Here is a 144,179-nt window from a genome sequence, read left to right on the forward strand (position 1 = left end):
AGTTCCGTAAAGAAACATTTAATAAATAAAAACACACTGATTCATTTTTCAACTCTGTTTTTCTTGTAAATCAATTTCCTAATCATCAATATCAAAAGCTCATTCATTTTATATATCTCAACTGTTTAAATTCCATTTGATTGTAAAGTCACCACACTTCTTTGAAGGAAAATCCACAATGTTTGTTCGTTTATTTGTGTTGCAGGATGGAATATTTCATAAATCTAATGATCTGGGGGATTTGCCAAAATACAATTTTTGGGGTCAAATCCTGAAACAAACCATGTGTGCAGAAATCGCACTCTAAATGAAATGTTTAGATATAATAAATAGATTGTTTTTTAAATTCTAATTGAGTTTTATTCTTATGAATAAAGAAACTCAAAACAGGAATATTTATTTATTTATTTATAATATACTCCATAAAGATTCTATTTGTATTTTTCTATTCTTTCATGCTGGTTAACATCATTTTGGTGCAATGTGAAATGGGCTTGTGCGTTGAAGCATGTATTTTCTTAGATGCAAGACTCAGATATTAGAATTATCAGCTGAATTTTTGTTTATTCTGATCTAGTACGTTGGTTTGGATTGAGTTTTTTCTTTTTTTTTTTAACTGATACATTGAAGGAACACAGAAGGATTTCCATCAATTCTCTTTTAAGTAACTAGGACTGAATTTTAAAGAAAACAAATCACTTTTAAAATCTTGGCTATTATAATTTGTGAAAAGTAACATAACCTGTTATCATTATTCACCCAGAACAGTAATTTCCGTTAACTCAGAAATGTACAATACAGAAGCAGTCAGGAAACAATCAAAATCGAACTGAAATGACAAATTTAGAGTTACTAAGAGACGGAAAGCAAACAAATCAGCTACAGACAGATTTAAAGATTACCGAAGTTTGAGTTTTCAAATTATGGGAGGATTAGCATCAGAACTCTTCATACATTAGAGAGATGTTTCAATTTAAGATACCTGGCGTCTCTTTATAATGTGGATAACCGTTCTAACTGTTGCACAATTATTGTTAGTCTCCATCACTTTGTAAGTATTTTATGAGATGTGTTACAACAGAATATTCACTCTTTCCCCTTGGGGCCGCATGGTGAGCAGTGGTTTAACATTCTCACATCACAGCAAGAAGGTCATGGGTTCAAATGCTGTTTCCTCCCACAGTCCAAAAAAGGTTTGTGATTTAAATGGTGACCTTAAATTGTGAGTGTGTGTGTGTGGGGTTCTCTGTCTGTTTGCCCATAAGACACAAAACAAGCAAAAACCAACACAAGAGAGACATAATATTGGACGTGAAGATACAGTTACAGGAATGGACACTGACATAGAAATGACTGAAAAGATGCAACATGATCAAATCAAGACACAAAGGAAGAAAAAAAAACAACAACAACATGCAAAAACGTATAAATAAATAAATACATTTTCACCACTGCCACACAATAAAACTTCCCTGACCGGCGCTGGTCGACCAGCTCCTGAACGAGTCTCATTCATCAGGTTGTCACAACAAAACATGGAATTTTAGGAAAAACTTCATTAGAAGCATCCAAGACAAAATCCACTGATCTGTACGAACAGGGGAACCTTTTCCAATCACTAGTTTACTTGATGGACCGAACCTCTAAGTCTAACTCAGAACCTTAACCCAAACACTAACCTAACACTGACTTATAAGCCTAACTCTAACTTATAACCCTAACTCTAACTCATTACCTTAACCCTAACACTAACTTAATGCTGACTTATAACTCTAACTCTAACTCTAACTCATAACCATAACTAATTCATAACATACCTTTAACACTCAACTAACTCCAACACATAACCTCTAACTCACAACCTTAACCCTAACACTAACCTGACTCTAACTCATAACTTCTAACTCTAACTCATAACCTCTAACTTTAACTCATAACCATAACTCAAACTCTAACTTATAACCCTAACCCTAACTCATAACCTCTAACTCGAACTCATAACCATAACTACAACACATAACTTATAACCTCTAACTCTAATGCATAACCTTAACCCTAACACTAACCCTAACCCTAACTCCAACTAATAACCTGTAACTCTAACACTAACCCTAACTCCAAATCATAACCTCGAACTCTAACACATAACATCTAACTCTAACTGATAACCTCTAACTCACAACCTTAGCCCTAACCCTAACCATAACTCTAACTCATAACCATAACCATAACTCTAACATGAACCTAACTCTAATTCATAACCTCTATCTCTAACTCAACTCATAAGCTTTAACGCATAACCTCAAATTCTAATGCATAACCTTAACCATAACCTTAACCCTAACCCTAACCCTAACCCTAACCCTAACCCTAACCCTAACCCTAACCCTAACCCTAGCCCTAAAACTAACTCATAACCTCTAACTCTTACTCATAAAGTCTAACTCTAACTTATAGCCCTAACTCTAACTCATAACTTCTAACTCGAACTTATAAACTCTAACTCTAACTCTAACTCTAACTCTAACTCTAACTCTAACTCTAACTCATAACCTCTAACTCTTATTTATAGCCCTAACTCTAACTCATAACTTCTAACTCAAACTCATAAAATCTAAAACTAACTCATAACCTCTAACTCTAACTCTAACTCTAACTCTGACTCTAACTCTCACTCTAACTCTAACTCATAACCTCTAACTTGTAACCCTAACTCTAACTCATAAACTCTAACTCTAACTTATAACCCTAACTCTAACTTAGAACCTCTAACTCTAACTCATAACCTCTAACTCTAACTCATAACCTCTAACTGTAACTCATAACCTCTCACTCTAACACTAACCTATGGCTCAACAAGAACAATGAATTGCTTTCTTGTTCTCCACTAGTAAGGGTCCGATCCAGCTGGAGAACAATGTGAACAAAGACTCTACGTTCGAGATCATGTTCCAGTTGGTCTCTAGTTGGTGTTATAGTGTAAATAATAATAAAATCTTTTATGGCATCAATGTCTAACCATAACTCTAACCACAACTCATAACCCTACCCCTAACCCTAAACACCCTAGCCCTACACTATGTTCTATGGACAGATTAACAATCTTAATATAATTCAGCATCAGCCGTAACATTATGACCGCCTCTTTCATATGAAGAAGGTCACTCTTTTGCACCTAAACAGCCCCGACCCCTAGATTGGATTTCTGTGTCACATCTTAAACTGCTTGCTTTGTTCTTCTCGTCGGCCCTGGACCACTTTTCAGATTGCAGCAGGGTGAGTGATCTTGCTTTAAAGAGGCCAATGTCATCAGGGAATACAATACATGTCAAAGCGGGACTCAAGGTATTACCCAAAGCACCACATCGCCTCGGTCGGCTTATCGTCTTCCTGTAATTCATCCCGGCCCCTTGCACTCCCCGGGAAAGCAGCACATGCCTCCACTGATAAAATGAAATGCAGATTCCTCCGACCAGGCCATCTTCTTCTACAAAAAGGTGTTTGAAAGTCTTCATGTCACCGGTCAGCGGTCATAATGTTATGGCTTACCGTCGTATGAAGCGTTATTGAGGAGAATTTACTGTAAATGACCTTGTGTAATTGAAAAGCCAGTCAGGATGAGAGGTGTCTGAATATTAAGACCCCCGCTTGCTGGCGGAGGGCCAGCAGGCGGTGCAGCCTCAACCTCTAAATCATATCCATAAACCATAAATCAAACCCGACACTCATAGCAGCTCGTCAGATCCGGCGGCCGTCTCATTCTGAAACAGGGCCTTGTAAATTATGCATTATCTGATTCATATGCATCTGGCGGTGCGGAGGAGATGTTTGTTATTCTGTCAGTGTTCAGGCCTGATACGGAGTTTTACACTAAGTGTGACATTTAGTTTCCGTGTCCATCCGTCCTCTGTGTCACACTGCACAATGAGGAGCCTTCATCTGGACCCAGGTGGTGCGCTGGAGGTCAAAGGAAAGCAAATATCAGGGTGGCACACACTCACAGAGATGGAAATGAGCCCAAAGGGATTGCCTGAATGGAAATACATTCAGATTTTTACCATAATTGAATCCTTTCTGCAACGAAAAGCGCGGTCCCAAAAGCCATCAGGCTGCTATTCATGTCAATCGCACATGTGCTAAAACAATATGGTGTGCAGAATAATAAAAGCACAGCATATTGCTTTTTGTTTTGTTTTGTTTTTAAGCCAGTGTCTCTAACATGAACACAGTCCTGCTGCAATAGTCCACATGACCACTGGGGGTCGCTGCAAGCACACAAAGCATCAAACGTGCGGCTCCTCAGCAGTAATGCAGAGGGAGGTATCATACATTTATTTAATAGCTGCAGTTAACTGTGTTGCAGATTAATACTTCACATACCAATGTTTCATATCGAGAGGACAAATTTAGCATCACTCCACACCAGCCGCTTGTATGGCAGCTCCATTATTTAAACATAACAGCAAAATACTTTGAACACCGAATTCAAATTAGTATTGTGAGTAGTGTTTAGGTTAAAACCAGGAACTATGTCTCTTCTTGTCAGTTTTAAAGCATTCTGGAACCGTAGTGTGAAAAATTAAACTGATTTTTAATTCGATAAATACTCTGGAGGTCAATGGATGGGGTTTCATTTCTATTATCTGGTCCATCCATCCATCCATCCATCCATGTACCTGTTTTTTTCCCTCTCTCTTGCTCATGTTTAATTATATGAGATTGTTGGGATTGTTGGCTATTGGCTCCATGTAAGTTAACATGGGACTGAATTTGAGCAGAGCTCATACTCCATGTCTGTTCTACGCTCGTGGAATGATGTCGCAGAAAAACTCTAGGAGAGGAACTTTTAAAAAAAGACTTCAAAGATAAAAAATAATGTGTCGGATTCATTCATGCCAGGAGGAGGAATAAAAGAAAGGATAAGCAAGTTTATTCTGTCGCTACATCATATTTCCCAGTAATCTTTCTGCTCTGGTTGCTGTTATTTGAATTGAGGGGGTTTGGGATTTGAGCAGCCACTGATTCGTACACAGCTGAGACTGACTACTGTCATTCCTCCCGCCCTGTATGGTTATATCATCTCCTTTCCAGTCATCTTATATGGATTAAGTGTGTCTAGGATTGACATCATCGTGATAACGTTGCCTCCTCTTGAACATATCAATTAACCTCAATAACTGGACCGGGTCCAGGAATGGGACTGGAGGGTGTTGCAGAGTTCAGAGCCGGATGCTGAAGGTTGCATGTAGGACGGGACAGTAGTGCGGCCTGTGGGACGGTTTTATCATCGCTGTTAAGTAATTCCTGGAAGAGAAGAAGGGAAGGGCGGGGGTTGGGTGGGGGGGGGGGGGGGGGGGTGGGGGGGGGGGGGGTCACCCAGGCAATCAAGACGGAGCCGAAGCCTTGTGTGATCAGGATACATGTATCATCGCGGAAGCCTCACATCTGGCTCATAACCCCGGCTCATCGGCCCGGGGGATTTTCAACACTTCAGCACAAATGTTGACATCATCACAACAAGCAGGCGCGATTTGTTTATCAAGCAAAAACAAAGAATTTGCTTATGTGAAGGTTTATGCCTCGCACTGTTTTCACAGCTCACTATGAATAAGGCTCCTGCTCCTTTCTGTCTTCAGTTTCTTGTTTTGTAGACTTGTGTCTTTAGACGTGGCAATAACTGCTACTTGCCCATATATTCACAGTTCTTTGTCTTTTACACTTTGATGATGCCATGATGTTTCCTACACTGTGAGAATGACATTTTTAGTATTGAACAGACGGAAGCACACAGATAATTATTACATACTTTAGCTCTTAAACCATTATGGGACATGAAACGTATGAGAAAAATCACACTTCACCATTCAGAGCTTCAAACTCTCACTGAACTGATCGTGTTCACATCCGTTACAGCCGTGACGACCAAAGGGTGGCGAGCTCTGAAGTTACTGAGGTCAAGTCAGGACAGCTTCGTGGTCATTTCATCAGCAGCTGTTCACAAACAGAATTTAAGTTTCTCTTTCTCTTCAGACCCTTGGTGCAATAAGATCTGAAATGATGAAATATACAGTTTCCTAGTATGAAAAACTAGGACACGAGCTAAAAATAAGACAGGACAAGGGACAGAATTAAAAGTTCTTGATTTAGTGCAACTAAGGAGAGCTTATGGATCTGTAATAATTCCTGAAGTGAAGGTGGGAGGGGGGATTGTAGGCAGAGATCACAGTTTCTATGTGCAGTGGGTGGAGCGAGGAGAAAGGGAAGGTTTGAGTGTCTTGACGACCTGGTGGATGAAGCTGGACGTCAGTCTGCTGGTCTGGAGACCCAAGGTGTGTGACGGATGGGATCAGCTGCAGGTGAGGTGGAGGTTTTATATGTCACCACTGAGGGAGGGGGCAGAGACATAACCATCCTCTCAGATGCTCTCATGGTCTGCTGGAGGGTCTTTCAGCAGGATGCGGAGCAGGAACTGCAGCAGCCAGTGAGGCAGTGAGTCACGATGATCTCCACAGTGTCTCTTTGGAGGAGAGGTCTTCTGGGACGTGCACGCCCAGGAACATGGATATTCATTTGAAATCATTTCATGCTCATCTTGAATTATTCTCTTTCTTTAACAAATGTTTCAGCCACCTGCATCCTAATCTCATAACTTGATCAGATTGTAGATATTAGTGTTGGCTGGAACCCAGAAGATGTTTTGATTCTCAGGACGGCCGAGGCTTTCTGGAGTTTGGGAATAGCTGCTGTAAAGTATTGAGTCCAACTCAATCTCCATGTAGAGCACGGCAGTTTAATTATGTCTCCTGAAATCTGCAAGTCACCAAATATTTTTATAGTGGTTTTGCCGACATCTCGAGGACAACGGCAATTTAAATGGAATTTTGTGCAGTCGTGCTAAAACATCCATGTTGAACTATTCAAGGTTTCCCAAGCAGATCGAAGGTGCAACGCCTCACCTTCTTGTGGTAAAATGCAAACAACCATTCACGGTTCTCTGAGAAACAAATCAAAAATCTTCTGACGGTTCTTGAGACTTTTCATCTGCGACTTCATGCAGCAAAGTGTTTCCATTAAAGGAGTAACATATCACAACATGGTGAGTGGGATCTTGATTAAATAGGTATTTCTGTTGGAAATGTAGTTTACTTCCAGTCCAATCAGGCTCATTGTATAAATGATGACCAGTTAGTTTTTTTTTTATTGGATTCAGAAAGTTCATTTGAGGATGCTGTGGTCGGTGACCAGATTTCACCATTTAGTTGTGCACAGTTGAAAAGGGTACCGAAATATTCTTCTCAAGTAAAACTAAAATTACTTTGGTAAAATCAGAGTCTGGGTGATAAAACATAAACAATTTCCATAGTCCTGCTCTTTGGACAGCTTCACCGAGCCAGGCTATTTACGAGGCAGCTCAGGAAATTGAAAATATCATGATTTAAGCTTGTTAAAACAAAGGGTCATGAAGCAGGCCAGGGCTACTTTAACGACCACAATCAATGAGGCTCCTCCATGATAGAATTCAAATTAAACTCCATTAGCTGGTGCAGAATCGGCCTCCTGTCTGTCTCTGGACTGCAGGTCATCCAAAAAGTAATTAGAAGGAAAATGAGAGGAGACTGCGAGGAATTCTTCACTTTGCACAAGGAGGCCTTTTTAATTACGTTATCAATCTTTCACATTAATTCTCGTCTGACAGAAACTGGTTCACCACATGTACAGCTTATCAAGCCGCTGAGAGCTGATGCACCACAGAGCGCTGGATCCTACATGCAGGAGGAATAAAATCTACAAAATAAAAAAAAAACATCTGATCAATCCTGCTGATTTACACTCGGGCTTTGAAAGAGACGTAGAAGGTGGCGCTGCGAGGACTGAGCGCTCATCATCATCGGCACTGCTCTCTCAAAGTGCAGCGGCAGACTGTTATTTGTGGCTGAAAGCAGGAAGAATGTCTGCACACGCTGGACTATTGACACGCGACGGGCTGAAACTCGAGCCACGGCTTCTTCTTCTGAGGAAAACGGGCCCGAAGGGGCGAGCGGTTCAAGGTGTGTGGAATAACGTCAGCTCTGTCTGTAGACGCAAACTGGAGTTTGCTCTGGTCCCGGGGGAAAACAAAGCATCCTGTGAAGTTGCATTTTTATCAGGGATGTTGGATCCTGCGAGAATAAAAGCCCCGACCTTGAGTGATGATCTGGCCAACTGACTGTAGCAGTGACTTTGAAGCTGATTGAGAAGGAGGACCTGCTTTGTGATTCAAGTGGGAAATCCTGTTACAACCAAGCGTCTGCAGACTGATCGCCTAATCCAGGGGCGACTGGTCATTAGGGGCAGGTAGGGCTGAGCCCCACCTGGTGTCATCAGAAAGAACTGCATGCAAAGTATGATATTAGTTCTTGTCTGTGAATAAAACTTCCTCTTATATAGCACATAATGACTGTGTGAGGATGGTACTCCCTGGTTCTTGGTCTCCTCTTGTGGTTTCAGGTTGTTTCCTCCTGATCCACACCGATGGTGCATTAGTGTAGCTCGCCCCTCTCTCACCATGCAGTGTGTATTGCATTAGTGTAGCTCGCCCCTCTCTCACCATGCAGTGTGTATTGCACTAGTGTAGCTCGCCCCTCTCTCACCATGCAGTGTGTATTGCACTAGTGTAGCTCGCCCCTCTCTCACCATGCAGTGTGTATTGCATTAGTGTAGCTCGCCCCTCTCTCACCATGCAGTGTGTATTGCACTAGTGTAGCTCGCCCCTCTCTCACCATGCAGTGTGTATTGCATTAGTGTAGCTCGCCCCTCTCTCACCATGCAGTGTGTATTGGATGCAGTAAAGTGAAAGTGTTCATGCTCAGGCCGTTGCTCCATTCATTCAGATCACGTGATTTTAATGCCCAGAGGGGCTTGAAGCCTGAAGCCCCACTACCAACGTCATTAGATGCCCACAGCTGATTGGCTGGCGTCGATAGAGGCGGAGCTTCACAGAACCGGAGCCAGTCGAACAAATACCAGTTTGTTAGCAGCTAAAGCTAACAAACAGCTAAGAATAAAAATGAATTAGGTGGATTATTTACGAGTACGAGTTTAAAAGTCTTACTTTAGCGGGGAAACTTGTGTGACGTGATGATGAAAGTGTTTTAAGAATGTCATGATTACAAAGGCCGAGGGGTTGAGCTACCGTCTTTGAAACAATATGACCTGGTTTGAATCCTGACATTGAGTTTTTTTTTGTTTTGTTTTTTAATAGAATTTTTAATTTTTCGATTGGATATCTCCAAGGCTCAACATTTCCACAGGATCAGCATCTCTATGGTTGTTATAATGTTGTGGCTGGTTGTGCACTCACTTTACTCAGGAATTCAGTAGTGTCACTAGACCTGAAATAAAATCTTACTCCACCAAGTATTTAAATCTAGAAACGCCACTGCACGCATAACACAACATGGCGGACTTCCGGTTGGGTTTAGAGTATTGGGATCAGTGGCATTGTTGTGCGGCTCGGTAAGATGCATATGTCTACCTAATTTCTTGCTCGTAGTAGGTGTTACAAATGTGAAAACCATGTAGGGGGCGCTATGGCGCTATATTGCCAGACACATGCGCAATGACCATAAAATGGTTTGCCACTCTGTCGTGTTTTCACGAAGGTTTGAGCTCCTTTAGGCCGTCAAACATGCAGCAGTCTGCACAGTAGAAGAAAGTAAAAAAAAAAATACAATAATAATAATAATAATGATTAGGGATGTCCCGATCCGATCGGTAGATATCGAATCGGGGCCAATATGAGTGATCGAGAATCGGCAAATCCGGCTGATCACCCCGCCGATCTAAATAAAAGAACGCGGACCGCAACGTCACCTAATAACCACAACAATCAGGGACTACAAGCTGCGGTCGAGCTGCAGAAGCGAGAAGCAGGCGGAGCGGGGCCATAGACCTATAAAACTAGATTATATAAAGTGGTTTATGTGTTTCTAAGCAGAAGTCTACTTCTAAATTTCTATGTGGTCTGTCTTCTTCTGCTTTTTTATTGTGTTTGGTGAGTCACAGCGCCCCTAAAGGCCTGGCATGTGTACTACATGCCCTGAAGCCTCGTGTTGAGCCGTGTTCACAGTGAGGTGTGGACAGTTTTTTGGGAGAAGGCCAGGGAGGACAAAGATCGTTTTTTCGTTGTGTGGATGTACCCTCAGTTTACAACAACAACTAAAGAGAAAGAGAAGAATTTTGATTCAACAAGTGAGTTTTACAATAATTTCTAGCTAAACAAAGCTTCTGCCAATAGTGCTTTTAGCTTCAGACATCTTAGTTGCTCCAAAAATAGACTGTTGAGTATATTTGCAATAGCAATGTAAGTATCGGATCGGGGAAGTATCGGTATCGGCCGATACTCAATTCTGAAAAATCGGATAGAAAAGTGTGATCGGGACATCCCTAATAATGATAATAGTAATAATAGTAAGAAGAAGAAGAAGAAAGAAGAAGAAGGAAGAAGAAGAAGCAGAAGAAGAAGAAGAATTATTATTATTATTATTCCATTATGATGTGATGGAAACAGGATCCGAGCCATAAACAGTGAGTAGCAGCTGGATCAGGTCGTAGGAGACTGAAAGACCCCAAACAGGAGGATTCCAGCAACATCAGTGACATCATCATAAACTGCATCAACAAGATGAAGAAGTACGTTCAACCAATTCTCAAAATAATATCGGAGTTAATTACAGTTTGAACGCGTTAAGTTTCTCAGGAAAAACTAAACTAAAGACAGAAAGATTTTGCTGCTGGGGAAAAGAACATTTTTACCTTCATCATCGAAAGTTGTGGCAAAACGTATGTTTTCCTCCGCCGGTATTTATTGGTTTGTATGTATGTTACCAACTTTTTGCAAAAACTATCGACCCGAAGTGCATGCAATTTTCAGGGATGATTTGTTTTTATCCATGATTGGTCCCATGATATTTTGAGAGTGATTTGGGTCAAAGGTCAAGGTCTCGCTCACGAAAAGATCCAAAAAGTATTTTCATGATGACGCGGTCAGTTTTAATCCGATTGATGTCAAACCAACGTCAAAAGGTTCAGTTTGCAATTCCCTATCCTCGGATGTGCCACATGATGCAGTCACGTCATTACCAGCATTGCCACAGTCACCTTGAATAGGAATATGATTACTAGTTACTCCTTTAAAAAGTAACTTAGTTACTTTGCTGATTACTTGCATTTAAAAGTAACCAAGTTAGAATCCAAGTAGCTTTTTAGTTACTTTCAGCAGCTGCCGACAACACCCTCCATCATCTCAACATAAAAATAATAAACAGTTTTACCAAAAACTCAGTTCTGATCCCTGCCTGACCTCCTGCTGAAACATATTTAACCTTTGACCTTCATTCTTTATTGTATTTATATCTGACTCACGGTTTTATTATGCCATTTTTACTATTACTGGTATTTATTTACCTGGTGATGTAGTTGTAGTCTGTTGTTGCATTATTTATCTATTTATCTATTTGCACTGCCTGCTCTATACAACCTTTTAATTACCCCCCCAGGGACATATGTCTTTTATTGATTGATTGATTGAAAAACAGGGGGCGGGGCTTCCTGCTAATATATCTGTTTACTCAGGAAAATTACAAAAATAGTGTAACATCTCTGCAGTTGTGTTATTGATTGCAATGTTAAGGTTTATTGATGTTTGTTGGTTCCCATTCTTTTGTGTCACCTGAATAGGTGACACAAAAGACACTCGTTAGAGCGAGTTGGCCTCTGATTGGCTGAATTGGGCGGGTCAGGTGAGCAGATGAAACTACGTTTTTTTCTGCTCAGTAAAAAAGAAACTCGTCCTGCGGCATGCTCCAATAGTAAGACACAGCGACTTGGACAAGTAACTTTAATCTGATTACTATGGAGCTCAATCCAGGTCAAAAGGTTTATTCATGTGAAAAAAAAATGTGATTCACAAAATATATTTTGAATCTGAATGTTCAAGGTTTGATCTTCAATTTTGAAAAATTAAAAACAGTATTTCAAATAAAAATAAATGTATGAAAAGTTTTTTCACTTTACATCTAATTTTGATTCAGCTCTGGAATTCTTTTTATAAAATCCTTGATTTTTTACTTTTCACTCAAATATATATTTTTTTAGTTGCAGGTTTAATGGTTTCAGATTAGGATCCTGTTTTTAAGTTTCAATTATTTTTTCACTTTCAGATTGTATTTTTTCAGGTTCAAACTTTTGGCCTTGTTCTCAAGTGGGGGCGTGGCTTCCACTGAGAGGGGCGTGGCTTCCACTGAGAGGGGCGTGGCTTCCACTGAGAGGGGTGTGGATTTGTGTTGCCTTCAGGAACAGTCTAACAGCATTTTGAAATATGTAACTCAATACTCTCTATACGCTGTATTCACCTGATAGCTGTAAATAAAGTTATGCTGAGGACACAGATCACTTTTACAGGCTAGTTTGAACAATTCTTAGCAATTATCTATATATAAAAACAGTTATATATCAAAGATTGTTAATTTTAACATTCACACTTAAAGAAATATTAATGTTTCCCATTTCCACATAAGACTGTGAATGCAGCGCAGTATTGTTGAGTACTATGGTGTTCTCGTTGGGCCAACCTGCTGGTGTGCAGTGAAGAAATACAGATATGAATATAAATAGCAAAGCCACAGTGGAAATGATCCTAAGTATCGTAAAACTGAATAACATTCTGGAAGACGTTTTTATGTGTCAATGCAGCAAGTAGGGGAAAGCTTTGTATGAACTAGATTCATACTATCAGCTGCTGTTAATGTTCTCAAAGAGTTCGTTTCAAACTTCAGTCCTCCTCAGTCGTCCTTTTTAACAATGTTTATATGAGCTTCCTTTGAATCTCAATGAAGGAAACACCATCAGGGAACGCCCTGATGCTTTCTTTGCAACCCTGTCACTCACAATCCCACACATGATCCCACGCCCTTCTCAATTGAAGCCACGCCCCCACTAGTTGAAGCCACGCCCCCACACCAGACTGGGGCCAAAAGTTTGAACCCGAAAAAATACTTTCTGAAAGTGAAAGAAAGTCTTGAAAGTGAAAATAAAAATGTGAAACTTGAAAACAGGATTTGAATCTGAAAAAAATAAGATCCTAATCTGAAAACATTTAACCTGCAACTGAAAAAACACTGACATTTAAAAAAATATATATTTCAGAGTGAAACATGAATATAAAGGATTTTATCAAAAGTATTCTAGAGCTGAATCAAAATTATATGTAAAGTGAAAAAACGTTTCATACTTATTTTTCAAAATTGAAGCTCAACCCTTGAACATTCAGTTTTAAAATATCTCTTTTAAATCACTTTTTTTTTTTTCTCAAATGAACAAACCTTCTGACCCGGATCTCGCTCCACACATTACTGGTTTAGAAATAGTAACGCTTTAGATGATAAAGGTGGTCATATGAGAGTAACGAGTTACTACCGGCATCATTGGTCATTAGTCATAATAATCACGAAACAATTCAAACGACCAGGACAAATGATGGAAGGAGTGATGTGGTGGATGAAATAACCGTATAATCCATTGGTTTCCATGGTGACAAATGTGGCGCTTCGTGAAGGTGTGCGCTCTATCGAGTGCCCGGTCCAGTCTGCACGTGGCCGCGAGTGAAAACCAGTTTAGATTTAATCTGATTTAACAAACAAGCACAACTCACCGGTTGAGACATTTTATTATGCAAAGAGTACAATATTCTGATCGGACAAGGATAAATACTTTATTCATGTCATTTTCTACTTTGTTCACCTTTGTATTAAGAAATACTGAAAAGATTCTGAATGAAGCTTTAAATTGCTTTTCCAAGTCGGAGACTAACGACCAATGTCTTTGAGGCAAAAACGGTGTTGCATAGAGCATCATGATTTGTAGGTTGAAATCTGCTGAGGCCATTGCAGAGAAACTTCCCGTCGCAGCTCACAGTGGACCGACCTTGCAGCTGAAATGAAGAGTCGACAAGCGGAGCGGAATACGTGAACCAAGAACTGAAATGAACTTGGCGAACACGTGAAGGAGTTGGAGCCAAAGTGACAGAACGAACAGAACCTACCAGAGAAAGTGACCAGACTGCAGAGTCACAACCCGAAGAACACGCCAGAGAAACAAACAAAAAAAACAAGGAGGCGGGAGGAAAGAAACCAAGAACAAAGACTCATAAATTATCTCTACCAACACAAAAATGCTCCACCGTCGCTGAACGGAACCGATTCAGCGTCTCGGGTGGATTTGTAAATTTCTTTCCAGTGTTAAGGCACATGCTGTTCTGACTTAGAAAATACAGAAATATAAATGACCTTTGGTAAATGTTCCACTTTTTACAAGAGATACGACAAAATATTAAAGGTGCTGCTGCTTTAACCGCTGAACAATAAAACTGTAGTGTCCTTTCTATTTCCCCCGGCGGGCGCCTTGCATAACTTTACTAGAAAACATTATTTGAACAAGTGACCAGAGGATAAAATCTCTCATCGTCTGCGACGTCGCCGACACTGCATTTCTCTCACGACGCTTCCAAAAGTGCGAAAATAAAAATGTACATTTTAAAGCCACATCTCTACGTTGGGAAAAGAGGTGTGCAGCACCTCTCAGCTCTGAGGATTTGGTTTACAGCTAAATCTGGGCCCAAACGCCTTCAGAACACGGAACAACAAACAGTCAGAATAAAAAAGATCTTTCAAGTAAACGTGTTTATGAAATGAGACGGCAGCTCGGAATGAGAGCAAGAGTTTGATATTTTGGGAAATGTGCTTTCTTAATAAGCTGACAAAAACTAAACAAACAAAAAAAACACAACCTTCTCCCAGCCTTATATTTGTGTTAAATACGAAGCCAGATGGTGGTTTGCTTAGTTTAACAGAAAACAAACTACGAATCCTGTTGATTAGAAGCCAAAATGTTGGGAAAAAAACAACTAAAACAAACAAAAACAGCTTTTTGAATTTAATAACAGATAAATGGACTATTTTTAGCTTCACGCAGTGTCTTTGAGATTTTACTGGTAATCTCTTGACATTATGACTTCGTTAATAAATTAAAGATCAAATAAAGGTATACACTCCTTGTTGGTGAGGGTGTGAGAGAATTGGTGATGAGAGTCTTTCTCTCCGTTCAGTTCGTCTCGGCCGCCGCAGGAAGCTGCCGGACGCTCACAAGACTTTTAACAATACATGATCTAAACTTTGGCTTTAAGGTAAAACAAGATTGGGATTTTCTCCCTGCCACCAGGCTTTATACGAGTCGTTACCTTATCCTGATATAAATACTACAAGCTGCTGACTGCAGGAGGCGCATTAAAAACAGAAATGAAGATTTTTCAGTCCGTCCCGTATAAATTGAAGGACGTGATTCTGACGAATAAAGACACGACAGGCTGTATCGATGACTCTGCTGACGACACCACTGGGAAATGAATCTCCACGCTGACCAGGGTTGCCAGATATGGCGAGTATCCCCCAATTACAAAGCCAAACTTTATTATCTTTTACCTTTATTTCGTGCATTTGAGTGTTTCTGGCATGTTCTTTATCACACGTATACTAGTTCTCCAGCTTTAACATGATTCCTAATCTGGCTGAAATTTGGCTGGTTTTCATTGAGGTGTGTGAGTTTTACGTTGTTTGGGCTGGAAAACAGTGAGTCACATCTGGCAACCCTGGTGCTGACCGGTGTGGCGTCCATATTGACTTCTGTCAGCGGTGTCTTCTGCGCTCCGGAACCCGAAGCCGTCGGGTCTGATCACGTTCACACTGCAGTCTGACAGAGGTCGTGTTTAAAATGTGAACGATCGCGAAAAAAAACAAAACAATCGTATCTCAGCAAAATATCGTAATTAAGCATGAAGACCTGCAGTGTGAACGTTGCCTCCGATGTTAAAGAGGCGAGAAAGTGGATTCCTTTTCTGTTTCCCTCCTTTGGCTTCATGTTTAACACAGATAACTGAGAAAAGCAGTAAGAAACAATTAAATCCCCAAATATCAATTTACTGCTGTTTAACTGGATAACACACACACACACACACACACACACACACACACACACACACACACACACACACACACACACACACACACACACACACACACACACGCACACGCACACGCACACGCACACACACACACACACACACGCGCAGCATAATTCCTGGTCGACTAAACTGAAAACTTGTAGAATTCTCAGACTGTATATTCATAGAAAACAGCTCCAATAGTTATTCAGCACTGTGCAACACGACGGAGAGAAATTCTCTCCAGTCTTTTAAAAAAATTTGGAAGAAAAACAACAAAACAAAAGGAGCAAAGTTTGTAGATCCAGCAACAAGACTAAAACGTGCACTGGGACAATGCCACTCTTTGTCAATAGAAAAACTTTGGGATGCATGGAAACCCTCATTCACACGCTTAATTAAACATGTTCGTGACGCTTCCAGGTTGACAGGCCAAAGCTGAAGGAATGAACGAGGTACCGCATCAGAGAGGAAACTAAACTCCTCCGTAAACCCGGCACTGGAATGTCGCGACTCCGCACATCATTAAACCCTGATGAGATGCTTCTTTCTGTGAAATCCAAACTTCCCAGGATTTCAGCAAACATGAAAACGACGGGAGAGTCTCCAGTTCTTCCTCCTCCCAGACCTTTAAATTATCTCACATCCAAAATATAAAGTACCTATTTGCATCTTTTTATAAAAAGAATCTCCTCGAAAAAAAATAGAATAAGATTTTGTAAAAAGCTATCGTGCAAATTGAGTCTTTGAGTCTTGCGTTGTCGGACTTCACGTGGTGGCGTGCAGCGACCGCGCCGGCACCGCCGCCGCCTCAGTCCGGGGCGCCGGCTGAACGGCGGGCCGGAGGCCCTCCTCCGAGGTCCTGGTGTACCGGACGCAGCGCGGCGCTCCGCCAGGCGGCAGGCTCAGCTGGACGCTGTCGGCCCTGGCGAGCGGCGGCGTGGAGCTCACCCAGCTGGACGTGCTGAGGTCCGACCGCTCGCCGCTCTCACCCGGGCGCTCCGAGTCTTTGGTCGATGGCGTCCGCGGCTCAGCGAGCGGCGGAGCGTCTTTGGTGTAGGGGAGGGTGTTGGCCTCAGAGGGAACCCATGTGTAACGGTTCTCCCGCTGCTTCTCGTCACCCGTCTGGAAAACAGGCCCCGGTTTGGAGGTGTTGCTCCTCTGCTCTTTTTGAGCGCCCCCTCTTGGCCGGGGCTTGGCGAGGGAGAGGAGCGGGGTTTTGAGAACGAGCGGCAGCCCCGCCGCGACGCCGCGACGGCTCAGGATGTTCCCGAGGGTGTCGGCCGGGAGTCTGTCCAACTGCCTTCCAACCTGGACCGGGCTGGGGAACAGCGTGCCTTGACACGCCCGGTAGAAATATCTGGACAAAGAAAAAAAAAAAAATAACAAAAAAACTGTCAGACACGTCATCTCAAAGCTCCTGGGAAAAACATAAAACAGACTCCGGCAGTGAGAACAGACAAAATCCATGAAACGCCTCGTCACTCTCTGTAGGGGGCTTTTCCACCAGAAAGAACCAGGTTCTAGTTCTGGTCCAGGGCCAGATTTAGCACCAGTTCTTTGTCTTTCCACCACCAAAGCCTATCAGGGGCTAAACGGGTGCTAAGCTGGGCCCACATCGTTGCTGGGCCAGAGCGGGGCCAGAGCGGGGCCAGAGCGGGGCCAGACACGTCATCAGCTGGGGGCGGAGTTATCGCTGGAGTTATCGGTACCTACGAGGCGGAAGAGATTCTGAACCGACTTTCTGAAATCTACAGCGAACACGGAGCCCCGGAGTGGTTATAGAGAGAAAACTAAAAATAAGGCCTGGGAACGATTTAATAACTCGAGATTATTTAATCTACAATCGCGGAGCAGCGGCTCTCGAGCCGCAGAGCTCCTCCGCGGTCAGTCGGCTGCTTCGGATATAATTTAGAAGAAGTTTTCCATTGTTGTTTTTTTTTCCCGCTTTTGTACACGATTGTAACTAAATTCACTTCTATGCCTGTATGCTGAGGCTGCGCTGCTCAAGACGCATGATTAATATTTTCGACCCACAGAACTTCTTTATAATGAAGCCAGACGTTTGGTTCACCAGGAACTACTAAACAAACTACAAACTACTGTAAATGAAAGCTTGGATTGTTTAGCCATAAAATGAGCCTTTTCATGGCTTCATGTCAAACAGAACTTTAATCAGAGTGTGTTTATGTAGGTTGTCATTATGAACGGCTGTAGAGCAGCGTTCTATCATTCTACACCTCCAGTCCTCCATGTTGAAGCTTTTGATTCAGACTCATTCAGAAATAAAGTGAAAGGAGCAGAAATTCACTATCTAATGATGAAATGTTGAAAAATAAGCCCCAAGCTCATTCACGCGTTACTATATATTTTTTTTTCTCTAAGGCCACTCCGGGGCTCCGGACTAAAACAAGACGGACGTGAAAAAACACCAATAGAGCGACGAGGAGACTCAATGTTTTCTGCCTCTTCGTTCTTCATCTAAAGGTTCAGGTCAGACTAGATGGAGCGACGAGGACTCAACCAGCGTTACAGTCCGTCTCCTGGTTCCTGTATGAGTACTACATTGGTGAAATCAGTGACGTCCGACGTTTTGGGGTGACGTGGCTCTCACTTGGCTCCGCTGACGATGGAAAAACAACCGGTTCTTTGGCGACGCTCATTTAAGAACTGGCCCCACAAGCACCTGGTTCTTTTTGGTGGAAAAGCCATACGAGAGGCTTGGCTCAAAGGTACCGAGGCAGGAGCGCCGACAGGGGCGTGACGAGGCAGAGCAGGTAGAAGAGGGGGTCCTGCAGCAGCCTCTGCATGGTCCAGTAGGGGTTGGAGGGGGAGTAGCAGGTGGGGCAGGAGGCGTTGTAGCAGAGTGCAACAGTGAAGAATAAGGTTATACTGAAGGCGATGGACAGCCAGTTCATCCACGTCTACGGAGGGGAAGAGAGACACGACGTTTTAATCACATCGTGAGAACAAACAGTTCAAACAAACAGTTCAAACAAACTGCAGTAATTCAACTAATCAGACAACAAACCTTCTGATGAGCCTTGGCCTTTCTCATAAACCAGAATCCAGACTCTCTTCAACAGGGGGAGAGACCGACGCCTCGTTTACACAGGATTTAAAGCGAAAACGCATCACTTTTGTGTTTTTGTTTCCAAAAAGTTTCACGTTTACGCGACAACGTTGTCCATTTACACAGAGACGGCAGAAATGCTGAGAACATGGGGGTTTTCACGTTGGGCCACTAGTGGGTGCTGTTGGTTGTTTTTGCAATGAAACCACACGGAACAATCCGCTGTAAACATTAACAATGAGAGTACAAACAAGCTGGATTGTCACTACGGTGACTGTCAAAATAAAACCACCAAGTCCCAGGAGACTATGGGCGGGGGAAACACCGTTGTTATTGTCCGTCTACTGAGCGTGTGCAGAACAACGAGTTACTCTGGCCGTGGCGAGCACGCAGAGCAAGTGTTTCTGCAAGGAGATGGAGCCCGGATGTCTAGAAATTGTTGCATTTCCCCTCCCGTTTCCACGGAGACAGAGTCTGAGCATGTTTAGAAAGTTCCACCTCAGGGAGCCATTTTCAAAACACGTCTTCAGCTTGCTCAGATCACCGTTGTCGTGTAAACACAAACACAAAATGCAACAAAAGTTTTGCATTTTCACTTGAAAAACATCGTGTGAACGCGGCCGAGTTTGAGTTTTACAACGAGGAACATGTTGGAAAAAATCTACACGTGTCAAACAGCCTCTCAAGACAAACGAGACCCGTTTAAAGTTAAATAAATAAATAAATAAAAACCTGCTGGATTATTTGATCAAATGCTTTGAAAGTCAGACTCTTGCAGCTCACGTCATGCTTCCTGGTAAAAGTTGCGTTTTCCCGTCAATTTAAAGGGTGAAAAAAGCAGAACGACTAGTTGTACAAGTTAAAGAAACAGATGTTTTAGAAACGTTTTGCACAGGCAGAAGAAAAAACGTACCTTTTTAAATTGAATCATTGAGAAGATAAATGCTGCCATGTGCGAGAAGCGATTAGTTCACTTGTTAGCTGATTGAAAGCTTCATGTCGGTATTTACCGAAGGAAAAAAGGATTATTGTTGTGCAAGTTTCTATCAAATCTGAGATATGGACACAAACAAATCCCCCAACATGAGAGGTGAACGTGGGTCAGTCTGAAGGTATCATAGTTTAAGGAACAGTTTCATGGGTTATAATTAATTTTCACTCAGAAAAACAGTTTGGATGACTGATCTACAAGTTTAGGATGACTAATGTTGACAAACCGACGCAGATCATCAAAAGTGCAAACTTATAAATTGGTCATATTAAATCAAAACGTGTTAAACATTTCACAACCACTTTCAGAAATATGAGAATAGATTGAAGAAGAAGCACGCTGGGAACCCGCCAATGGCTCGGTAGATCAACACTGAACGTGAAGGGAATCAGAGGACGAGGACGGACGCAGAACAGAGAGCAACGCTGCCAGAATGCTCTGGCACTAATCTGATGAAGCTCGTCCACGGTTACATGTCCTTTTCTTTCCTTAGCATCGGGGGAAACTCACTTCAGAAGCTTTTTTTCCTCAACCACTGGATTGTAGGAATCTGACAACAAAGTCACAAAAGCCAAGTGTAAACAAGCCTTCGTTTAGACTCGGAGTGATCAATTATGTCTAAAAACCGTCTATCTGCAACGACAAAGGGAAAACCCCGATTCAGACTGAATAATACGTGTTTGAAAGTTGAATCAATGCTATTGGGTCACTTGGAGGGAGCAGAGCAAACAACAAGGCTCCTGTTTGGCAGCTGTCAGAAATATAAACGACTTTTATGGCCGTACGTTGCATCAGTCTTTGATACATATACTGTATGAACATATAGACTCACTGGACTGTGGATAAAATGACATTGTGATCTTAAATATAACTACACACTTGTTATCACAATGAAACCTGCTTTATTTACCCAACAATCGTAATAGAACACAAACAGCAGAAACCTTTAATCAAGAGAGGAAATAAAGCAAATCTTCTCATCTTCTTCCAGTTTAGTGATTCATCCTCTGGTCTTTTCCAGGAAGTCAGCGAGAGCCAGCTCACCTGGATAACCAGCTCACCTGCATAACCAGCTCACCCGCATAACCAACTCACCTGGATAACCAGTTCACCTGCATAACCAGCTCACCTGCATAACCAGCAACTAATCCCTAAACTGGAAAATATTCAACCATGTCAAGGAATCCAAAATGTTTCTCATAATTCGTGTACTGATGACAAACAACGGTTTGGTCATTCCTTACCAACAACTTTAAATATGGAGATACGTCCTTAATAATAAGCTGAAAATACAACATAAAACCACTTTGAGTAGCGACAGGAACAGAAAAGACACAAACCCAATCACATTATGTTAATTATAGCCTCTCATTAAAAAACAACAACAAACAGGAAAATAAACATCTGATCTCATTAATTATTCAAATATGTGGAGATATTTAAATGACTAATATTGGGCCTCATGATTTTTTGCAGACTGTAACATGGAATCTGATGAATCTTGTGGATAACTTGTCAAAATCACAAGATAGTGTAAAATACCCTCCAGATAATGTAAAATACTCTCCAGGTAGTCCCCCCGGCTAGCTCAGTTGGTAGAGCATGAGACTCACAATCTCAGGGGTAGTGGGTTCGTGTCCCACGCCGGGCGTCACCTTCCCGTGGGCTCACCACCTGCAGGAAGGTTCTTAATCGGTGCATTGTGATCTGGGTGATCTAGTGTAAATTACCCCTGAGATGATTTAAAATACCCTCCAGATGATTTAAAATACCCTTTAGATGATGTAAAATACCCTCTAGATCAATTCCGGACCTCGAGGGCCGATGTCCTGCACGTTTTAGCTCTCCCAGCTTCAGCGCACGATCTGATGTTGATGTCGTCGTCTATCTTGTAAAAAAGCCAAGTAACGAGCCCCTTATTGGATTCAGGTGTGTTGCAACTGGGAGAACCCTAAAACATGCAGGACTCCGGCCCTCGAGGCTCGGAATTGAGAACCCCTGCTCTAGATAATGTAAAATATCCTCCAGATAATGTAAAAACAGCCTCACTGGACACATCGTTGCATCAATGTTCCATCTGCTAATCCAACAAAAGCACAAGTTTAGGTTGATATTTAGTTGTTAAATTTTATAACATCATCTTCAAACACCACCAGAGGATCCGTTCTGACCCGCAGGCCGTTTGTTTGACAACTACAGTGTATATTAGTTGTTCTCTTGTTTCGCCATCAGTCTGACCATATGGATGAAAGCAACTTTAATGTTTATAATCTCACAAAATCATGCAATACACCGGAGAACAAGCTGCACGACACCGCTGAAGATACCCGTAAAAACAAATAGACAAAACCAAACAAAAGTAGGTTGCAGGAGACAAATGTTTCCTGTTTAATCTGGAATATGAGCAATGCATGCGATCAAAGAAACCACTGTAAATACTGCTGCGCTCGCACGTCGCTGCGTCTGGAGATACGTCTTCCTGCGCTCTTTTATGAGTTCAATCAGGCAAGAAAGAAAACAACAACATTTCATCCTCGAGTTGATTGGCTGATCTGACATGTGACAGAGTGAATATTACACAACGGCCCGTCGGAGTATTGTCCTGACACACATGATTAATTACAGCCTCACAGCTACTGTACAGGAGACAGGAGCGCTGCCTGCTGTCACCTCAAATACCTTTAATTGACTTTCACAGCCGTTTACCGATCATGCATGCATTATCCTCCGTAGCAGAGGGAGGATGAAGTACCTGCCAGCAGAGCGCTTGTTTACCTTCAGCTAGTGCTGCTCGCCATGAATACGCCGCTGCACCAGGAGCCGACTGCGTCTCGGATGTTAGTTAGAGAACAGAACATTCTTCACATGTATTAGAAGAAAAAAAACAACTTGTCAGGATAAATTTACAACCCAGGGCATAATGGAAAAGACTGAGAGTCATAAATTTAAAATGGCTCATGACCAAATAGTGCTGCGTTGTTTTACTGGAATCACCATGGATACGGGTAACTGGGAATAAAAGGCGGTGAATTGAGGGGAGGCCGGCGGAATAACTTTCATGTGTAAAATCAACCCCTCATTTACACTCAGGACAGGAGTTTTATTTGGTTCCGTGGTCGACTGTTCCTACGGCTGTGGCTCTGATGGTAGAGCGGGTCGTCTACCCGGAAGGTTGCTGGTTCAATTCCCCCGGTCCACATGTCAAAGTGTCCTTGAGCAAGACACTGAACCCCAAACTGCTCTCGATGGAAGGACGAGGCGCTTTGCATGACAACCGCCTCCACTGGTGTGTGAATGGATGAATGTGATTTAAAATGTAAAGTGCATTGGAGACTGCTTACACGGTGGAAAAACGCTGTATAAATAAAATCCATTAACCGACCAGCTTTGTATCAGGAACAAAGCCGCTGTTGTCATTTTAAATGATTTTTCCCTCTGGTTCTCGTCAGGTTCCCAAAAGGTCTCTAAAATATCATCATGGAATATTCGACTCTGCTTAGACGACAACGATTTCAAGTGAAAACCAAACTTTCGTTGTGTCCTGGGACTCTGTTTACATGACAACGGTGCCCGGAGCCACTGAAAACACCACTGTTAAGAAACCCTCGGGCTCTGCCTCGTGTAGACAGCAGAAACCTTGCTACTCTGCATGCGCTCCACGGCCATACTAAATAGTTGTTCTGCACATGCTCAGTAGGTGGACAATAACAACAATGGCGGCCTCCAGCGTGTCATGACTCCCAGTCCAGATTCTCCTGGGACTGTTTTATAGTCGACAGTCACTGTAATAACAATCTAAGTTCATCGTCTGTCCACTAGAATGTCCGTGTTCTCCCACGGTTAATGTTTATAGCGTATTTGATAAAAACAAACAACAGCACCCACTAGTGGCCCAACGTGAAAGCAACATTGTTTTCAGAGTCTCTGCTGTTGGCGTGCAAATGGACATTATTATAAAAATGATGCTGTGTAAACAAAAACATAACGTTGTTGTGTTTTTACGTGAAACATTAACGTGTAAATGGGGCCTGAGACAAGGTTTTTCTTGGAAACAGGTCTGAAAACTGAGATGGGTTCATATTCAATGTCTGAGGAAGAAGAGATATCTGCTCTTCTGCGTCTTGTCTTTTAATTAAACGTAATCTGATAGTTAATAATCCACTAAGAAGTAAAAGTATTCTTAACATCCAGATAACTGTAACCTGGACTTAAAAAAACGAGGGGGAAACAGCGATCGCTTGGAGAAAAGTGACTCAAAATGAGGTCAAACATAAAGACAGAATGGAAATGAGCAGAGCTGCTGTTCAGCTGAAGGCAGGAAACGTCTCCAAAGAGCTCAACATCCCTGAAACTGAGGGCGAAGCCAGTCTGGGCTGCTGGAGAAGATTCATCAGACACAACGGGACGTTTTCAGACTTTGGTCCAGCATGAGGTCAGAATACAGTGAGACGCTGCTGCTTGAACAGCCTCGTGTTATCACAGGAAAAAACACCCAGATCATCTGAATCACTGGAAAAAACACCCAGACCCCCTGAATCAGAAGAAAAAACACCCAGACCCCCTGAATCAGAAAGAAAAAAAAACACCCAGACCCCCTGAATCACAGGAAAAAACACCCAGACCCCCTGAATCAGAAAGAAAAAAAAAAAACACCCAGACCCCCTGAATCACAGGAAAAAACACCCAGACCCCCTGAATCAGAAAGAAAAAAAAAAAAAACACAGACCCCCTGAATCAGAAGAAAAAACACCCAGACCCCCTGAATCAGAAAGAAAAAAAAAAAAACACCCAGACCCCCTGAATCAGAAGAAAAAACACCCAGACCCCCTGAATCAGAAAGAAAAAAAAACACCCAGACCCCCTGAATCACAGGAAAAAACACCCAGACCCTCTGAATCAGAAAGAAAAAAAAACCACCCAGACCCCCTGAATCAGAAGAAAAAACACCCAGACCCCCTGAATCAGAGAGGATTCAGGGGGTCTGAGGTCTAAATTTCAGGGTAACTTATCTTAAGATCAATATTGGGGAAACAAAAAGCAACTACTGTTGCCACTGTTCTTTTCATGAATAGAAGATATTTTAACCAACACATGGTAAAGTACACTCAAAGGCAGGTACAATTAAAGAAAAAAAATAAAATCAAGTATCCAATTTTAAAAAGAGCAGAGCATTTAAAGTATTTTCTATTACATGCAGTTTTTCTCTGGATGTTTCTCATTGACTTCACACAGGCTCGTCCTCCTCTGAGCTCTAATTTAGTGCACAATGTTTGCAGAGCACCTGTGAGCTGCGGAACGTTTAATTCAACCTAATCAGCTGGAGTTAAATATCCAGACGGCAAGCGGACATCAGACACCACGAAGTGAAAATGATGACTTCAAGAGGTTTCCTACCCATGTTTTGGTCTCAATGCCCAAATGCAGCAGAATGGTGAGCAAGGCGATGGTGGTGACCGGAGTCCCCCATGTAAACAGATCCACGTCAGAGTCAGCATACGCCTGCAGGTGGAGCCAAAAACAATGAATACGCTGCAGCGGCCAGAAGACACACAAGACAAGCCAGCAATTAAAGGCAGACTCACAAAATAAGGAATGAAGAAGCAGACCAGACTTTGGTAGAAGGCATCGATCATGTTCATCCAGAACATATATGGCTTATATTCCTGTACCAGAGAAACAAACAGGTAAGTACTTTATCTTTGACTGAACAGACGTCATGAAGTAACTCAAACCAGACGGGTTCAGTGGTCTTCAGCGGGAGATTTTCTGGAGTGTCTTACATGTTGCGTGTCACCAACTCATGTTAGGCGAGATCCTATAGGAGGGAAATAGCTCTAGAGAGGAGCATGGATACCTCGGAGTTTTGGCCGTTCACGTAGAGCTGAGGTAGATGCTGGAGCGTCTCTGCCGACACGTCTTTGTCCAGCGTGCCGGTGATGAGTTGTGGGAATGCGGAGAACATCAGGTTGAAAAAGATGAGATACCACTGGTCGATCATGGCCGAGCCTGAGAAGCCACAGTAGAACTGATACCAGAAGATGAGTGCCACGAACATCTGTGCACACAGAGGGGGCGGAGTCACGCCAGGAAGAGCCAACAAAATTTATTCTATTTTTTTGTTTTTATTTGCTCTTTATTTACTTCTTAACCAGATTAAAAGCCAGTTATGTTACTATAAAATATAAATTAATGACTCAAAACCCTGATTCAATGTGAATCCTGATGTTTGTCATCTTGTATGTACGCAGTATGTCCCCGTTACTCAAGAAAATGACATTAACTGATGTACACACAGTTTTTGTTTTTGTCATCGATAGGTTACGTGATGATTCACAAGTGAACGTGTTAAATTAAGATGATCAACAACACTGGAGGAGTGCGCAGGTATGTCGCCATGTATGCAAGTTTAAAATAAAAACAGAAGTCCGGTTTGGTTGTATTATATGACAAATAAATACATAGGTAGTGACACATCTATGGGTGAGTGGGTTTACATACACTAGAGCTGTAGGGACGTGGCTACATATATATCTGAGTATATAATCTACATGTCTGAAATAAATCATCAACATCAGATCGGGCTCCCTGAAGCTTTGAGAGAGTTATATGTAGATAAATATTATTATAGTATTTTCATTCCATTTCTACATGAGACTATTCTTCCGGAAATAAATTTTTTATTCTTTTTGTAATTTTTAGCCAGGATACAAAACAGCTAAATCCACGAGCAGTTAAATAAACAAGAAACAATAAAAACGGCTCGCAGCAGCTGAAACGGACATCAAAACATCCAAAAGGAGTCAAAATTGCCCAAACAAATAAAAAATGATTAAAACGACGGAAAAAAAGCTCAAATGGCTAAAAGCTGCAAAATCAACTAAAGTGGCTAAAACTGTTAAAAACTACCAATGTAAAAATTCTTACTGTTTTATACTGGAGTTATAAAAAGACTAGATGAAAACCAAGACACAAATTCAGCAGAAGTGCAGTACAACTTCATGAGCGATGCTCTTTTCATCGTAAAGTTTAAATCTGTTTTTGTGGTTTGTTTGTTGGGAAGTGGCACTAGCAGCTCTTCGGGCCATGAAGTTTGCAGACTCCTGCTCAGAACTGTGATGTGACAGTGACCGGGGCGTTTGTGTTCTGGTGGTTAAACGTTGAGTTCAAGTGGCTCACGGCGTTCTTGTAGAAGAAGTAGAGGATCATGTTGGCCAGCCTGGAGTAGCACCAATGGCCGTGGACCAGCAGGAGCTTCTGGAGGTATCGGAAACGGGGGAGTGCGAAGTCGCTCGCCATCACCGCCTGTGGAACACAACCGACACCCGACATTGAGTCTCCTCCCTCTCTGCCGTGCCGTCCCGCCGTCTTTCAACGGCAATAACCTCCAAGCCCAGCGTCCGCCTTCCGGGGCCCGCCGTCACGGTGGCGGGAGACGCCGTCAACGTTCCCCGACGACAAGAGAAACAACAGCGGGCGCCTTGCCGGCTCGTACCGGCCCCCTAACGGTGACGAGGGGAGTGAAGGCGTGTTAATCATAATGTGGCGTGCGCCGGCCCGAGTCGCGGAGGCGTGCGTCTCAGCACACCGTGGGACCGCGGGGAGTGACCGGCCGTCTCATTGGGAGCAGATTTGATTAACGGTGATTAATCTAGCGGCTCCAGCGAAGACGGGACACCGAGGCTCAGATGGGCCGGAACAGATGGGCTGCGCGGCGGCGTGCCGGCGCCGCCTCCCCTGGAAGTTAATTGGGAATCTCCATCATCGCTGTGTAAGATCACCGCGGCGGATCAGGGTGCCAGAGTTAAATGAGAGCGGGGAAAGAGGGACGTCAGGTTTTATTCATCCCCTCCCCCTCCTTTGCTGCCTTCACTAAAGCCGTCACCTTGACTGTGACCTTTGAGCGCCAGCGCCGGTGAGGACGGCGTCCCGAGCGCAGCGCCCATAAAGCTAACCGCTTCCCGACATGACGCGGGAAAGAGATGGGACGAGCTCAGTGACTCGGCACGGCGCTGAAAAGCCTCTTTAGAGGATGTGTATACCACGTTCCAAATTATTATGCAAATGATATCTTCCTTTCATTTTCCTAAACAGTTGATGCTAATGACAGTCAGCATCATTTTTAAGTCATCAACCGCTGGAGCATAACTCCAATGTTATTGAACAATCCTCCCAATGATGACAGTGGATTTTTATTTTTAAATAAAAAACAAAATGCACTGGTCCAAATTATTACACATTACAGAGTTTCAAAACATTTTATGGGTTGTAAAGAACTGAAAATAGTCTTTTGTTGAACTTACAGCATGAGGAGGTCATATTTACTGAAATAAAAAGCGATTTTAATCAAAAACATCTTAACAGGTCAAGTTACAGTCTAACACAGGAGCCCTTATTGGATAGCAGCTTCATAATTCCTGCATCCATTTAACTTGTGAGCTTTTGGAGAATTTCTGCTTGAATTTCTTTGCATGATGTCAGAAGAGCCTCCCAGAGCTGCTGTTTGGATGTAAACTGCCTCCCACCCTCATAGATCTTTTGCTGGAGGACGCTCCAAAGGTTCTCAACAGGGTTGAGGTCAGGGGAGGATGGGGGAGGATGGGGAGGATGGGGGAGGATGGGGGCCACACCATGAGTTTCTCTCCTTTGATGCTCATAGCAGCCAATGATGAAGAGGTACTCCTTGCAGCATGAGATGGTGCATCGTCATGCATGAAGATGATTTTGTGACGGAAAGCACGGTTCTTCTTTTTGTACCATGGAAGAAAGTGGTCAGTCAGAATCTCCACATACGTCTCTGGGGTCATTTTCACACCTTCAGAGACCCTAAAGGGGCCGACCAGCTTCTCCCCTGGCAGAAATCGTCCTCATTGTGTCTCTATCAGCACGAACCCGTGTTGCTCTGAATCAGCCACACATTTCTTAACAGTACGATGATCACGATTAAGTTTTGGTGAAATATCCAAGGTTTTCATACCTTGTCCAAGGCATTCAACTAGTTGACGCTTTTCGGCAGCAGAGATTCTTTTTCTTTCCCATTTTGCTTGAAAATGGTGGAACATCCTTCTTTTGTAGTTTTTCCTTGAATCGGGCTCACCTGGCAAACTAATTATCACAGATGTGTTTCAAACAGCCCTGACACACAATACCATCCTCAAGGTTAATTGAAAAAAAAAAAAAACAACAACAAACAATTGAATCTTTATGACACTTGCATGCAATTTGCAGAAGAATTTGGAACGTGGTGCATGGATGAGGCCTAAAACTCACACTTAAGTGTAATTAAAATCCATTCCCAAAGCTGAAGAATCCTCCCTCATTCCCCAGTCCTCGATCTCCTCGCCCACGCAGCCAAGCTTTTTTTTTTTTACGTTCCGCTGTAAATTGCTCAAAAGGCCCATTTTCATTCTCCGTCCACCCCGCCCACGTTTCTCCTTACCTGCATGCCCTCCTGTCCCGAGATCCCAACGCCTACGTCCGCCACCTGGATCATGCTGACGTCATTGGCGCCGTCGCCTGTGATTAATGTGGCCGGGCAGGAGAGAGAAGACAGTCAACTGGTTGTAATTGGTCAACGGGAGCCACCGTCACTGGTGAAGTGGTGAAGCCGGTGTCAGATAGAAAAATCGCGGGTCACTTTTCCAATATAGAATTCTGTGACCCGCCCTATGGAAAAGTGACCCACTCCCATTAAGTCATTGAGAAGTGACCTATGTCTCAGCACCTCACATACAGACTAACGACATAGATGATATAACATTAAAATAAGCATTGATTAATATTCTATCGCATGGAAAAGTGACCTATATAATATAAATATGAAAGAATAAATGCATAAAAATAATAAAGATTTACTTCTCACATGTGTAACCTAAGTAATACACCTTTAGCATAATTAAAAAATAAAATGAAATTTTAGGAATTGATTTTTAAAAAAGACATTTCTATACATATGATAGGATTTAGTAGTGCCATTATTTTGAAATTGTATATATGAAATGAAAGATCAAACAAGACACAAAAGCAGTGGTTTCTGACATGTAACTATGTAAATATCTATATTAAATATCTACAGTAGAACGTTCTTATTAGCAAAAAGTAAAGTTTCATATCAGGAGTCAGAATTCTGTGGGGCGGCTCATTTTTCCATACTAGAAAAGTGAACCGTGAGTCACAATTCTATGTAGAAAAGTGACCCGTGTTTGTAGGAGCCATCAGTCGGCCTGTGTTCGATACGAGCTCTCGCTCTCTACCTGACCTTCACCGATACGATTTTCATTATAGTTTTGCAACACGAAGCAACGCATCACACAACGGCTGCCAATAACGGAGAGAATTTACCCACTGAAAATGTAATAAAACCAATAATTTAACGACAGTGAATGAATATGATGTTAAGATCATCCACTAAAACCAATCCTGAGAAGCAAACTACAAAATAAATAACATTATTTCTCATAAATTATTGGCTGCAGTTATTGCATTTCCAAAAGATCCTTTTAAATGCTGCTCCAATAATGTAATGAACGGAATAAATGTGATTCTACAATTGTAAAGTTTCTATGTCATGGTCTTTATTACATTGTTGGTTGCTACACCTTCACTTTCAGGACCGGGGGAGGATTTGTTTTCTGTTTCGCAGCTGAAGATGAAGTGTTGGTGGGCAGGGAGGGATGCTCTCGGAGGTATGTGGTGAAAAGCCGGCCCAGAGGTTTAAGTCCTTTGAAGCAGCGCTGGTGTATTGGAAGGTTGTGGAGCTGCAGCGGGTCACTCTCTGCCCGCGTGTCCTCCAGCAAAGCCTGCCACTGCACCGCCGTCATGCCCACTCTTTAATTATGCGTCCAAAGTCAAACCAAACAGTTGGAAGGGTCAAGCTGTGACGACATAAAACCTCCCTGCACATTTGGCAACAATGCATGTGACTGCGACTCCTTTTTTTTATTCTTCTTCCTCCCACTAATCTTCTCCTGGTCGGGTAGAAATACGAAGAGAAACTGAAAAAGTTCTGGTTTCTATTTGTGTTTCGGGTGAAAATCTTTCCCTGAACTCCAAGACGTACTGCCCAGTGTCATACCTAAAATCATCTGGTCATGGCTCATGAATCCTGCGTCAAAATACCATGTTTCATTCCACAACTTTAGGCTTTTATTTCTTCTATTGTTCACAATCACAGTCATTCTATCCTTTGGGTACGATTGCTTTTGATCTCCAAAGTGTGACGAAGACAGAGAAGGTTTTTTGTTTCAATACTTTCTTTAAATGTTTCGCAGTTTTCTGTTTACGATTGCCACTATCACATTCGGGGCTCCTGCAGCTTTCCAAGACTGAAGCTCAGCTCTGGTACCTGAAAGCTTCTCATGGAGACACAAAGACAGAGCTCGGCTCAACGTGCAGCTATGATGAGAGACCCGACAAAAAAAAAAAAAGCTTGTTTTATCTTCTTAAAGCCTGCCCACGCTGCGATTCTAACAATCTTAGTCGTCGCAGCCAACGCGATGGCGTATTGTGTAATCCTGTCGCAATACGCGGGACAATACCACGTCCGAGACATACAGATGAACGGAGCCTCATCGATGTGGAATTTCTGCGTTGGAAATCAACAAAAAGAGAAGGAGGAGAAAATGGACGCGGTCGTGTCTCGAGAGCGACGACAACCTGGAGGGTGATGTTGCAACTTAAGTACTCAGTAGGATCTAGGAGCATTTTACTTTTTTTTCTATTCTTCTTTCTTGACATCTCCCAGCATTTTTGCGTTAACATCTACTGTTGTGGTATTTCAGTTTCCAAAAAATCCCTATCTATCTATATACTGTATGTAAACCAAACAAACAGCAGCCGCTGTATTGACCCCGACCAGAGTTTACTAGCGATTCTCCCACGATCCAATCTTTCATCTACGATGGGCGAAAATCACAGTGTGTTGCAGACGAACCCATAAGGTAGCAAACAAATCCAACAATAATGGCCACTTACTGAGTTTGATGGTCAGAGTATAAATAATTTAGGGAAAATTGTAAAACATTTGTAAAAAAACAGTAACTAAGCTGCTTGTGTAACTCTGGTTTGAAGCCGTCGCAGCTTTACTGTACATGTGATCCACAATGCAGCTGATTTTCAGGATGGAAATATCCCCAGTTTTGTTTGTAGCTCCCTGTTTGTCCTCACTTCTTCGTGGAAAACGGTGTGAATAAGCTTTTTCAGGAAAATGTGTTGTTGTACATTTATTTTGAAAGTGATTATTTCAGTGAACAATAATCACTTGAAATAGAGTCACTGAAGGTTAAGTTAGAATTAGTGCTTCTTTTAAATCAGGACGTAAAACATTCTTATTTGCACAGGCTTTCAAATAAATATTATACTTATTTTATTACCTTTATCTTGATAAAGCTCTTACCTTCTGGATTTTTCCTTTTTAATCGCTTTAACTCAAATTTGAACAGTGACTGACTTGAAAATTGCTCCTTGAAATTAATCGAGGATTCATTTTGAAGTGATGCAGTGAAGCGGTTCCTCCGCTCATGTAGAAATGTATTGTTTCTAGGTTGAATGTGTAGAGCGAGTCCGTTGTTTGCGAAGTTACCTGGAACAGCGTGACGTGTGGTTCTCTGACGAGAGGACGAAATATTTATGGGTGATTTGGGACGCCAAATATCAATATGGGAAGAAGCGCAAAGTAAAGCTGATCTGTTTTTAATTATCTTAACTAGTTTTTAAGGTGTGTAACAGTTCAAATTTAGATTGACTTAAATTGGCTCTTGAAGCAAATGGGGGATTGTCAATGACTACAACCACTGAGTGACTAATGAGAAAGTATGCAGGATTTTCAGCTTTATGGCGTAATTGTTGTCAATTACTCCTTGAAATTGATCGAATAAAATTATGATGTGTGGACGTTTCCCGAAAATACAAAAAGGACGTCATATCAAACAGGGAATTTATCAGTTTGCGCTCCGAGTCAAGAAAGAGCTTTTAATTTTCTCTGATTGGAGGAGGACTTAACGTTATGATTGATACTTTTAAGATCATATATAATATTGAACCATCGACATCAATGCATTATTGATTCTGCATTTATATATATATATATATATATATATATATATATATATATATATATATATATATATATATATATATATATATATATAATCTTGTTTATAATGCTACAAATTAATGCTCACAGTTTTTCATAAGATTGTAGACAAAGACATTAAATTAGTTATTTGTTCATAATTGACTCTGCAGATCAACAGTGTTTATTTAACCTGCAGTACATCGATGTCGTTCTACAACCATAGTGTATAATTTAAAAAGAAATCATTATGTTAAAAAATATGAACGTTTTCTGAGAGATGTGTTGTATTGGATCAACTTAGTTAGTGTGAACAGAATAAACTGCCGAGTCTATTATACGTGATGTCAGATGTTGCATCTTTAGGTGATCAATTCCCTTTTCAACAGGGCTGTACAATAACCTTGCTGCCGTTCAGTATAATTTAATCAGTTGTTTAACTGATGTCCCTGAAAGCTGCACATCACCTAACTACTGGCGCTGCATCACATGGTTCACACTGGAGAGGTGAGCTGCTTCTGAAGCTGGTCCTGTAATAAGACTGGAGTCCTGACAGGCGCCAGAGCTCGGCCCTCCGCCGCCGTCCCCACAGGGACGCAAAGTGAAAGAGATGCAGTGTTTCCCTCCACTCGGCTGCTATCATAGCAAGCTCGGAGAGAAAGTGCTTGTCTGGCAAAAAGCGGATCCCCCTGAGTGCAGCGGGAACAGACGAAGAGAAAACACTGGGAAAGGCAGCTATAAGTCACGCTGGCATCCTCGTGTCACCTCTGTGGGCCAACAGCTTCATTAAGCCCTGGGAGAGTAATCACTAACAATACCGTCGCTGTGAACAAGTCTCTCAGAGACGAGCGCTTCAATGTTGTGGGGAGTGGACGTCCACGATGGAAACGGAATACATTATTGAAGAATCAATATTAACAGGTGAAGATGCTGCAATACATTGATAAGGTCTAAAGAGCTTGGCTGCCGAGTTACAACAAGGGTTACTTAACACTTATGCTCCATAGCTTTGTAATTATTAGGGCTGTGTAAAGATGCAATGATGAGATCATAATCAGTTACAATGAATCATTGAAGTATTAAGAATATGTTGTCGATATATTTGTGCTTTTGTTTGTATATTTCTAAATAAAAGGGCCGTTTGGTCAGACAGTGAACAATTAACAAGTAATTAACTCACTGAATATCACTGCGGTAGCCTAGCCTCCCCCACAAGTCCAACTGCTCACTGTGGTGGCCCTCCGGGTCAGAAGCTTCAGTATGACGTGCTGCTATTTACATCTGAATGTGTGTAACAGGGAACTTTGGACCTGGTGCTTACCTATCGCCAGAGTCATGACCTTCAGCTTGTTCCGCACCAGCTTGACCACCATGCTCTTCTGAAGCGGCGTGGAGCGGCAGCACAGGACGGACCGGCAGCTCCGCGCAACAGCCAGGAACTTGTCTTCCAGGCTCTTATCCAGGGCATAGGCCAGTGTCCGCCCGTCAATTACCAGGCCCAGCCGGTGCACCAGGAAGGGAGCGGAGTGGGAGGACGGAGACGAGGGGGGGTAGATCTCACAGGGTGCAAAGCCAGTATGGAAGGTCTTGGCAGCTTGATCGGAGGCGTTGCAGAGGAATTTGGCCTGGATGTAGTGCAAACTCTCCTCCAGCAGCAGCGCACATGCCTCCTGGTTCAGATAAAGGGGAGGAATTCAGTGTCTGGACGCTATGTTGTTTAATATCAAAACTGCCGCACATCTGGCCTCCAGATTCTTTGGCAGAACAGAAGTAAACTCTATCTGTCCTGAAATGACCTTCCGATCGGCTGTCTTCTTCAACAAAGGTTGTGTTTTTAAAAACATACACAAACAGACATTAACAGTTTGACATTTTGGGACAGAATTTCTCTTCAGGCTAAAGGTTTAGGGGAAAAAATCAATACAACTGTTATTATATCGACGGATTTGGTGAGATGCAGATGAGTTAGACTTCTGTGGGTGTGTCCAAGACACAGGATAACATACACAGACGGTTGTCTGATGAGTGTCTTTGCTCTCAGCAGCAGAACCTTTCAGGGCCCGTTCACACGACGACATTTTCAAGCGAAAACACAAAACTCTCCTTGCCTTTTGAGAGTCCGTTTACACGACAACGGTGCTCGGAGACACTCGGAAACGCGCTCAACGAGCGCCGACTCATTTGTGTGAACTTTGTTTGAAAACACCCAGGCTCCGTCTCCATGGAGACGGTGTAAAAGCGGCGACTGTGCACTCGCACCACAGCCATAGTAAACAGTTCTTCTGCAAATGTGCGAGTAGATGGACAATAACAACAACAACATGATACTCCAGTGTCATGACTCCCAGTCCATATTCTCCTGGGACTTTGTACTTTTATAGTCGAGAGTCACTGTAATTACAATACAAGTTGGTCGTCTGTCGCTTAGAATGTCTGTGTATTCCCAGTGTTAATGTTTGTATCGTATTGTTCTCTGTCTGGCTTCATTACAAAAACAAACAACACCCACTAGTGGCCCAACATGAAAACTACACCGTTTTCAGCGCTTCTGCTGTTGCCGTGTAAACAGACATTGTTTTCAAAACGTTGATAAGATGCCAAAAAATGCAAAAATGATGTGTTTTCACTTGAGAAGTTGTGACGTAAGGCTCATCTTGTGCATCGGGTTTAATGCCAAAGTCTTAACAAATGGGTGACGTCACGTCCCAAGATGCATTTCTTGTAGGCCTGAGTCAGACTTTCTATCCCGTAGTGAAGCAGGAGGAGAGAGCCGCTTCTCAACCTCAAATTGATCACACGGGAAACAATCTACTCCAACCTTTCATCAAACATTCGACTCAGTGTCAGAGTGACGAGTGTGAGTATTCCACATGAACACGTCATGTAGTTGTCTCAGCCCAGACATGCGAGGGCCTCGAGTGTAGCCGCTGCTCACCTGAGAGTCGGCGTTGAGAGTGAGGATCTCTTCCTCGGGGTCCAGCAGCTTGCAGGCGTAAGCGATGTTGACGGCCGTTTCTTGTTTGTCACCTGTCAGCACCCATATCTGCAGACCGGCCTGTCGCAGAGAGGCTATGGTTTCAGGGACGCCGTCCTGCAGTCGATCTTCGATGCCCGTCGCTCCTGTGGGGCGAAGCGGGACTCTCCAGTGTTACATGTTTAATTCAATGTCGTCATGAGGGTTGTCAAATAAATAAGGCCAATTTAACTGAAGCTTTACCGAGAAGCTGGAGGTTAGTCTCTAGTCGCAAAGCCGACTCAAAGAGCTGCTCCTCTCTTCCATGGATGGCCATCTCAGCCTCTAGGTGGCGCTGCAGCCAGCAGGCGTACTCCTCTTTGCTCAGAATCTGCCGCATAAAAACAATTCATCTGTTGAAGTGTTGGGGGGTAAAAACCCAAATGGAGAAGCAGCATGAATGCAATATGAGGCTCTCAGGGAGAATATGACATCCTGACAAGGTGTTTTATTTATTCGCTTGGGTGACGGGCATTTGTAACCAGCGATGCAATATAACGAGCCCGGCTTGCGAGAGCATAAATTAACAGCCTGGCAAAGTGGCACAGATTGCAGCTGAGTCACGAGGAATGTTGCTTTTGGAGGACGGCAGCTCTTCCTCGAACACGACCAGCCGAAAACAGACATTGAGACACACAATCTCCTCCTGAGAGAGGGGCGGCGCCCCCATTGCTCACCTTTTTCGCAATGCACAGCGTGCGAAGACCGTCTGCAGCATACAGGTTCAGGTAGTTCTGAGTCCTTCCCACAATCTTTTTCTGACGTTTTCCTTTGGAATTGCCTCCAGGGACAAGAGAGAGAGACAAAATGAGCAAAAGCACATTTTTATTCACATCCTCGATATTCTACATTCTATAGTTGAATCCATTTCTTGTTCGCAGATCACGGCTACCAAAAGTTTGATTGGGTTACAAGGTTCTGTTACACCCCCCCCCCCCCACACACACCACCACACCTCCAAAGTTAAAGTTGAGGGTGTAATGAAAACCGCTTGTCATGTGTGTTGAAGTCCCAATATAACAAAACAAGATCTTTTTTTGATAGGTAAGCTTGTGCAGCCCAGCCCACATGCTCTCAGGTTGGGAATGACTCACCAGAGATGAGCAGAGAATAGATTCAATTACAGGGTGAACGTAGAGATTATCACACCATGGCTGTTCAGGGTGAATAGCATACATTTCATTTCTTCTTTTTTTAAGGTGGAAGTGGCTAAAAGAAGCCTGCAGTAGCAGTGAGTTACATCATGAAAGGCCAAAGAACCGACAGGCTGCCTCCACACACGCTATCTTTAGGCTTTCTGGCATTTTTCTTTTTGGAGTAACCTTCAGAAGCAGGGAAGGACAGGAGAGGGAAGATTTAATATTTTTTCATTTCTTTTGGCGGTGTGTCGAAGTGCTCGGCATTTGGTTCCAAATCGACAGACTTCATCCAAAAAGCACATGAAAAGCCATCTGTCCTTACACCTCCACCGTGTAAGGCCGCGCCGCGGTATTGAATTCACACAGCTCATCCCGCTAATAAGTCATTTAATAATTTTCCCGTCATATCTCACATCCTGTTTCACAGGCGTTTAAAACCACTGAATACCGCATGTGGTTTGGAGATGTGCTGAAGCGAGGCTCGCAGCATCTCCGCCATCTTTCTGGCAAGGCCGCGGCGCTCTGACAGATCGGCTTTGCGGGTCTCCTCCACGACGCAGATGCACCAGCCAACGCTGACTGCCAGCCATGTAATCTCGCTAATAACACAACAGCTTGGCAGGCGCAGCTGAACGCGCACCGACGCGCAAAATGACAGAATTCTTCACTCAGAGAAACGGATTAAAACCGGTAAGTATCAAATAATTCAAATACAAACAATGGCATTTTTGTTAGTTATAAAACAACATCAACGAAGAGGAAATGTGTCTTTGTTCACAAGTGAGGTGAAGCGTTGGTGTCATGCAGAAGTAATAATCACACTCCTGTCTGTTTGGCTGTGGACTGAAAACGACAGCAGGAGTTTTCGCCCCTTTTGGACACACGACTGCTGGGAGCAGACGGCCTCGCAGACGCAGGTGGAACTTTGTGGAAAGTTTATTTTTCCTTTTCCAGAAAAGAGGGGGAAAATCCACCCAAAATAGAATTCGATGCCTGCATGTCGAAGGTTCCCGGTTGACTTCTGGACAACCATTAGGCGATGGGGTGGCCTCCCTGTTGTGATGTGAAACATTTACCTCAGCCCCTGGTATCACAAATCAACAAGTTGGTGCCGACATGACAAGCATACATGTAAACACCGAGGGTTTCTACATATACGTATATGAAAGAAATGTTTAGTTTTTCATGCTGCTCACATTCTGCCTTTAAATATTGAAGTTTATCTGCAAAGAAAGGAGGTGTTTGTACTTTTGATAAGGATATTAGACTTTAGCTATAAATACAAAAGCTTAGACCTACACATAACCCTTTTAAGTTGATGAAGTTAAACAACAAACGTCACAGTGCAAAGCATTGTGGGATTGAGCCAATGAGATGAATTAGGTCACATCTTGGTGTATATAAACACAATATTACCATTACTTTACTCAGTGTTCATGTAAACGGGACAATCGGCTCCGTGAATCGGAAAGAATTCAATCATATTGAGAAAAAAGTGACCATGTAAAAGCAGCTACTGATGCAATAAGTAAACAATGCATCCAAAGCTGAAAAAACACAATATACTGGTAGTTGAAAAAAAACCCCCACTAATACGGCTTTGTTAAGTTCAACAAACGGTAAAGACACACAGAAAAGGCACTCAGAATGAAAAGCACTAGTAGTGTTTTCAGTTTTAAGGTGGGCGAGGCTATTAAATAGAAACCTGCGGCAGCAGCGAGACGAGTTACATCATGAGACACACACTTTTAACTTTAAGGGCCCGAGGGTCGACGGTGTACCTCCACAAGCGCCGTTATTAGAGTGGCACTGAACAACTCCCTCACTGCCTGAATGGAGCCTTTATGGAGGTCTGTGTTATGAGGAGGCCCAACTCACACTGCGCTCTAATTGGCCGCTTTTCACCCAATGGTGAAACAAAGCTGCGGGTTGTCTGCACGACGGCACACCCAGCCAGTCATTAAAGCCTCTGGGCTGAGACACCAGAGTGTGGACGGAGGTGGTGGCAGCAAACGAGAGTCACCAAAAAAGAAATCTGCTCAGTCCTCCAGTGACCTGCAGCAGTCAGTCTGCCAGGTAGTGCAGCACTCCAATAAACACTGGATAGAAAAACAAATAGGTCTGCAATGTTCTCAAGAGGGAGAATCAGTACGGTGAATCATCATGATGTGCAGCTGAATAGTTGAGGTCTAAATTGCCAATCCTCCTTTATGAAATTTCACTTTTTTTTCTCCAAATAATTCCGAAGTGTTGTTAAACAGATCAATGCATTTTTATTTTTTTTTTAAAACACAGGTTTTCCAAACATCCCAGCTTTCCCCTCCTGCCTCTGCCAGACTTCTTCTCTACCGTGTGGTTCTCTTTGAATTTCTTGACGATACTTCTCGCTCCACTTCTTGACACCTGGAAACGCTGTGATAACTTTGTATACCCTTCTCCAGCTTTGTAAACATCGACAATCTTTTTCTCAAGTCTGAACTGAAGTTCTTTTGTTTTAGGGACGATGCTTTCTCAGGTGACAGCTCAAACCCTTCATGAGGTTTACATACAGTGTTTAAAGTGTCAAAATACCCCTTTTTTTTTTTAACTTGCTTGGTTGATTACAAGCTGTGAGCATTACAAACTTAAAGCACATGGTGGCAGAGCGGTTTTTTTTGTGCCGCTTTGGCTCAATAAAAAACACTTATGTAACTCTAAACTAATGTAGGCATCTAAAACAAAGCAAGGAGTTTTGGAAAAGATGTGTTGATATTCATTGATCTGTTTAACAGCATTAGGACATTTTTTAATGAAAAAAATTTGAAATTTCATAAGAGGAGTCGGGTGGGGGGGTTAATAATTTCTACCCCAACTATACATTAAGTCTTCACACGGCACAGAAACATGAGTTGTCTTGAGGCCCATTTCCCCCATCAAGCTGAGTAGCTTCGCTCAGATTAACTTGAGGGAGCCGTTAACATGTGAAATAAATATTTTATGAACACGAAGGTACGGTTTCACTGAATGGAAAAGCAGCTGGCAGGATTCATCCATGTAATCAAAATACAAAACTTCAAAATATACTACAGGCGTAGTTCAGTTACTTTAAAATAAAGACGTAATAAAAAAAGTCAAGTTTTTAAATCATGATGGTGTCAGAAGAAACACATTTAATATGCGACTATCTTTAAAAAAAAAAGAAAAGAAAAAAAAGACGCAGTGACGTCTCATCTGTATGTTTTTCTGATAAACAAGTCAAGCTTCTAAAATAAATACTGATATCAGTAAGATTCAATGGATACAAAGAAATGTGAAGTTTTTATGTGATGTAAATGTTCAGTAAGCACAGATGCTGAAGTCACTTCATGTTTTCCCCCACTGATAAGTCATATATGACATTAAACTTCTTTAAATGTTCAACTGTTAAAGGTTTCAGTACTTTTTGCCTAATTTAAAAAATGAGGACTGAAACAAGGAGCTTAACAACAAAATTCACAATGGCAGTTTGATCCATGAATAGAACAATAAATGTATTGGTTCAATTAGAATCGGTGCTGAAACTGTCCTCCTGATCAGGCTGTTCACATTTTGACATCATGAGACCAAGACGACGGCCAACAACTGACCAACAACCTGGACATTGAAGCTTCAAACAGGAAGTTCTCCGCCAGAAGAGTCCACTGAGCTCAGACCATCACAGTCATCAGCAGGTTGAACAGAGATGCAGAGACACTGCAAGAGTCACAGAAATACATAGAAGTGGACGTCGTTTGGCCACATCCCACACTGATGAGCGCTCCATGGTGAGCAGAGCCCTGCAGGACCGGATGATGAATGACACTCAGCTCCAGGCACATTTAAGAAGGTGCGAGGCTCCAAGTGACACGTCAGACCGTTGGAAACTGATTCCATCAACATGGTCTGTGTGTTCCACCACCTGCAACAGTACCTGACCACACCACCAGGTGCAGGCCTCATCGCCATCATGGACAAGGAAACATTTACACTGCACCAGCGATCAGTGGGCCTCAGCGCTGCCATCTGATGAAAGTCCATTCACCTTGAGCAGAAAAAAATGGCCGCCAACAACGTTGGAGACGCTCTGCATCGGCCAGTGTTGTCACCAGACGAGCCGTCGGTGGTGGAGGCCTTACAGTGTGACCTGGACTTTCTCCAGACCCAAATTCCATAAACAACCTCTGGGATCAGCCGAGTCTCCGTGCAGAGCCGGGGTCGGCAACCCACTCAACATTGAATAATCAGGGACTGCACAACAATTGACAAAACTTCTATAAACCATGAGCTGCCACACATAGAGGGAAAAGTTCATTCAGGATGAAACCTTTATCAAAAAGATTGAACCGAGTGATACGGTCACAAAATCCTTGAACTTAAGAAGCCACTGTAGTCCAGCGGCAGGATTCTTGTCTTCCACGCAGGGACGTCTGGGTTCGAGTCCCGGCTGTTGCAATAATTCATTGAGATACGTTTAGTTAATTTTAACGACGCAGTTTTGTTTCTTCTTCTTTTTTTTTTTTGACTGGTTATTCCCCAGTATTTTTTATCCGTAACACAGAGGCTAAAATCAAGAGATGCAGTGTTATCTTCATTTATATATCAAACGGGTTTTGTGGCTCCCAGTGTGTTCTTTTCAGTTCTAAATGGGTCCAAATGGCTCTTTGGGTGTTGAAGGTTGCCGACCCCTGGTGTCGAGACTCGTTACTCTGAACCCAAAACCTCAATGACCTGCGGGTCCTTCAAGAAGAGAGGGAAGCCTCAGCGGACAATCAGTCCACTTGTGAACAGCAGGAGACGACGTTGTTGAGCTGTAACTGATGCTCAAGGTCACGTGACAAGTTAATGCGATATGGACGTGTTTTGTAGAGAAGTACCTCCCCTGGTGTTGACTTTTGTTTCCATGAATTGTTTCACATGAGGAAGTCACCGTTGCATGCTTCTACTTAGATGCTCGACTTTCATGATATATTATCAGTGTAACATGACCTTTTTAGGTTTTCCATAAATTTCCCAGAAACCAAAATATCCCATTCTTTTTGGGAGTGGTGTTTTCAGCTGTTATGTGATGACATATATTTCCTTCTGCGATAAAATTTATATCTCCTACCATACTATGAGCGTGAAACAATCACAAAAGCAATAGTGTGTAAATATTAGGTTCTAACTTTGTGTATGTATGGAGACTGCTTGTCAACCCAGAGGGCTTTTAGTTGGAAATAAGAGTCTTTTTATTCAACGGCTGTTACAGGAAGCCGGGATAAACAAATGTTGTCTTTTATATAAACTTCTAAAAGAGAGTTTGTGGACTCTGATGGTCACACGGCGCTTTTCTTTCCCAGCAGAAGCCTTTAATTGTGTATGTTTCATACATATTGCTCATCATCCTGGTGACAGAGAGAAGATGAAGACGACGTAGTTTCTAAGAAAAATATGATCGAGGCCGTCACAACTAACAAGCTGAACAAAGAGAGACAGAGGCCGGCGATCATTTCTTTTTGAAACACAAAATCGGTTTGAAATGTTTCCATACAAATGCTTCATCTGAGCAGTGTTTTTTTGGTCAGAACAACAACAACAACAAAAAGCAAGACAAACTCAAGATGATGGAATTTCTAAAGTGAAGGTAAACCTCGGGACAATCTGATGTGATTATAAAAAGATGTATAGAGGCAGCTCTAAAGCGAGAGTGTTGTGTTGAACCTTCATGTGGGCTGAAGTGGTTCTGCTAAGCAGCCACGGACAGACGTCTGGTGACTGTGTACAAAGCATTAGTGAAAAGTGCCTGTGTGGCTCTTTGTGTGCCCGGAATACTAACAAGCAGCTACACCTTTGCCATTAGCACATGAAAAAGAACGTGTGGAATATGGAAGAAGGAAAAAAAAAAGCAAAGGAGGAGAGAAAGCAGCCGTGGTACTCGTTCAACTCTGTGGCTCTAAAAATACAGGCGCTTGCATAACGAGACGCTGCAAGTGGGAAACGGCTCAGGAGAACACGGCTCGTCACTCAAGACGGGATGAAATGACGATACACCCCAAAGGAGCATCTTCCTACCTGTGTCAGGGGGCTTGATGAGGTCCATGATTACAGAGTCCGCTCCTTTGGTGTAGACTGTGATCTGATCGGTGAGCGGGTGCCGGACCACCACTGACATGCGCTTCCTGGTGGAGTCGAAGCCGAGCGTGTGCAGCAGCTCGAAGCTCAGCTTCCCCAGGTGAGGCAGCTCCACGGTGACCTGGTCGGGGAGGCGCCCCACCAGGGAGCACTTGTAGGCCCTGGCCGCGTAGACCAGCGCGGCCTCGTCGGGCGACTCGGCCTCGTAGCGCAGCTCGCCGTCCTCCACGTCGTCGTAGCAGGGCAGGGCGGGGCTGAAGGCGTGCTCCAGACCCCCCGGCCGCGGCAGCTCCTCGTGCAGCTTGGTGAGCGTGCTCTCTGCAGACGGAGAGGACAGCAGGCTGGAGCATCCCTTGTTGGAGGAGCGGTTGGTGATGAGGCTGGAGGAGCTGCTGCTGTTGGAGCCAGACGTCAGGCGGCTTGGAGTGAAGCGCTTGATGAAGTCCTCGATGGTTTTCACCGGCGACTTCAGCTCAAACCTCATCCGTACCTGGCGGGAGAGGAGAACGTGGTCAGTCACTTCTGCAGCAGAAAGCAGTAGGAAGTTGGCATTAAAGTTTGCTATTATGGCCACTTGAGAGTAAGAACATGTCACGTCCATCCATCCAATTGAAAAAAAATATATAGAAACCGTGCCGGGTAACCAGCAGCTTGAAGCCCACATGCAGCCCCCTTGGTCATTATTTCCTGACTGAATTAATATTATTCAGATACGCAGTAAGAGGATTTTAAACAAACAACTTCATTTAAAGGAAAATATTTGTACATTAAATTTGTAGCCATCTTTGTAATGTTTGTGTTTAGTCACCATTTACCCCCCTGGTAGGCAGAATAACATTTTAGTAGCTGTCACAATGATGAAAGTTACCTTTTACAGATTCAAAATTACATATTTTTTTAATGCTCATTGTGACACTGGAAAAAAAAAAATCTAAAAACAACAAAATTGGTAATATTAAAAAAATTCACGGATAAAACGGCCTGAAACACAAAAACAGACACAAGAGAAGAAACATACAAGACCCCTCCTTGAGTGGCTTCGTGGGGCATGAAGAGGGGAAACGTAGGCTTCGCTGCTCTGAGCTGACAGACTGTCACATGCCAACCAAAACAATGACATGACACTTGTTGGTGAGATCGGCTATGTAAGTCAGGGTTTGGCCTCACTGTGATGTTTTGGTAAATGTAGAGTGAAGAGGCAGGTTTTTCCTCCAGAAGTTCAGGGAGAAGTGTTGGGAATCACTGGATGGACTAGAGCAGCATCTACCAGACGCACTGCTATGATAATAGAACTACAAACACAGCGCCAGCCACAGAGCCGCTTCTGTCTTGATGTGGAAGTGAGTTTGCCGTCTCCTTCGCCTCGAAACGCCAGTCTGCTTATTGTTATGTAACCTGGATGTTTGTGCAACCTACACAAAATAGACATCCATGATTGAATTTCTCGGGAGTACCAAGCAAATTGAAAACATCCGTGCCTTCAGGGTTTGTGAGGAAATTAGAAATTCCTGTAAGAAACCGTGAAGGCTGGAATTTGTCGAGCTGAGATTGTGAAGTTGTGTTTTCACCAGTGTCCAATCTATTTGTTAAAATAGGAGGAGAGGACATGAAGCGAAGCGGGTTCTCATGACAGAGCTGAAAATACAAAGCACTGCAATCTGAATGAGACGACACGATAAAAAACCTCTACAGAATCTAAAGGTTCTTGTTGTCTCCTTTCTTTATGTGGCTATTGTTGGTACAAAAAGCAGTGAAGAACAGCAGGAAAATTGCACATTATGTAAGAGAAATGATTAGATTACACAGTGTATATAAATCCTTAACCGTAGAAAATCCAATGACATTCATCGTTATGATTATTACGACCCAAGTAGGACCCTGTGATCCAAGAGTGTATTTGATCTATAAAAAAATGTTCCATGTTTAGAAAATATTGATTTAAATATCATCAAAAATCAATTCTTTTCCAAAACATGAGTTTTTTTTTTTTTTTTTTTTTTAATGGAGCCGAAGTGAAAGGCACAAAAATACAATTAATTTGAATCAAATCTCCACAATTGAATGAAATGTTTTGCAAAAAATAACCATGTGATCTGATCTACAACTAAATCACAAGTCTCAGAATATCTTTGAAGTCTTATGGCATCAAATAGCACTTTGACAATCCACAAAGCAACTGGGGAAATGTTTGGTAGACTGTTGAATTCAAAACTGGCAACGGATACCAATAGAACATTATCCAACAGTGATGTACGGTGGGGGAATCATCATGAGTTGGGCTGCTTGGCTGCCTCAGGACCTTGGCAGCTTGCCCTCATCAAGTTGGAAATGAATTCCCAAGTTTATCAGGCACATCCAACAGGATAATGTCAAGACAACAACCTTGAACATGGGAGCAAACCGACAAGAGAATAGCTGAAACACGGAGGTGCACGAGTCAAAGCTCAAAACTAAATCCAACTGAGATTCTGTCGGATGGCCTCAGGAGAGTCATTCACACCAGAAATCCTAATGATATAGATGAGCGAGAACAGTCCTACATGGAGGAACAGTCTTTTCCCTCAACATTGAGCCGGTCTGATTAGAAACTACTGGAATCTCTAAGTTGAAGTTTAAATGACATGTTTAAGAAAAGACATGAAACTTGATAGTTTCTGTGGTCTCAGATTCAGCACTCCGTCTGTCTATACTTGAGACCTACATGTTGACTAAATCACTTTTTTTTCATATTTCTGCAGAAAACTAGTAAATTCACAGGATTTTGCATGTTTTTCTTGTCACAATACAAACAGAGGAAAACACACAATCCTCCCAAAAGTGTAGGTATTCCATAGAACTGAGCTCAGTATGACGACGGTTAGCTCTGCGCCATCCGAGCCATATAGGCTCTACAGTATATTGACGTCATTCAGCTGCAACTATTCATCTTAAGAAGCTTATAATATGTATTTTCATCTTCGGTTGTGTATTGACATGCTTTTGAAAATAATAGCCCGCCTCTTTGCGGGGCAGGCCACTTCAGAGGCGACATGAATCCCTCTGCTGCAGCCAATGCTTCGCCCCAAAGGGGGGCAGCACAATTGCAGCAAGAGTGACTCACTTTGAGGTCTCCTGGCAGCCGGAGCTACAGCTCTCAGATATGAGCATGAATCATTCAGGTGCTGGGTTAGCCACAAGGGCATCGTCATAAACTGGGAACAATTACACCGGCCCAGTGGACGACAAAGGAAAACATTAAGAAAAAAAAAAAACAAAAGAGGAGAAACATTAAAACGGGTCTGAATGAAAACTAGTGTTTCTCAGCTCATTTACATTTTCTCACATCTTATCAGATAACCTCCAGGAGAGAAAGACTTGACCGGAGGACGTCCTGCTTTCAAGCAGTTTAATCGGGACACATTGAGGTTTGTGAGTAGCAGGAGGAGCAGCGAGCAGAGGATATCACTTCCTAACAGGACGGCCACACCCCGACTCGCCGCAGTGCCAAAACAAAACACGGATACACGGCGGCGGAGGGAGCGAGCACATCAAAAGACACAGGCGGGGGGGAAAAACTGTGAAAGCTGCGTGCATGTTTGGGAAGCTTTTTTTTTTTTAAATAAATTATTGTTTGAAGGCCAACTTGAATTCCTTTTCTCAAAAGATGGAAGCTACTCCCATGCTTTTCAAAAAAACACAAACATAAAAGGCCAAAAAAAAAATAAATAAAAAAAAAATCTAACAATATTAGATCTGTTGCTGATTTTGGAAAGATATCAGTTGAATTTTTGGATCCTACGTTCATGCCTTTATAATACTTCCAGGTTCCAGGTCAGGGCTTCCTGGTCTGAGGTCTGGGACCTTCATGGAACCAGATAACAAGGCTGTCAGAATAAAATCAGCACTTTTTTTTTTCCTTTGTTATGATGTCTGAACAATATAAATGTGATTTTAACGTCAAACCAAAGATAACTGGGTTCACAAAAAACACTAATTACCCCGTTTCAACAAATCAAGCCCAGCAGACGTTGGGTTCTAAAGTGAAGTAAACCATTCCTGTCTGTTCTTAGTTTTAGAATGACAAAGCTTCAGAAAATTCAGAAAATAGCAACCACAATGATATTATTGCTTTTAAACAACATAAGTAATAAAAACAAATGCTGAGTTTTAAGTTAATAGCAGTTTTCTAATAATTTCATGAGAACCTCCATCGAGCTTCACATTCATTTTTTTTATTTTTTTAAACCTTTGGTGTGTATCACTGCAGTTTGAACTCACAAATGGCTAATAACTCATGGACAACCTGTTTGTAACAGAGGGCTTTCAGTAAACACGTGACACTTTTAATTATTAGTTGTTTGTACTTGAATCTTGTTTAATGCCAGGCCGGACTTAAAGCATTTCTGTAGCAACTTGACAAAACAGGACAATTTACTCAGAAATGATCCCAGTAATCAGGATCCGCTGGCTGCCAAGCCCCCCCCCCCCCCCCCCCCCCCCCACTGCCTCGTGCCATTGAACTTTAGTGGTGTGCCGTTGTCTCCAAATATGGTCTGTGTATATTTTGTGCACAATAACAACCATTTCCTCCAAAAGAACATCGGTCAAATCTACTGCTCGACAAATCCATGGTTGTAGCGGCAGCAGCACCGCATCAAGGTTTAATCTGGCTCTTAAAGACCGAGTTCGTTGTTAAATGAATCATCAGAACCCTGCTGGGAAAGAAAACCAGGTTTGTGCTTTGCCAGGTAACATGAAGATAAGCTGCAGCAGGTGTCATCTGTGTGTCTCTCAAAGACGAGGAGCGAACATGAGTTATTAACCAACAATATAAACACCAATGAGAATTTGCTTAATAATAATCTGCAAATGTTGGTGGGAATGTCAATAATTCTTAGTAGACGGATGAATAACTCCCATACCTTGTTATTTCGGAGAAAAAGAAATCTCTGTTTCTACATGAAAATGTCATTCACTGTCTCTCTTACCTGAAGCATTTCTGCTATTTCGTCCCAAATAAAAGCTGCACATCTACAAAAATATCCATTCTTAGACCTTTGAAAAATTATTCTGCGGTGGTCAAATTCACCAGCTGGAATTTAGTCTTCAAATGTTGCAGTGAAGTTGTAGGTTGCATTGTGTCGACTCCAACAGAAGAGCTTGCAGCCTCTGATCTGCTGACAAGTCATATATTCCAAGCTTGGCTTCTTCTCCAGGCGAACTGACGCGTCTATTACAGTCATTTAACCTGAAGGTCTGTAAGGTAAACCTGGCAGCCTTTGTTGCTGCACAGATCAACACAATAACAAACCACATGCGTCCATGACTCCCGCCAGGTTCGAGGTGTGAAATGAACCATCGTCAACTTCAGAAGGTGAACCCTCCGAGACCCGGCCAGATCAATACAACTGAGGACAGCGTTACCTTGTGCCTGGGCTGATTGGGAGAGGACACCACTACGGTGTTGCAGATGGTGAGAGCGATGAAGAAATCGATGACGTCGGAGAGGTCAGAGGGCAGCTGGGACATGGATTGGCTCTGGAAGCGCATGAAGTCCATCCGACTGCTGCATTCGTTGACTTTGTCTAATAGCTGGGGATCGGGGGTGATGTCCTTCTCCTGTGGGACAGAGGGTGGAGGGGGTTCAGACGAGGGCAGAAGGATGCACACAGAGGGACAGACCGACAGACTGACCATTGGGCTGCTGAAGGCCGTGTGCTTGGAGAGGATGCTGGCCCGCTTTGCCTCCGCCCTGCTGCCCGTCCTGCGGTGCGACTTGGTGCTGTGGGAGCGCAGCACCACCCGGGCGCTCTGGTGGCTGGTCACGCTGTCCCGTCTGGGCAGGGTGCCACCGTGAGACGTGCACTCTTCCTCCTCCGAGTCCATCTCCTGGTACATGGCAAGTCTTCGAGCTGTGTAAGACACAGAGACACAGACACACACTTCTTAGCATGATTTCAACACACAATGGCTTCACGCCGTTTGCTGAAGCCAGAGTGTGTTACTCGCTCGCGTGCTTCACCATTTGCATCATGGGAGTACTCCACCCCTGCCACAGTGCAGCGTCGGAACACCATCTTGTTTTCCGTCAGCGTGCCCGTCTTGTCAGAGAAGATGTATTGCATCTGGCCCAGATCCTCAGTGATATTAAGTGCTCTGCACTGCAGGTGAGAGTCTGTCTCCTCGTCGTACAGATCCACGTCCTGATGGATGAAGTACACTTGGCAGATCTTGACAATCTCAATCGACACAAAAAGGGAGATGGGTATCAGCACCTGGGGAGAGGACAGAGTGTTCATCACATAACGGAGAGCCGGTGGTCAGCTGGACGACTAAACTGTTTTAATGCAGAGCATCGAGTCAAACTGAAAGGCTACAAAATGGAAAGGTTTAAAATGTTATTTGAAAACTGAAAACAAAGGCAATAGTTCAGATAGCTGGTCAAACAGGTTTAATACTAGTCGTACCTAAATTGGTGAAATTGATTTATACATATTTAAAACTAAAACAGCAGAGTTCAAATGAACAAAACAAAGATTGCCAAACAAAATTGGCAGATTTTAAGTCAGTGATTTCAAACCAGCCAGAGATTCATGGGGGGGGGTCATAAGGTCGTCTTCATTTTAAAATGTATACCAATGTTTCATGTCTTAGAAATGGGCGAGTCTCAGTAAACACAAAGGTAAGAACGCAAAGTATGCAGTGGGAGGAAAACACGTTTAAACCCAACGAGAGGAAGAACTTAATGTTACAGAAGATAACAAACAAACTGTATTTCATATATATATATATATATATATATATATATATAGCGAGTTATAAAGTTCCTTCTACTTATTTTCCTAATTGTACAGGGCGTGGTGGTCGGGGCGTCGCCCACGTTCACAATTTCTAAAATCTAGTTTCCTCGAGAAGTTTGGAAAACCTCTGATTTAGGTGAACAACAATAGTAGAAGGTCAAGGATATACAGTTAAATCAGCTAAATGCAAAAAAACACAATAAAAACTATAGCAGATTTGTAGTTTCTCGTGGTGAACATATAAATGATGAGATGAATTCAAAGCAATACATTAATGAGTGCAGATATAAGCAGCCCGATAAAAACAGCCTCAAGGTTCAAATTAAGAGGAAAACTTCAAGATCCAATAATCTAATGTGAGGAGCTGTAATGAGCAGCAGAATGTAATGGAGATTCATTTAAAATAGGAAGTTCACGAAATGTAATTGGTCAAGAATAGAAAATAAAATAATCTATATACGACTGTGGCATTTATTACATAACAGCAAAAGTAGTTAAAGTTCAGCAGTTTTCTCTAATAAACTTATCAAGGACTTGAAAAATAGAAAACATACCGAGAGTTAAAAGTTTAAATATCTTATCGTTTAGAAAACACTGTTTACATTAGACAATTTATAAACCAGAGAAATGTAATGGACGGCTGAACCGCCGCTGGCAAAATCAGAATTAAAGAAATGTCGTAGTTAAAGAATTGACGTTTAATATTGACAAATTAAAATCAGAAACTTTATAAAAGTTTGGAGTTGAAAGTGGAAACATCTGAAATGGAACATCAACCACAAAAAGAGATAATCTGACATTATTAACACAATAAATGTCAGATTATAATTTATGAACGTGCAGAGACAGAAAGACGAGCCGTTTCATAAATAAAATGTATAATACAAATGTTCCTATCCAGAATATAATGAGCTTGTCCCTCAAGAGGGAGCAGGTGATGTTGTCAGGGAAATAGAACTTCCTTAATATCATAGTAGAGGGCGCTATGGAGCAAAGCAGGTCAATGTGATGACGCGGTTACAACTGAATTAAAATTACATTTTAAAATTTAAGTGTTGGCTAAGTGTTGAGGGAGACGGCTAAACATGTGAACAACTGAAAATAAAAAAAAAACTTAATGGGCAATCTAGGTAAAAGTAACATAAGTGAACAGGTTAGTGAAAACCAACAAACTGCTTGGTAATTCACAAGGCAAGTGATTCTTTAGTTAGTATTCATGGGGAAGACATGGTTGAGAAGGGTCGATTTGTTTGAATATTAAGATGCAGGTAACGATTGAAATCAACGGCGGAGGAGAAGAAATGGCAGCTGGGATTATCTGATGTGGGTGGATTCATATAATGAGAGCAAAAAAAGGTGGTGTGCCTCCGTCAACGGTGCTCAAGCGTCTGGGTTCCTTGTGATTCAGACCGTGTATATGTTTGATTGTTTACTAAAAAGTCAGAGCCGGACATTTCCAGGCACAGACTTTGGAAAGTGGATCCTGGGAAATGAGTCATAGCTTTCAGGAGGGCAGTGAAGTCTGCGCGCTCTCCTCTGAACACCAGCAGCATTTATTTCGGTCGTGTGGTAACTCCAGCAGATCTCCAGCCCCAAACGCTTACTGTCTGTACAATGAAACAAAACCACCATTTTCCCTGAATTCTGTTGAATTTCTAAAGCTCAGCTGACTGGGGAAAAAAAAAGACCATCAATAACTGTCAGATGTCACTTTTCCTGCCTTTATTACACGGGTGGTTTTTGCTGCATGAAGCAAATACAGTGTTGGTGCTTTTCCAGAGTAAATGTGGGGATAAAGATCTAGAGGTCACACAGCCAGAGGAGTTGAAACAACTCCTGCCAAAGCTTTGGTTTACAGCAGTACTCTCATACACCGGGATAAAACATTTCAAACTAAGAGATAGGGTGTCCCTCCTTTACATCTTTACTCCCGCTTTTGTTGCTTTTTAAGGTTCTCTCGGTTTCGTACCTGAAAGACGATTATCATAGTGAGGAAGAGATAAATGGCCGACATGATGGGCGATAAGTCTGTCCCCTCTGGGCTAAGAACGTCAAAGACGGGCCTCTTATCTCCGTACTGAAACATCCACAACCCGTGACCTGGAACAGCAATAGCACAAGGTCAACTCACATGAACAGCAGCGGGGGAGGAAAAAAAAGAAAGAAAGAAAGAAAGAAGAAAGGCAGGCAGATTTTTCCTTATTTGTTCATTTAAGAAATGTCACAACAGAGCCTGTTTACACTACGACCAAGTGTTACGTACCAATAGCAGCAAACAGGCACATGACCAGCAGGATGATGACACACCAGAACACATCTACATTCATCTGTCGCTCCAGTTTGCTGCGCTTGTAACGTGGGCCGTTGTTGTTCAGCATGGCTTTGGTCTCGTGACCTGTGGAGACGTTAGTCAGAGGTCAGACATTAAGTGCAACGCATTGGCAGCGATGTTTTTTCTACATTCTTGTTTCATGGGGCTGACCTGCATAAATTACGATTCCCACAGCCTCCTCTGTGTTACGGATGGTGCAGCCTCGCAGCAGCAGGTTTTCTTTGTAAAGTGCATCTCTTCTGCCGCTCCGGTGGACTCTGTCAGACGAGGGAATTATATAAGATAATGAGCGCAAAATGATCAGGGTTCACACTCAGGTGAGAAAGAGAGGAGGAGCATAGAGTCTTTCTGTAGCAGAATCTCAAAGAACACACGGTTTACCCGGCTGAGCGCCTCCATCAATCACGCTGTGGAGCGTCATGGTGCCCCCGCACCAGGAGCCCTTATCTCAGCACAAAAATCCCCCCGATGCAGAAGCAGTGACTGTGCTGCCGCTCTGCAGAAACCCCCCTTGGACTTGAGAGTCAATCAGGCAATTCACTGCCTCATCGCTGACCCTCACATCTCGCTTGAGACTCGTCAGTTTGAAGCTCGTCTTGAGCCTCAGTGTCACCAGAAGAGCAAATTCAACTCTCAGCCGGCCCGCCGGGGGAACTTCAAACCCCTCTTTGGGAAAATACTTCTCCACTTTGAGTAAGACGTGTTAAACAATCACACAATGGGAATATTATTGGCTTTCAATGTCATCTTTAATCCCATTACTAAATTGAGGATTACAAGTGTGTTGTTTCTATAGACTCTGGCTGTGAGCAGCGCTTACTCATCTCTGTTGGAGTCACGCAGCAGTCAACATGCGCACAGACAGGAACGTCCACCCGAGTGACACGCCACCACCGCAGCAGATTAACGCCGCCGTCCCTGAGCTCAGAGGAACACGCACACACACACAGTCCTATTTCATGGCCAGCTCCGTTCGGAGGGGGAAAATTGATAACACCCGAGGAGTGATCTCTCCCCCAGAATATGGGAGCAAGATTAGACTCCATGTCAGTGGCCGTAATGTAATAAAACCCAGAATGAGGCAAGGCGCGGTGCCCTGTGCCTCGCTGTAGCCTGGCAACTGAATACCTGCAGCATCTGGGCTCCTATTGAGCAAAGACTACATGTCATAATCATGCATGTGTGGGTCCAGTCCATCACGTTGCTGTGCACTCCCAGAACATTCCTCTTGCACATACAAGCACTAAATCCCACTCTAAGCTCAGCTGGAATCACAACGTCCATAACCCGAAACTCAACCCGGCTGTCGCCACGACCTTAACCCAGACTAACATTCCCTCCATTGAAAAGTGTGATGATTTATTTTCTAGTAGAGGCTTAATTGTTGGCCCCACAAGAACAATATTGGGTACGTTGGTCCTGTGCACTAACGCTGTGGGGCCTGTCTTCTCACATAAGTCAGTCCTTATAGTAATACTGCGAGAGGCCGTTTGTTATTGTCCTCAGGCTAAACTGCTAGCCAACCGTAAAACAGAAACGGCTGAAAATATTTCAGTTTGTGTGGAACAAATACACCAAGGCCAACAACACAACAACGTTTTCAAGTGAAAAACAGAAAAGTTCCGGAGCAATTTGGGTGTCCGTTTACACGACAATGGTGCTCGGAGCCAATGAAAATGTAACTTTTAGAAAAATGCCTCCCAAAGTGGAACTTTTCAGAAACACTCCGACTCAGGCCGTGTCCACACGAGCCAAAACGATCCGTTTTCTCCCCGTCATTCTTCAAGTGGTCATATGATGTTAAATTTTACTTTCTACTGGTTTCCCAACAGTACTAATCGTCCCCATGCCTGGTATGACGCCCCAGAAGTGAAGAAAGTCTGTCCTCTCTCTCTCTGGCTTGTTTCAGTTTCAAAAGTGTGTTGCTCCAACCAGTCAATCAAACCCTATATAGTGTCATCGGGGGTTTAGCCAATCACAATCAAGGTAGGCCCTCCCTTTGACTCCTCCCACAGTTAGGCAGCTCTCCTCTGGTACATGGCACCAGAGGAAGTACTTCCTTCTCTTCCCAAGATGGACAAGTGTGGGTGGAGCCAGTCCAGCTCACACAGACACAGCAGATTCTGAATGCAGCTCCTATGATCCAATATTAAAATGGAGGAAAATCAAGGAAAAACTGGATTTGGGGCAATAAACCTTGAAGAGACCCATCTGAAAGTGTTGAAAATCTGTAAAATATGACCCTTTTAAAAGCATTTCCATCCATGAGTCACCATGAAAACAGCTCAAAACAACAGAGGACATATGCCAGGCCTTTAGATGGCGCTGTAACTGCTACAGAAATACACCGAAACCGGAGAAGACACAGAACTGCTCATCCTTGTATTTGAGAAATCCAACAAATGGCCTTATTAAACCAATTAGTATCAGCAGCTTCTGCAGCACGACCCGGAGCATGTAGTCCGCCATTGTTGTTGTTGTTGTTAAGTGACGTTGTGAAGAGGGTCGCGGGCTTACAGGTCGAGATTTGGGGTGATGACATCACAAAATTCCCCACGCTGGAACCCCTTTCAAAAATATTAATAAAAAAAATTTAAAAAACGTTTTGGGGCTCCTAAAATGCCGCCCCGTGTGGACGAAACGGGGTTGTCATGTGGAGAGGCGAAATGGGCGAAAATGCTCCGACTTTGTGGAAGCAGCGGAAAATGAAACTTTTCGCCCGTCCATATGAATGTCCGTGTACTCGCCATCGTTACCAGTACCAGTGTTTCTGCAGTCTACAAGAGACGGGCCGCGAGTGTCTCCAGACAGTTTAGTTTTTAGTTACGCCATGATGAAGCCCGAGCGCTTTCAGCAAACTTAGTTCCGCCTTGGCGACCGTTTCCAAAAAGCTGCATCTTCAGTGGCTCCGAGCATCATTGTCGTGTAAACGGACAGTCAAAACACAACCAGAGTTTTGTGTTTTCACTTGAAACCGCTGCCGTGTAAACGAGCCCTTTGTGCCAACACTGGGGGAATGCTTCCACTTCCTGTCTGGTCGACTTCTACTCAAGAAAACAATGGCTGTGGTTAAACTAGGTGGCAGTAGTGAGTCAGTGAAGTACTGTGCAGTTTGTTGAATTTCCGTCAGCACAATGAGTAGACATCAATTCAATGAAGTCATGAATATTGTTTTCTTCCTTTAACCTACTTTCACCCGTTTTACATCCCAAAATAGTACATGCTGTACCTGCAAGAATTATGGTAAACACATGGTAAAAAACAATATATGACCATGTTTTCCCGAGTATTGCGACAGCAATATTTGCAGTAAATGCAATCAATTAAGCAGCTGATCTTTGTGGTCGCAGATTTGTTCATGCAAATAACAGTGCTCTTTCTCTTGGCCCAAATTAAGCACAATTGTAACTGGGTTGTTTGTGTTTCTGTCCTTTGCTTTGTGGTCAGCAGGAGTATAATAATTAGAGCTTTTAAAAAATGTAAATAATTGAAAAATGTAACTCTCTTACTTCATATTCGATCATTTTGAATGAGCAGATTATGAATGAACAGTATGTGGAGAAATATATATATTTTTTTTAAATATGTATGCCGGTACTACAATAATTTCTGTTGTTGATGTTGCAATAAATAAAATGTGCAATATATTGTGCAGAATGAGTGATTTCTAAATATCTGGGACATCATTAGGACATTCGTCGTAAAGGATTATTTAGCAATCTGTCCATGTGGCCGTCTAGACGCAGGAAATCACTGAGAACACGACAGCGCCACTGGATAATGACAAAGCTTTAAAAGCAGCCTGACAAAAGGAACCACAAATACAAGCCTGTCAGTACGTAAGGAGGGAAAAGAAACCGGAGCGCTTCATTCAGTAATTTGCTGCAGCAGGAGAGAGTTGCTAAATGCAGTTGAATAAAGACAGAGTGGCTCGTCTCTGCAAGAAGTGAGGAGACATTGACATGTCCAGGCAGGCTCACCACACGCCAAACATATAACACACAAGGATTGTTATACGTGCACACAAATCTAATCATACCCACACAAAGGTTTTTGCTACTGTAACAGTCAATGAAGCTCATGCAGCTTGCATCAAATGCCTCGTTTTCTCACGGCGCAGAAATAGATGCGACAGCTCTGAATCATGCTAGGAGACGAAACAGTGTTTTCAAGGACGCTGCGTGAAAATCGACTGAGTGCATCCATTCTGCACTGAAGCCGGTCGACCACTGTGACCCCCACGTGCCATTAGTACGGCCAGCCGTCAGTCAACGAGCAGCCCAACAATCCAAACAACGACTAGCTGAAAAGTCATTAATGAAGCAGAGGAGTCATTGTTTGAAACCCAGTCACACTCTTTCCTTCCTTCCTTCCTTCCTCACGTCTTCCACTGGTCCCAACGCACATCTATGTGCATCTTGGGAAAACACCCACTGCGGACAGAAAGGAACACGTAAGAGTGAACACACAAGTTAATGATTCTCGTAGAGGTCTGGGAATTGCAGATACAGGAGCCGAACTGCCCAAAGCAGATGTGCTTGAAGGGGTTTGCTCGGGTCACAAAGAGAGCGCAGTGAAAAAACCCTGCAGCCGCAACCCAACCAGGCAAATCGTAACCCCGACTTGAAAAACTGTGATTATAAGCTGGAAAAACTTCTGGCACCGTCAACAAGCCACACGGTCACATTATTTCCAGTCTGAAGCTGAGCATTACTCAAAACGCTGCTAAATTAATTCACCGTGAACTGAAATTACAACCGGAAAAACGCTGACGAGAGCTAATGAGCAGGACTTTGGGGCGTCCCGGGTTCCAAACTGTTGTGTGAAGGGGTGGAGTGGTTTGGCCCGTGGTACTCACATGTATCCTCGGAATCTGTTCAGGTCGTTGTTGGGCTTTTCACATTCGATGACACTGGTGTACTTCAAAGGGTCAAAGTCGCAGTCCTGCAAGCAGAAAAGAAACACCTCAACAACAAAAGCACGCCAACGTCCACCCTACACTCATGTAATGAGATCGGCTTTTACAATACGAGGGAAAAACTCGCAACAAACTGCACATATAAGGACTTTAATTGTCTCATTGTTTAGTTATTCAGTCATCAGCTGCTTGGTAGCCAGGTATGGGGGCGGAGCTTGGCTTGACTTCCTGTCACCGACTTCCTCTCTGGAAGAAACGTCTGAGGAGAGATCACTACACTGACGTCGCAGTTAAGAGGTAAAACAAATTCATTTTTATCAAACTACACAAGGGATGCACGGATACTACACGAAGTATTCGTACTCGGAAAAAACTCCCTGATACAACCGTCATGTGCGTATGAAGTATGAATTAGGCTTTAAAGCATTTAATAACTACTCCTATTGGTACTCAATATTGGCAAGTAGAAAAAAGGTTAGTACCTGTCGTTTAAAAAAGTGGCATTGGTGCATCCCTAATATACAAAACTGTATAGTTTTTTTTGGTAGAGCTGGAAAAAAGCAGGTAGACTTGAAGTTGATGTTAAATGTTTGTGAGAGACTGAAACAAAAAGACTTTAGTGCTTCGAGGTGGTATGTTCCCTCTATGTCCTAGATTATAGAAAATGCAAACATCACTTTGTATAAACTATTGCTATGTAATGATTCGTTGTTGTATGCTAGCTTTGTCAAAACAAGCCGATTCAGAAAACAATTTAAATTAAAAAAAAGCAACAACCTGTTAACAAAAATCAACATTTGTCTCAGACAAACTTGGTCAGTTTGTTTTTAATGGGGAAGTTTCCACATAAACGACTACGTTGATTGTTAAAAACAATCTCAAAGAAAGAAACACCTAAAATCTTCTTTTGTAAGAGAACAATGTGTTTCTTACCAGCGACGCCACAGTGCCAGAATCAACTGTCTAACCCGAACCTTGTCCTGAAGGTCCAGCAGTCTTAGTGGTGGATTTCAAGTGAGGCTTTAGTAAACACATGTCTTGCTTATATTTAACACTGTCCTACACTGCAGGTAAGTTTGAAACAACATTCAACTATTTGACTTGAACAAAGAGCCACTTTATCACAGATGAGCTGACAGCAGAGTCTAACGTCCCACTAAAACAGTTGAGATTTGTGTTTTTCGTTTTTTTTTTTTTACAGTGCTGGGCAACGATCGAAATAATTATTGCAAATAATTCCATTACAACGTCTGAAATTCAACAATGAATTCAAAGTTAGAGTACAGTATTCTAAAGGATCGGAATAATACAAAAAAGGGAAATATTGAATAAATTGCTTTTAAACAGCAGTGTTTCCTTTACACAGTAGCAGTTGATGTATTTAACTTTAGCTTTGATTATGAGCCCCACTGAGCCAACTCCACCCCGATAATACTTCATTTCACAGAGATTCCTTGGTAAAGTTACTCTCAGTCTCCCTCAGTGTCCTTTCTCAATGCTGTGCAGATACCTGATTGTTATTGCAGCTGAGCTGTGAGCACGGTGGGGAGTCAGTATATCGACTGATTCACTCATTAAGTTCAGCTGAAGTTAGTTGAAAGTCAAACGCTGGTTTATCAGACAGTATTGAAAACAGATTTCATGAACTCCAGTGAGACTGGTGTCATTTGTAACGGTCGTGACCTTAACAGGACATTTCAGGTCTGGTAGCGTCTGCGGGTGGAAATAACTTCAGCAGCTTAAGCAGGCCGCAGTAAGCAGAGACTTATCATGTTGCCAATTACAGATAAAGTCATTTTATCTGTAACTGCAAACTTTTACATGCTCATTTATATTCTTCCACCTCTGAAGATCCCCAATCGATCTGGAGACCTTTTTTCATTATTTATTGCTTTCTTTTGTTGCCATTCAGCAGCACAGCGTCCATTCTGGACCCTGATTGGTCAGAGATTGTTTATCTATTTTTGTTTCAGTAAAGTTTCCCGTTTACAGAGAACAATACGCCATAAACATTAACAATGGCGAGCACAGCGACATCCGTATGGACAGACCAACAAGTTGGATTGCTTGATCACGGTGACTGTCAAATCGAAAACTACCAGGAGAACATGCACTGGGAGCCATGACACTCTGGAGTCATTGTCCTTCTACTGAGCATGTGCAGGAGAATCATTTCCTCTGGCTGTGTTGCACATGCACAGTAGCAGCGTTTCAGAAAAGTTCCACATTGGGAGCCGTTTTCAAAAAGTTGTGTTTTCAGTGGCTCCGTTGTCGTGTGAACAGACACCCAGAAAGCAACGAAAGCTCCATTTTCACATGAAAAGGTCGTAAACAGGATGAACGTCAATCATTACGGCGGCCGGCTGGCAGGAGACATCGTCTTTCTCCCTTCATTAACTCAGGGGTTCTTTCTCCGTTAGAAACTGTTTGGGACTGTACGATATACAAGACGCTCCGCAGTGGATTCCACTTCATTTAAATCCAAGTCATCAAGTGAAGCTAAATACAGTGTTTGTTCTACGTTCAGGGAGACGGTCCTGCCATGACGGCTGTGGAGTGTTACTGTACGTACATTCAGAGGAAATTACCAAATGTTGAAAAAAAACTGATGTGTCTTAAAGGAATTGTTGGTGTTGATCAACTGATGCTTCAATGCAAGTTCACTTGTCGTTAATCTTTCGAGGCTATTTTAATGTTTTTTGTGCATCATAACAAATAAAAATCTTCAATAGTTTGTGAGCTCCTGAGAACTGAGGCCCCGTCCACATGAGCCAAAACGATGTTTTTTCACCCCGGCATTCTAAAAAAATAAATAAATTCCGTCCACACGTCACTATGAAGACGGCTCAACATGAGGCTTCAGGGCATGTAGTACATATGCCAGGCCTTTTAGGGGCGCTGTCACTCACCAAATACACCAACAATGCAGAAGAAGACAGAGAGCACTTAGAAATTTAGAAGTAGGGTACGTCCGAATTGTCCCTCCTATCTTCTCCTTATGTATCGACTTCTCCTAAACCCCAGAAGGGTGATTACGTAATCTTTTTTCCACAGATGATCGCCTTTGCCTCCACACCTCAGAGCTGAGCCAGGGGTTTTAGAATTTCCCCACACTAGGACCCGTGTTAAAAAAAAAAAAAAACGTTTTCGGGCTCCTCGTGTGGAAGATCGGCCAAAGACGATGCGTTTACATGAACTGGCGTTCTCGTGTGGACGGCTTCTAAAAGTCCAAGGCATAATAATTGAGCTTAAACTTTAAATCGAACCCGTGTAATCGCAGTGACATGGCGTTATGACCATTAAATGAGAAACCTCCACCTCACCAGGTCGAAGAAGCTGCGGACGACCTGCCTCTGCTTGAGGTTGGTCTCTCCGTCCAGCGTGGCGGTCTCGATGTGGCACAGGCGGTCGGGGTCACTGGAGCTCAGCAGGAGGACGTCGGCGGGGAGGATCTCGTTGCAACGCAGCCTGATGAAGTCTCCCACTTGCACCTCCTTCCAGTACTTCTCCACGTAGCGCCTCTCCGCCCTGCGAGAACAAGTGGAGAGTGAAAAGATGAACGGATGGAGAATGAGCGCTGTCCCTCTATTGTTTTGAAAAACTGCAGCTTCTCTAAACAGGCACTTCAGCCTGATGTCCATAACTCCGCGCTGTGGGCGGCGAAGGTGTTTCACATAGAGGGGATGAGCTGTTTGTTGATGTTAAAGCTGCAGGGAGAGAGACGACCAAATGTCTTTGAATGGATCGTATTCAGCTCCACTTAATCCCTGGACTAATTCATCACGGGACCAAAAACACAATCAATCTCAAGAGATGAGATTTAATCGATTTCGCACTACAAACGTAATAGTTTCAACTTGTTCGCGTTCCGTTCTACCGTTCCTTGTGGGTTTCCGTAGTTGCTGTTGCACTTGTGCTTAAACCTGCTTAAAGCTTGAATTTGTTGAATGACTGAGCCTCGTTTGCTTTTTATTTTGGGATCGTTTATATGCATTTTAGCTCCTCGGGACAATCTCAGCAATAAAATTGCACTTTTGACAATATATCTGACGTCTGCAGTCATTTTTCAGTGAAATGAGAAAAAAAAAAAAAAATCTAAAATCAAATCGAAACTCGATTTTTTTCTTTAAAAAGTCATAGATTTTATTTTTTGGGCTAAATGGTCCAGCCCTAGTTTCAACCAATAAGCAGCCGTCTCAGTGTGACTGAGACACTCAGCTGTTTGCTCAAAGCATTTTGGATTCACATCGAAACATGGCCTTAAAAAAATTTAAAAAAAAGGTTATTCATTTAAGAATTCACACAGCATGGTTGAAATAAAGGATGAAAAACAACCATGTGTGGACCAAACAACAAACAACTTTTAAATGTAAGTGGTTACTATTCCAAGGATGATCACGTTGTTTTAATGGGGGTTGGAGTTCATTGGTGGAAAACAGTTTGGTTCTCTATCATTTGGTTCTAGAGGTTTAGGGCTGTACACTGGAAGTATTACAATGACATGCACTTTAACAAATCGAAAAACTGAAAATAAAGCAAGGTCGTGCAATTTTTTACTCAGTTCTAGGAATTCTACTTCTAGGAATCTACTCAAGAAGGAGAAAAAAGAAGATATTTTTTTGCAATAAAGTCGCCATTGTATTTCAATCGCCCTCAAACATCAAAACACCAAACAGGAACAAACAAAAAACAAATGATAGAACTTGGAGGAAAATAAAGGTATTTTAGGGGGAAAACAAAACAGAAAAACGCAAATGTAACTAATACTATGAAGACTTTTCTTTTAATGTGCGAATCCAACACAAGCACGTGGCCTGATGGATCATTTCTCGCCTCACCTCGCTGGTTCTCGCGGCATGAAGAATACGCTGCGGGTAGAAAGTCGCCCAGAGCGCACTCTCCCTGCTGATGTTTGCTCAGGAGGTCATCGTGACAGTTTAACTCCTTGGACGCTGTGAAGCAGCAGCCCTGTTCCTTTACACCCGCGTTCTGTTTATTCTAACAAATTTCTCTTTTCAAAAGTCGTCCCAGAGTCAACAGACAGGAAAAGCGTGACAAACAATGCCTCGTTCCTGCAGTCACAAGTCTCTCCTTTCATTAGACGTGAGAATTATCTTCCATTCCTCGAGCATTACTGCAGACTAACGGGGGCCGGCGCCCCCGTCACAGATCACTAATCAATTCTACAGTTGTGGAGGAAAGCACCAGCTTCAGGCAGACTCACGCTGGATGCCCAGTGACCTGGAGGGACAGATTATCTCCAGCATCAACTCATCATCACGATTAATTGTTACAGATTAACTTCTCGGCTTTTCATGAATTATCGACAAGTTACCGAAACGCAGAAAAAAACCAAAACTATCCAACTGTCTTAATGAGGGTTTCTTTTCTCGTTGCGTTACAAAAAATGTTAAATATTTGGATTGGGAAACTGTCAACTTTACACAATCTCTTTAGATGCTTTTCTTCTGCTCTATGAAAACACATCCGTCAATTGAAACTTGGACTTGGACAGTTTACGTCCAGTCACTCGTGGAGATTGAAGGTTTACTTGAATCAATAGAGCGGCGAGAAAAGTGTCCCACAACCTAAAATGTGGAATTGTTTTCTTAAACGATATTACTTTGTTTTATGGTTTCTCCTAAAATCATCTACTTAATCAGACTGACAGTTCAACGTCTGTATTGTCCGTGTATAACACCCGACTCGACGGTGTTTCTTCTCCACATTAGTGGGTGAGTGAGTGAGTGAAGGTCTAAATATTTGAAGAAGAAAAAAACACTTTAAAGTAATTCAAGAATTACTAGTTTAACTAAGAAAACTAAGAAAGAGAAACTATCATACAGACTCAAAGTACTGAAGTTGGTTTAGTACTTTCAGGCTTTACCACTTAAATGGTGTTTTTTTTAATGGATCTTTCCTCACGGCGTCACATCAGTGATCCGAACATCAGAGCGGTTGAAGCAACATAATTGTTGAATCAATTTAAGGCAAAAAACGTTGAGCGCGATTAACTGTAAAATCAAGGAGGAACGATAAAGGAGCAGAAATGTTCTATTAATTCAAGTCGTTGCAAAGTGTGTGTTCACAATCCATCATCCCTTGGCATGAAGAGCAAAACACTGAAAACGACTCAAACTAGTTTGTTTAACTCCAAACTGAAAGACGTTTTGTGAAAGACTAAAACTTTGAGGTCTTATTGTGTGAAATGATATAAAATGGACACAAACAGACACGCTTGAATATTCTAAATGTATGACTTGGAATTTAAAAAGCAATCGGGTGGCGGAGTGGTCGTCTAGCAATCAGAAGGTTTCAGGGTCGATTCCCCATCTCCCACATGTTGAAGCGTCCTTGAGCAAGACACTGGACCCCAAACTGCTCCCAATGGGTGCACTGAGCTTTTTAAATCCCTTCTTCAGGACTGTGTGATCCTGAATGTGGGATTTTCCCCACGGAACCAACAACAACTCCTCCACTACAAACCTGACATAAGAATGATTGAGCTCTAATGTTGACCAAAGTCAGCTGCTTGAGAAAGATGATCTTTTTATGCCGGGGCAGAATAAAACTGGATTATCTCCACAGATCAAGTCGGGTGAGGACTGCAGTGTGAAGGTGTGGAGCCAGAAAACACTGAGCCTTTTGATGACCGTGAATTCTGCCCCGTCCAGAGACCACAGTGCTGCTTTTCATCAGCAAAAATACAGTCTGTGCTCAGGAGGCCGAGGAAAAACAGCCACCAGCAGGTCACCAGGTTGCAAAAGAAGCAAAAGGTGAACTAAAACCTGCTTCACGTCCCCGTGACAGACACGTGGGCAGGAATGTGGTGCGTGTCCGAATCCCCGGGATCTGTTGTGTTTCGGTAAGAACCCGAGAGGCTGACATCTGGAGCAGTGTTTCCTCCGGGAGGGCCTGAACCAGGACCCGCAGCCCGCTCACCTGCTGAACACCAGGCAGTCCATGTGGTTGATCTCCTGGTCGGACCGGTGCCTCCGGTAGTCCTCCCACAGGTCCTTGATGGCGGTGACGGACAGGATGAAGACCACCGGGGCCAGGGCCAGCTCGGGCTGGAAGGCGTTCACCACCGGGACGAAGTTGAGCAGCGCGATGAAGACGAAGTAGACGTTGGCGAACCTGTGGAACTGCTCGAAGAGGTTCTTGGGCAGGAATGACAGCACGGTGTACTTGGTGGTCTTGATCTGGTTGCTGGCGCAGTGCCGGTTGGGCTTCTCCTCTCCCTTCGCCTGCTCGTACAGCGTGTTTGCGTGGACCGTCCTGGTTTTGTTCTCCTTGTGGCTCCTCTTCCTCCTCCGCCGCCCGCTCCCCGGGGCCCCGGCCGCCCCGGAGTCTCCGCTCCCCCGCGCCATGGCTCCGTGGCTCCGGCTCCTCGGCCGCCCTCGCGCTGCCAAAACTTTCCCCCACTTCCAACTTTTTCGCGTCCTCTCATACAAACACGCCGCCAAGCTGCCGTCTATGTGATCATTCTTTGACCTTTGTTTGTCTGGCTGGCTCACACTAACAGCTCCTTTTCATCCATGTCGACTCCTCTTTTCGCCAGTCAGAGGAAACTTTCTGCTTGTTTAGCTTCTCCCTTTTTTCTTTTTTTTCCTCCCGTACTGCTGGGAAGGATGCTGAGATAGTAGGGAGGCATAACTCCCGCCAGCCGCGGCTCCGGGCGTAGATCTCCACCGCACACGGATGAGCCGCGGCCGCTGCAACTCGCCGCTGTGCTGCGGTGGAGAGCGGTGACGCTGCGCAGGCTGCGCACAGCGATGAGGCCCAGCAGCGGTCGAAGGGTCGCGCTTCAGTAGAAATCTGACCCCGAGGCCCCTCCTCGATCCATCCTGGGCTTTTTTCTCTTTTTTTTTTTGTCTAAGTGCCACGCGGTATTATTGAGTTTACTCTGGGCTGCAAGAAACAACCAAAAAAAAACTAACTTTACCTAAAGTGCAGTGTCTGTTGTGGTGAAACCATGGAAAAGAAGTGTTTTTCTCAAAAACCTCAACAAAGTGTGAGTTAAAATTCCCAGCAGCAGAGCTGCTCCTTTATTGATCAGGGAAATAACCCCCCCTTACCCCGCCCCCCTACACACGCAGACACACACACAACTTTGGTACCTTTAATAAAAACAACTACACAAAGTTACTTGACTTGTTAAACAATAAACACTTGAAATTATGACGGAACTTTGCGAGTTATATTACAAAATGCAAGCTGGATTTTAGTTTTGCATTTGTCCTTCCTGTTATAAGAGTTTTTAATGTCATACCGTTACACGTTTTTACATGTCCTGGTACGAAATTCTGTCCCAGAGGCTCGAGCAACGGTAAAAACATAACTAGCAAAGAATGAAATGCAGTTTAATACACGTAAAATGTAAATTAGAATTGAAGAATAATATGAAATAGGCACAATGTAAGATGAATACATTTACTTTTCTTTTATATATATATATATATATATATATATATATATATATATATATATATATATATAAACAAATTGAGCCAAAATAAAGCAAAACAAGAAAAATAATCAACATTATTGGAATTGAATAGAACATTCTTGTTTTAATCCCAAAGTGAAATTATTTTAAATTGTTGCTCCACACAGAATAGAATAGAATAGAGTAGAATAGAATGTTAAAAATATCAAATGAGTCAGAACAAAAAAAAAATACTCAATATTAAATATTAATATGTACAAGACTTACCAGTGACTAATGTAATGTGTTCTGTTCATGCGCTGCGAGGACGTAACCGGGAGACGTCTCGTGGAGTTTAACAACTTTTATTACTCTTAACTTCCATGTCCTCGTCTGTAAATCTTCCCTGTGCCCACACACAGTACATACATACATCAGTTCCTACCATCATCACAAGTAATAAATGCACTGAAATGCATTGCCACAACAAAACAAACACTTTTTACAAAGAGTTCTAGAGTCTGGATCTCCTGGGACTCTGAGGTACCCCACGGTGGTATGAGGCCCCATTCCAAGTAAAAACACTTCGATTTTGTGTTTCGTTTCGAAAAGGTTTTGCGTTTTAAACGGCAACATTTTGAAAACCATGTCCATTTACAGGGCAACAGCAGAAACGCTGAAAACCATGCAGTTTCCTTGTGGAGCCACTAGCGGGTGCTGTTGTGTGTTTTTGTAATGAAACAACACACACGTGTCAGCAGAGAACAATCATATAAACATTAAGAATGGGAGTGCATGAACTTTCATATGGACAGACCACAAAGTTGAATTGTTTTTACAGAGACTGTCAACTATAAAACTACCAAGTCCCAGAAGAAGGACTGGGAGTCATGACACGACGGAGAAAACATTGCAGCGTTTCCAGTCTACACAGAGATGGAGCACAAGCGTTTTCAGAAAGTTGCTCTTACCCCCGTTTACACGACGACGGAGTCTGGGTGTTTTCAAATTTGCACCTTGGGAGCCCTTTTTCAGAAAGTTGTGTTTACAGAGGCTCCAACCATGTGAACAACCCCAAACACAACGGAAGTTTAACATTTTCACTTGAAAACGTTGACGTGTAAACGGGGCCTCATGCACTCTGCATGATCAACTCACCTCTGCGTAGAAAAAAGTTAGTAACTTCTCACGCGAAACTGGAAAATGTCAGTTTCAACTTCTTTTTTCACAATATTTCCTTTTACTGACCCTTCAGCAAACAGTCATGAACGGCCTGCAATAACATAATACCATTACAAACTTACATATATTCACCTGCACCACCTATAATTCCATCTCGACCAAGGCCATTCAGTGAAGAATAACTTATTTGACTTAGAATTAAAACAAAATATACATGTGTCTTAGAGACGCTAATGATTATAACATATTTATCTCATAATGTTCATTTATGCTTCCCAAAGTTAAAAAAAAATTAATAAATATCCCTACGTCTGCCATTTGCAATCAGTTGTTCAAGTCCAATGATCCTGGAAAGTTCCCTCGTCCACATTTTCAATGAAAGTCTCAACTTCTAAAATAAAACCAGAGCCTGTAAGGCTCGGTACTTCTCAATAAGAATGTGGGAAGGTAAAATGTAATGCGTTGTGCAGCTTCATGAGAAGCTCTAAGACGGCTTTCGTCATGTTTGATGAGTATTTGACAGTAAAAACACATTTTTTAATCTATGTGATCTGAAAACATTTTGTATTAGTGACTGTAAACTGCTCATGGGTGTTATGTGTGAGTCTGTCTGTCTGCACTGTGACGGACCGGTGACCAGTAAAGACCTGCCACTACCCATTGTAAGCTGGATTGACTCCAGCAGTCACCGAACGTCAGGAATGGGACACGCTGCATATCACTATAGATTTATGGATTGATGGGTTTAGAGCAGGTTGCAGGTGATTTCTTACTTAAGATAAGAAAAAAGCCTTTGTTGCTGTTCTCTCCTTGTGTTCATAATGTTAAATGTATTTTGACAACCAGCGAAATGACTCCTGCTTGATTGGCATAATCATAAAAGAGGGAAACAGTGGAACAAAAAATAATAATTTCCAAACTAACTACAGTGTGTGCCTCTAATTATGCTGTGGAATCACTGAAATAATAAATGTGTTTTCGTAAATGCTTTTGCTGATCCTCTATACCAAGTGACATATAAGCTATAAAACGACGCCACTTCAGTGTCCAGGGTCACTGGAGCCAGTCTGCAGCTAAAAATAGACAAAACCACGTTGCCAGTCCATCACAGGTCTTTACTGTTTAAAGGGTAAACAGATTTCACTTATATCGCGCTTTCCCAACACTAGAGCAGTCCCCAAAGTGCTTTGCACTGTTAATCCCATTCACACACCAATGGAGGCGGCTGCCATGCAAAGTGCTCAGTCCATCCATTGGGGTTCGGTGTCTTGCTCAAGGACGCTCCAGCATGTGGGTCTGTGGAGACGAGGAATCAAACCTGCAACCTTTGAGCTGAGAGTCGACCACTCTACCAACCAAGCCACAGCTGCCCCAACTTAACTTGATTTAACTGAACTGGACTTCGATTAACTGGATTATGGCAATATTTTCATGTTTCTGCAGATTATTTATAGAAGGAGTGTGATGTGAAGGTTCCTAACTCAGATGTGGGATTCCCCTCCATCGGTAACCTCCCGAGCTTCACCACTGAACTCAGCTGCTCAGCTCTTCGCTCCTGGTCGTCTCCATAACTGCAGTGTTCAGATGATAGCATGAAGATCTTCAGCCTGCCACACTGCGTATAGCTGCCTACCTGAACGTTCAGTAGTCTGTCGACTGGAGAAAACAAAACCTTCATGTCTTATAAGATAAGATATAAGATATCCCTTTATTTATCTCACATGTGAAGAAATGTGCAGTGGTACAACAGGATAGTAAAGAGAAAGAAGCACACATAGCAGGAACTAAAAAAGCAGATAAAATACAATATAATAAAAAAATATGCACACAGTGCCTATAAGTGTGGACATGTACAGAGTATGGGGGTGGATGTATTGCACATAGTAAATACGTTTTTTATAGATTATTATAGTTATTGCACCACTTCTTGCCCAGTTGGAGTGGAGTGATATTGTCCGGTTGTGGTGTGTCAGTGGTCTACTGGGAGCAGGCTTCCGCTGAAATGAGGATAGTGATACACCCCTAAAGTTATTCACCACCCGGCTCTCAGTGAATTAGTTTTTTCTCTGTTCTGCAGTGGCGTCTAGATGCTGACTGTCAGTCATCACTAGATGAGGTCATTTAGAAAACCTTCACTCTCTCTGGTTGGTGTACAGATGAACACATAATGCATGCAGCATATGCAGTTAATAAGATAAGCTCTGCACAAATCTAATCAGGACTTTGATCAACACTATCCTGATCTTTCTACACTGGAAAATAAAATCACCGGGACAAATTCATATTTACATTACGGAAGTCAATATATTGCTGTGCAGCAGCTCTCAGAAATGTAGGTTACATTTCTAATTAGGTGGCAGGCAAATTACTTACAAATTACTTAAAGAGCTTACATAAAGATTTGTCCTATTTCACAGGTGAACATAATACAATATCTCAGTACAACAAAATACTATAAAGCTTCTTCAATAGTAGCTTTACTCTGTGACAATTGTTGTCCAGGTTTCTGTGTGAGATTTTATTATCTCTTCTTGTTTTTTTAATCCAAAGTTGGTTGAAGTAGGAAGACAATAGAGATTGAAATACAAACCTGACATGCCAGCCATGGTGACATGGGTTCTACTGCTGTTCATTTTCAAATCAAAAGCTGTAATGGCAGCAATAAAGAAACAGCTGGTATTCCCACTGTGGTACTTCAACAGTAAGAATGTCTGTTTTTATATCTGACAAACTCACATAGTGAAACTGTGACAAGAAAGCATGAATGTCAAAGTCAAGTCAAAGTTGATTTATTTGTTGGTTCTACTACACATTTTCACATACAGAGAACGGAAAAGGCATTTCTCTCTCACAGGACATTTAGAAAATAATAATTCCACACGCTGAAATATACAAACTAAAAACATTATTAAGCTAAAAATATCCAGGCGAGAATAAAATAATATGGGAATAATAAAAAAAGTATAATTGAAGTAAACATAACAGTGAAAAACAAGACAACAGACAAGTCAAACATATAAGTGCAGTTACCAGTCTGCTGGTTCTGGTCCTCATACTACTGGTCCTGGTCCTCAGTCTGCTGGTCCTGGCCCTCATACTGCTGGTCCTGGTCCTCAGTCTGCTGGTCCTGGTCCTCAGACTCCTGGTCCTGGTCCTCAGCCTGCTGGTCCTGGGACTTCCTCAGTGCTAGGTACTTAAAGGAGGGGTGACAGAAAATCGTAGCTGGCGGTCACGTTTTTTTTCCGTACCAACCACAACTTTTTCAGTCCGATCACATGAAATTCTGCCCCACCCCACCACACCCCGCCCCATCATACCACACCACACCACACCCCGCCCCATCATACCACACCCCGCCCCATCATACCACACCACACCACACCACACCCCACCACACCCCGCCCCGCCCCTCCACACCCCGCCCCGCCCCGCCCCGCTCGTCAGGGTGATATTTTATTCTGTATATTTATGTAAAACAGCAAAGTAGAGGAGTTTTGTTTCATTATGAATTGAGATTTCCAGTTGCCAGTTTAGCTACTTGTGCATTAACACCATCACCTGCTCTGCTGTTGGAGCGATCAGCTTATGCACGCGTATAAGATGCAGAATTAGTGAACGCCCTGGAGTGCAGGTGTCATTGATTTATTTATTTTTTTTTACACTGTTTTACAAGAGAAAAAGTGGGAACTCAATGTAAAAACACTTGAATATTCTCATTTGCAGAATTATTTGGCACAGGACGAGAGATACATGAGCCCTGAGCTTACAGACAAAAGATGAACGTGTTGTTCATTTAATAGGGCCTTTAGGTTAAGTTTGATGTTGTGTAATAAAAGCAGAACTCAGTGTTTACATTGGGAAAAGATTAAAAAGGGAAACAGTGAGTCATGACTGCAGTGATCCCTGAATGGACACAAGACTCAGAGATCTGAGATATTAGTACCTGGAGAGGCTCGCTGGCCTCTTAGAGGGCAGGCTCCCCAGAGGTGATAAATCAAAGGCCTGTTCCAGGGGAGTCTGCAGCAATTTGCTCCAGGAGCATCCAGCTGTTGGGCTGAAAACGAATGGCTGATTGTACGCTGTGGCATCTTGGCATGGAGAACAATTCAATTTCCACATGATGGATGACCAGAGTGAGCTGGATCGTGCAACACGGCCTCAAAAATTCAACTACTGCACCGAGAAAACAATAAGAAAAAACTAAATCAGGTTTTACTTCTTAATAAAAAATAACAAATGCTTTTGTTTGTTTGTTTTTGTTTTTTTTGCATTTTAACATAATCAACATGATATAATCTTCTTCATCTTGGAACAGAAAGAATAAAGGTGGAAAAAAAGCTCAAAGGTCTCTGCTTAAAGAACTCTAGTAACATATTGTGATGTGAAGTCTGAGGATCAGACCTGGTCTAGAGGTTAGAGATCTGGTCTAGAGTTTAGAGATCTGGTCTAAAGCTTAGAGATCTGGTCTAGAGGTTAGAGATCTGGTCTGGAGTTTAGTGATCTGGTCTAAAGTTTAGAGATCTGGTCTAGAGTTTAGAGATCTGGTCTAAAGCTTAGAGATCTGGTCTAGAGGTTAGAGATCTGGTCTAGAGTTTAGAGATCTGGTCTAGAGGTTAGAGATCTGGTCTAGAGGTTAGAGACCTGGTCTAGAGGTTAGAGATCTGGTGTAAAGTTTAGAGATCTGGTCTAGAGGTTAGAGATCTGGTCTAAAGTTTAGAGATCTGGTCTAGAGTTTAGAGATCTGGTCTAAAGCTTAGAGATCTGGTCTAGAGGTTAGAGATCTGGTCTAGAGTTTAGAGATCTGGTCTAGAGGTTAGAGAGCTGGTCTAGAGTTTAGAGATCTGGTCTAGAGCTTAGAGATCTGGTCTAGAGGTTAGAGACCTGGTCTAGAGGTTAGAGATCTGGTCTAGAGGTGAGAGACCTGGTCTAGAGGTTAGCGAGCTGGTCTAGAGGTTAGAGACCTGGTCTAGAGGTTAGGGATCTGGTCTAGAGGTTAGAGATCTGGTCTAAAGCTTAGAGATCTGGTCTGGAGTTTAGAGATCTGGTCTAGAGGTTAGAGATCTGGTCTAGAGTTTAGAGATCTGGTCTAAAGCTTAGAGATCTGGTCTAGAGTTTAGAGATCTGGTCTAGAGGTTAGAGATCTGGTCTAAAGCTTAGAGATCTGGTCTGGAGTTTAGAGATCTGGTCTAGAGGTTAGAGATCTGGTCTAGAGTTTAGAGATCTGGTCTAAAGCTTAGAGATCTGGTCTAGTGTTTAGAGATCCACACTTGGGATCTTGAGCAGGACCCCTGACCCCCAGCAGCTGAGGTAAACTCCTCAAGGGGATCAATAATCTACGGTTTGTTATAGAGTTGCTCTCATATCGGTGGTCAGTCTGATGACTGGTTTGTTTATTGAGTTCAGATACAGTTAGTTAGAGAAAGATGCACTATGATGAGATGCTCTACCTTTTTATTTTCATTTATTTATTTATTTTTTAATAGCAACTCGCTTTCGAAGAAAAAGCAAACAACAAAACCAGCTGAGATAAATGAGCAACATGCGGACATTCCCCACAGAGGTGAGCTGACATTTATCTAAACTTCTTAATGATTCAAAGGTGATGTGGCTAATGCTAATGCTATCCACAATGGGGCATGTTTCACAAACAAATGAACGACAGCAGACTCAAACTGACATTGACTTAAATCTTAAAGTGTATTAGGAGGGGCTGTTTGGAGTTGTGTGTTCTCTAGTTGTTACACACAAAAGCAAAGTGATCTTCCTCTTTGACTTTCTGGTGTTTTGTCCAGAGAAACATTAAAAAACTGCACACAGTCAGATGTGACTGACGTGCTGCTGCTGCCAATGACCACCGAGTCTTTAGCCAACCCAGATGATCAATGACAAATTAAAAATAAAAAAAAAGAAAGCACAAACTATGCATTTTTACTGTTTTTACTTTCTTATGACTGCAGCACAACAAGTCGCCCTTCAAGGGACAAATAATTATGTTGAATTTGAAGCATATTAATAGACATTTATTAGACGTTCAAGCCAAGATGCTCCTCCAGTAGCGTCCGCCGGTAGTGTGTAAACCGTTCATGGTTTGATTTTCTTTTTAAAAAGAAAGAAGAGATATTTGTAATACATGAGCTAAATAATTATTTTGACAGTTGCCATTATGAATTTTTCTGATTAAAAACAATCATGGGACGTTTCACATTGTTCAACAGAAATGGGGCTCGTGTACTGTGCTGTAAACTACAGTATTCTGTCTCACACTCCTGAAGGCCACCAGCCAAAGGTCGCCACATAAATCTGAGGGTTAGTCAGATGATAAATGGTGCACACAGAATGAGAAAAAAAAAAAGCTTTGGTCGGAGTCATTTGTCAAGCAAAGACACCCGTTCCACCTTCTCAGTCTGGAGCCTTTTCAGAATCTTTGTATCTTGAAGCCTGTGTGGTGAAACAAGACAAGACGACAACGTCACTGGTAATAAAATAGCTTGAAGTGTCGGGATATAAAAATAATTAACAGAAGAAATGAAGGATCACAGCTTTAATCAGTGAGACGCATTCTGGGGTTGAATAAATTAACATGATGTGTTGTGCACGCTACTAAATCTCAGTACTTGTAGAAACGAAAGGCAGATAGTTAAACAAGTCTTTTCATTGAAAAGTACTTTTAAGTCTCTCTCTCTCTCTCTCTAATTGGATTTTTTAGTGTAAATGAATGTATTCAGATCGAGTTTTGTCATATTGATCTGAATTTGTGAAAAAAAAAAGAAAAATGAAAAACCTTTTTCAAAATGTAATTATACATTGTTGAGACTAAATCTACATCCATACGTACATGTGTAGAAAAAGAAAATGCCATTTCAAACAAACATTACTGTAGAGGTGGACCCATTAGATGTGGACCAGCAAACAAATAAGAGATAGAAGAAGGAAAACAAACAGCGAATTTTAAAGGTATGTATGATTAGACACACTCTATACATATGTACATATCGCTGATGATAGATGTAATTAATATCAATATATAATTATAAAACCAATATTATAACTACATACAAATGAATAAAAAAAACAAACTACAAGCAACAGAATAGAAATCATTATTCATGAACATTCATTAATTTCTAAAATGTGTAATATATGTGATATATAACATTGTTGTACTGAAGAACGAAGCTTCATTACAAGATCCTCTCGTGGGAACAAAAACACCCCCAGCAGGGCTGAAACTCTCCTGAAGACGAAGCAAAGGGAGGATTGTGAAGAACAGCATGTAGACACAGGGTTAAGGGAGCCTGTTGCAGATTATTTCCTCTATCAGACAGAGAGAAACCCACCAGAAGAGGGCGCTGCTACAATCTGCCCAGAGCTGCACCGAGCTCCCAGGACAAGGTCTGAACTACAGAATGCAGTCAAAGTTGGATGTGAATAGTTCAGTTAATCAATCCTTTATTCAAATCATCCTGAATATATGTAGAAAACACACTTACTCTCATATCCATCCTCCCTTCTTCTACACTGCTTTAGTTCAGGATCATAGGTCGCTTGAGCTGCTGACTGTGGACACACACACACACACACACACACACACACACACACACACACACACACACACACACACACACACACACACACACACACACACACACACACACACACACACACACACACAGGGCAATTTAGAGTCACCAGTCAACCTCATGTTTGTGGACTGTGGGAAGAACCTGAAGCATCAAGACCAAAAAAAACCTGCAACCCACAACAAAAATACATTAACTGCACAATAATGTATTGTGCAGTTAATGTACAGGGCACAATGACGGAGCGGCCCAGTGCTGTTCAGTAATAAAGCGGCTTTATAGACAACCTGAAACTCGTCCTGCTAATAGTAACGCACAGTGACAGTAACTTTAATCTGATTACTGGTTTGGAAAAACGCGTTCGATTACTCTTTACTGAAAAAAGTGGTCATATGAGAGTAACGTGTTACTGGCATCACTGTTCATGTGTCGGCTTCTGGAACTGTATCGTCCAGAGGAACCTAACCAAACACACACTGACAAGGACCGACTCCAGTGTGAGAAAATATGAATAAACATCCGTCTCACTGACTGTAAATCCTCTTCTTCACCTTCGTCTCATAATGAACCCGCAAGATGGATATTACTTTTGTCCCACAGATGAGCAATAGCTGCCGAGCCTGCTGATTTCCAGGTGAGCCGCGAGTAAACCTGCTGATTCTGATGAAGTTGCAGATCAATCCTTGGGAATGATGTACAGTGAGACTGAGCCACTGTAGCAAAAGTAATCAGTTACTGCAGATGACATCCATATACTGTCGCCCGACTAAAAACAAAACAAGAAACAAACCTACTCTCTTATGTGATTCTGCTTCAGTCACATTCATGCACCATCTAATGTGATCATAATGTTACACTCCAAATGCCCGCTGGCGGTTTTCCTCTCATTACTGCAGTGCATACCACCCAAGAGGTTTGAATCAATACTGAGTTTAATGTGCGTTGTTCTTATACCATTCCATTTTTCAGGAGTTTTTGACTTTGTGTAACAGCTAAATAACGAAGCTGACCGTTCAGCAGGCCGTAGGGCTCAACATCTGGTGAAGTAAAGGAACAGCCACGGGACAAAATGGTCTCTCAGTGGTTGCATGTCAGTGTCTAAATACACCAACAATTTGTCCATCTATTCCCAGTTTGGAGCAGCAGTCCAAAGGACACCCCCCCACTGGACTATTCGGATGCTCAAGGTTAAACTTAATGGCAGGTGCTGGTTATTATTAGTCCCGCAGAACATTGAAAGGATGAAATCTGCCCTGAGGGGATGGAGGGAAATACCCCCCCCTCGTCTACATTTGCTGAATGGTAAATAGTAAATGGATTTCACTTATATAGCGCTTTTCCATTGCTTGAGCAGTCAGTCCCCAAGCGCCTTACGTAGTCAGTCACATTCACCCATTCACACACACATTTACACACCAAATGAGGCAGTCACCATGCAAGGAGCCTAATCCATCCATCGGGAGCAATTGATGGTGAAAAGCAAGAATAAAATCTCAATTAAAGCTGTGTTCAGAACATTTTTTCTTTTGCCTTATTCAAAAACATGAACAAATCATTTCCCCCTCAAACTCCCACAATTGACAATGTGGAAAAAAGTGCATTTGAAATGTTTGGAAATGTATTTGAAAAACAAAAACACTCATGATTTCTTAAATCTTCTTTGTTCTATACTTTGCTCTTGCACCTTTAGCAGTGATTATAGCTTCGGGTCTTTTTGAATGTGACGCCACCAGCTTGGCGAGTAGATCTCTGGGCAGTTTGGTCAATTCCTTTTTGCAGTACCAAGATTCCACCTGGGAAGTTTCTGCGCATTGCTGCGCTCATCTTTCACTGTATTGTGACGAGTCTCCCAGGCCCTGCTGCTGAAAAACACCCCCACAGCGTGATGCTGCCACCACCATGCTTCACTGTAGGTCTGCCATTGGGATGTAACGGAAAAATCAATTCACAACAACGACTTAAATCTTAGTCTGATCAGTCCAGAGAATTTAGTTTCTCATGGTCTGGGAGTCCTTCATGCATGGTTTGCCCTCGAGTAGCGTTTTATAGCTGAAGGCAAAACTTTGAAACGAGTTTCACAGTACAAGATGTTTCAGTAACAACTGTAGAGATACATGGACAATAAAAACTATCAGCTGACTGATGCTAATTCTGAGGTTTGACTCCAAAAGGCGATATGAGACCCAACTTATAGCTCATAACCTTTGTGCCCACTACACGACTTTATCCACACTTGGGTCAATAATGTAGAGTAAGAATGTATATGAGGTCTGGGCCAATCGGGCCAAACTACATTCACAGTGGACAAAAGCAAAGTTTTATTGCATTCTCTTGTGCCCAGAGTTTATTATGATATAAAGCAAAGTATAGGTTGGAGATGAGAGTATACAATGAGGAAACCCTGTGACAGGAGGGAGGTTGAATGAGAGGAAGGAACTCTTACCCTAGTATTTCATTTTAAAACAAAAAAAAGTAACATAAAATCAAAGTTATTTTTTTAAAATTTAGTGATAGCCTTGTGATGTGTCTGATAACTATTAATGTTCAAATGTGAAGCTGCTGACAGGGACTCGATCTCCATACAAACCCAAGGATATAGGAACGTCTACAAGCTGATCTCATCCTAAACAAGTGTAACTATTTGTCAAGGTCTCCTTCTTCACAGCAGATCAGTTGTTAGGTGATCAGGAATCTATGAAATATGGCTAAGAATACTCATCAAATGAAGGTAAAATAAATCAAATCAGGTATCAGGTCATACAGCGAAGACGTGTTTTTTTTTACAGATGTGTTAAAGCTCCGTCAAGCAAACCAAACACCAAAACACCGGAGAACTAATGAAAAGCAAACACAAAGATATGACAAACAATGAGCAATCGGTTGTGTCAGCAACACTACATAAATGCATAAGGAAAACATAAAACGTACCACTTTGGCCTGCTTATGGGAAGGCTGGGTGTTACGGCCCGGCTCGAAAGACCGCAAACCAGGAAGGGAAGACAAACCATGGAGCAGGTTTAAAGCCCTTGGTTGGGGCATTTATTTAAACCAATGTCCAGGTGTGTGTATGTCATCAGCGTAGATGTATCGTGTGCTGTGGGTGCATGTTGCAAGTGTCGAAGGATGATGGGTGTAACGGGATAAAGTGTTGTCGTGCAGAAAGGTGCAAAATCAAAAAGCCGCCAGCGGCAACCTGGGCATGCTGACTGCATCCCGGAGCCGCGGGTTGAAGGAGCCACACACCACCAACAATTACCGGAGTCACAGTGGAATCCAGCTGTTGTAGGCGAGCCCCCGCAAGACGAGCTGGGCCCGAGCCGCCTGCTGTCGGCTGCACAAACACAAGCATACAACATTAGTAAGGCCACCACCATACCAACAGGGGGGCTGTCACACCCCCGCCCATAAAAAGCAGGTTCCCTGTGGAACTCTGCGCTGTCCTGCTCGTGCTCACCTTACGTGCTACACCAAGTAGTGCAGGCAACCCAGCCACCAATTACAATTCTGCGCGCGCACGTTTTTATTTTCATTAGATTTTTCTATAGATCTGCTCAAGCCAACAGGTGTAGACTGGCCCACATACCCATGAAACCATACCTCCTCCAACCACTCTCCAGCCCAGCAACTGGTGCACACAGAGCTATATCTAAGGGGCAGAAAGAGTGAGAGGAGAAGGGGGAAACACAGACAATCACAAAACGGGGCACGCGACAGAGCATTATCTTTTCCTCTAATGTAGCGTATATCCAGATTAAATGACTAGAGGGCCAGAGACCAGCAGATTATGATCTGTATGTACCAAGATGCTTGCATTGAAACTCAAGTGCACATCAAAATTAATAATTAATGCCAGGATTAAGGCAAATGTTTCCTTTTCACCGAATAATTCAGCCGGTGCTTCGTGAACTTCTTTAAAAAGTAACTGACTGGTCTGCAGATGCCCAGATTGTCCTGTTGTGTAAGAACCGCCCCAGCACCCACGTGGCTTGAGTCCACGTAGAGCTGGAAGGTCAGGTCAAGGCGCGATGCAGCCAACAAGGGAGCAGCGCATAGGAGCTTTTTCACCTGCGTAAATGCCTGATGACAGATGGGAGACCACACAAATTCAACATCTTTACGCAGCAAGTTGGTTAATGGCGCTACCACAGATGAGTGTCATGGTTCCGGGAGGGCAGACCCAAGATGCAGAACACACGAGACCACGTTTGTTTAGAGAGGTGAAAAACTCAAAAGTTTATTAAACAAGGGGGATCCTTCAGCTCCCAGAAAAGACGGCAGAGAAGCTTCTCCACGGTGCCGGATAGGAGTGGATGGCGAGGTCCCGGAGAGCACAGGAAAACCGGAACTGTTGGGGGCTCAGGGATCATCACCAGGGGACAAAACTCTGAAGAGAGAGCTGGCACAGACGACTATTCTCATAGGAGGTACGGACTGGCAACGACCACTGGCAGCTCCAGGCTTTTAAGGGCGGAGCCGCTGATGAGCCACAGGTGGAACGAGTTATCCTCCCCCACAGCTGCGCCTGCTCTGCTGTCACAATGCGAGGGGGAGGAAGGAACACTATACACAGAACAGAAAGACAACACTCACCAAAACAAACAGAACACAAAACATAAAACATATAACTGCCAGGACCGGACCCACCGGATCCTGACAGTACCCCCCTCTCAATGGGAGACTCCTGGCGACCCAGGCTTCCCTGGATGGGCTCGATGGAAGTCGCCAATGAGCGAGGGGTCCATTATGAAGGAGCGAGGTATCCACGTACGCTCCTCGGGCCCATACCCTTCCCAGTCAACCAGATACTGGAGCCCCCGGCCCCGCCGTCGAACATCCAGGAGCCGTCGCACCTTGTACGCTGGCCCTCCTTCCGTGAGCAGGGGGGGTGGTGGGGGTTTGGCTGGGGGGCAAAGCTCCGAGGTTTCCACTGGTTTGAGCTGGGAGACGTGAAAGGCCGGATGGACCCGCATGGACCGAGGGAGTTTCAGCTTCACCACGGTGGGATTGATGATCCTTTCCACCAGAAACGGACCCAGGAACTTGGGAGAGAGCTTGCGGCAGTCTGTACGCAAGGGAACATGTTTAGCGGAGAGCCAGACGGCCTGACCTGGTGCGTAGGGAGGGGCCTCTGAACGTCGGCGATCTGCCAAGCGCTTATTTTCTTCGGAGGAGCGGAGAAGGGCGGCGCGGGTCTCGCGCCACAGCCTCCGACACCGACGAAGATGGTCCTGAACAGAGGGGACGGCGATCTCAGCCTCCTGAGCGGGGAACAACGGGGGCTGGTATCCTAGGGAGGCTTCAAACGGAGACAGTCCAGTGGCAGAGCAAACGTGTGTATTATGGGCATATTCCACCCAGGACAGATGGGAGAACCAAGAAGCAGGGTTATTTTCAACCACACACCTGAGAGTGGTTTCCAGGACTTGGTTGGCCCGCTCCGACTGTCCATTGGTCTGGGGGTGGAATCCGGAAGATAGGCTGACTGTGGCGCCCAACGCCTTGGCGAAACAGCTCCAAACCCGGGACACAAACTGAGGACCTCGGTCGGAGACTATATCCGAGGGGAGTCCGTGGAGACGGAAAACTTGGTCCACCAGAATGCGAGCGGTCTCCAAGGCCGATGGTAACTTGGGTAGGGCGACGAAGTGGGCAGCTTTGGAAAAACGGTCAATGATTGTGAGAATCACTGTGTTTCCCCGAGAGGGGGGCAAACCTGTCACAAAGTCCACTCCGATGTGGGACCATGGCCGGGACGGAATTGGCAAGGGATGCAGGAGGCCAGCGGGAGGTTGGTTTGAGGATTTGCTACGGGCGCAAATGGGACAGGCTCGGACGTAGGCCCGAACATCTGGTAGGAGAGAGGGCCACCAGAACCTGCGCCGAACTAATGCCGCCGTGCGATGGGTTCCTGGGTGACCTGACAGCCGAGAGTCGTGACCCCACTGCAGTACCTGGGACCGAACAGAACTGGGGACAAAAAGACGATTTGCAGGACCCGTACCTGGATCAGCCTCCTCCTGGTGGGCCCGGCGTACTTTATCCTCGATGTCCCAATGGAGGATTCCCACCACCAGAGAAGCTGGTAGTATCGGTACAGGATGCTTGTCCACCTCGGCGGGAGTGAACAGGCGAGAGAGGGCGTCTGGCTTTAGGTTCTTCGACCCAGGGCGGTAAGTCAGGGTGAACCTGAACCTGCTGAAGAACAGGGACCACCTGGCCTGGCGGGCGTTGAGCCGTTTCGCGTCCTGCACATAGGCCAGGTTCTTGTGGTCCGTCCAAACCATGAAGGGGGTTGAGGTTCCCTCCAGCCAGTGCCTCCATTCCTCCAGGGCTAGTTTGATGGCGAGAAGTTCCCGATTTCCCACATCATAATTACACTCAGCCGGAGACAGCTTCCTGGAGAAAAAGGCACAGGGATGGAGAAGGTTCTTGGGGCCGTGGCGTTGTGACAGGACTGCACCCACTCCGCAGTCCGAGGCGTCCACCTCCACCACAAACTGTCCCTCCGGGTCCGGTTGTACCAACACCGGAGCAGAAGTGAACAGCTTCTTTAGTTGGAGGAATGCTGATTCTGCTTCTGGGGTCCAGGAGAAGGTGCGGATGGTGGAGGTCAGCCGGGTCAGAGGCAGAGCGACTTGGCTGTAGTTCCGTATGAACCGGCGGTAAAAATTGGCGAAGCCCAAGAATCGCTGCAACTCCTTACGGGTGGATGGGGTAGGCCACTCCAACACCGCTCTCACCTTCTCAGGATCCGTACGGGCTCTTCCTTGCTCAAAGATGAACCCCAGAAAAGGAACCGAGGTGGTGTGGAAGGAGCACTTCTCCACCTTGACATATAGTTTATTCTCCAATAACCTCTGCAGGACCCTGCGGACATGGGAGGGGTGTTCCTGGACGGACTTGGAGAATATCAGAATATCGTCCAGGTACACAAACACGAACCGGTTGAGGAAGTCACGAAGAACATCATTCACCAAGGCTTGGAATACTGCTGGAGCGTTAGTGAGTCCAAAAGGCATAACCTGATATTCGAAGTGGCCCAGAGGGGTGTTGAATCCGGTCTTCCATTCGTCGCCCTCCCGTATTCGCACCAGATGGTATGCGTTGCGAAGATCCAGCTTCGTGAAGATCACCGAACCTTGGAGGGCTTCAAAAGAAGAAGAGAGCAGCGGCAGGGGATACTTGTTTTTGACAGTAATGTTGTTCAAACCTCGATAGTCAATGCAGGGTCGGAGGGATCCGTCCTTTTTCTCCACGAAGAAAAACCCTGCTCCCACGGGAGAAGTTGAGGGTCGGATGATGCCAGCTGCGAGGGACTCCGAGATGTAAGTTTCCATGGCCGCCGCCTCGGAACGTGACAGGCTGTAAAGTTTACTGCTGGGAAGTGGCGCGCCAGGAAGCAGATCAATGGCACAGTCGTAAGGCCTGTGGGGAGGTAAGGAGAGAGCCAGATCCTTGCGAAATACCTCCCCCAGGTCGTGGTATTCGGCCGGGACCAATGTTAAGTCGGGGCGGGTGAACTCTGGAAGTTTTTGCGGAGGTGAATGGGATGCCGCGCTCAAACAGTGAGCGTGACAATGAGGGCTCCAATTGAGCACCCTGCCGGCCTGCCAGTCTAATTGGGGGTTGTGGAGGAGGAGCCAGGGGTAACCAAGGACAATAGGATTTATCGGAGAGCTGATGACTTTGAATTTGAGGGTCTCATTATGATTTCCGGAGACCGATAACACCAATGGAGCAGAAGTATGGGTCACTTGGGCGAATGGCTGGCCGCTAAGGTTAGTAGCTACCAAGGCCTTTTCCAGTGGGAATAACGTGATGTTAGCTTGACGGGCAAACTCATAGTCGAGGAAGTTGTCCTCTGCTCCGCTATCTATGAACACTGTCAAATTTAGGGCTGCCGGGCTAATTTGTAGTCTTGCAGGGAGCAACAATCGTTTTACCTGGGCAGGGTCTAAGTTATGACTCATCCGGACCCCCACACGGCCGGACGAGTCTAGTCTTAACGTGGCCGGACAGTTGGAGATGAAGTGGCCTGGCTTACCACAGTAGAGGCAGTCACCATTCTTTAAGCGTCTGTTCCGCTCTGCTGGGGTGAGGCGGGAGCGACCAAGTTGCATGGGCTCCTCTGAATCTCCGGCGGCCTCACTGCGAGAGGCGGGGCTGGGAAAGGCCCGCTGGGACTCCGAGCTCGGCGGCCGCTGGTTGGAAGCTGGTGTGGGGGGGCGGCTCCGTCCTGCCCGTTGCTCCCGGATCCGGTTGTCCACCCTGATAGCCAGGCGGACCAAGGCTTTTAAGTCTGTTGGTGACTCAACAAGGGTTAAACGGTCTGTTATAATGTCATTTAAGCCTCGTAGGAAGGCATCCCGGCGGGCGGAGTCATTCCAAGTGACGTCCGGGACTAATGTCCAAAACTCCACCGCATACTCCGCCACAGACCGGGACCCTTGGCGGAGCTCGTGTAGCCGGCGCGCTGCTTCCCCGCCGCGAGCCGGATGATCAAAAACCAACTTAAAGTCCTCTAGAAAGTCATTATAACTTAAGTGGGTTAGTGGTGTGGGGGAACTATTAGCCTCCGCCCATGAAAGGGCACGGTTCCGCAGAAGACCTAAAATAAACTGAATCTTTGCTGCGTCGGCTCCAAACACAGCTGGCTGGAGTAAAAACACCTGCTCGCACTGCAGCAAAAATCCCCGGCAACAGTTCAGATCCCCGGAAAAACAATCTGGCGTAGGAATCCGGGATTGAAGGCGTTCGGGTGGGCTTACCGGTGCAGAGGGGTTCTGGACGGATGAGGCTGGAGCGTCGGAGGCAGCAGCCGGCAGCTGATCCAGTTGCTGCTCCAACCGGTTGAACTGGGCCTGTATCCGAGTCATCATGGCTTGAAGTGTCTGGTCCACTTGACCCAGATGGGCTCCCTGCTGCGAAATGGCATGACGGAGCTGGGTGACCTCTGTGGGTGTTCCGACGGTGTCTGCGTTCTGGCCAGTCCGTTCTGTCATGGTTCCGGGAGGGCAGACCCAAGATGCAGAACACACGAGACCACGTTTGTTTAGAGAGGTGAAAAACTCAAAAGTTTATTAAACAAGGGGGATCCTTCAGCTCCCAGAAAAGACGGCAGAGAAGCTTCTCCACGGTGCCGGATGGGAGTGGATGGCGAGGTCCCGGAGAGCACAGGAAAACCGGAACTGTTGGGGGCTCAGGGATCATCACCAGGGGACAAAACTCTGAAGAGAGAGCTGGCACAGACGACTATTCTCATAGGAGGTACGGACTGGCAACGACCACTGGCAGCTCCAGGCTTTTAAGGGCGGAGCCGCTGATGAGCCACAGGTGGAACGAGTTATCCTCCCCCACAGCTGCGCCTGCTCTGCTGTCACAATGCGAGGGGGAGGAAGGAACACTATACACAGAACAGAAAGACAACACTCACCAAAACAAACAGAACACAAAACATAAAACATATAACTGCCAGGACCGGACCCACCGGATCCTGACAATGAGACGTTCTGACAGAAGCATCTGTAATAACCGACAAGCCCAAGGAAACGCATGACCTCCTTTTTGGTGACTGGAACTGGGAACTGCTCAACAGCTTGAACTTTTGCAGCAATGGGGCGGACCTCACCCTGGCCTACCACGCGACCCAGATAGGTGACAGTCAAACTCACACTTTGCTAGATTTACCGTCAGCCTCGCCCCCGCCAAACAAGTGAAAAGCTCTCCGATGCACTCCACATGCTCCTCCCAAGTATCGGAATACACAACGACGTCGTCCAAGTAGACAGCACAACCAGACATATCACCAACGACTCTATTCATTAGTCGCTGAAACCTCCCAGGCGCATTCCGAAGACCCAACGGTATTACCGTATAGGAATGCAAACCGACACCTCACACGCCTTTGGTCAACGGCACCGGCCAGTACCCCTTCAAAAGGACAAACTTGGGGGGGGGGCGGTGGGTGGGCCTGTTCCCGGGGGTGCGGCGGGACTCGCCACCGGGGTTGGGGGGGCTCTCGACCCGCTCGGCCCGGGGGCCCTGCTCCGGCCTTTTCTCGGCTTGGCGGCTTGGGTCGGGGCCTTGGGCCCTGTGCCCTTTATCCTTCTCTTGTGGGCCCCTCTTGCCTGGGGGGGATTCCTCTCTGCATTCTCCGTCGGGTGCTTTTTGGGCGGGGACGTGGCTCTCTGGGGTGGTTCGCTGGGGTCTCCCCGGGCCTGGGGGGCTTCCGTCTGCCGGGGTGGCGGTGTCCGGGCCCGATGGCCTCGGACCTCGGGGTCTCGCCACGGGTCCCCCCACAGAAGTTCCGGTCCCACCCAGTGGACAAACCACACGCACACACACACACACACACACACACACACACACACACACACACACACACACACACACACACACACACACACACACACACACACACACACACACACACACTTCCACTCCTCACGAAAGGTGCTTCTGAAGTTGCTTGTTCTCTATCATCATTTGCTCAAACTTTGGAGGTCATGTTCCTCTTTTGTTGTCGCCTCTTTGTTAATTCATGTTCCTGCTTCACGTTGCTGTCTAGATAGAGCTGCTCAGGCTGGTTAATCTAAGAAATCATTTTACTGTCTAGACAGAGCTGCTCAGGCTGGTTTAATCCAAAAACAGTTGGAAAATATTTGGATCAGTGTGATAACTGCAAATAATATATGTAGCACAACAAGGATATTGTATGTTATCCCCCTACCCCCTACCCCCTCCCCCCTCCTCCCTCCTCCCTCAACCTTTTTCTCTCTTTTCTCTTCTCTCTCTCTTTGAGCGTTCCCCCCCGGTCGTGTACGGCAGCCATGCCATCTTCTGACGGAGAAGGCAACAGGAGGAGACTCCAGGTCTCTCCCTGTTGCAAGACCAAAATCTGTTCTGACTCCGAAGGCTCTCAATCACATCATATTGTTGGCCCAAGCTGCCGAACAGGACAAGGGCGAAAAAAAAAAAAAAAAAAAAAAAAAAGGACAAACTTACTCACGAATTCAGCCGAGTCCACTTGGTCGACACAGTCATCCATTCTTGGTAGCAGAAAACAATCTGGCTTCATGACAGCATTCAGCTTTTGAAAATCTGAACAAAACCTCAGACTTTATTCCGATTTTGGCAGGAGAATGCACAGAGATGCCCGACTGGACGTACTCTGTTCTGCGATTCCATGATCGAGCATGTATTTAACTTCTGCTTCTAAATATTTGTGCTTTTCAAAGTTAACTCTGTAAAAAGGTTGTTTGATTGGTTTTGCGTCTCCCACATCCAGGTCATGTTCAATCAAATGAGTGCGTCCTGGCGTATCGGAAAACAAAACAGGAAATTAGTTTATTATATCAGTTAACTGTTCACCACTGCACTGTAACATGAGCAGACAAGGGGTCCAGTTTACACAGTATTTCAGAGTTTTTCAGGCAACACTGTGTAAGAGCGCTGTCCAAGGGACCAGGTCACTGTCATCTGCAGGTGACACGGCGTTGTCCGTGGTGCTGAAGCCATCAGTCACAGTATTTACCACACAGGCGGCATCAGCCCCGCTGGACTCCGACTGCACAACTTCCACCCCTCGCGCATAATATGGTTTTAACAGATGAACGTGACACAACTGTGTCTTTTTCCTTCGCTCAGGCATGGAAACCGAATCATTTTGATCAGCTGTTTATTCCAGAACAGCATACGGGCCAGTGAATTTTGCTTGAAATGGAGATCGAACAACAGGACATAAAGCCAAGACCTGATCACCAGGCAAAAATGACCGGACCTCTGTGCACCTATCAAATAATCTCTAACCAGCTCCCTCACCACATAAAGACGTCTTCTGAACCCATTCATGTAATCCAGAAGATGTTTCGGTGGCTCTGGCTCTTTCCAGTTATCCGCCACAGCTGCCAACGGACCTTTCACTGTGTGCATGAAAACCAACTCATTTGGACTAAACCCTGTGTTTTCCTGGGTAACTTCCCTGCCCCCCAACATCAACCAAGGTAAATCCTCCTCCCAGTATCCACCCTATTAGGTACAATGAGCACGTAGGATAGACTTCAGTGACTGATAGAATCGTTCTAAAGCCCCCTGGCTCTCCGGATGCCGTCGCTTTACTGTGCCACACACCAAGTTGTTACAGAACCTGAGGAAATGAATGTGAGGAAAAGGTAGTGCCTTGATCCGACTGTATCACTTTGAGAAAGCCAAACACAGAAATAAACTGCGAAAGTGTGCGCACCACAGACTTGGCAGTTATTGTGCGTACAGAGTAGGCAACAGGATACCGCATGACTTGACAAGTTACTGTGATCAGATAAGCCGACCCAGTCCGTGAACAAGGTAACGGGCCTACACAGTCAATAAATAAATGCTCGAATGGCTCGGATGCAACCACAATTGGACTTAATGGGACCGCCTTCAAAACTTGGTTGGGCTTGGCGGTCAGCTGACAAACATGACATGTTTTAATATAGGAGGAAACATCTTTTAGGGCACGGCCAGAAAACATGTCTCGGGACCCGGTCGTATGTCTTTCACATGCCAGAATGCCCGGACTCGTCATGCGCTACCTTTAGCACAGCAGAGCCAGATTTGGTGGAAACAACGATTTGAAACACAGGATCACCGATAATGCCAGTGGGGGGGGGAAACCATTTTCTCATCAACATCAAATCCTGAAGGAAGTACCCACAGGCAGAATCCACCACTTCGCCTGCTGGACGCACCTGCTGTCAACAATCTTTTAATGGCACGTCCGCTTGCTGCTGCACCGCCAGCTCGCAGCAAAACAAGGACACAGTCACGAATCACCACATTCGTGAATGTTGCATACTGTTAATCAGGGAAATCTGGCTTCACGCCGGGACAGCGAGCAGCCTGCAAGCTACACTGCTGGGACAGGAACAGAGACTCCGGTAAGAGCGGGGGAGGAGGGCTCTGTATCTATGTACATGAAGGCTGGTGTAACAACAGGACTGTGTTGGAGACGCACTGCTCCCCGGATGTGGAATTTATGGCAGTGAGATGCAGACCCTTCTTCCTACCCAGAGAGCTGACTGTTGTTATCATCACTGCTGTCTACATTCCACCAGACACTAACGTAAACACAGCACTGCTTCTAAGCACCATCAACAAGCACCAGCGGGCCCATCCAAATGGTGCTCACATCAGAGCAGGAGATTTCAATATAGCCAACCTGAGATCTGTACTGCCAAACTTCCGTCAATATATCAACTGTCCAACCAGAGGGGGAAATACGCTGGATCATGTCTATTCCAACATTAAACATGCATACAGAGCCACCCCCCCTCCCCCGTCCCCCACCTGGGCCTGTCTGACCATCTCTCCCTGCTCTTCATCCCAGCTTACACCCCCAGCTGCCGCCAAGCACAGCCCACACAGAGGACCATCACCACCTGGCCTGAGGATGCACTCCCTCAATTTCAGAACTGTTTTGGGGACACCCAGTGGGAGACCTTTCACCACGAGGACCTGGCTGTATTCACAGAGACTGTACTGGATTACATCAAGTACTGCATTGGGAATGTCACTGTAGATAAGACCATCTGGATTTACCCAAACCAGAAACCTTGGTTTACGAGCCGGGTCCTTATGCTCCTCCGAGCCAGGGACACAGCCTTCAGGTCTGGTGACAGAGCCCTCTACCGCATTGCACGTGCTGACTTGAGGAGAGGCGTCAGGGCTGCCAAAACAAACTATAAAAAGTCAGTGGAGGCTAATCTCAGCAGCAACAACCCCCGGCAACCACCCCCTAAATGTACAGAAGGTCACGCGTGTGCTTTGGTCAGTGAACCCTAGGAGGGCCACAGGTCCGGATGGAGTTCCTGGGAAAGTGCTGAAAGCCTGCGCTCTACAGCTTTCTCAGGTCTTTACAGATTTATCCAACCTGTCTCTGGCCCAAGCTGCTACTCCGACCTGCATGAAGACCGCTACCATCATCCCGATCCCCAAAAAGTCCTCCAGTACCGGCCTCTCGCCCGGTACTATCGCCCCGTAGCATTATCCCCCATCATCACCAAGTGCCTCGAGAGACTGGTCCTGCATCATATTAAAGACTGCCTCCCCCCTACTCTGGATCCGCATCAGTTTGCTTATCGGGCAAACAGATCAACGGAAGACGTTATAGCCACCACCCTCCACTCAGCACTCAGTCACCTGGAGCACCGGAACAGCTACGTCAGATTACTATTCATTCAATACAGCTCCGCCTTCAATACCATAATCCTGCACACCCTGATCCTCAAGTTGTCTAACCTGGGGATCCCACCCTTCACCTGTGCCTGGATGAAGGACTTCCTAACCAACCGGCCACAGCGTGTTAAACTCGGTTCCCACCATTCATCCACCCGCACTCTCAGCATCGGCTTTCCTCAGGTTTGTGTGCTGAGTCCACTCCTCTACTCTCTCTACACATCCGACTGCAGTCCCACCCACCCAGAGAACATCATCATCAAGTTTGCTGATGACATGGTGATTGTGGGTCTGATATTAGGGGAGAACGAGGCAGCCTACCGGGATGAGGTCCTCCGTCTGGAAGGGTTGAGTTCAGTGAATAATCTTGCACTGAACATTGCCAAAACCAAGGAGCTCATCCTGGACTTCAGGAGGAACAGAGCTGCCCAGGCTCCCCTGTACATCAACAGAGAATGTGTAGAGAGGGTGGAGTCTTTCAGGTATCTTGGCGTCCACATCGCAGCAGACCTCTCTTGGACTATGAACACTGCCGTAGTGGTGAAAAAGACCCAGCAGCGGCTCCACTTCCTGAGAGTTCTCAGGAGGGAGAACCTGAAAACTCAGCTGCTGGTAACCTTCTACCGCTCCAGCATAGAGGGTGTGCTGACCTAGGCCATCAGGGTGTGGTACTCCAGCTGCACCGAGGCAGAGAGGAAGAGGCTGTAGAGCAGGGTTGGGCATTCCTGGTCCTCGAGGGCCGCTGTCCTGCATGGTTTCTATGTGTCCTCACATCGAGACAGCTGACAGCAATTATTGGCTCGTTATCAAGCTTTCTGCAGAGCCTCATCATGACAACTCAGGTGTGTTTGAGCAGGGAGACGTGGAAAACATACAGGACTGCAGCCCTCGAAGACCAGGAGTGCCCACCCCTGCTGTAGAGGGTAGTGAGGACAGCAGAGAAGATCATCGGCTGCCCTCTGCCCTCCTTCCTGGATATCTACAACTCCTGCTGCCTCTGTAGAGCCCGGAATATTGTCAAGGACTCATTTCACCCCGGCAGAACCAGAACTAATAGACTGAGGGACAGCTTCTATCCAAGAGCTGTCACTGCACTCAACTCAAACTAATCCTGTATTCAGAAATACCCACTTCCTCCATGCACTTTATTGGTGACTTTCTCTATAGCTGCAGATCTACCTCTTTTAATCTTTTATCTTTTTAATTTTTAATTTATTCTGTGTTTTTGTTTTTTATCTATTCTGTGTTTTTCACTGGGTAGCTGCCCCTCAATCTCATTGTTTAGTTTTTTACGACAATGACAATAAAGGCTTTTGACTTTGACTTTGACTTGATAATCAAACCAAGGTACATGAACATTTTGGGCATTTTTCCCTTTCACAGCCTGAGTGTGCGTCGTGGCACGAGTCACCACACACGCTGTAAACACTTCATTGACCTTTTGGTGCGCTTAACCTATATATGATTTACCCTGTCTGAATCAGTTTAGTTCTTTGTATTGTCGTGCGCAGCGGCTGACGTGGGCTGAAGTCAATGGGCAGTGCAGTCAAAGAAACCTGAAGGTCAGAGACATACCTTCATTTCTTAGTGTTTACATAAGTTTAGTTTACAGTATCTACAGTATCTAAGAGTTATGTGTGGCCAGGCTAATTCCCTCATAAATAGTAATTATGATATTTGTATGCAGATGTGTGCTGTGGAATTGGTTTCAATCCTTTAAGTTATTCTTTTATCAAAATCACGACGTTTTTACATATTGTACATGTTGACTCTTTACACGTGTGGAATTGGTGGGAACTACTGTGTAATGAACCTTCTCTCCTCAGCTAACAAATACTGAAATGATCAGATACTGCATTCACTCCAACAGATATTTTTATAATCTATTTGGCTTCTTTACTTCTTTTACTCATGACACTGAGCGGTGGAGGAAAACCAACGTGGAATTCCTTGCTTGTGTGAACAATAAAGCTGATTCTGATTCTGAAATTTCCACTGATGAACCTTAACAACCTCAAACTGTATCCCACCTAATGATTAAAGATGTTTAAAGATCACTTTGAGAAATATTAATGCCAGTTTGGATAGAACTGGACTTTCTAACCCTTATAACCATATGACAAAACAACTCCATGGAGGTGTTTCAACACTTCCTAAAAAGAAGCATCATGGATATGAGAAGATATTAGCAATATTAAAACAAATCAGAGAAATGGTGAATAAATACACTATATTGCCAAAAGTATTCAGTCACCTTCCTTCACACACATATGAATTTGAACGACATCCATTCCCAGAGGATTTAATATGACGTTGGTCCGCCCTTTGCATCTATAACAGCTTCAGCTCTTCTAGAAAGGTTTTCCACAAGGTATAGGAGTGTTTATGGGAATTCTGGACCATTTGTGAGGTCAGACAGTGATGTGGGAGGAGAAGGTCTGGCTCGCAGTCTCAAATTCATCTTGAAGGTGTTCTGTCAGGTTGAAGGCCTGACAGAACAACAAGGCACTCTGCAGGCCAGTCAAACTGGATCATCCAGGTCTTTATGGGCTTTGCTTTGTCATGTTGGAACAGGAAGGGTTCTTCTCCAAACTGCTCCCACAACGTTGCTCGCAGGCTGTAACCCTGTGAATGGAAGTTAATGATTATAAACTGTATATTGAGCTGTAATTGATCTTTGTAACTTCACAAAATCCTCCCATGCTTGAGATTCCAGTTGAGGAACCTGACAATCTTTTCTCATATTGATCTACAAAAAAAAATTGAAAGAAAGAAAATCGTTCCGGTTTCAAATCCCTCGAGGGCGACCATTGAGCAGAATTTTACAAATGTTGTGCGTGGAGGTGAAGGATTTCACCTGGATGTGAACCCAGCTCTGGCATCCTGAACTTCTCAATACTCACCAAAAAAGAAAGTCAAGCCTCTGAGAGCCTGTATGAAAAGTGAAAACCCACGAAGAGTCCAGCAGTATCACTGACCCGCACCATCTTCTGATGCGATCATCATAAACACCTCCTCCACATCTGCCCCCATATTGCTCTGGGAAGCAGGAGAGGCATGTTTGAAAATGAGTGTTGGAATCATCACAACAGAGGCGTCCAGCAGGCTTTACCTTCGGCTCTGGTGGGGAAGGATCTGTGCCGCAGCTCGACTCTCCCTGAAATAACGTCAGCCATGTCTTTTGGGCTCCACTAAGTGTTGAGGCTGCAGTGGCACGCTTTTATTAGCCAATGCAAATTGCGACAGCAGCAAGTGAGAGTCTGTGCACAGAGCATGCAGCGTCTGATTGGTGTTTAATGAGAAAGCTCATTGAATTAACATTTCCTCCCAAGGGTTCATGAAGTGGACACTGGTCAGCTTAATTAAAAAACATGTTGCCTTTTTGATGAAAATGAGTTTAAAATTAGTATCTTGCTTGGCTGAGAGCAGGAGTCCTAATTATGAAATCTGCCCCCCTGAAGAGGCTGACTAATGTGACATGAGCAGCAGAGTGGCGGGAGGAGGGGCCATCACTATTTGTTTATTAAAATTCAGCAAGAAGATGAACACTTTGGTAACTAATGGAGGAGAGATGAGTTTTGCATGAAACTCATCTCTTGAAGTTTAATGGCCGATGGCACTACTTTGACTTCTCACAAAACAAACAAACACCATGAGCTGTTTTAGAAACACAAGTCATCCACTAATAAGGAGTTCATCCATTCAGCTTTTATGCTGCTTAATCCTGCGCAGGTTCACAGGTTCGCAGGTTCGCAGGTTCGCAGGGCGCTGGAGTCGATCCAAGCTGACTATGAGCCTGGACACGTCGCCAGTCCTTCACTGGACAAAGACACACAACCACATTCCCACCAATATTTCACTTAATATCTTGATGAATGGCGAAATGTCTGTTTCCTTTTAGGCCTGCATGCTTTTTTTGTGAACTGTGAAAAAAAAGTAAACAAGTTACTACAGATGATCAAACAGGAATTAAGATACTGAGTAACACGATGAAAGAAACTGTTTGATTAGGTCAAACAACCCCTGTTTTTTTGTGCATTTATTCATTTGAACCGATGAATCCTTTTGCCCACCAGTTTAACACTTAGATATTTGAGTGACTACTGAATTAATTGCTTTTAAATCTGGCGTACCAGATTCATTTACCTCTCGGTGTCACTTTCTGGGGCTTTTCCCTGATTATCTGTTAAACCAAAAGTGCTTTTTTAAAAAAAAAAAATAAATCAGCCTTCATTGTAGTTTGTGCTGTGTGAACTTTTCAGAAAAAGCTCTTCTGGTTAATTATTCACAATGGCTCTGTTTTGTTATCACTGTTGATCCATAGCACTCGAACAACACCGGTTCCTCTCTGCTGCACGAGCATGATCCGGTTATCAAAGGATTTAGCTGACTGGCTCCTGAATGTGTGATGCGTTTAGAAGTTCACTGTGCTGAGGCCAAAATAAATAAAAGTAATTAACTCAGTAATTGATTTGATGAATTCTCCTGCAAAATGGAGACAGTTTTGCTAAATCTGCAGAAATGTGCAGCTGGTGGGGCTTGAGGGAGAATCACACATTGTGCCAGAGGATGAGGCACTTTTAATCACAACACAATTCAACACTGCAGCCCTTCAATCACAGCCTGATTGGTGGACATACCCCAGTCAGATGTGAAACATTACCATAGGCAATAGACTGCCACTTCTGTCAAGCAGGTATATATCAGTTTGTCCCAAAATGAGCTGGTAAGACATCAACATATTTTTCCTTGGTGTTGTTGGATTGTCCCACTACAGCAACTTGTAAGTTCTCAGATTTCCAGCTTGAATCCAATGGAACAGTTCATATATTTCACTCAAAACGGTTTTCAGACAGTTCATATTGCTCTGCTTGTGTAACTGTGGTAAACTGAATACTAAGGCAGGTAATAGATTATAAACATGTTATAAGGTTTACCCAGTCGAGGTCGAACTCGCCTAATGTTACCTATTGAAAGCTATGTTCAGAGCTGAAAACGCAGAAGAAGCTGTACTGAAGAAATGTGCTTGTACCTTGTTCACCAAGTGAAGCATGAAAGTAAATGGGAAAAGAGTTCATTTTGAGATTAAAAGCGGTTGTAGTCTCGCCGTAATGAATAAAAAGACATTTCAAACTACGTGGAAAAACAACAAAACACCCCACATCAAGCCAGTGCGAATCAAGTTGGAGGCATATGCAGGAGACCCAGTGAAAGTTGTGGGAGCAGCTCAACTGCAGGTGAAATATAAAAAGCAAAGAGCTAAACTGCCCCTAGTGGCCATAAAAAGGAATGACCCCCACTTTGCTGGGCAGAGGAGGGCTGGAGGACATTCAACTGGACTGGGAAGAAATAAAAGTCCGACACCAGGATTGCCAAGTACATCATATTCACTCAGAGAAGAAATCACATGAGACAAATGTGACATTACAAGAAGTGCTGTGCAAACATGAGGAAGTTTTCAAGGAGGAGCTGGGCACATTAAAGGGCATCAGAGACACAATTCACATGAAAGAAAATGCTGTTCCACGCTTCTTCCGTCCAACGTCGATTCCTTACGCTATGAAAGCAAAATTTGATGAGGAAATTGACAGGTTGTTAAAGGATGATATTATCACACCTGTGAAATACTCAGAATGGGCAGCACCAGTCGTACCTATCCTGAAACTAGTGGGCACAGTCAGATTATGTGGAGATTACAAACTTACTGTCAACATGGTATCTTCACTTGAACAGTATCCAATACCCAGAGTGGATGACTTGTTCAATGCACTTTCAAAAGGTACACAGTTTTCCAAGTTGGACATGAATCACGCTTACCAACAAATACTCATGGATGAGGACTCCGAGAAATACCTCACAGTGAACACACACAGGGGATTGTTTACCTACAACAGATTACCGTTCGGTGCGGCCTCCACTCCACACGGTGGAGAGTCTGTTACGGAGGATTCCCCTGGTTGCAGTGAATCTGGATGACATTTTGGTCGGTGGTGTGAACAAAGCTGATCATATCAAGAACTTTGACATTGTGTTGAAAAGACTGAAGGAGGCTGGACCTTCATGCAGTATGAACTACAGTACTTGTAGTACAGAGTCGATGGCCAAGGACTACACCCAGTGAATAAAAAGGTCAAAGCAATCCGAGAGGCCCCAGCCCCAACAAATGTGACGGAGCTCAAATCATTCTTGGGATTGATAAACTACAATGAATTCCTTGCAAACCTGGCAACCCGGTTGGCCCCATTAGGTGAACTGTTGAGACAGGATGTTCCGTGGAAATGGAATAAAGAACAAGAAGAGGCATTTCAAAATGCCAACAGTTTGCTAAACACATCAGATGTACTAGTACACTACTCAGCTGACTGAGAGCTAGTTTTGTCATGTGATGCTTCACCTTTTGGAGTAGGTGCAGTATTGTCACATGTCATGGATCATGGAAGTGAGAGACCGATTGGATTTGTGTCACGTACTTTGCAACCTACTGAGATGAGATACTCGCAGTTGGACAAAGAAGGACTTGCAGTAATATTTGGAATTGAAAAGCTTCACAAATACTTGTATGGACGCAACTTCCCTATTTACACAGATCACAAACCAACTGCTGATTTATCTGTTCAATGAATAGAAGTCTATTCCCCAAATGGGATCACCGAGAGTGCGAAGGTGGGCTGTGAAACTCAGCGCATATAAGTACAACATTGTCTACAGACCAGGTAAACATCAATCGAATGCAGATGCCTCGAGCAGACTACCAGTCCCTGTCAAATTCAGGAAAGAGGAGAGGACTGAGCAGGTACTGATGATGAACATGTTGGATGAGACATTGATAAATGCAAATCAGATAAAAAGCTGGACTGCAAAAGACACTGTCTTGTCACAAGTACATGAAACCATCCTGAAAGGATGGCCTGCAGAGAACAATCCGAACCTGAAAGCATTCAAACAGAGAAAAATAGAGCTTAGCGTAAGAGATGGCTGCGTTCTCTGGGGAGCTCGAGTGGTTATCCCTACAAAAGGAAGAGAAGGGATGCTCAAACTACTACACCAAAGTCACACAGGAATGACTAAAATGAAAGGACTGGCCAGATCCTACATGTGGTGGCCAGGCATGGATCATGATGTAGAGAAAACGGTTCAGGCATGTCATGAGTGTCAAGCGCATCCAAAAGCACCTGCCCCTGCACCGCTACGTCTGTGGGAATGTCCAGAGTCTCCATGGTCAAGGATTCATGTGGGCTACCCTGGACTGTTCATAGGAGAAATTCTTCTCGTGGTCGAGGATGCACATTCAAAGTGGCTGGATGTTTACCCAACAAAAACAAACACCTCCCAAGTCACTATTGAAAAACTCAGACAAAGCCTCAGTATTTTTGGAATACCCAAAATGCTGGTGCCAGACAATGGAACTTGCTTCACAAGTGCTGAGTTCAAAGCATTCATGAAACAAAATGGCATCTGTCATGTGAGATCCGCCCCGTTTCACCCATCCTCAAATGGACTCAGAGAGAGAGCAGTTCAAACCTTCAAAGAGGGGATGAAGAAAATGAAAGAAGGGACAATACAAACAAGGTTATCGAGATATTTGTTTAGCTACAGGATCACACCTCATACAACAACAGGCTTGTCAGCTGCAGAACTCATGATGTCATGCAGACTGAGGTCCTTCCTGGATTTGGTTCTGCCGGACGTGAAAACCAGAGTGCAACAAAAGCAACTGAAACAAAAAGAGGCTCATGACACATGCAGTAAACCGAGAGGATTCACATCTGGAGACGACGTTCTCATCAGGAACTATTCCTATGGACCAAAATGGATTCCTGGTGTTATCCAAGATTCCGCAGGACTCCTTTCCTACACAGTTTGTGTTCATACAGGTCAGGTTGTGAAAAGGCAAGTAGATCAGGTCAGAGCAAGATTAAATGTTGAGAAAAAGAAAAACTTAGTGTTGTTTCCAGACACTACTCCCAAGGTTGCTCCATTACCTGGGATGCACAAACCACAAATGTTAGAAAAGGAAAGTTCTAGTGCAGAGAAAGTGTCAGAGATACTACCTACCCCAGAAGGTCAGACTGAAAATGTCTTGCCTTGTGAAACAGAGATGAGGCGTTCTACTGGAGAGAGACGTACACCTGTTCACCTTAAAGATTTTTTTATTAAAGTACTATACTTTACGATTAAAGAGTATTGCTTAGGTTTGCCTGCCTCATTTTCAGTTTGTTATTATGAATGTGTTGTAATACACTTATTGTTTAGAGATGGGCTTTTGCTTAAAGGTGGGGGAGATGTGGTAAACTGAATACTAAGGCTGTTAATAGAATATAAACATGTTATAAGGTTTACCCAGTAGAGGGCGAACTTGACTGACTGCAGCGCGTCGTCTTCATCGGGGTCTCCACCTGCCTGCAGCTCGTCGTCTTCATCGGAGTCTCCACCTGCCTGCAGCTCGTCGTCTTCATCGGAGTCTCCACCTGACTGCAGCTCATCGTCCTCATCGGAGTCTCCACCTGCCTGCAGCTCGTCGTCTTCATCGGAGTCTCCACCTGACAGCAGTTCGTCGTCTTCATCAGACTCTCCACCTGCCAGCAGCTTGTCGTCCCCATCGGAGTCTCCACCTGACTGCAGTTTGTCGTCGTAACCGACTTGAGTGGGCAAATGCTCACATTCGATGGCGTCTGGCACGTTGGAGTGGTGTTCTCTTCACGGATGAATCCTGGTTTTCACTGTTCAGGGCAGATGGCCGACAGTGTGTGGCGTCGTGTGGGTGTACGGTTTGCTGATGTCAACGTTGTGGATGGAGTGGCCCGTGGTGGTGGTGGGGTTATGGTATGGGCAGGCGTATGTTATGGACAACCAACGCAGGTGCATTTTATTGATAGCATTTTGAATTCACAGAGATACGGTGAGGAGATCCTGAGGCCCATTGTTGTGGCATTCATCCACAACCATCACCTTGTGCTGCACCATGATAATGCACGGTCTCATGTTGCAAGGATCTGTACTCATTTCCTGGAAGCTGAAAACGTCCAAGTTCTTGCACGGCCAGCATACTCACCAGACATGTCACCCATTGAGTATGTTTGGGATCTTGGCCACTTCCTGCCAATATCCAGCAACTTGGCACATCCATTGAAGAGGAGTGGACCAACATTCCACAGGCCACAACTAAGCAAAACTGCACATTTCAGAGTGCCGTTTTATTGTGGCCACCCTAAGACACACCTGTGCAATAATCATGCTGTCCAATCAGCATCTTGATATGCCACACCTGTGAGGTGGGATGGATTATCTTGGCAAAGGAGAAGTGCTCAGCAACACAGATTTAGACAGATTTGTGAACAATATTTGAGAGTAAAGGTAAAAACAGGTGTTATGAGTGATCAACACATTAGCTTGTATACCAGTATAATCAGCTTGTCTCACTTCTGCTCAGAACTGTTAATAACATGACCATATATGGGAGAATGATCCTGTGTGTGAGGCAGAACAATTGAACTGTTGAGTTTTAGGAAAAGCAGACCATTGACCTTGGTTCCCAGGCAGATAACGCCATGCTGGAGAAGGGAGTGAGGGAATCTTCGCTAGTGGAAAGCCAGCTGGAGAAGGGAGTGAACCAAGAGTCGCTAGCTTAAAGCTGGGAAGGTGTGAAGCCTTGCACTCCAGGTTGAGACAAATGTCAAAGCCGACATCCTGACCATCTGAAGAATATACGATTGTGATATCAAAACTTCTCGGGACAGAACAATAGATATGTGTTCAGTTTCGGTAAAAACACCATGTGGCATCCACACCATATGTGCAGGGAGGGGTGAAAGAAATGCTTATAAACCAATGTTTTTGGGCACTCGGCGCTCAGCATCATCGAAGTCTGATCCTCCCGGACGGTCTGGTGTTTGAGCCCGAGATCTCGCTTTTATTCCATGTATTCTGCCTGAAGGTAATTATCAATAAAACTGTGTGATTGATTCCACTCTTGTTTCCTCATCAATATTAATGACTGTTTTTTCCTTCAAGAGAAATAGGTCTTTTGTGTATATAGAAAATGTTTTCCATCTTTGAGTTCAAACATCGTCAAAAATTCTGAACTCTCATCTGTGAACGAGTTGTCCTCTGAGGGTGCTGTCCGTGGACAAGTTGTCCGTTCACCGCTGCGGGCAGGAGGCGGCTGTTGTTAAGCTTCCTTATGTGTCTTTATAAAACATACGTTTTTAGTCTGACATCGGGACCCGCCTTTTTATTTATTTATTTTCTTTCCCTCGCCGTTGTTGAGCTACTTTATGTGTCTTTATAAAAGATATGTTTTTAGTCCGACGTGCTGTTTTTTTTCTTCCCACGTCGCGATTTTAAACTAATGTTGAGGTACTTTTTCAAAAGGAACTATGTGTCTTTATGTGTAACAATATATCACTATTCATCCTCGGCCACTGAACAGTTACAAATAATTCATATACTATAATAACTTGTTTAAATGGGAATCATCTAACTGGGAATTGTATATCTGGGGGGAAAAAAAACTATCATCTAACTGGGAATCGTCTACATGGGATGACACCCCTGGAACAAGATGGCCGATCATAATAAACTCCATTCAGATTGGTGGTTATCAGCGAGCAGGAAGGCTGTCCTCAGTTTCCACCATGTGCTGGGAGAATAATAGAACACGGAAGCTCGTCTTCAGTATGTGCTTCCTGTGTGTCTCTGTTAAAGGCCGATTTCTAAAATGAGTTTATGTGAAGGTGATTTGCTTCGTAGACGCCTGGCGTTGTCAGATGGTGTACAGTTACGAGTGTGGTGTTGTCTTTGATGTTATATGTGTAGGTGGTATACCGAATACTAAGGCTTTTAATATATTTTAACATGTTATTAGGTTTACCCAGTAGAGGGCGAACTCGCCTATTGTTACCTACTGAGAGCTATGTTCAGAGCTAGAAACGCAGAAGAAGCTGTACTTAAGAAAGGTGCTTGTACCTTGTTCACGAAGCGAAGTAAAGATGTAACTTAAGTTTGAGATGTTGTGCAAAGTTATTTCTACCACGATGCAACAGTAGGATTGTTAGTTAACAAGTTGGTAAAGCAAAGGTAAGCATGCAAGACCCTGTGTGTGTGTGTGTGTGGCAGAGCAGAGCTCACGTTGGTTTACAAGTGGCTAACTGAGGCCCCGTTTACTCGACAAGGAATTCGAGTGTATCCGCAAAACTTTCTTCACTTTTGGGGGGTCCCTTTACACGACACCAGTGTGCGGATCCACTGTATCCACAAAGTTTTTATACTGCCTCCCAAGGTGGAAAGATTCTTTCATGGCCGCGATTCCACGCTGCAGAGACTGACGAAGGATACGAAGCGCTCTTCCTGCGCATGCGCACCCCCGCCGTAGTAAACAGTTCTTCTGCGCAAGCGCGAGTAGACGACGATAACAAACATGGCTGCCCCTGGTGTGTGGCATTCGTTGATAACCGTTCCCAATTTCACAGCCCTCCTTTATCAAACAGTCCATGTAGTACACCATCTTCTGTATCAGCAGAGACGCATTTTATACCTGCTTGATGTACTGAGTCGACCAAGCAGGACAGTTGAACGGCGCTACTGGACTCGACCCGGCAGGACAAGCAAGTGGTGGGATAACTTTCTGCACGGCGTGGTTGAATGCCTTTTCACCTGAGTGAAGAACTTTGTCGTTATATTGAAGGGAAACAGACGAACATGAGCTCGCCAGTTGCTGTGCCCTGCCTGAAGGTGGCCTGCACGTTGTGTTATTTAAGTGATGAGGGGAGACTACGGAAAACTGCCGATGCTATCGGTTTGTCGCGGGCCACTGTGTCCATCATTTGTTACGACTCGGCTAGGAGAAGGAGGTAGCTGTGGGAAGTAACAAGCGCCAGGTGAGTTTGGGTGAAGTGAGGGTTTTATTAGTAGTTCTCAGATTTACAATAATCAAACAGTGACCAAAGACACAATAACACAACCAAGGATACAACAAAGAAGGGCCAAACAGGAAATGCCCAATACTAACTATACAATGTTGTATTTAATATTAAAAAAGCAGCTTCTTCAATAGAAGGCCGTTAACGGAAGTTTCAACTTACACAAATTTACTAAACAAGAGATTTGCAAACCTGAAACAAACAAAACACCTAATTAACACAAAACAAAACAGCTAGTTCGTTCACCAAACTGCTGGACATAGGTTCAGGTTGACTAAAGGTTAACTAAATTCACACAGTTAAATATCGGAGTGGAGCCGAGTTCAAAAGATCACTTTAACTCGTCCAAACACACCAAAGTTTCTCAAGGCAAACTGGGCAGACACCTCCTGCCTCAGCCACTATGAGGAGTCTGCTGGAGCTGATGGGCGGAGCTGAGCCAATCAGCAGTCATCCTCCAATCAGAGTGCTCCACATCAGGGCAGGAGGAAGCGGAAGTCGGTGAGGGTCCCTCCTGTCAAACAGCACACTGTAACAAACACACACACACACACCCACACACACACACAGAGAGGCGGAGGCGAGGCCTGACAGCCTGTGGGCTGTAACAATCATTATCAGGTAACCGTGCCAAGCCATATCTATTCACCTCAGCCCAAGATACATCAGGCTGCCTTTCACCCAGCCCGACGCCCGAGTGCTTGTGACTGGATTTGAAGAAGCCCATGGTATGCCGCGGTGTTTGGGAGCCATTGACGGGATACACATGGTGAATGTGTACACATGGTACACAACATGAATGTTTCATGCCCGGTATGTAATAGTTAAGCTTGGTTTTTGGGTGGGTTTATTTTCCCTCCTGTGCTTTTCTCTCCCTCCTCCTCTGTCTGCTCTCAGGTGTGATCAACTTAATCACCTGCACCCGTGGCTCATGGAGTGTCGTCTGAACTGGCCAATCATGCCCAGCAACACTCCTTATAAAAGGACCACTCCTGCAGGGAAGGCTGGTCTTTTAGTTGATCTTTGTCGCATGTGTGTGGGGAGCGCTTCTCTCTGCCAATTTGCCCGGGTGGGGTGAGGTGAGGACTTGGGTAAGTTTGTGGTACCCTATACACTTTTCACTCACGTAGGTATTCTGTTGTTAAAAACACTAGGTTATTGGGTTGGTGCCACCATTGTATTTACTTTGATTTATCCACTGTTTTTAGATAAGTCAGCCAGGTTTTTGTTTTAGATTTTGTTTGATTTAGGTAAGGGATAGCAAGGCCTGGTTTGATTGTACTTCCAATTTTTGTTTGGCACAACCCCCAGTCCCAACCGATATTGTGTAGTTTGGAATCACAAATATTTTTTTTTTCTTTTCACTTTTGTTTTTATTGTCACGTTACGTCTTTTAATTTTTCCACCAAAGTGGACGGAACATGGAAATAAAACAACCGTCCAGCAACTCCACGGACTACATAAACTTGAAGGGAAAATATTCCCTGAATGTCCAAAGCTGTTTGTGACTATAAATACAGGTTCATGGATGTTGTCATCGGGTGGCCTGGGAGTGCTCATGATGCCCGTGTCTTTGGAATAATGTTTGTGGTCGACTTCGTCAGGGATGAGCTTAATTCTCCGACAGCGAAGCAACGCAATAATACCAAGATGAAGGTGATCACAACGATGCGATACGTTGCTACAGGGTAGATGTAGCAGTGGAGCGGTGATGACAGGGTCTGTCCCAACCCTCCGTCAGCAGAGTAATCAGTCTGACCCCTGATCACATTGGTGGTTGTAAATAACAGGAATTGGTGACGTTCTGAGTTTCATCATCATGACATAAAAATACTTTTCATGATTACATTTTTAATACAGTCCAAGATATTTGATCGGTTAATTTTACTCTCCGTTCATTACTAGGAGCACAGACTTTTTTTGTTTCTTCCTGTCTCTAACAACCAATCACAGCTTTCAGCAGACTGCATCATACATAGCAACTGGGTCAACCACACCTCCTCACTAAGATAAAAGTTGCTGTCAACTCCTTGCTAAGAGTTATTCTTAGAAACGTCCTGAATCACTTTTAAGCCAAGATTCCTTGCTAAAGATACGTTTACACTATGTTCCCAGCAGCCACGGCAGCCCCGTTTCAGGCCACCGTGAACAAAACGGGATGGACGTGAGACAACGCAGGAGGACGGGATGGGCAAACATAAGAGGTCGTGATTGCCGTGAATATAACTTGGAGGCTGACCGGAAGTGACGTTTAGTGCGCTTTTTTATCACGTCTCGTCATGGTTCTCACGGCGTACTTATGGTGTATGGTAGCCATTTCATTAACTTCAATCCCGGCATGTGACGGTTTGTGGACCCAACGTGTTGTGTTCTACTCCGGTCTGCCACGGCGCGCACGGTTTGGGAGGAAGCCGGGCCTGGAGAGGAGTTTCATTTGAGTCTGAGCAATCAACGACGGAACACCTTCTACAAGCTCTGCCACCGAAAAAGAAAGCAAATACTAGTTTATTGTTTTAGTCATTAACAAGGTCACACAGGTTCAATAATACCACGGGGCGAGAGGGTTACAATTAAAACAAAGTTTATTTCCAAATCAATGATTAAAAATATACACCGTTAAATCAGGTTCACACACCAGAAAACAGACTAAAATATAAAGGAATAGGTCAGGGCTGGGGCTTACCATGCGGCAGGGACACCAAAGACACAGGGGTCCTCAACTGAACACACACACATGACTGCACCACCACCAGGGGGCAAATGCTTCGTGAATACGAGTACTGGTGATCTTTGCAGTGGTCTTCACCAGTCTCTGCAGGCATTTGCGGTCCATGACAGTGGTGCTGTCGTACCACACAGTGATGCAGCTGGTCAGGATGGGCTCAACAATGCAGCTGTAGAAGTTGCTGAGGATATTTGGAGACATGACAAATTTCCTCAGCCTCCTCAGGAAGTACAGCCGCTGTTGAGCTTTCTTCACCAGCTGTGTGGTGTTGAGGGTCAAGGTGAGGTCCTTGTAATGTGTTTGGTTCATGCGCTGCGAGGACGTAACAGACGGGAGACTTCTCGTGAAGTTTAACAACTTTTATTACTCCGAACTTCCCTGTTCTTCTACCAAACTCTTCCCCGTACCTGCATGCATATGTACATCAGTTCCTACCATCATCACAGTCCTCGCTGATGTGGACCGCAAGATATTTGAAGCTGCTCACCCTTTCCACTTCCAGCTCCCGGATAGACAGTGGCTGATGAAGGCCCCTCGCCTTCCTCATGTCCACTATCAGCTCCTTCGTCTTGTCCATGTTGACGGTGAGGTTGTTGTCCTCATACCATGTCAGTTGTACTGTTCATTTAAGACTTTAAGGTCCACAAACTGAACTCCTGAATCAACTGTCTCACACAAGTGAAGCAGTGGTCGAGTGAAAATAGTCTCCAACTGAACTCTGCCAAAACTGAGACAGTTACAGTTGTGCTCATAAGTTTACATACCCTGGGAGAATTTATGATTTCTTGGCCATTCTTCAGAGCGTATGAATAACACAAAAGCCTTTCTTCCACTGATGGTTAATGGTGGGGTGAAGCTATTTATTGGCGAACAACTGTGTTTACTCTTTTTAAATGAAAATGACAAAGGAAAGTATCCAAATGACCCTGATCAAATGTTTACATACCCCAGTGACTTTGACCTGATAACATGCACAAAAGTTGACCCAAACAGGTTTGAATGGCTAATCATAGTTCCCATCCTGACCTGTGACCTGTTTGTTTGTAGTTAGTGTGTGTGTTTAAAAGGTCAGTGAGTTTCTGGGCTTCTGACAGACCATTGCATCCTTCATCCAGTGCTGCACAGACGTTTCTGGATTCTGAGTCATGGGGAAAGCAAAATAATTGTCAAAGGATCTGCGAGAAAAAGGGAATGGAACTGCATAAAAAGACAAATCTAAGGAATTGAGAATGCTAATCAGCAGTGTTCAAATGGTGAGAAAGAAGTAGAAAATGAGTTGAAACCAAACCATGGTCAGGTAGACCAGCAAAGATTTCAGCCACGACTGCCAGGAAAATTGTTCGAGATGCAAAGAAAAAACTACAAATAACTTCAGCTGAAATACAGGACTCTCTGGAAAATTGTGGTGTAGCTGTTTCAAGATGCACAATAAGGAGGCACTTGAAGAAAAATGGGCTGCATGGTCGAGTCGCCAGAAGAAAGCCATTTGTGCGCAAATGTCACAAAGTATCCCGCTTCCATTACGCCAAACGGCACAGAGACAAGCCTCAAAACTTCTGGAACAAAGTCATTTGGAGTGATGAGACCAAAACTGAACTTTTTGGCCACAACCATAAACGTTACATTTGGAGAGGAGTCAACAAGGCCTATGATGAAAGGAACACTATTCCTACTGTGAAACACGAAGGTGCATCACTGATGTTTGGGGATGTGTGATCTAAAGAGGCACACGGAACTTGGCCAACATTTATGACAAGATCACTGCAGCATGTTTTCAGAAAATACTGGAGGAAAATTTGCACTCATCATCCTGGAAGCTGCACATGGGACATTTATGGACATTCCAACATGACAATGATCTAAAACACGAGGCCAAGTCGACTTGTCATTGGCTACAGCAGAGCAAAGGGAAGGTTCTGGAGTGGCCATCTCAATCTCCTGACCTCAATATCATTGAGCCACTCTGAGGAGAACTCAAACGTGCAGTTCATGCAAGACAGCCCAAGAACTTAGAGGAACTGGAGGCTTTTTGCCAAGAAGAATGGGCAGCTTTGCCATCTGAGAAAATAAAGAACCTTATCCACAACTACCACACAAGACTTGAAGCTGTCATTGATGTTAAAGGGGGCAATGCATGGTAATAACAACTGGGGTATGTAAACATTTGATCAGGGTCATTTGGATACTTTCTTTTGTCATTTTGATTTAAAAAGAGTAAACACAGTTGTTTGCCAATAAAGAGCTTCACCCAACCATCAACCATGAGTGGAATAAAGGTTTTTGTGTTATCATTCATATTCTCTGAAGAATGGCCAAGAAATCATAAATTCTCCCAGTGTATGTAAACTTATGAGCACAACTGTATTATCTGCCACTGACTGTCGGCATTTGTTGTTTTTTAAATGTTTTCTTATCTGTTTTTACTGTGAAGCACTTTGTGACTCTGTGTCTGTGACAAGCGCTATACAAATAAAATTTCCATGCTTACTGTGTGTGTGTGTGTGTGTGGGGGGGGGGGGGGGGTTTGGCTCCCAGTGTGTTGTGTTCAGTGGGCAACGGGTCCAAATGGCTCTTTGAGTGTTGAAGGTTGCCGACCCCTGCCATAAACAATATACATTCCATTGACGTAGACTGTCACTATCCTCCTCCCCTGCTTCTGATCTGATCGGATTCTGATGAGGGCCTGTAGCTGCTCCCCATGCAGACCTGCTGCTTCTTCTCGCCAGTCGTCTCGACCCCTCCGGACCTTCAACTCTACAACTGAGAAATGAGATCAAACATTTAGAGGAATCACACCAAGTCCTTCTGCTGGACGACAGTTCAGAGAGAGATGGTGTCTTTTTACATTTCTCTTGTAGAACAGGATGTATGCTAAGGTTTCTCGCTCCTTACAAGGAGACGAAATGGTTTCAAGGACCACTGCATCGTTGTAGGTGAGCCAGGGGTCAGTGGGCTTGTCTGGCTGGTTGTGAGGGTGCACACCGTCACAGACGTAGTGGCCTAGAGAGAGCTTGTAGTTATTTCCAGTCTGAATGTAGTGATTGCATTTCTCAGGTTCAATTGTGAAAGCACATTTGTCTACAACATGTCACAGTGAATTACTTACCGCTCTCATGGTTACCAATATGACTTATCATGCTAACAAGACTGTAGCAGCCACCGCCCTGAGAAGAAATACACTTAATGAGGATTGCTTTCACAAATACACAGCCTGAGCTCACACTGTCTCCATCTTCACTTTCACATCATCTGCTCATTACCAGCTCAGATCAACATTACTTTACCTGATCAGACGACACAACAATGTCCTTCTGTATTCTGATTGCATCAAACGTCTTCTGCAGCTCAAAGGATGACGTGTATCTGAACCGCTTCAGGTGCAGGACCAGGACACTTTAGGAGGAGAAATGACAAACACAAGTGGATGAATGTTGATTAAAATCAGGGGGTCGTTACAAATCCTAAGTACCAATGAAGGTCAGACAGAGCAGAAGTCCTTTCACTAACTTTGGCAGGGTTGTAAAGGTGGATCTACGTGACGACATCATCCCGCCACAGTCACACCTGAACTCCACTTGGACCTCCTGCAGAACAGAAAATATAAAACAGGTAAAAAAAAAAAAAAAAACCAACATTGGCAAACACACAACCTCACTCATACGCAAGCACAGGGGATGTTTGTGTGTGATCATTTGTAGAATAATGAAGAGGATCGGTATGCCTTACCTTCATATACATATCAAGGAGGTCTTCAGTCGAGCCTCCAGGAACCGGGTCCAGAGACAGGTTGGTGAAGTCTTCCGGATTTCTGGACTGGATTACACAACTGCACATAAAAATACAAGTTAGAATAAGTCTGCAGAGGCTACAATGCAGCTTTGTGCCACATTATGATCACATGTAAACACTAAATAAAGTTCTGGTTTATTTCCACCTGCTTTTAAAGTAAATAACACTGATCTGTGGGTAATGATAAGTTTGGTCATTTAGCTTGGTCACAAAGACTCAAAGTCCATTTTAAATTCAATTCAAACTGTAAATCAGAACAAAAACTAAAGTTTTCCAACCAGACCCAATGTTAACTCTTTACAACTGTTTGTTGCTCTCTAACAGAAGACATGTTTATGTGTTAAACACAAGCATCTTACCTCTTGCACATTCTGATGTTCTCCATCTTGAACATCAGGTGCTTCTCCACTGGGCAGACGTACTTTCTACCCTTCATGGCCGCCGTCTCCTGGAGCTGAGGAGCCAGACTGTGCACCTGGAGCAGGACTGTGCTGAGGAACTCGTGAGCGTCCTGAAATCACAGCAGCACACACAGGAGTTGTTCATACGTAAAGGACAAACTATCTGCAGGAGGTGAAACGACATCAAGGCCCACCACACTCACTTTTTCCAAACCGTCGCTGAACTCAGGAGCATGAATGGAGACCGTCTCTTTAATAGAGCGCAGAAGGTCAACCTTGGCACTGGTCTGCGTGGTCGGGTGCACTTTGCTGAGCTCATACAGGTTTCTGTAGAGAAACACATTTATGCTGTTAGGCCTTTTTTTCTCACAACCCTTGAAACCCTGTATGTTCCATATATATCTGTGTCAGGTGTCAATAGATTGGAGTGGTTACTGTACCTCAGAAGCTGAGCATTAGGGACTAAACTCCACACCTCCTCCATCTTCTTGATGTCTTCGATGAAGCTCTGTAGGTTCAGGAGGCTCTGCAGGCTGGAGTTCATGTAGCAACTCTGACCCAGGTTGGGAAGCCTGAGGAGGTAAAACACAAGACAACGACATCACTTCTTCACTGATCCATTCCAGATTTCTTCAAACAACGACTCTGATAGTTCTATGTCTCTTCTTGATGTACTTACCCAAAACAGTCAGAGTTGTCATGTTCAACAGGATGACACAGTTTGTTTCTGCAATGACAAGAACCTCAGTCAGGAGACATGATGAGAAGACGGTTCATTCAAAGCTCAGCAATGTTGAAACTGTGTAAACTGTGATCATCTAAGAACTATCACATCTCCTCTCACAAAGATTAGCCTTGACAGTGAGATTGTTACTGTGCGGTTTTCCTAAAGCTGATCGTTTTATAATGAGATTAATCTTTAAAAGAAGGAATATGATGAGGAAAGTTTTTCTCACAAATCTAGCAGCTTCACAATCAAGGCCGATATGGACTTGAAATGCAGGTCTTCCACAAACAACGCTGGTTTCTGGAGCTCAGGTTTGGAGGGCCACTGCAGGTCCTTCTTCTTTTCAACTTTAATTATTGACCTGATAGTGGTTGAAAAAAATGTTGAAGTGATTCAAAAAATACTTGAAACGTGACAAAACCATATAGGAATGAGTAAACAGGATGAGGAGAGAACGTTTATGTACAGAATAAAGCAATCAATCATTGTGCATGTTTCTGTCTGGTCTGATTGCTGTTTAACGTTCAAGTCTCACTCCGTCTCTCATTTAAGGATCCTACACTTTTCCTAACGCTGATCGTTTTACAATGAGATGAAACTTTAAAAGATGAAATAGAATGAAGAAAGCTTTTGTCACACATTGAGAAGAGTGTTGTTACCTGTCTGGAGGAGACGCCAGGCTCTTCATCTCTTTGACCGTGTGTGAAGGGGAGACCCGATTACATCTCTGATGAAAAAAACAACACATGTTCATTGTCAACTTGAGGAAATACAAAAAAATATCATGTAATACAGTATGTGCTTACACCAGCTATTTATGTCAAACATACCTTGAAACATTTAAATAGCCTGCAGGAGGTCTTCTTCTTTCCTCCACTGCAGGAACGGTCAACTCCAACTTCTACTTTGGCCTTGCTGCTAACAAAGATTACAGTACTTGGTTATTTTACTGTGTTTCATATTCAGCTGGAGAGAAACTGGGTGCATATGTGAGAAATTCAGATGATGCTGTCATGGTAAAGATATATACCTATCCTGTGGAGGGGAGGGTTTGGTCTTTGGCGGCTTTTTCTGCAGAAGAAAAATAATATTGTGAGAAAACTCCATGATCAACTGTTAAATTGTGTGAATAGCATGCGACTGACAAATAAAGGTCATCATACAGAGCATTGAGAGAGCTCTATGTTCTCATTTATCAATGTGGGACTAAAATGTCTGTTCCATCTTTAGTGAGGAAACTATTGCTTCCTCTACAATCTCACTATCACATTTAAGGCTCCTGGACTTTTCCTAAAGTTGATCGTTTTACAATGAGATGAAACTTTAAAAGATGAAATAGAATGAAGAAAGCTTTTGTCACACACTGAGAGGAGTGTTGTTACCTGTCTGGAGGAGACACCTTTTTCTTCGTCTCTGACTGTTGGTGAAGGAGTGACAGGACTACATCTCTGATGAAAAAACAAAAACACATGGTCATTGTCAAAATCTAGGAAATACATAATCGTATTATGTAATATGTATACTGTCAGTGAAAATACAGTATGTGGTTACACCAGCTATTTAAGTCAAACATACCTTGAAACATTTAAATAACCAACAGGAGGTCTTCTTCTTTCCTCCACTGGAGGAACGGTCAACTCCAACTTCTACTTTGGCCTTGCTGCTAACAAAGATTACAGTACTTGGTTATTTTACTGTGTTTCATATTCAGCTGGAGAGAAACTGGGTGCATATGTGAGAAATGCAGGTGATGCTCTCATGGTAAAGATATATACCTATCCTGTGGAGGGGAGGGTTTGGTCTTTGGGGGCTTTTTCTGCAGAAGAAAAATAATATTGTGAGAAAACTCCATGATCAACTGTTAAAATGTGTGAATAGCATGCGACTGACAAATATAGGTCATCATACAATTGTTGTGAAACTTACCACCAAAGTGCCAAAAAGACGATGAAACCATTTCTTTTTGATTTTTCCACCCTCAGCTGGCTTAGTGGTGGTAGTAGAGCTTGCCTGATCAAGCGTAGTCCGAGGGGGCTTTGCTGATGGTTGTTTTGCTGGGGGTGGTTTTGCTGAGGCTGTCTTTACCTGGGCAGGACTTGTCTGAGCAGGACATTCCTGGGCAAACCTTACCAGAGCAATCCTTGCCAGAGCAAGCTTTGACCGAGGAGACTTTGCTGGGGCTAGTCTTGCTGGGGCTGTCTTTGCCCGAGCAGGCCTTGCCTGAACAAGCTTTGCTGGGGGTTGTCCTGCTGAGGCTGCACCTGCGGTGGCAGCACCATGTTCTGGTACACTGTTCATCTGGACAAAAACAAACATTTATGTTCCGTTTCTGAGTTATTTTCAGTGTAGAAAGAATCATCAAATATCTGCATCTATTTATTTAGAATTGGTTGAAACACAATGTGATTCTAGAGAGATTATACACACTGCATCATTTATAAATCAGCCTACTGGCTAAAATATGAAGCTCCAGAACAAAATCAAACTTATAGCTGGCTGCACTATACAGAACAAAACACAATGATCAATGTAAAAGAGTGGCCTTGAAAGAGGTTTTAGGAAAGCACACACTTTACAAAATAAAATTAATCAGAATATTGGTAGGATGAATACTTGTTCCTGAAATGGAAGATGGGAATAAATAGATAGAATAAAGCACTTTGAGCTTTACCAAGTAGACAAGACTAGTAGACTAAATAATTCAGAAACAGTCACTTGTTAAACAAAGTCTCTAGCTGAAAGTATGGAACCTGTAGTGGTTCAAAGTTGAAGGAGTTTAAAGGGAAGTTGAGTTTTCCCATCCATTTCAATGTTGTCAAAATTTTAATTAGTTTATATATTTTAAAAAGTTTAAAAGATTTTAAGTTTAAAGAGGTTTTAAAACAAGTTTCTAAAGTTGAAATTCATGTTTGAAAAGTTGAATTGTTTAAATTGGTGAAGATTTTGAAGCGGTATAGGCTAAAGAATTTTGAAAAAAAAAAAGAATTATCAGCATTCACACAATCAAATATCAATAATTTCCTGGCTGAAGATCACCCAACATTGGTGTTCTAAGGTCAACAATACTAACCTTGTCAAATTCTGTGTCAGGAGGTTCTATATCCATGTACTTCTCACAATATCTGCAGTTGATGTGTTTGTGGCTAAAACTGTCACGAACAGAGAAGAAGCTCATCCAACTACTACACTTGATGTGAAGTTGAAAGGAGGCATAGCATCAAAGACAAAGTTCAAAGACGTGATGCCATCAAGCTTTCATTTTGAGAGTTGATACCATATGCAAATTGGGAACCATGTTGTGATGTCATATGAAAGTTTCGCCAAGGCCCCAGCCACAATTAAACTCATCAACTCCTTTTCAACTAGCCCTCCAACTCACCATATTGGAAATTTTTTCAAGCTCCAAAACAGACTTCTGAGAGCGTTTTTGTGACAGCGCCCCCGATGGTGACGGGAGGAACACCGGAGTGCAACGCATTGTGGTCTGAGCGCATATTGACTGAGCAAGTGAAGATAAGTAGTGGATCACGATGGATTAAAACATTTGATTATTAAACATATGATGCTTCTTTGAGTATAGCTTAGTATCTTTATGAGGGACTGAGGCGGTCACCCCGACTCGGGATGTGTTCATCCTGGTGGTGGTTGAGAGGATGAACAAAGGATGAGGATGTAGTCGGTGTTTCAAAAATTAATTCAGGTTTATTTTAAAGGTTCTTTTTACAAAAGTTGAAACAAACATCTGTTTCCAGCCTCACGGCAGGCTGGCAGACTCAGACTTGGCCTGTCAGTCACTCAGTCATCAGTCACTGAAGGTGTGCCTCCTTAAATAAGCCCAGCCCCACCCTGATTGGGGCCAATCAGGACAGGCTGGAATAAAACAAATGTCCAAGGGGTGTTTAACCCACCCAAAATTAACATGACTGAAAAATTATAATAATAAAGTACCTAGCAAACAGAGAAATCATTATCACATCAAAATATATACAATAAATTATTTTAACCAGTCACCAATTCCCCACTATATATATTTACCCAAATATACTTCACCTAGGTGATGCCGGTGGTTCTCCCAGGTGGTGCTGTTTACTACAATGTCATCCAGGTATGCTGCTGTGAAGGAGTCAGTGCCAGCCAAAACTATGTCTATTAACCTCTGAAAACTGGCTGGTGCATCCTGAAGGACAAAGGGCATGACCACAAACTGAAAAAGTCCTAGGGGTGTATGAAAGGCCGTGTACGGCCTGGCCTCCTTGGCCAGGGGCACCTGCCAGTAGCATTTGCATAAGTCGAGTGTTGTGATATAGGACGCTTTTCCCAACCTCTTGATGAAGTCCTCGAGCCGAGGCATGGGATAAGCGTCAAAGTGGGATTGGGCATTCACCCGGCGAAAGTCAATACAAAAGCGCATGGTCCCATCTTTCTTTGGCACCAACACCACTGGGTTACTCCACTCACTCGCAAACCTCTCAATCACCCCCAGTGCCAAAATCTCCTCCACCTCGGCCTTCAGGTGTGGCAGGAGGCCTTCTGGCACCCGGTAAATCCGCTGGTGCAAAGGCATTGTGTCCTTGAGAGGGATGGTATGCTTCACCGCCGTGGTGTAACCTGGTGTCTCTTTGAAAAGTCCCGGCGGAATGATCGCTGCCTGCTCCTTCTGCTGGTGGGAGGAAAGATGGGACAAGCCCATGGTCGCGGTCTGCTGGTGGATTGGAAAGAACTGCCCCGGACACTCCTCTTTCGCCACAGCCTGCACCCGGAGCTAGAGACCTGGCTGCCTCTCATGCCACTCCTTCAAGAGCTTGACATGGAAGGTCTGTCGAGCTTTCTTCTTCCCCGGCATGAGCACCTCGTATGTAGCTGGATCCATCTTCCGCACCACCTCAAATGGTCCCTGCCACTTGGCCAGGTGCTTGTTTTCTGTAGTGGGCAGCAGAAGCAGGACTTTCTTGCTCGGCTGGAGGTTGCGCTACCAGGCAGCCTTGTCAAACTAGGTCTTTTGTTGCGACTGGGCTTGTTCCAAGTTTGTCTGCACCAGCTCAGTCATTTCCTCCATCTTGTCCCTCATCTTGAGGACATGGGGCAGACGCTGCGGGTCTTGGGGGTCCGAGGTCCCTCCCAGGCTTCTGTCAGCACATCCACAGGACCCCTCACCTGTCTTCCATACAGCAATTCGAACGGAGAGAATCCAGTCGAAGCCTGAGGAACCTCTCTGTAAGCAAAGAGTAGGTAGGGCAGCCAACAGTCCCAGTCTTTTCCATTGGCTGCCACAAACTTCCGTAATATGCTCTTCAATGTTTGATTATATCGCTCAACAAGGCCATCAGTCTGAGGGTGGTAAAGAGTGGATCAGATGCCCCTGATGCCTAACCAGCTGTACACCTCTTTGAGGGTCTGAGACAGGAAAGCAGTGCCCTGATCAGTCAGGATTTCCTCTGGGATTCCTACCCTGGAAAATAACTGCAACAGGGCCTGAGCTATGGGGCGAGCTGAAATCTTACGCAGAGGAAAAGCCTCCGGGTAGCGGGTGGCATAGTCATATATAACCAAAATATATCTATAGCCATTCTGGGATCTCTCCAGGGGGCCTACCAAGTCCATAGCTATGCGAAAGAACGGGGTCTCAATAATGGGCAGTGGCTGCAGGGGATAAGATCTAGTCTTTTTCTTGCTACTCAGCTGGCACTTGGGGCAACTTTTGCAAAACTTCTGCACTTCTCTATGGAGACCTGGCCAAAAAAAAAAATGGGCTGCTGTCCTCTCATGGGTCTTGGAATTGCTCAGATGCCCTGAACATAGGATCTCATGGCCTAAAACTAGCACCTTTTCCCTGAGCTGCCTTGGAACCAACAGCTGCTCTGCTCTGCCCTCAGCTGGCTGATGGCATAGCAAACCCTCTCTGACAATGAAGCCCTCTCCAGACAAGGTCTTATTCACCCCACTCGGAACATCCTCAATATGGGTGACCCTGTCATATGCTCCCTTCACTGTGGCATCTTCCCTCTGCAACTGCTGAATGTCATCTGGAACATCACCCCAAACATTGTCTGGCTGCATACTCTGTAGCTCTTCCTCCACCGTACTCACAAGCTTGGCTTCCCTGCGCTGCATGTGGGTCTTCCTAATTTTTATTCTGGCAGGGGTAGTAATTTCCGCTTCAGCAAAAGCCAACAAAAGCCAACATTCTTTTCCTCCTCAGGGGTCTGAAACTGGCTCTGAGAACGCCTGACCACCACATTAACTGACTTACAAGACCGGAGCAATTCTGGAAGTGCCACAATATTTTGTCCTATGACCACTGGGTGACTCAACCGCTCTACCACACCCACAATCATCTGATATGTCTGACTTTTCACTTTTAGGTAGACCTCCGCTGTGCTGTATTCATGCTCATCCCCGTTCACACGAAGCACTTTCAACTTCCTACCCTGTATGAAGTCCCTTGGATCCCCTAAGTGGGGCTGCACCAAAGTCTGGGTACTTCCTGAGTCTAACAGGGCAGAAGCAGGCTTTCCATTAATTAGGACAATGATCGCTTGCAGTCGGCTAAGAAAACTTATAATTTTATCTTCTGGTTTAGGAATATAACTATTACCAGAGTGTTCTGACTTCAGCTGGGGGCAATTTGGCTTAATGTGACCTTTCCCTGCGACCTTCTGCTTGGAGCGATCCCTCGACTTGACTGGGTTAACTGGGTTCCGAGCAGGCATCTTATTGGGCTCACCTACCTCTGGTTGTCGGTCTTGGCTCCCATCGGAAGTTTTTGTGCTGCCGTGCAGACATGAAAGTCTTTACCAGCTCTGCTGCCATCTGGCCATCTGCTGGTCCATGTTCTTTGACCCAAACTCCAGGGGACCAGGAGAACAGCCCACTTGTCCTTGGTTTAGCGGTAGGCCATTGCCAGCCGCTCAAACATGGTTTAGATACTGTTCAACATCATCCCCTTCCTCCAGCCTGGGGATGTTACCTCGGTGCCCTGCCATGGATGCTCCTGCCGCCGCTGGGGCCGCCACTGGGGCCGCCACTGGGGCCGCCACTGGGGCCGCTGCTGAAGCTGCCGCCGCTGGAGCCGTCCAGGTCACTGTTGCAGGGGTTGTTGGTGAAGACCTCCGTTCTGTCTCTGCACCCTTGCGAAGCTGGTTCAGCTGTGTCTGGATATTCCTCCAGCGCTGGTCCTGCCTGTAGGCCTCCTCCTCCTGGGTTCTCAGCATCTTCTCCAGGAGTTGCTGCAGGGCCGCCATCTCACTCAACCTTGGTGGGCTCTTGCACTTGGACTGTAGGGTGGCTCCTCCGGGTCCTCAGGTGGCTCCATTTGGTCACCTCTGGCCAGCCTGGGGTCTGTCATTCCCCACCAGGTCTGACCTTCCTCCTCTCTGGGTGCACGCCCTGCACCTCCTTCCCATTGTTTTCGTCTCCTCTCCAGCTTCTCAGATGGCGATACACATCCGACCGCTGCCACCAAATGTAAGGGACCAAGGCGGTTACACCGACACGGGATGTGTTCAGCCTGGTGTTGGTTGAGAGGATGAGCAAAGGATGATGAGGTAGTCGGTGTTTCAAAAATAAATTCAGGTTTATTTTAAACGTTCTTTTTACAAAAGTTGAAACAAACATCTGTTTCCAGCCTCACCGCAGGCTGGCGGACTCAGACTAGGCCTGTCAGTCACTCAGTCATCAATCTTCGAAGGTGTGCCTCCTTAAATAAGCCCAGCCCCACCCTGAATTGGGCCAATCAGGACAGGCTGGAATAAAACAAATGTCCAAGGGGTGTTTAACCAACCCAAAATTAACATGACTGACAAATTATGATTATAAAGTACCTAGCAAACAGAAAAATCATTATCACATTCAAAATATATACAATACTTTATTTCAACCAGTCATCAATTCCCCACTATACATAATTACCCAAATATACAAACAGTGCACCCCTACACCCAGTGGACTGTGCCAGCTGCCGTCTGATGGCTGAACTAGAACTTTTTCACACTTCCGCGTTTTAAACCGGATGTGGAGCTCATTTAATTCCGGTGGCTATCGCTTTTGCGTTGGACAGTGACGATAATGGCTCAGTCGCGACGAGGTTGTTTTTGTTGTGTTCCTGGTTGTTCTTGTGGTGCAAGAAAACAACCATACCTCTCTTACCATGCTTTTCCCACGGACCCGGACCAAAGGAGGCAGTGGATCCAAGCCGTTAGAAGGGATGAGGGTCCAAAATTTATCATAAAGACAGGGGGGAGCACGTTTGTATGCAGCCGGCACTTCACCCAGGGGGATTTTGTTGACGGATCCACCACCAGTCGCCTAAAAAGTGGAGCTGTTCCATCTCTCTTTCCATGGAATGACTTTATTGAACCACCGAGGAGGGAGCCTGCCTGGGAGAGGGCTCAGAAAGGGCAACTTGTGGTCTCACAGCAAGCTAGCCAGGCTGAAGCTGCTACTGCAGACCACCATTATGTGGCTCATCCACCCACAGGTAAATATCTCAGATGGTAAATTGTATAAATTTGTCATATAAGATCAAATATAACTACAATTGCCGGACGTGTTGCAGCACCAGTGTATAGTTCTATACCATCTAGTGGAGAGATCAAGTCAATGACGGCTACATACATACTTGCACCTCGACTCACACAATGTATTGATCCACAAGGAAATCATGTCACAGGAGCTCAATAATTAAAACAATCGTGCTAACCAGTGAAAATGAAAATTAACAAGAATCTTTTAATTTAATTGTACTTTTGAAAAATAAAGTAATGAAAATACTAGATAAAAATGAATACTAATACATGGCCATTTATAACATTGTCTGCGTGAGTTAATAATTTTATAGTTGGACCTTATTTATATACTAATGTATTTTATTGTATGATATAATTACATTTTTGGGTTTCACAGGTGCACTTGACGATGCTCTTGAATATATCAAGGAGTTGGAAGCCAGGCTGGAGAAAGTGGATTTGTCTCCCACGCTTTTTAGTCGGTACTGTGTTTCTGATGAGCAGATCTGGTTCTACACCAAATTCCCATCGGAGAGTGTGCTCCGGATCTTCTGGGAGTCCATTGCACCATCTGCATCTCGCCTCATATACTGGACCAGAGCACAGAAAATTGGAGATGAGGCGTTTGCTGAACCCAGCCCTGCCCGCAGAATGCCTCTGATTGATGAGTTTTTAATGAACTCGTTCAGGGTGGCTGTAGGCATGAAGGAGCAGCTTATTGCTGATATGTTTCAAGTAAGCGTTGCTACTGTCAGCCGAGTGACCATCACCTGGGCCGACTACCTTTTTATAGTCTCCTCATCCATCAACATGTGGATCAGTCGTGAGAAGGTAAAAGCCAGTATGCATGAGAGATTCCAGAAGTTCTCTCCAAACGTATGCGTCATCTTGGACGGCACAGAAGTTGCTCTGGAGGCTGCATCATCCCTGACATTGCAGTCTGAAACGTTCTCCGCCTACAAGAACCGCACAACGCTGCAAGGGCTGATCGGAGTTGCTCCTTGTGGGTTGGTGACATTTATTTCATCTTTGTACACTGGCTGCATCGCTGACAAAGAAATCACTCGGGCCAGTGGAATCCTTCCTCTGCTGGAGCCAGGAGATGAAGTCATGGCAGATAAGGGCTTCCTCATTCAAGACCTCCTTGATGAAGTTGGAGCCAAACTCACCATTCCACCTTTTCGTCACCCTGGTCAGTTCAGCAAGAAAGAGACCGAGGAGACCCAATCCATTGCTCGTCTGCGGATCATTGTGAAGCGAGCAACTGCCAGAGTCAAGTGCTGCCACATCTGGCACTCTCCTGTGCCTCTCACTTTAATAGGAACTGTCAATCAGATCTGGCACAACTGTTGTGTTTTGGCAAATTATCATGGCCCATTTTGTTTGGAAGACTAAATTAATCATTATGTAAATAGTTCTAGTGTTAATAGTTATGCAAGTGTTTTAAGAGTTATTCTTTTAAATGTATTCTTAAATTAAAACACACTTGAGCAAAATAATGTACTGTTTTTTTAATCATTTAATTTGTGGATTGATTGAGTTGAATTGCAAGGAAACAAGTTAAATTTACAAGTTCTAGAAAAAACATTTTTAAAACCAGTTACAAAACAGCAATTGAAAGAAAATCATATTTTTCCAAAATCAAGCAGGTTCATTTGAATAAAATCAGCACTATTTACACTATTTACAGTGATTCACAAAACTTGAGATTTAATGTTCAAAACACAAAGGGACCGAGGGGTCATTTATACATTTTGTTATGATCATTACTGTATTGAAAGAAAAACATTGATGAAGGTGTTGAAGTAAAACATGCCCAGTTTTGATTTCATCTGGTCAATGAACGATTCATCACGCCACACTCGCTCTACAGTTATGGTTGTGAGTGTGTCAGTGACAAAGTCGCACCATTCCAATCCAGTGATTACCAGCTGACCCTGTACCTGCCAGTAGTATGCGTGTGAACGCCTCAGACTTGCGTGGCCATCCTGAACCTTGAGGTAAGCAACTTGGGACACATCATTTTTGGTGCTGCTTTTTACCTCAACCAGTCCAAATGGGGGTGATTCTGAGGGGTCATACACCCTCCCATCAGGACTTGCCCCAAGATATGATGTCTTGGGGCGAATGATGAATCCCACTGGAAGGACTTTGACCATCATCAGCTCAGCATAGTTTACCAGCACCTACGACTCCATCTGCAGGCCGCGCTTCATGGCAGCAATTTGTTTGGTGGAGCCCCTGATCATCCGAGCTGCCAGTGCTGTGGCAGCAGACTCCTCCTCTGCACTTCCTCTACAAGCGTCACGAAAATGGCTAGCAGTAAGCCTCGGTTGTCGGACCCGGACCCATGCAGGACATCTGGACTGCGCCCTGGTTCCGGCCTCTATGTCATAAGACATTTCCAGAGACACTTGCAGAGACTGAAGATGCATATGTTGACCAAGTGTGGGCGCACGGTTTGGGAGGAAGCCGGGCCTGGAGAGGAGTTTCATTTGAGTCTGAGCAATTAACGACGGAACACCTTCTACAAGCTCTGCCACTGAAAAAGAAAGCAAATACTAGTTTATTGTTTTAGTCATTAACAAGGTCACACAGGTTCAATAATACCACGGAGCGAGAGGGTTACAATTAATTAATTAATTAATCAATTTTTCCAAATCAATTATCAAAAATATACACAGTTAAATCAGGTTCACACACCAGAAAACAGACTAAAATATGATGGGCCAAAAGGGAAGGAATAGGTCAGGGCTGGGGCTTAACTTGGCAACCAAAGACACAGGGGTCCTTAACTGAAATCACCCGTGACACTGCAAAAATAGTACACACACACACACACACACACACACACACACACACACACACACACACACACACACACACACACACACACACACACACACACACACACACACACACAAAGCTAAAGTAAGAGGGAGGGACTGTGAGGACTGCACCACCACAAGGGGGCAAACTGCCGGATTCAGCCCACAGCACCTGGGGACAAAGAAACACACATTAAAACACGCCCAGGACCATAAGAAAACTGGTGAGGACGGCAAAATCCATTAAAATGACGCCAAAAAATAAGAAACAATTGCACAAGCACACTAACCGAATAAACGAGAACACGAGCTTAAAAGCTTCCCGTGGGCTCACCACCTGCCGGAAGGTTCTTAATCGGTGTGCGATGTGATCTGGGTGACAGTGCTCAGACTGCCACCCCCGCGACCCGGAAACGGATAAGCGGAAGAAAATGGATGGATGGATGGATGGACGAGCTTAAAAGACTGGGCCTGACTGCAGGTTTAGCAGGCCTGAGCAGCGTTCTCCTGTTTCGGACCAAGACCCTGTCCAGGCCAGATGCTGGAAGCAGGATTATGAACAAAAGAACCAGAAAACCAAACAAACCAAGAGAAAGAACCGAACTCAAAAGAACTGAATCAACTAAAAAAAGGGAAACAAGGAAAATAAGCAAAAGAACTGAAATCAAAATAATTGAATCAATGAATAAACAGAATAATTAAATCGGCCAGGACATCCGACAGCTCCCCAGAACCAAAACAGCAGCATATCTCCAGGAGTGACGTCAGCGGCAGGTTTAACGCCACACTGGCCCTCATGCGCAGTGGTCCCTCAGCCACCGGAGGATGTAATCCTCGGCGTGCATCCTCAAACACACACACCTGGAAGCAGCGCTCATGTTTATCAGCGGGAAGCTGAGCCGCAGCAACAGGCAGACAGCGTGCAGAAAGTGCACCATAGCAGACAGCAATAGCACACCTCGGGACTTTATGAGGTCGCTCCTCCACCCCGGCCCAGCAGCAGCCATGTCTGTGGAGGGGAGAGTGTGCGCCTTGACGGCGATACAGTACCGGGCAGACGCTGCTCGTTGCGCACGGCGGGGCATGAGAGGCGTGGCAGAGACGTGTGTGCCACTGGCGCCCACCGGATTTGAAAGGGCACTATGCACTGCCCAGCCACCCCGGCATCCACCCTGCTCACAGCCTGCTCACCCCCGGCTACATCTACACCCAGCAAAAGTCTCAGGATACAATCATTGCCTTCACTTTTGGTGGCCCTTTGGGGCATAAACGTGCTTCAAAACGGCCCGCCGTCCATATTTCATCCATAGAAAGGCTTGACAGAACGTGAAAAACAAAACGTGCCACGCCTTCCTCAGAATTTCCCCAAATCCCACGGCGCATTATGTTTCGGGCAAACGGGGCCGCCGTGGCTGCAGAAAACATAGTGTAAACCTCCGCTAAGGATTAGGGTAAGATAGGAGCTCCCGAAGAGGACTCTGAGATGCTTATGATCGTGAATACGAGTACTGGTGATCTTTGCAGTGGTCTTCACCAGTCTCTGCAGGCATTTGCGGTCCATGACAGTGGTGCTGTCGTACCACACGGTGATGCAGCTGGTCAGGATGGGCTCAACAATGCAGCTGTAGAAGTTGCTGAGGATATTTGGAGACATGACAAATTTCCTCAGCCTCCTCAGGAAGTACAACCGCTGTTGAGCTTTCTTCACCAGCTGTGTGGTGTTGAGGGTCCAGGTGAGGTCCTTGTAATGTGTTCGGTTCATGCGCCGCGAGGACGTAACAGACGGGAGACTTCTCGTGAAGTTTAACAACTTTTATTACTCCGAACTTCCCTGTTCTTCCACCAAGCTCTTCCCCGTACCTGCATACATATGTACATCAGTTCCTACCATCATCACAGTCCTCGCTGATGTGGACCGCAAGATATTTGAAGCTGCTCACCCTTTCCACTTCCAGCTCCCGGATAGACAGTGGCCGATGAAGGCCCCTCTCCTTCCTCATGTCCACTATCAGCTCCTTCGTCTTGTCCATGTTGACGGTGAGGTTGTTGTCCTCATACCATGTCAGTTGTACTGTTCATTTAAGACTTTAAGGTCCACAAACTGAGCTCCTGAATCAACTGTCTCACACAAGTGAAGCAGTGGTTGAGTGAAAATAGTCTCCAACTGAACTCTGCCAAAACTGAGACAGTTATTATTATCTGCCACTGACTGTCGGCATTTGTTGTGTTTTTAAGATGTTTTATCTGTTTTTACTGTGAAGCACTTTGTGACTCTGTGTCTGGGACAAGCGCTGTACAAATAAAATTTCCATGCTTACTCACAATGTGGGGGACTGTCTGTGTGTGTGTGTGTGTGTGTGGGGGGGGGGGGGGGTTGGGCTCCCAGTGTGTTGTGTTCAGTGGGCAACGGGTCCAAATGGCTCTTTGAGTGTTGAAGGTTGCCGACCCCTGCCATAAACAATATACGTTCCATTGATGTAGACTGTCACTATCCTCCTCCCCTGCTTCTGATCTGATCGGATTCTGATGAGGGCCTGTAGCTGCTCCCCATGCAGACCTGCTGCTTCTTCTCGCCAGTCGTCTCGACCCCTCCGGACCTTCAACTCTACAACTGAGAAATGAGATCAAACATTTAGAGGAATCACACCAAGTCCTTCTGCTGGACGACAGTTCAGAGAGAGATGGTGTCTTTTTACATTTCTCTTGTAGAACAGGATGTATGCTAAGGTTTCTCGCTCCTTACAAGGAGACGAAATGGTTTCAAGGACCACTGCATCGTTGTAGGTGAGCCAGGGGTCAGTGGGCTTGTCTGGCTGGTTGTGAGGGTGCACACCGTCACAGACGTAGTGGCCTAGAGAGAGCTTGTAGTTATTTCCAGTCTGAATGTAGTGATTGCATTTCTCAGGTTCAATTGTGAAAGCACATTTGTCTACAACATGTCACAGTGAATTACTTACCGCTCTCATGGTTACCAATATGACTTATCATGCTAACAAGACTGTAGCAGCCACCGCCCTGAGAAGAAATACACTTAATGAGGATTGCTTTCACAAATACACAGCCTGAGCTCACACTGTCTCCATCTTCACTTTCACATCATCTGCTCATTACCAGCTCAGATCAACATTACTTTACCTGATCGGACGACACAACAATGTCCTTCTGTATTCTGATTGCATCAAACGTCTTCTGCAGCTCGAAGGATGACGTGTATCTGAACCGCTTCAGGTGCAGGACCAGGACACTTTAGGAGGAGAAATGACAAACACAAGTGGATGAATGTTGATTAAAATCAGGGGGTCGTTACAAATCCTAAGTACCAATGAAGGTCAGACAGAGCAGAAGTCCTTTCACTAACTTTGGCAGGGTTGTAAAGGTGGATCTACGTGACGACATCATCCCGCCACAGTCACACCTGAACTCCACTTGGACCTCCTGCAGAATAGAAAATATAAAACAGGTAAAAAAAAAAAAAAAAAACAACATTGGCAAACACACAACCTCACTCATACGCAAGCACAGGGGATGTTTGTGTGTGATCATTTGTAGAATAATGAAGATGATCGGTATGCCTTACCTTCATATACATATCAAGGAGGTCTTCAGTCGAGCCTCCAGGAACCGGGTCCAGAGACAGGTTGGTGAAGTCTTCCGGATTTCTGGACTGGATTACACAACTGCACATAAAAATACAAGTTAGAATAAGTCTGCAGAGGCTACAATGCAGCTTTGTGCCACATTATGATCACATGTAAACACTAAATAAAGTTCTGGTTTATTTCCACCTGCTTTTAAAGTAAATAACACTGATCTGTGGGTAATGATAAGTTTGGTCATTTAGCTTGGTCACAAAGACTCAAAGTCCATTTTAAATTCAATTCAAACTGTAAATCAGAACAAAAACTAAAGTTTTCCAACCAGACCCAATGTTAACTCTTTACAACTGTTTGTTGCTCTCTAACAGAAGACATGTTTATGTGTTAAACACAAGCATCTTACCTCTTGCACATTCTGATGTTCTCCATCTTGAACATCAGGTGCTTCTCCACTGGGCAGACGTACTTTCTACCCTTCATGGCCGCCGTCTCCTGGAGCTGAGGAGCCAGACTGTGCACCTGGAGCAGGACTGTGCTGAGGAACTCGTGAGCGTCCTGAAATCACAGCAGCACACACAGGAGTTGTTCATACGTAAAGGACAAACTATCTGCAGGAGGTGAAACGACATCAAGGCCCACCACACTCACTTTTTCCAAACCGTCGCTGAACTCAGGAGCATGAATGGAGACCGTCTCTTTAATAGAGCGCAGAAGGTCAACCTTGGCACTGGTCTGCGTGGTCGGGTGCACTTTGCTGAGCTCATACAGGTTTCTGTAGAGAAACACATTTATGCTGTTAGGCCTTTTTTTCTCACAACCCTTGAAACCCTGTATGTTCCATATATATCTGTGTCAGGTGTCAATAGATTGGAGTGGTTACTGTACCTCAGAAGCTGAGCATTAGGGACTAAACTCCACACCTCCTCCATCTTCTTGATGTCTTCGATGAAGCTCTGTAGGTTCAGGAGGCTCTGCAGGCTGGAGTTCATGTAGCAACTCTGACCCAGGTTGGGAAGCCTGAGGAGGTAAAACACAAGACAACGACATCACTTCTTCACTGATCCATTCCAGATTTCTTCAAACAACGACTCTGATAGTTCTATGTCTCTTCTTGATGTACTTACCCAAAACAGTCAGAGTTGTCATGTTCAACAGGATAACACAGTTTGTTTCTGCAATGACAAGAACCTCAGTCAGGAGACATGATGAGAAGACGGTTCATTCAAAGATTACAGTACTTGGTTATTTTACTGTGTTTCATATTCAGCTGGAGAGAAACTGGGTGCATATGTGAGAAATTCAGGTGATGCTGTCATGGTAAAGATATATACCTATCCTGTGGAGGGGAGGGTTTGGTCTTTGGGGGCTTTTTCTGCAGAAGAAAAATAATATTGTGAGAAAACTCCATGATCAACTGTTAAAATGTGTGAATAGCATGCGACTGACAAATAAAGGTCATCATACAGAGCATTGATAGAGCTCTATGTTCTCATCTATCAATGTGGGACTAAAATGTCTGTTCCATCTTTAGTGAGGAAACTATTGCTTCCTCTACAATCTCACTATCACATTTAAGGCTCCTGGACTTTTCCTAAAGTTGATCGTTTTACAATGAGATGAAACTTTAAAAGATGAAATAGAATGAAGAAAGCTTTTGTCACACACTGAGAGGAGTGTTGTTACCTGTCTGGAGGAGACACCATGTTCTTCGTCTCTGACTGTTGGTGAAGGAGTGACAGGACTACATCTCTGATGAAAAAACACCTTTGATGTAATTAACCACTCAAGACTACTTTGGAAACTGGAAAAATATGGAATTAGAGGTATTGCTCAAAAATTGATCAAATGTTATTTAGAAAATCAAAAGCAATGTGTACAATTAAATGATACAGAATCAGACCAGTGTGACATCAGTTGGGTTTTTACCCCAAGGCTCCATACTTGGTCCATTATTGTTTATAATAAACATGAATGACTTTACAAAAGCATCGGATAGATTACAGAGTATTTTATTTGCTGATGACACAACCTTATTTTACTCATGGAAAGATATACAGGAAACAATGGAATTTGTAAATGAAAAACTCAAAATATAAAACATAAGTTTGATCAAAATGAATTCATTCTCAATGTTAAAAAAACCCCGAAATATATAATTTTCAATGACAAAAGAAACACAGTTGATGTATCAATGAAAATAGATGGGATGGACATTCAAAGGGTTAAAGAAATAAAATTCTTAGGAGTCATCATTAGGGATGGGAATCGAAAACCAGTTCTGACTGAGAACTGGTTACAATTGATCAACTCCATCGGAATCGTACACCTTAAATGTGTTCAATTCTTCTTAACGATTCATTTCGCAGCACGACGTCAAGTCGCGTTGAGGTACGTTGCATTACGTCACACACTGCGCCGCAGACCTCCTTCAACCAGGAGAAAACACGGAGAGGAAGAAGGTCCAAAGTGGGAGACGATAAACGACAAAATAATACGATATGGTAATACATGTTTGTCTCACCATGTCCTGAATCACAGCCATCGAAGTTTTAAAGACGAACAGATGGAGAAATTTACGTTCATTCTTCCGGCAAGCAGTTCAAGACCAGTGTGCCTCATATGCTCCGAAACTAAGGCTTTAATTAAAAGTGGCAACGTGAAGTGCCACTACGAAACGAAGCACAGCTCTTTTGAGCAAAGTTACCCCCTGAAGTCCGAGCTGAGGGCACGCAAAATAACCGAACTACAAGTCCAACATGACAGGTCTACCCGACTCATCCCACGTACGATTACAGCCCAGCAACGTGCAAACAAATGTTCTCTAAAGGTATCGTGGGTTTTGGGGCAACATAAAAAAACCTTTAGTGATGGGACAGTTGTGAAGGAGTGCTTAAAAGCTGTTGCTGAGACATTATTTGAGGTAAAACAAAAATCCCGATGTCAGCCTCAACAGCAACCAGAAAGTCAGAAGTATTTGCAGAAGATAATGCTGGCACAGCTTAATGCAGCTGCTCAGAGTGCACCATGCATATCTTTGGCCCTTGATGAGTCTACAGATGTTACTGATAATACTCAGCTTCTGGTGTACGTGAGGTTTCTTCACAAAGATAAGAAGGAGCTCTGTGAGGACCAGCTGGGTGTAACACCACTTGAAACACACACAAGAGGAGAGGACATATATGCAGCAATAAAAGAGATGCTGAGAAAGAGGGGCATAGATCTGAAGCAGGTTGTCTCTGTCACCCCAGATGGTGCCCCTGCCATGGTGGGAAAAGAGAGGGCGGCTGCGTCCCGGATCAAAGAGGACAACCCGGATCTTAATGCTTACCACTCTCTCCTCCATTAGACTGTTCTGTGTGCCACTCTATCAGAACCTTTTTCTGAAGTAATGAACATAGTGATGAAACTCATCAACTTCCTTAGGGCATCCTCATCCCTTCAGCATCGCCTCCTGAGAGAATTCCTGGAAGATGTTGAGGCAAATGCCAATGACCTGCTGCTGCACAACAATGTGAGGTGGAAGAGTAAAGGCAATGCACTGGGACATTTCTGGTCTGTTCGAAAAGAAGCAGCAGCTTTCTTAAAGCAGGTCAAGAGTCAGAGAGCAGCAGAGTTTTCACCTTTTCTGCAAGATGAGCACAAGATGGATATGGTTTCCTTTTTGGTTGACATTACATCACATCTTAATGAGCTCAATTTAAAGCTGCAGGGCCAGAACAATTCAGTTGCTGATTTGATGACAGCTGTTCGATCTTTCCAGAGGAAGCAGGACATTTTCAAAGAAGATCTTGAAGGAGAGTGTGAACTCTTCCCAAAACTGCCGGAACAGATTCAGGGTGAGAGAGATGTTTCTCTCTGTGTTGACTTCATAAAACAAGCTGATTGGAAACTTCAGTAAAAGGTTCAACAGCTTCAGCCTTGGGCAGCAGCTCCTCCTGCTAATCCACAATCCTTTGCTCATCAGAGAAGTCAGAGGATTCTCAAAGGAGGTGACACAGACGTTCAAGTGGGCACATGCAGGAGCTCTACAGCTTGAGCTCATTGATCTGCAAGCAAATGCTGCATTAAGAGAGAATTTTGAGGCAACTGACCCTGCTACTTTTTGGCTCCAGAATGTGTCTGAGAGTGTGTTCCCTGGTCTGACCAAAGTAGCACTGCACACCTTGACTATGTTTGGATCGACATACAGCTGTGGAGTCAGCTTTTTCCACTATGAACATTATCAAAAATAAGCACCGTTCTAGGCTCACCAAAGAAAACACCTCCATATCTGCATGAGAATGGCACTGACTCCATTCCAAACAAGATTTAAATTACTGGCAGGGCAGTCACATTCCCATCTCTCTCATTAAGTTAAACAGAATAATTAAAAGAGAAAAGGTGGTGTTCAGTGGTGTGTTTGCATTTCTGTCCTTAAAGAGCCTCTTTTTATTTATTGTTTTCTGAAGGTGTAAATATATATTTTTTTTAGGCTTGGACCTCTTTAATTTAAGAGAAAGATGGGTTATTTGGCTTTGTTTGCACTTTTTTTTAATTCTGAGGTTCCCATTTTCTTTAATCTAAAATAAAGGCCTTAAATTTATTTGTCTGGGACTACTTTTATTTATGGTAAAAGAGTTAGCTATGCACTCTGTTAAACTTTTCCTGCATTGAAAACTGACAATAAACATTGTTTAATCCATATGGAAATGTGGACATAGGGGAAGGCTATAACACACAGCTGGACCTCGGATCGGACCTTTTACTTGGAGGAAATTTTAATAGCTGGACCTCAGTGACTTTTAATTGAATACCCCTGCTATATACAGTAGTAAACAATCTACTAGAGTACGTCTACTATGTAGACATACACAATCTAGTAGAGGATAACTACTGTATGTATATATTGTTTTTTTAAAAACAACATTTCACCAGACATTAAAAGTGCATAAAAACATATTGCACTAATAATATTAATATTATGAATACTATTAAAACAAATCTTTACACATCATGCAGTGGTACAAAGCAGTTAATGATTACATTTTACATAGAAGTATTTTTATCTTCCTTTTATAAAATAATTTATTTTTAGTGTCTCTGATATTAAAAGGAAGTGAGTTCCTTTGCTCCTCCGTAAGCAATCGTTCTTTTCATGCAGTTAGTATTGTTCCGAGGGACATCCAAATCCCCTGATGTCACTTGGCGAGTCAAATAATTGTGACAGAAACCCTTGAATTTTAGATTATTGTAAAAGAATATAGGCTCTCCGTCTGTTAAAACTTTATGCATAAACATCAGAAGACTGACTTGTAGTTTTGTGTCCACCCTAAGCCAACACATGACGAGGATGTGATGTACGTGGCTGCTTCTGATACCCTATTTTGGGGGGATTATGATGAATTGAGCTCCCAAGTCTCTGAGGTAGGCTCCTATACCTCTACGGGCTCTTAAACCGCTGGGGAGGAATCTGTGACTGGGGTGATAAGAACTGCCCTTAGCCGATTGGGAGTAGAGGTGCCAACGTACTCTCGTACTTTCTTCCGACACCAACCAACTGCAAGGCCTTTTGCTGTTCCCCCTTCAGAGGGATACGTGAAGGAGCTGCACGCTTGTTGGACTGACACAAAGGCCTTTTCTAGGCAGACATCAGATGGACAGGCGTTGGCAGTGATGCAGGACGCAGACAAAGTGGACTTGGGGCCGATGCCGGCCGTAGAACCAGCTATTGCCTCCCTCATTGTAAATCCTGAGGAGACTATGAGGACAAACGTTAGGTGCCCACGACCGCAGTGTCGACCTACTCTGCAGGGCGTATGAGATGGGTGCTCGTATGGGCCGCATCGGAAACAGCACCCTTCTGGGTCGTGAGGTGGGTGGTTCCTGAGTTGGTGATTCCTCGGGACTTTGTTGTTATACGTCATCCAGTGCTTAAAGTACCGCCTCTGGCAGTCTGGAGGGATGAAATAGAATGAACGTTACGTATGTAAATGCGGTTCTATGAATCTCAGATGACCGCCAGAGCATTCAGTCCCTCGGAATCCTCTTGTGCTCGCGAGAAGTTTAAGGGACTGAGCTTCCGATGTCACGTGACTATATAGACTCTCACATGAGCCACCGGGAGGTCACAAGGGACTTTGTTATAATATTCTCGACCTGCGTATGCGCAAGGATGACCATCCAGTGCTTAAAGAACCACCCAACAGAGGTACGAGTGAAACCAAAACACCGGACACTGAAGCACCATCGTAACAATCCACATTTTGTATTATTATTAATAAACATATAAAAATATATACCATTTAATTTATTATCTGAGCTGATAGCCAATGCACATTCGCTCGGGGGAGACAGTGACGCCGGTAACGCGTTAATTAATAATGCGTTACTCTGTTATGACCACTTTTTTCAGTAACCAGTAATCTAACGCGTTACTATCTCCTAACCAGTAATCAGATTAAAGTTACTTATCCCAGTCACTGTGCGTTACTATTGTAGCGTCCAGCAGGACGAGTTTCTTGTCTGCAAAGCCGCTTTATTATTAAACAGAACCAGCCACTCCTCCATTCTCCTCCAAACTGACACAGACACACGCAGCGCATGCATGCAGTCTGCACGCTCACCTGACCCGCCCCCTCCTCCACTCTCAACCAATCACAGGCCAACTCACTCTAACGGCGCGTTCAGGCGACAAAAAAGAATGGGAACAAACCAACATCATCAATAAAGCTTAACAGGTCCTTACTGTACATGAAGGTGTTGATGTACTCGAAACATCCCTCCGCATCTCCACGTGAAAGCTGTGCTGAGTGTTTGCCTGCCACCGGACCGATGTTAACAGCCACCTGGAAAAGATTGTCCACTGACAGAGAAAACAGGCCCTTCCTGACGTCCCACACCAGGCTCTTCCTCTCACTGTCATCCATGGCAACGTCCTTCCACGTCCGCCGCCGCTGGTCACTCTCAGCTCCAGGTCAACCTCAGCTACAGGTCTGCTCCCCTCGTCACCGTTGCATGGAACCACATCAGCAGCCTTGTCTGGCACCAGGCAATAGCACCACCACACTGTAAAAAAGAAAAAATTGAGAAAACGCAAAATACCAAGGTAACGTGATGCGAGAGATTTTTGAGAGATGTTGACTTAACCAAGTTTTTCATGTTCTGGCTAGAGTCCTGTCAACTTGGATCTTCTTGCTCACCGAACAAAGAAATTCTAGTTTCAATGTCATGTATTTCTGCCTTCACCAAATTCAGATATTCTTGTCGAATAAACGTACAATTCTTCCTACAATGCTATGTATTTACAAATTGACCAAACACACGTATTCTTGTTGAATAATGATACAATTTTTACTTCAGTGAGTTTGAAAATAACCTATATAAATCAAAGAAAATGGCTGTTACTGTAATCATATTTAAAAGACATGGCTTAATAAATGGATATTGAATAAAAGAAAGTAAAACGGAATGGATATTGAAATCTTATTTATTCTGTTGAACAGCACACTGGGAGTGTCCTCAGACATTTTACATGTGCATTAACTTGTACCATCAATTAAAAGGGAACTAACATGTAATACACATTCAGTGCTTCTTGTGAACTGGGTAATACTACAACTGTTTTAAAATACTGACTGACAAACCATAAAACATCAACATAAATATTTTCAATTACAATGAACATTTCGAACCATTTATCTACTGAACAGTGATATTATCCAACAATGTGCGTCTTCTGTCCTGCTTTCTTTCATTCTTCTCTCTTGCCTGGTTCCCCTCTTTTTATTCTTCCTCTCCTTTCCTCTTCCCTTCTTTTTCGCATGACGGAGTCATAGTCAAAAAAAAAGGACCTGAGTTGCCTCAAAAGTATAGGTCAACTGCTTTGGATAGTCAATATTCAGGGCATAAAGAAGACCAAAGAGGTATGAAATGGCAGTAGAGAAGTCCGGAAGTTTACAAAGCAGGATGTCGCCCTCCAACACAACTACAACATCCAAGAAAGAATGGCTGGCACCGTCATCTTGCAACACAGTGAGGATGGCAACAGGTACCCCATTCAATACTGGTTGCAGAATATCAGTATCCTGAGTAGGACTGAACGATTAATTGCATTTGTGATAATATCGTGATACGATAAAACGGGATTTTCTTTGACTGCTCACGTGACGACTTGCGCGTGTCATCTTCCCACCTTGCCCGAACAGGCTAGTGGTTTTTAGGTATGGAGCCGATCCGATCCAACCAGCGGAGATGTCTGATCAATGAAGCCTCGTCTGCTTCACTGTTACTGAAATGACTCCACAGTGTTTCCCTGCTGCTCTGCTCGCTGGCTACAAACTGTGGACTGGATTTCCTGAAGGGAGGCGGGTCTCAATGAGACCAGGAGGAATGAGTCAGGAAATCCATTCCACAGTTTGCAGCCGGCGAGCAGGCTAGGGAAGTAGCACTGTGCTATCCAACTTTTAATGACAGCATGTTGCTGTTTGGATGGATTTTACACTCAAAACGCCACAAAGCAACACATCAACGTGGATGTTTCTAAAGCCGTAGAACAGCGAGGCGGTCGCTTTGTTAACAGACGTCACCGTTTTAAAACTCCAGCTCTCCGAGGAGAAAAACACTGACCACGGCATCAAAACGATGAACAGCAGCTCCTCCAGGCTGTCAGCAGGTGATTTACACCTCCGTGAAGCTGCGTCCTACTCCGCGCAAGACTCCCTGAAAATAGTCCCAATCATTTGTGTTGTTCGAGCTGGAAACATTCTGTTGGTGCTGCTTTCCTAAAGAATTTCCCCAGGAATTAATAAAGTGATTCTGAGGTTCTAAAGATAGAACTAGTTTACTATGAGATGATGATGTCACGCAGACCCGCACATTGTCCAAATGGAACAAAAATAGTATGTGCTGCTTCCTTTTCTGTCCTGATACTAACCTCAAGTTGTCTTTTGAGAGAATACATGCATACATTTGTACAATTCATCCATTACTGTAGAGAGGAGTTTATTCCAGCCTCATTTAAAGTCAACAATAATGATAATAATATTAAAGCAAACAGAGCTCTGGTATCAGAATCGTATCGGCAGATATACAAATTTAAGTACCGGGATTGGATAGGAAGTGAAAAAACGTGGATCGGTGCTTCCCTACTGCGATGTAGATGAGCAAACCGCTCAAAACCCTTAATATCAAGCCCTGCATTAGTATAGTGACCAAGCCTGGTTTACAGCTTTGAAAAGCACAATGGACAAGCGGCTGGCTTGTTGTGGTGAACGCTTACAAGACTGCAAGTCACAGTATTTAGTAAGTTTACAACTTCAATTGAAGTAGAAGATAAATAAACGGTCTTTCATATTAATACATGCTTCATTTGATTTTATCTTAACATAAGCCTAGTCTATAAGAAATAACAATTTATGTAGAATAAATGTGATATGGTTTATTATAATAGACATTGATTTATTGCTTGAGTTTGGTGAAAAATACATGAGAAGAGGACCTTGAAAAGATAATCGCATATTAAATCACAATATTGAGGGAAAAAAATCTCAATTAGATTATTTTCCAAAACAGTTCAGCCCTAATCCTGAGGGGAACAAAACAGAGGCATTTTTTAGAGCTAAGAAAAAGTAAAGATGAAACATTTCTACTGACTAAACCTCCAAACCATGCATGTCATTTGACATTTGAAGGTTTTAAAAAGAAAAAGCATCTTTTTCTTTTATGAATGACAGTATCCTTAGCCCACCAAACATATGAGTTTTGTACTATTTTGTATTATCTGCTGAGGAACATCTGACAACAATGCCCAGTTGCTTCTCTTAAAAGGCGTGAGAGTTATAGAGAACTGCTTTTCATCCTAAAATGATCTGTACTGCAGCACTGGGGAGGTGTATCTTTCCAGATTGGATGAAAAATTCCTTTAAAAAATCTATTAGTTTTACTTGCATTACTTGTCTTTTATGGAATCACAGGAGTGCCAAAATGAAAATAAAAGTGGAAATACAAAGAGAATCTGTAATACAAAAAATATACAAAGGTAGTCATATTCTTTTTCTATCTCGTCTTTGGTTGTTCCATTTTGTCAATGCGTCTCCTGTTTTGTCTTTGTCTTTTCCATTTGCTTTTTGCCATTGCATTTACTCGAGTCAAGCCGTCTTGAACAGACAAAAGCAATACAATGCAAATCAGCAAGGGCTGTGGGTTTTCTTTTATTCAGGGTGACTAGTCCATAACTGATCACACCATTCCTGCTTGAAGGACGTCAATGTCTGTTCATGCCAATAGATGGCACTGTTGCATTAAGAATAAGTTTGAAGTATTTAATTTATTTTTCCTTTTACACATTTATTATTTTTGATACAATATTGTCAATGTAATTTCTTTGTTTTAGTATCAAAAGTATTTTGTTTGACTAAGAATCCGCTGGTTATGTTGGTTTTTGGTGTAATGTGGGCGTGTCCACTCGTCGTCGTCTTTATATTTCCGGGTTTACCGATAAACGAGAGACGGCATTCGGGACTTGAGAGGAAACATATATTCGCTGTGTGACTAAGGCCGGCATACAGTGGCTATGTAGTAGCCACTTCTCAATTCGTCCACGTCCATCTTTTACTTCAAATAAACGTGCATATGCGTGTACTTCCTGCTACTACATAGCCACTGGAAGCAGGAATGGTGTGATCAGGTATGGACTAGTCCCCCTGAACAGAAAGATCCCCCACAGCCCTCACGGATTTGCATTGTATTGCTTTTTTCTTTTCCAGACGGCTTGACTCATCGAGTAAATGCAATGACAAAAATTTCCACATTTATTTCCTTTTAATTTTGGCACTCCTGTGATTCCATAGTCTTTATCTACTTACCAAGCACTGTAGGAAAACTTTTGTGGTATCCTCGCGTAGCAAAACCAGCAGGCCTTTCAGAGCAGCGGTTTTGCGGTGTGAAACAATGTCAGATGTCTAAAAAATATCCAGTGGAAAACAAGCATTTCAATTAGTATCGTTACGTAGTGTTCTTATACACAATTCAAAATTATAACTTTTATACAAATGAAGATAAAGCATAGGCCAGACGAAGAACCTTTTTCAGTTTCTCTTATGAGAAAAAGTATTTATAACATACTCTTCTAAAAATGCCAGCCATGCATTACCGCTCTCTGCACAATCTGTAAACAGGGGAAGTGTATGAGCTTTCAAGAAATAAAACAGAAATTTGGATTACAAGAAGATTTTTTCAGATATTTACAAATTCGGGATTATATTAGGAAAGAGACTACAATCGATTCCAAAATAGAACTTAATGGGATTATTCAAATTATAGTAGATGCATATAATCAGGGTAAATCTGGGGGTATCTCAGCTTTTTATAAAGCATTTGAAGAGAATAGAGAAAGCTCAATACTTTACCTTAAAAATAAATGGGAATCAGAGCTAAAGATTGACATTTCAGGTGACGATTGGGACAAAATGTGCATGACTCAATGTTCTACCACCAGCTCACCAATATGGAGGGAGTTTGCTTGGAAGAATCTCACTAGACTCTTCATAACACCCCAAATAAGAGTAGACAATTAAAAACCCAACAACCATGCTGGAGACTCTGTGGTGATCAAGAGGGACGTCATTCACATGTTTTTTGGTGCTGTTCTAAAATAAGACCGTTTTGGAATATTGTAAATACAACTGTGAACAACATATTGGCCTACGACATACCAAACAGCTGTGTTGTCATGTATCTCGGTAAACTTGATGAAGCCGTGCAGAAGGAAGACCGATATCTGGTGAAGATTTTGCTTATTGCCAGTAAAAAGGCTATCACTAGGAACTGGCACAGAGTGGAGGCGCCGGGCGTGGAACAATGGTTCCCGATCATCAGGGAGATCTATTCAATGGAACAGATGACCCATCACTTGAGACTCAAGAGACACATATTTGAGAGGAACTGGAAGAAATGGAACGCCTACAAAGAACGTGACACCAACAACTAAACGGACTAATCAAACAGACTGAGAGAGAAACATACAGACTGGAGATGCCCCACCGTATTTTTGTTCATGATTGTTTGTGATTGTTTAAAAATGACAAGGAAAAAAAAAGAAAAAATGCCAGCCAAAAGGAGCACTTCACGCACCTGTTCGTCAAGTTGGCCCAGGATTTCTTCCATCCTCTCTCCGACACCACCCATTTTTGATCAGTACAACTTCAGCAGACCAGACAAAAACTTCTCCACAGACGCATTGAATGTCCCCAGGAGGTCTTTACTTGTAATCCGGCGAAATCCATGCGATATCAAAGCAAGACAATCAAAAATATATTCCCACTTAATCAGCACAGAAACCGACTTCAAAACTCAAAAACTACTTCTCGTGAACACGTCTTTTGTAAAGGAATCAAAATACCCTACACCAAAACCAGTATCAATTCGCAAATATTTATTATCATGTTCTAGGTTTCGCAGCGAACATACGCAGTCTGTGTGAATGCAAGGCCAATGTCCACCTTTTCCGTGACGAAGCCGGCAATGTTTTAGGAGAGTCTCTTGGTTTCAGCACCTGAATTTGCGAAATTTGCAGTGCATGGGAATCCACCCCTGAAACACAAGACACACATAGGACATAATCAGTTTTGTTAGAAGCACTTTTGCAACAGTCCCTGTAATTTGTACATACCAAAATGCAAGACAGTTCTATTTCCCCAATGTGTAAAATTACATTACTGAACAGTCAATATCTCAAATTGTGTGAACTTGTCACACAGGGAGAAGAGTATTTATCAAATGGCCAATGTCATTTTCCTAACTTACCAGAATGTCCTTAATGCTCTATTATTTTCCATTACTCATTTAATTCTTACATCCATCTTACTGATCATTACCAATTTTAGAGTCTCATTATGTACATAACTTGTGAAAGCACCTGCTATGTTTACAACATTGATCAAAGTATTTGGTCATAAACATTATTATTTAACATATTCTGAATGTACTTAAAAAATGTCACCCCTATTTCAAACATGCACAAACTAGTTCTAATAAATAAGTAACAGTAAATAAATATTAACAGAACAACATAATCTTAATGCGTCCCCTAAAAGGAGTGAGAAGAAGTGTAAGCTATTAAATCCATCCCCTTCTCCATAAATAATGTTTTCAACTTCCACTTATTTAAAAATCAATTCAGTTAAATATGTTAGAACTATTATATTAATATTACATAAAAGTTAAAGAGATAAATAAATTACATATATTTTGTGAAAAAATAATGTAAAAAATATTAAATATATAATAAATATTAGATATAACAAGGTATAATCATTGATATGGATAGACATTTGTCAAAATAGGACTAAATAGAAATGGACTATATATACTATCAGAAATCCTAATGGAAGTTTATGTTTAAATGGACTTTAGTGTTACATATCTACTGGAATGAAAATAAAATATCATGATAGGAATTTGCCTGAAATATAAGTGTGGGATTATGTATCATGATAGGATAAAACATCCATATACAAAACAATGTAATTAGCCCTAGATGTAGGAGCTAACTATATCAACAAGACAAAACCGGGGACAACACTAAAAGAGTATTAAAGGAATCATTACAACTTATTTATGACCACTCTTCTACTACATCTTCTACTGTATCATGCATTTAATTGTTAACATATATTAAATCATTCACTGCCGCTTTCACAGCGGATTTTCTCACCGGCTTATCAAAATTTTACAGCCATTTACCGCCACCTACAGCTTCAGCCCGGTACTACATAAAATGATTGGCTCAGAAGCCTGAAATTGTAATTAGATTGACGTCTGCAGACGTCAATGGCAGTGAATGAGTTAAGTATAAAAAATGCAAACGTGAACTCAAAACATTTGTCTTTCATACTATGATAAAAACACAAGAACTATGAAAAACGTAATAGCATGACAGATAGTTATAATTATTGTCTATGAGGTTCCAGGGTGGCGGGAGAGGGAACCATTCTGATTGGCTGAGAGGAGAAATCAGTGGGAGAAGGAACCATTCTGATTGGCTGAGAGGAGAAATCAGTGGGAGAAGGAACCATTCTGATTGGCTGAGAGGAGAAATAAGTGGGAGAAGGAACCATTCTGATTGGCTGAGAGGAGAGCGTGGGAGAGAAGGAAGGTTCTGGAAAGGACGCCATGTTGTATTCTCGCTGCTACAGCCGACAGTGGCCTGGGTTTCTCCCAGTTATTGTAAATAAAGACGGTGGTGAGACCATAGCGGAGTCTTTATACTGCACTAAAATACTACCAGTAATGTGACATTAACAACACAATGTTATTACTCAAAGAGTCCATGTCTTTTCCCATCATGTAAAACCCAATGGAAACGTAGCAATAGTATAACACACAGCATGAAGCACAACTTTGATTAGTATGACAATTAACTTATTGTAATTAAGGAAATTAATCAGTGTCACACCAGCTGTAAAACATTCAAGTTTAGCTTTATGCGTGACTGAAAACTAACAATGTAGAGCCGATAAACAAGGTCAATTCAAAATATTAGAAAAGTTAGCTAAATCGAAAGTTACTTACATCATTGTAATATAATTGCCGCACATGTACAGTGACACATGATTGCGCCCACCTTATAAAAAACAGTAAAAAACTGTCATTTAGTGAGCAAAGTTGGTCTCTGAATATTCACACATGAATAACATTAAACAACAGTATTAAACATTACTTTCAGCGGAGTCTAACGCTGACTGATGCTCTTGAAAAAAAAACCTTAGTGTGTTTTGTAGGGAAATGTAGTTAGAAAAGTTAGCTTACCTGTTAGGACAAATAAGATTTCAGCCCCCGTTTCGGAAAAGTTTTTGATAAAAGCAGAGAAATAGGAGTGCATCAGAGTGCGACCGGCTAGGAACAGCTGAGTTCCTCAGCTTCAAACTTGCATGACTGCGCAGGCATGTCAGTCAGCTAAGGGGTTTCCGACTAGCTTTTCCAGGGGTTCCCCCACTTCACTCAAAACAATCTACACAAAATTTGATAATCTTTGTTGTGCTGTTTAGAAAATTCTAGTTAGGACAACAATGACAAAAATGCGTTGGGAAGACAAGTTTTTACAGTTTGCAAATTGAAAGCTTTATTTCTGAGACAGTTTAATACGAAAACCTTACTGAAATCAACAATTACTAGTTGTCATTTTTACGTTGCAGGTCTCCTCACAGGAATGGTAAATTTTGGGATCAGGTTATAACAAGGATGAAGAGCTAATCCCCACACGGGCCACCAAGAATCTGTAACAGGCCCCGGAGATGGAGTCTGTTTAACAGATTAATTAGTCCTGTAGAAATCAAGAAAAAAAAAGTGTGAGATGGACAACAGGATGCGTTTCCTTCCCTCGTTTCTGCCAGTCTGCTTTACTACTTATACATATCAATGTATTTCTGTTTAACATATGCAAACACATGTATCCCTTCCAATCTACGTTTACCCTCCCAATCTATAGATCTATCTAAATTCTGCAGTGACGTCAGCCAGCTGCTGAAAAAAAAGCTTTTTCGGCAGGACTGTTCATACTCCGATAAGAAGCTGCCGAACTCACAGGCCACGCCCCCTCACACCAGGCCACACCCCCTCACAGCAGCCACACGTCTGTGATGCAGCGTTTAAACTTTTCAACTGCAGTTTATTTCTGGCCTCCAGTGCTTTCAGAAACACATTTCTCTGAACTGTTTCAGTAATAAAAGAGAGTTTTTGTCCGAGCGCCATGTTGGTCCGGTTTTAACTACACCAGCTGACAGCTATTCGTGATGCATTCAGGTGCATCATGTAAAGGCCCCTGCATACTCCCTTTTTGAACCGATAAGAACAAGAAGAAAATTCGGCAGTGACGTCAGCCAGCTGCTGAAAAAAAAGCTTTTTCGGCAGGACTGTTCATACTCCGATAAGAAGCTGCCGAACTCGCAGGCCACGCCCCCTCAGAGCAGGCCACGCCCCCTCACAGCAGGCCACACGTCTGTGATGCGGCGTTTAAACTTTTCAACTGCACAGTTTATTTCTCTCCTCCAGTGCTTTCAGAAACACATTTCTCTGAACTGTTTCAGTAATAAAAGAGAGTTTTTGTCCGCGCGCGATGCTGGTCCGGTTTTAACTACAGGAGCTGAAAGCTGTTCGTGATGCATTCAGGTGCCTCATGTAAGCCTGCACTCCGACATTTTAACGAGCTGCGGCCCTCGTACAGTAGCGCTGTTACGAGCTAAATATGATTCAAATATCACTGATAGTCATGAGCGAACTGGAACACACATGCGCAGCACACGGCAGAGCAGAAGTTTCGGCAGTGCGGCTCCCACATAGTTCGGCCTGGGCAGTTGGCACAGCCCAAACAAATTTCTTCGGCCAGAAGGAGCTGGCCGGAGGAAATGACGTCATTTTGTTCGGCCGAACTTTCTTCTTACTCTTATGGAGTATGAAGGGGCCTTTAGAGGGAGTTTTTCCGTTCCACAGTCACAAATAAATCTGCTTGCTCATGTGGATTTGTTGGGTTTTTCTCTGTTTAAAGCACCTAGAAATGACTGTGTTGTATTTGGTGCTATACAAATAAAGTTGAATTGAATTGAACTTTGTTATCACTTCTTTCAACAGCTTGCCTCAGATCAAACTGAGTAAGATTCACACATCTTTTTTCAAATCCAAAGCTTTGCAATAATTTTATGAAAATCTTTAACATCTGTTCAAGTGAAATAATGGGAAAACCTATTAAAACGCTGGCAATGCTGGTAAAGTTGAAGAATGAACCCTTTGAACACACACTAATTACTCGATAACATGAACAAATGACATATTCTGAACGTCACATATATCTAGGGATGTCAAGGAAGCCTACAAAGTTAACAACGTAAATGGAGCACCTTCCAGTCAACAGAACACACATTCTCACACCAGACCTACTCTAATTTCAACATTTATCATGACACAACAAAGTATAAAAGTTGGTTGGGCATCACTTGTGCTTTATGATGTGGACTAATCTGTAGAAACCAGGGAAAAAAAGGATGAGACAGACAACAGGTTGTGTTTCCTTCCCTTGCTTCTGCCAGTCTGAAGAAGGGTTGTTAAACACAATATGCCGTTCCCAGGACCCCCTACTGGCATAATCTGGTAGTACATCCAAAACAAAACTTTACATCTTCAAATTAAAAATGCTCCCATTTCCAGGTACATTTTTTCTTTTTACATTTTCCAGCACAATATGAACAATATCAATAACAACTGTGTGTCACAGTCACCGTATGATTTCACTTTTTGCAAGCAGGTCCAAGTACAGGTACAGGTACAGGTACAGGTACAGGTACAGGTGCAGGTACAGGTACAGGTACAGGTGAAGACAACTTTTTAACAAAGCAAGAAAATATATTTCATGCATCAGTAAAAATGTCACTGACAAAAGGAAACAGTATTGTTAAGAAGCTAAATCTACACGTCACAATGTAGTATTTAATAATCCAGAATGCATTTGAATGCACCATTTATGTTTTGGTTAGACAGAAAAACCTCCAGGCACCACTCAAAGATTTCTCCGACATTCATCCTGTTCCATCATGAGAACCTGAGCACAATTTTCCTTCCTGGCTTGGACAATCTCTGAAGCGGCAATTAGTAACAGTCCTAAATACTGTATACTGAGGCCTACACAAAGCCATGAAATAGTAATAAACTCATCTTGCAGAACATTTATTGGCGTGAAGTCATTAATTAATGTCTCATTCATGAGCTGAAGGGCGTATCCTCATTGAATTCTCATTTCCCCTCCCTCTCAGTGCCCTCACCTCCCCTGCTCCTCTCTCCAGTTCATCCCCCGAAGCTGAGTGAGTAAAGGGAAAGACGTGCTACTTTCTGACACTCTTGGCCGGAAACACTGACTTTGGGTGTCTGATGCAGTGAAAATGTTGTGAAAAGTCGAAGAGGACATGATGCAGGGAAAAATGTGTAAAGCAGCAGCCATTAGCGTCTCTGTTCCTCCTAAAAAGAAAAAGAAAAGCCAGAGTGAGAGCTCCCTCACACCTTCTCTAGCAGAACCGCTGCCCTGCTGCTGGTGCTGCGTCAGATCGAGCTTTAGTGTTACCGAGGCACTAACCTTTATAACACCGGGGCACGTCTCACAGGAGAGAAGAAGCCCTGCTGGTTGCAGACCAATCAGATTTAAACTCAGGGTTCTTTTTTGTGTGTGTGTGTGTGTGTGTGTGTGTGTGTGTGTGTGTGTGTGTGTGTGTGTGTGTGTGTGTGTGTGTGTGTGTGTGTGTGTGTGTGTGTGTGTGTGTGTGTGTGTGTGTGTGTGTGTGTGTGTGTGTGTGTGGGATTCAGTCAGTCCTTTTTTTGTGCTCACAAAATATACTGAAACGGATCCTATTCTGAATGAATCAAACAAAGAGCAGGCAGCCTGTACGTCTCTCTGGTCTAAAACAAATCGTATGAAGAGCGTGAAAGCAGTCCAAGCTACAATTTAAATTCCCATGTTTGCATTTTTGCACAAAGACACTGAAGTAAAATGAAAAAAACTTAATCAAAGAGGACGACAAGAGGAAATAAAGACAATAACTGAACTATTAAGCTATAATTTAGACTCAGTGGTCTAAATTATAAAGAGACACACTTATATTACTTTGAGGAATATACCTTTCAATTAACCTTTGCCTTCCTAAATAGATAGATAGATAGATAGATAGATAGATAGATAGATAGATAGATAGATAGATAGATAGATAGATAGATAGATAGATAGATAGATAGATAGATAGATAGATAGATAGATAGACAGACAGACAGACAGACAGATAGATAGATAGATAGATAGATAGATAGATAGATAGATAGATAGATAGATAGATAGATAGATAGATAGACAGACAGATAGATAGATAGATAGATAGATAGATAGATAGATAGATAGATAGATAGATAGATAGATAGATAGATAGATAGATAGATAGATAGACAGATAGATAGATAGATAGATAGATAGATAGATAGATAGATAGACAGAGAGATAGATAGATAGATAGATAGACAGAGAGATAGATAGATAGATAGATAGATAGATAGATAGATAGACAGAGAGATAGATAGATAGATAGATAGACAGACAGACAGATAGATAGACAGATAGATAGATAGACAGATAGATAGACAGAGAGATAGATAGATAGATAGATAGATAGACAGAGAGATAGATAGATAGATAGATAGATAGATAGATAGATAGATAGATAGATAGACAGAGAGATAGATAGATAGATAGATAGACAGAGAGATAGATAGATAGATAGATAGATAGATAGATAGATAGATAGATAGATAGATAGATAGATAGATAGACAGAGAGATAGATAGATAGATAGATAGACAGATAGATAGACAGATAGATAGACAGATAGATAGATAGATAGATAGATAGATAGATAGATAGATAGAGAGATAGATAGATAGATAGATAGATAGATAGACAGAGAGATAGATAGATAGATAGATAGATAGATAGATAGATAGATAGACAGACAGACAGATAGATAGACAGATAGATAGACAGATAGATAGATAGATAGATAGATAGATAGATAGATAGATAGATAGATAGATAGATAGATAGATAGATAGATAGATAGATAGATAGATAGATAGATAGATAGATAGATAGATAGATAGATAGATAGATTTAATTATGAAGTGCACTGAGACATTTATCCTTCATTGCTGAGTTAGGTGGGTTTTGCTTGACAAGGTTGAAGAAACTGCGTTGGCGCTCCACTTTTTCAACATTTTATAATTTATTTTAACAGAATATTTCCTAAATGTATTTTGTTTATTTAGTTATTATTACGCTGACACGTCCATCCACCCTGGATAATATCAGCGTCGGCATCAGCAACATTTTTTTGTTAAAAATATCAGCATATCGGCACGTATCCAATGTCGTGCATCCAGTTATAACAAAACAAAATGTGGAAAAAGTGAAGCGCCGCCAATATTTCCTGGCTCGACCTTTGTTTGAGAACAATCACAATCAGAAATACTTTATTTATCTCTGGGGTGAATTCTGGTTACACAGCTCCACAATCAATAGGATAGAAGTCGAGGTAAGGTAATCAACATTGCGGAACAAAGTGAGATGAGTGAAATCAAATTCAATGTCAATATATTTACAGGGTGAAGCTCAGCGGCGACTGGTGCAGCATTGCAGAGTGAGATTAACGGGAAAACACAACACACACTATTGAAATAAGGACCTGTAGAGCCTTATTGCCACAGGAAGGAAGGAAGGAAGGAAGGAAGGAAGGAAGGAAGGAAGGAAGGAAGGAAGGAAGGAAGGAAGGAAGGAAGGAAGGAAGGAAGGAAGGAAGGAAGGAAGGAAGGAAGGAAGGAAGGAAGGAAGGAAGGAAGGAAGGAAGGAAGGAAGGAAGGATCTCCTTTGCTGCCGGAATGAGTGTTGCTGACGGTGCTGCTGCTGCTGACCAGGACTCATGGGGGCTGAGAATCATGGTCCGGTTCCCATCCACACCTTCTCCACGCGCTCCTGTCGATGGGCGTCATCTTGGGCCCGGTGTGGTGGGAGGAGACGTGTGTGCAGGCTTCTGGAAACACAGCATATGTACAGTAATCTCATTAATTTAAAGGGATCCCGGGCATCCCGCCAACCCCAATGAATTATGCCAAGGTAGTGAAGCATCACAGGGCTAATGTTATTTAGAGATATTAGAATGATACAGCATGCCCCATTACATGCAGGGTTAAAGGGGAGTGTTGTACAGGGAGGACTCAGCTCAGCTGGCCCACCTGAGCAGCGTTGAATCTTGGGGATTGGTTATCTTGACTCTCGCA

General features: G+C 43.6%; 1 protein-coding gene across 1 annotated transcript; it reads right to left on the reverse strand.

Annotated features, from left to right (window-relative positions):
* Positions 1 to 13,693: 13,693 nt before the first annotated feature.
* Positions 13,694 to 64,825, reverse strand: atp10a (ATPase phospholipid transporting 10A; the record flags this gene model as incomplete). Its single annotated transcript, XM_080473963.1, has 21 exons — positions 13,694 to 17,393; positions 18,770 to 18,957; positions 25,492 to 25,596; positions 25,680 to 25,760; positions 25,952 to 26,152; positions 27,274 to 27,399; positions 29,534 to 29,610; positions 34,488 to 34,836; positions 36,102 to 36,286; positions 36,384 to 36,510; positions 36,857 to 36,960; positions 43,367 to 43,916; positions 48,830 to 49,024; positions 49,100 to 49,317; positions 49,428 to 49,680; positions 52,175 to 52,305; positions 52,469 to 52,600; positions 52,688 to 52,794; positions 57,396 to 57,481; positions 60,779 to 60,983; positions 64,398 to 64,825. 21 exons carry the CDS (start codon positions 64,823 to 64,825, stop codon positions 16,802 to 16,804), a joined length of 4,440 nt encoding a protein of 1,479 aa, XP_080330089.1. The 3' UTR covers positions 13,694 to 16,801.
* Between the last annotated feature and the right edge of the window lie 79,354 nt (positions 64,826 to 144,179).

Source organism: Lipophrys pholis (assembly GCF_963383615.2).
Source record: "Lipophrys pholis genome assembly, chromosome: 10".
NCBI classification, from domain to species: domain Eukaryota; kingdom Metazoa; phylum Chordata; class Actinopteri; order Blenniiformes; family Blenniidae; genus Lipophrys; species Lipophrys pholis.